The 144,179-nt window shown below is 39.5% G+C and overlaps 3 protein-coding genes across 4 annotated transcripts in view; 2 read left to right on the forward strand and 1 right to left on the reverse strand.

The window, feature by feature from the left end:
- The first annotated feature begins 5,884 nt into the window (after positions 1-5,884).
- LHX4 (LIM homeobox 4) lies at positions 5,885-31,369 on the forward strand. The gene is made up of 6 exons (XM_053469746.1): positions 5,885-5,960; positions 18,477-18,648; positions 23,512-23,714; positions 26,861-27,015; positions 27,395-27,563; positions 30,508-31,369. Exons 1-6 carry the CDS (start codon positions 5,885-5,887, stop codon positions 30,864-30,866), a joined length of 1,134 nt encoding a protein of 377 aa, XP_053325721.1. The 3' UTR covers positions 30,867-31,369.
- A 3,457-nt stretch (positions 31,370-34,826) lies between these two features.
- On the reverse strand, positions 34,827-67,513 carry ACBD6 (acyl-CoA binding domain containing 6). Of its 2 annotated transcripts, none has more exons than XM_053470386.1 (8): positions 67,145-67,513; positions 66,018-66,082; positions 64,254-64,350; positions 48,693-48,778; positions 46,910-47,015; positions 44,816-44,905; positions 36,667-36,697; positions 34,827-35,033 (listed from the first exon to the last, which is right to left on the reverse strand). In XM_053470386.1, the coding sequence occupies exons 1-8, from the start codon at positions 67,337-67,339 to the stop codon at positions 34,846-34,848; spliced, it is 858 nt and encodes a 285-aa protein (XP_053326361.1). In that variant the 5' UTR covers positions 67,340-67,513; the 3' UTR covers positions 34,827-34,845. The 2 variants fall into 2 exon arrangements, with proteins under 2 accessions (XP_053326361.1, XP_053326360.1); XM_053470385.1 differs by having other exon boundaries at positions 34,827-35,036.
- Positions 67,514-96,039: 28,526 nt separating this feature from the next.
- XPR1 (xenotropic and polytropic retrovirus receptor 1) overlaps positions 96,040-144,179 on the forward strand; it is a 52,440-nt gene continuing 4,300 nt past the window's right edge. Inside the window, exons 1-11 of the mRNA XM_053470384.1 lie at positions 96,040-96,412; positions 109,154-109,205; positions 135,367-135,468; positions 135,551-135,771; positions 137,167-137,316; positions 137,663-137,746; positions 138,494-138,575; positions 139,125-139,312; positions 140,285-140,464; positions 140,673-140,835; positions 141,781-141,975. Of these exons, the coding sequence (XP_053326359.1) occupies positions 96,344-96,412; positions 109,154-109,205; positions 135,367-135,468; positions 135,551-135,771; positions 137,167-137,316; positions 137,663-137,746; positions 138,494-138,575; positions 139,125-139,312; positions 140,285-140,464; positions 140,673-140,835; positions 141,781-141,975 (1,486 nt within the window). The 5' untranslated portion in view covers positions 96,040-96,343. The remainder of the gene's footprint in view (positions 96,413-109,153; positions 109,206-135,366; positions 135,469-135,550; positions 135,772-137,166; positions 137,317-137,662; positions 137,747-138,493; positions 138,576-139,124; positions 139,313-140,284; positions 140,465-140,672; positions 140,836-141,780; positions 141,976-144,179) is intronic.

The raw sequence follows: 144,179 nt of genomic DNA on the forward strand, positions 1-144,179 counted from the left end.
TGACTGTTCCTTGAAGAGCAATTTTCACATACTGGCAATGTATCTGTTTACTCTCCTTAAAAAAAAGGAGGAAAAATAATAACTCCTCGGACGAAGGAATGCATAAACTCTGTTGTTCCAACGTCTTGCAAACCTTAGGACCTCTTGGGTAAGTATGAGTATAACAGCATAGAAAGCTCCGTGTTTAGGCCCCTATCAGATTGCGGTAATGGAAAACTATTCCGGAAGACCTGGACCCCCTATGCCAATGAAAAGGAAGACAAAATGGGACATCTGTCTGATAGAAAGAACCAGCATTTTATTTCAGAGATCAGTGAAGCAAATAGCATTTGTTTAACGGATCCTTTCCTTTCAGCTAAATTGGCATTTTTTCAAGTTATTTTAAGTTATTTTACCATATATGGCCTGCTGACTTTGGCATACATGTACATACATGGGGGGGGGGGGGTGCTCACACTCCTATAACTATTAATTAGTCCAATAATGAACCTATCAGTGACCTGCTCCTTGCTACTTACACACTAGATTGCTGAAGAGGTTAACACACTGTATCACTAAATGTGGTGGAGGTGCCCAGAGAAGCTTGGGGACTTAAAGGAGCGTTCCAGTCCTATATTAATGTGAAATACATACTGGAGTCAATCTTCCAATTTACCGCATGTAAATAAGAGTTGCACATTGGTTTTCGTACAAATGCGTTTTTAAGCCGAATTTTACCGTTTCATACATTTGTTATCCAAATAATGTTCAAATAATTAACAAATTAATGCAACATTGGGGGAAAAAAGAAACGACAAATGAATGCCAAATACGAAAATCTTCATTCGTTTGTTCGGCGCTGTGGCTGCCATGTTAATTACACTAAGAGGAGGAATACAAAAATATTGGACAAATTTCGTCCAAACCGAAGACTTCGAAAAAAAAAAAGTTGCCACAAAACGAACACAAACTTTCCAACTGACTCTACTAAAATTAAAAGCGGTTTCAGGGCCCACAGACAATAAATTACCTGCTGGAGGCGAAATCATTGGATCGGCCACATGGGAAATCCATCGAGCGCCAGCCAGACAGACTAGGTCTAGTAAAGCGACAATTCTAGTCAATGGTAGAGCTCCCATTGAAATTAACAGGCGCAGTAGCAGCCAATCACGTGTATGATATCTAAACACTGGCGTTATGCTAGCATACATATGATTGGCTACTGTTTTAGCGCCTTCAATGGGCGTGCTACTGAGCATGTGCAAGACGTTTAGCTACTAATGTTTCCTGTTACTGTTAATGACAGAAGTATAATTTTCCAACTCCAGTAACTAAAAGAATGGCGGCTCTGGCCAGCATGCAGTAAAATACATCGGCGTCCATGCAAAATAAACTCCAACATGCATTCAAAATAAAAATGCGTTTCTTAAAATTTTAAGGATAACGACTCAATCATGTAAAAATAGCATGTAATGTAATATTAATGAGGATTCCCTTAGCTTTCTAAGTTTTCTGATATGTTTGAAAAATATTTAAAAAGCACCTAGAAAAAAACTGGCATGCTAGTTGAAGGAACATATGTATTAGGATAAGAAGTGAATGTTGCCTATACCAGTTTGACATTATGTCTATTTGGAATATTGTGTATCTTTTTATAACCTTCATGTAACAAAACCCTGATAATGAAAGTCACTAGTAGCTGGTCCGTAAAGTAAATGACTAAAGTAAATGAGTAAATGAGTGAGGTGTGTTAGAGTGCGTTTGATTTAGTTTTTAAGTTTGTAGGTGCAAGTGTGTGTGTTACAATGTGTAAGTGTGTGCATGTTAGAGTGAGCGTGTGTAAGTATGAATTTCTGCTAGTGCACATGTAAGTTACGTAGAGGAAGGCAAGGGGCCTGCAGGGTACTTGGCTTTACCCCCTTGGGCCATAAGCATACCTGGGAACTTCTGGGCTCCATCTACCCGGAGCCTTCCCTTGCAGCCAGGACTGCACACTGACGTAAGTGGGCCGTCAGCAGTGGGAAACACCCCCATTTAAAGGAAAATGGGTGGGGAGAGGGGTGTGCTCCTGCGACCTGGAGGATTCGGGTCTTGACCCGGAGAACCGGAAAAGGGGTGCTCACACGGCAATCTCCGGGTCAAACCCGGAGAGTTCCCAGGTATGGCCATAAGGTGCCAGCCCTCTCCTTTAAGTAACAGATACAAAGCAAAAAAATGAACCAAACATTCACTTTAAAGGGAAACGCGAACCAATTTTATTTACTTTTGCTATAAGATTAAAAATAAGATTAAAAATATTGTCCCATTTCTTTTTTCAACCGTTCTAGTTCTTGCATAATACAATGTTTTTAGGCAACTGCATATTAGCCATTTGTATGCGTGTCAGCTCTTTCAGTTTATCCCAATCTAAATAGCCTTACTCCTTATCATACTGCCTTGTGGTAAACGATGGCTGAGTCTTAATTACCCAGCCGGACACTCTGACTAACGCAAGTCTATGGAGGAAAGGACTTCATTGCATTGCCTTACAGAATCAGCTCAATGTGGTGTTTGAGCAGGAAAGTTATTGGAACAAATGGAGATAAAACTATGTGTTAATCTAAATTTCTGTAAACAGAACTGTAGTTAATGCTCGAGGAAAAAAATTTTCCCTCGATTTAAATTGCAGTTAATAAAATGAATAATCATTTTACATATATATATATAGAATTTTTTTTTTTTTTTTAACCTTTGGTGGCTCTCCATTGTAGGCCCTGTTTACGTTAGCTTCTCCATCTGAGATATCCAGGGCTGCCATCACATGTTCACCATAAGTGACATAAGAGAAAAGGAATAAAAAAATGACTGGTCTGCAGGCTATAATGCTGGACACTACATGCTGCAGATAGCAACCAAGTTACTCTACAGTTGATCCTGAGAGAGTAACGGTGGGTAAAGTCCTACCTATTCCTGCTATACATATAGAATACAAATCTCTTCAACACACACAGTCTACTGGCCAAACCAGGGGGGAGCAATGGGCCAATCCCCCCTCTTACACACTGACATAGTCAGAGGCATGCTCTGGGAGTAGGGGTAAAGAGCTAAGTCCTCCTAACCAACAGGAGGAGGCAGGGTCACGCGACCCCACGGGGCTAATGCGGCAGCTACAAGACAGGCTTTGGCTTCGCAGGATAAGAGAGCTGCATGTATTTTTGTATCTGCCTAGGTATCTTAGTGTTTGCCTGGATATTTTGGTGTGTGTCTCTGTTACTGTGTGTCTGGGTATGTTAGTGTTTGCCTGGGTACCTTAGTGTGTGTGTATATGGGTATTTTAGCATGTGAACATGTGTCTTTGGGTACGTTAGTATGTGTGTGTTTGGTTGTGTTGGTTTGATTCTCTGAGTGTGATGCATGCATGTCTGAGTGTGTATGTTAGTGTGTGTGAATGTGTGTTAGTGTGTATGTTAGTGTGTGTGAATGTGTGTTAGTGTTGAGTGTTGGTGTGTGTTAGCGCTGAGTGTGTGTTAGTGCCGAGTGTCTAGTTGTGTTGGTGTAAGTGTCTGGATGTGTATGTTAGTGCCAAGTGTTTCATTGTGTTGGTGTGAGTCTGTGTGTTAAGTGTCTAGTTGTGTTGGTGTGTCTGTGTGCATGTGTTAGTGTCTGGATATGTGTGTCTGGTTGTGTGTTAGTGCCAAGTGTTTCGTTGTTTTGGTGTGTGTGTTAGTGCTGAGTGTTGTCTTGGTGTGAGTCTCTGTGTTAGTGCTAGTTGTGTTGGTGTGTCTGTGTGCGTGTGTTAGTGTCTGTATGTGTGTGTCTGTGTTAGTGCTGAGTGTCTAGTTGTGTTGGTGTGTCTGTGTGCGTGTGTTAGTGTCTGTATGTGTGTGTCTGTGTTAGTGCTGAGTGTCTAGTTGTGTTGGTGTGTCTGTGTGCATGCGTTAGTGTCTGGATATGTGTGTCTGGTTGTGAGTTAGTGCCAAGTGTTTAGTTGTTTTGGTGTGTGTTAGTGCCGATTGTTGTCTTGGTGTGAGTCTCTGTGTTAGTGCTGAGTTTCTAGTTGTGTTGGTGTGTCTGTGTGCGTGTGTTAGTGTCTGTATGTGTGTCCGTGTTAGTGCCGAGTGTCTAGTTGTGTTGGTGTAAGTGGATGTGTGTGTCAGGGTGGGTGTTAGTGTGACTGCCCCTCCCAATGTCAGCCTCTGGATCTGGCCCTGACACAGTCTGCACTCTGACATGATGTTTGGATTGTGTGGGTCTATCAGATAATTAATAAAACTAAGTAAGCATTTACTGCCCTGCATTGGTATTTGAAATCTATAAACTCATCCATGGGAATTGGTTACTCGGTTTCATGTCAGACATTCTGCACTGGAGCACTTTACAGATGCTGGCCATGGGAAGTGAATGCGCCTCCTGTAGAAATGGCTGTACCCTCTGATTCCCTAAATAAATTGGTGATTCATGTCCATGAAGCAGTATACCTTTTGGTTACAATGGGTAGAATAATTACATTTTCTCTTAAATATCTTTCCATAGATTGTTGTTGAACCCCATCTAACAGACAAGGTCTAACCCTGACCGCAGGTGAGAGAGTAGGCTACCTGTGCTGATATGGGGGAATCCTGAACCTTCAGTTTATTATTAGATAATGATTAGGGTCTTTGGAAGCTGGAATGTGGGAAGCACCTGAATTAGAAGCAGTTTTACACATTTTCAGGACCAGAGCTTTAACTCCACTCCATACAACCAACTTTAAATGAAGCTGTAATTCCGTGCATTCTGCCCCATTCCTTGATGATTGTGTTTACCTGATGAAGGTCCAACACACCTAACATCTCTGAGAGCCGATCTATGTACCCAGCAATGTACACATTTTATACCAGCCACGGGGGTAACACTGCATCCGGAATATTCCATAGGCTGCTGGATTGTGACTGCAGCACCTGGGCACATCATTCACCATCAAACAAAATCTCATGTGAGACCAGACTGGTAATTGAGAAGCAGTCCTGTCATTTAACCCAAAATGCATCATTAACGGGGCTTGGAAAGAACACCCCACACTCCTGCCTTCTGTTACTACAGAGATCCCCTATACAATGTATACGGTTGGCACTAATTCCATTAAACGAATCATTTATATTTCACAACTATACGGGAACAAATCGGGTAAATAATAATATATGCTTGTTATTTAACGACTCTGGACACAATATTTCTTTATTAACTAAAGTAAAAAATAATAGACAACGAAATATTCGTTAAAGCTAAACAGGTAACTCTGAATGACGTATTATAAATATATATATTAATATATTTAATTATATTTATAAATATATATATATTCTATATACAGATGTTTGGCTATATATTTATATAGAATATATAGAATGGATAGTGCGGGTTACCCTGGGGGTGCTGAGACCACGGATCTCCATTGAGCTGTAGAGGGGACTCCAGGAGCAGAAGCTTCATGATGGTCAGAAACACCTGGTGCCACTCTAGGAACCCGTGGGGGTGTGATCCACAGCGTCCCCCTCCCAGGTGAAGGCAAACCACGCCCACTTCTGTATTTACCTATGGCTTGAAAGACCCCAGGTGGCGACGCCCCTTCCGATCTGATTGGTTTGAGGGAGTGGCTACCCTGCGGACAGTGACGTCAGAGCGGCTCCTGCAGTGTGAATGAATCAACCTGCCTGAGTGTAAGCATCAGTCCGGTCGGGAAGTGCTGCAGCATCACCGACTAACCCGGGACAGCAGGAGCCAGGCCAAAGCAGAGCCCCCCGCCTCACAGAGCCTGACAGCGCACTTATGGCTGAGCTGGAGGAGCTGGCTCTCCCTGGGCACTAATACTCAGCAGAAAAGCCTTTTTTATTTCACATTTTTTTGCAATATATATATAATTTTTCCCCAGCAGCGGCTCAGTAAAATGATGCAAAGCTCAGCACTCGCCACAGACGGTTCTGTCAAGGGGCTTCCAGAAATTCTTGGGCTGCCAATGCAACGTAAGGCATTTTATTCTTTCATTGATTTAATAATAAAGAAATGTGGCAGTATGGAGAGAGCCGGGATGGTGCAGGGAGGGAGATGCACAGGACTGGGACCTGATGGGATGCGGATACAATCCATAGGGCTTCTGGGGTATATTACAGGAGGGGGCGAGGGGCAGATACCTAATCACCCCTGCCCTGCTGGTAGAAAGCTCGGGGTAGGTGCCCGCTCCCCTAAGCCCCTTATACTGAAGGAGTTGGCCAAGATCTTAAAGTTTCACCTCTCACCTGATGCACAGATCGTCACTCCTAGGGTCCTCCTCAAACTTAGCTTAGCCTGTATCCTACCGGGGATTAACTAGTGAGCTTCCCAACGGGTTTCATCTGGGATCAAATTATTATTACTATTGTTATTATTATTATTATTATTAGGAGTAGTATTAGTATTACTATTATTTTACATATTTTTGTAAAATCACCTTATACACCTTCAGTAGTACAGGTACCTGCTCTGAAACTTGCATTTGAAGTTGATTATAGCTGCTTTTTTTGTTAAACACAGAATATTCTGCCACAAATTAATAAAGAAAATGGTCATTTAGAGAAGTAGAGATTTATGGCTGGGTTCTTGTAGTTTATCTCAATAGATCAGATTGTCAGAGAGTGGGTTATTACACCGAATATTGTTCTAAAACACTTGGACTTGAAGACTATCTGGACATTCCTGCATTACTGATCCAGTTATACATTATATACTCGCAATAAATATATTTTGCTGAAAATGTGTGGAGACTGACAGATAGATACACAATTTTGTGTGTACAGTTTTTGTGTTGTTTTTTGTTTTTCTTGATTTAGTAAAAAAAAATATTTTCTTGTTTTTTTTTATGTAACAAGTTTGAAAGATAATGGAATTGACATAATGTCGCAGATACTACTATATGTAACTAAATGGCTATATCCTCATAGATGGGAAAAAATGAGATAAAAGCAGATATAATAATACCCCAGATTTGTGGACTGAACACGATGACATGTATCACTGTTTAGATCTCATTATTTTCTATTGCAGTCTCTGGGAGGATTGTGGCTACTTGCATGTAATTCAGCCCAGTATCCTTTTATTTTCCATTCTCTAATGATTGTGAACTGGGATTGTTATTATTGTTGTTGTTGTTTTTATTATTATTACTTCATGCAAACGTTTTTTTCTTTCAACGATTTTGAAAATTCTTTAAAAATACATTGCTGGTCCTAAAAATGACTTATTTATTCGGATATAATGTATACAATGTGTGTATATATATATATATATATATATATATATATAAACACTCAAAATTCCTAGCAAAATATATCGCTGGTCTTAAAAATACATTATTTTTTTCTGATGAAATGTATATACAGATGATTGATATAAACATAGAGAGAACGAGTTAAATCAGAACATGTACATTTGAGTCTTACTATGCCTATGTAAACTGTAAATGTTAAATCAGGAATGATTTTTAATGCAGAAATTATGTTTAACCCTTTGAATGCTAGGCACGTGAGCATTTCTTGTCTTTTTAATGCACATCTGGAGCCCAAAGGATTAGTTTGTAAATTCGCCTCCAAGTGCCACGTTTTACCAGATATTATTACTGTTATTATTATTCGTTATTTTATAGCACTTCTGCTACTTTAATCAATTAACCCTTTGACCGTAATTGTAGATCTCTCCCATTTTAGCTTGTGTAGTAATAGCATGGTGACCACTAAAAACAGGGCAATATTTTCCCTTCCCTGATCAGCCAGCTCTCCTTGAGAACTCAGTCAGAGGGAGATGATGATGTGCTCCTCTGTGCAAATGACTTTCTGGGACTTGTAATAATCATATTCTATTCTATTTCATTGGAAATTAACCCAGAGGTGAAGTGCAGGCAGCTGGACGCATACATCATATAGCCCTGCCTGATCTTTATCCAGCACATGCTTCTATTTAGTCTATTCACTTATACATTTTCATTAAGTATATGTACTTAACTTGTTTCCTACTTTATTTGATATAAAATATATAATAAGATATAATAGCCACCGTTGTTTATTTACTTCCGTTTATCTCAAAATTTATAATTTTACATGTCTTCATTTTTTTCTTTACTTTATAACAACTATATCTTGGATAGATCCCCAATAGCAACCTGAGGGCCCCTGCACTTTACTGGAGATTATACTTGTTTGGAGCTTGTGCTGGGGACCAATAACATGTTTGTTGCACATTAATATTATTTTGCGTCATAGACATTGATGACACAACTGTGTGTACTTCTAAATATATATTATATATCCAAGCTATTTATTTTTAATACATATGGTACGAATGATGTTATTAAGGATTAAAAGGGTACCTCATATATTAGACAGTTTTTATTTGTGTAAGGGATATTCGCTTATGTATACACCTAGATAAATATAGATAACGTAGTTATAAGCATTCTCATATTTACATGATTTATTACATATGTGCTGTGTGCATACGAATTAAATCTACGTATACAACAGTGGCCGAAGGCATGAGGGATATGTGGTTACATTGTATATAATAAAGGCAATCATTTTCTATAATAGAATGTATGTGTAAACGACATAAAAAATACATTTCACATTGCATATATCCACACATACATGCTTTCAAATTATTGCAAAAAAGGTTTGGGGGAAAAAAAATTTTGCCAAAGAGTTCTAAGAAAGTTTTGACTTACGTCGGATGCTTTATTTCCTTAAGTACGTCTAATTTAGTTATTTACCTAATTATTATCTATTCATATATATAATTGTTGGTTGGCCCATTAATCGATCTGTTCGTTTACCCAATCAATAGCCCAACCATTACCTTCTCTATTCATTAATAATTCTATGTGTGTCTATTTATCTAATGGTTATTCAGCGGCCGCTGTAATATTTATCGGAGAATGTAGCAATTCCATCCTCCGGCCGCATCTCACTAATCAAACATGGTTTTCCTCTGTCTGTCCAATTACTCTGTCTGTCTGTCCATGGCTCTAATCAGACTTTATGACTGTCTTGTTCTCTGTATCAATAGATATTTCATTATATATACTTCTACATTAATTTACTTTCTCAACCGGCGGTTACAGTATAACAAGCGTGATATTTTTTACATATATATATATATATATATATAATTCATTTTAATTGTACTCAAATGTACTAATGCATAAAAAAAACTATATAGAGAGAGAGGGAGAGAGAGAATCAACATCTGTGATAACTGTGATACTTGTTAGTATGTATGTATATATATAAATATATATATATATATATATATATATATACATATATATATATATATATATATATATATATATATATATATCTCGTTTCAGTATGGATTCAAATTACAGTTGCATATCCTGTCTTTAAATCTGGATGATGATACAGATAGTATACCATTCCAGAGACACATTTGCTGCAGACATGTTTGGCTCCACACTTTGCACCTTCTCCCGCATGTGATCATAGCATTGGATTGTAAGCGCTGCCAGAGACCTATAGCTCCAGCGACATATATCACTGCCATGTACCATCCCCTGCTGGATCCCCCACTGTCATATACTGATGGGGGGGGTTCTGATGTATAGAAATCTATGGTAAGTGCACCCTGCCATTCCTTTACAAGTCTGCACCGACCCACCTGTCCTCTGGTGGTACCTGCACTCCAAGGGTGATTTTTAGAGGGTTGGAGTTCGATATGGACCAATACTTCCAATACTTCGAGTTCAGTAACTGCGACCCAAGCAGTGTGAATACTGAGCACACAATTTTTTGTCCTAAATACACAGCGAATTAATCATCATTTTTAGGCACTTTGAACTATTAATCATTTCTGTAACGGATACATTTAATTTACGGATAATATGTCTACGGATGTTACATTTATGTAGATGCCAGAGAGAAAAAATACAATAAAACACAAATTTTAAAACATGGGAAACGTTTATTACAACAAGGATTCTATTTTGAAATGTATTTTATACAAAAAAAATAATTTTATGAATTCATTTTATACAGTTTTTAAACAATGTATATATATATATATATATATATATATATATACATATATATATATATATATGTATATATATATATATATATATATATATATATATACTCATATATTGTATGTGAATATCGAAACATTTCTAGCATTACTTTCTATGATTTATTCCGGTAAATATTAAACACATGCACATACGTTTGTAATATCTGGTAAATGTACATAGTACCCCCCTATATTTAGTATTATTTAATATGGATACCTTTGTCCTTTTGGCTGAAATATATTAAATAGTATCTGCATTGTGTATTATGTGAAAGGAATACAGAGGACGTGTCTTTGCATTGTGCATTAGGGGCAGCTATATTTTGCATTATTTGTGACAGTACAAAATACATTTAGTTTTATGATTTATTTTACATTAAAACATTGCTTCTCTGTAAATAGTAATACCGACTTATGTACAGATATATAAGCCTTAAAAAGAAAGACAAGGATAAACAAGATTCACTGATAATTGTTCCATGTTATATTTATGTGTTATATTTTGTGCATATTAAGTGACACCTGTATACCAGACCCCAGTATTTGCTATAAAGTATATTTTGTGGTGTGATCCCTAATCATATGGGAAACCATTATATCTATAGGTGCTGTGAAGTATATTCAGTGGTGTGATCCGTAGTGATATAGGAAACCATTATACCCAGAGGTGCTATAAAGTATATTTTGTGATGTGATCCCTAGTAATACTAGTCTAGTTATACTAGAGAACATATATAGTATACAGGATATTTTTTATGGTATGTTCCATAATGCGGGAGCTGCACACAATACCCATGAATGTGATATACTGTGTGCTATATGTGTTATGTGACACCAGTGTTGGAATACGCTTTACTGTTAGGTTCCTGATAATGCTCCATGAGCCCTTTTTATTCGATACGTTTTGTAAAGGGTTTTGTACCCTGCCTTGTAATTAGGAACGGGAAGCAGTTTACAAACGGAAAGTGAGAAATCCAATCGGGGAATATATAGAATATATAGAATTAAACATCCTGCCAATCACACCTGACATACAGTCTCAGCCATATTCGGGGTACAGGAGAGTGCTGGGAATCTGCACATTGGGCAGCTAATAATTATACAAGAGATAGATATATGGTCATATGGCCTATAAATGTGCAATACTTGATAGATAGATAGATAGATAGATAGATAGATAGATAGATAGATAGATAGATAGATAGATAGATAGATAGATAGATAGAGATATAGATAGATAGATAGATAGATAGATAGATAGATAGATAGATAGATAGATAGATAGATAGAGATATAGATAGATAGATAGATAGATAGATAGATAGATAGATAGATAGATAGATAGATAGATAGATAGATAGATAGATAGATAGATAGATAGATAGATCATATATGTTGTACATATATCCCCTGGAATTGATGTCTCTTTTCTGGACATAAATGTATGTAAATTAGTCAGTAAATCTCACATTATTCCCAAGAATTAGCAGATTGTTGAGAATAGATGAGATAGATAGATACTGTAGAGGTAGATAGATACGGTAGATAGATAGATAGATAGAAAGGTAGACAGACAAGTAGTTGTTTAATGAAAGAATGGACCAGCATCATTTTATTTTTTTAGTAGTCAAATGTTGAATTTCAAGTTACCTAGAAAATACTGTCAGACCATGTCTTCTGAACACAAAATAATTATTTTCTGTATCTGCTGTAGAGCATATATGTTTTACCCTCAAAATAGTAATAATATCATGCCTTTTCTTAGGTTAGTAAAACAATGAAATGAATACAATGTATTGCTTATTATAAATACAATACAATGCTGCCTTTGGTTAGAGCTAAGTCTTCACTGGCATATTTCACCTAAACCTATGAAAGCGTTTAATGGACAGAGCTGTATAGATTTTGGAGAGATACACACTGGATCAGCAATGGCACAAAATATATAGATGTAACCCAACCCTGTGAAACATCTTGTACTTGAGGGAAGTTGGTGCTCACTTATGTGTAGTTATATTATAGAGTAAATGTACATAAGGGTTTTGCCCAAGTATCAGCAGGGGAGAGCTGGCACCATTCAGCTCAGAGGGCAAGTCCATACTAGAAGCCCAGTAATAGAGCGGAGTGTGTACCTTTGGCTTTTCCTTAGACCTAATCCTGGGCAGCGCCACCAGCCACCCCTCTGTACTACCTTCCTTACTGCTGACCACCAGGATATGAGGTCTTTTAAAGACTCCCGACATGGGCAGAAGTATGGAGGATATGCCTACTTGGCACTGTCCTCCATAGTGATTGTGGGTCGATTGGGGAGACCAGTGATCTCCCTTTTTCATCTGAACAGGAGCCACCCAGGAGGACCATAGGCTCCTTGTTTTACAGCAGAGGATCAAAAGCAACAATGCTTGATGCTTGCCATCCTGACCAAAATGGATAACATAACAGTAGCAGAAAAGCTACTTATATATCCCAACCTCAATGTCCCAATTTATTTAAAGTGAGGCACCCCAGAGGATGCCTCCCCGCATTCCTCGCTGCATAAGCAATGTTTAGCAATATGACTAAAAGTTACGCACAATAAATACCCGCTTCAAAAGGTCCCCCTCCAAAGACTGAATCACTAATGCAGTGCCTTAGTTGTTAACATACGCTAGTGCTATTAGGTTTTGTATGGTCCTTTTTCTAAATGTATTACGTATATATATATATATATATATATATATATATATATATATATATATATATATATATATATATATATATATATATATATAATACACTGAGGGGATCACATTCTTCTAATTAGCTGACAGCAGAAATCCAATGCAAATGCCCCTTGGGAATCATGAAAAATTCTATAGGATGTCCAGATGGTGTCTTTGGTGGAGTTCGACGTAATGTCAGGTTAAACGGGTTATCGATACCTGCAGCTTTTCAGTATTAAAGGCTGTATACAGAATATTGCGATTCTAGAGGTTCTGCCTCCCATATAAACTACGAAAGTGGGTTGGATCGTAGTTAGATGTTAGTCCTTTAGCTTGGGGTTGGCTTTGCAGCTTGCTCTAAGGTACCAGCTTCTCTCATAGTTCTCATAGACAACAAAGCTTGATGAACACCGAAGTCCTGCATATTTGAGGCCATTCATAGATTTTCAGTTTACAATCTAGAATTTTTTCACATCAGCTTGGTAGTGTTAAATCACTAAATCAATACATCCGAACAACTGTAATAACATCCTTTTTAATCTTTAACAGCAATAAAGTTGATGAAGTCCCTGAAGCCGGCAGCTCTTGCAGATGTGTTAGAATGCCCCCGAGTAGATGTGATGCATTTGCTAGACTGGCATGAAATCTACTTGTAAAGTAGTGTAGGGCTGGTAAGCGCCGTCCAGGACCCTTCATGAACTTATTTATATTTATTTATCTCTGCCCTAACCTGAGGGTGAAGGGTGACATTTTTTTGATATGGAGCTTGGTATCATGGCCTTTTATGCCAGCAGCAGCCTGACGTAAATGTGGCGGATTGGCTGGGTATGAGTGGCCCACCATTTTATAGTAATATACCATGCAGCCGGGTATATCCAACCGTCCGCCGCATCAGCAGGTCGATCTCCTGTGTGGCTTGCGGCCCACCTGGCCTTTACCGAGTGTGCCATATGGTCAGTCCAGGCCTGCTTGGTACAGTACAAATGTTTTTCCACATGTTCATTAGCATGTTTTTTTGTGCATGTGTGCTATTACTTTGTGATGGATTTTGTTGTTTTTGCACGGGAAATGCTGCAGTGGAGCTGGGTCCCCAAATACTTGGTGTTTTGGTGTGGACTATGCCTTTTGGACACCACACCCCTTGAAGACTTTAGTAGCCCCTCTCTTCGAAGGAGGACCAAGAAGATCTAGCCTTTCCTTTAGGCTTACGTCAGGGAGGGAAGAAAGGAATTGGAGGATTGGGGATTCTATTCTCATTGTGGCCATTACCACGCTAGCAGCTCATCCACATCTTCACAGGCCAGCATGACGTACCCCAGACTTCTAGGGGAGAAATATAAATGTTGGAGAGGGGGAACTGTAATGGCGTGTACCTTTAGATGTTAAAACTGGGACTTGAGGAAATATATACAAACATTACTGCATTTTTTCTTATATGTCAAATACCCTTTTTCTTGAATTGTTGCTTTTAAAATTCTGCTGGCTCTTCAAATCAGGGCTGCCTTGTACTGAAAAATACCACTTTTAAAGTTGTTTCTCCTGAGCTAAAGTGTTGTTTAGGGCACCATTGAGCTATAGTGTCTGTTAACCTCTGTAAAACTCTGTAAAACTTACGAATGGGTAATATGAAGACAATTGTTCTATCACCTATTAAGTGATATATATATATATATATATATATATATAATTATCATTATCATTGTGAAGCTTTGTTATTTTTAGTATTATTTTTAGATTTTTTTATACGCTCCTCTGCTGCGCTCAATACTTGCTCTATCGAAAAACGTAAGAAACCTGTCTTTCAGGTTAGTAGTGTGACTGGGGATATGATGATGCGCATGTGAGCAATATTTTTGGGGGAAAAAAATAATTATAAAAAAAATAATAATAATTAATTAACTAGTGGCGTTAGTATTATCTTCATGGAATAATTTTAAAAAAAATAAAATAAAAAAGCTGTGTATATTTCAGACTTCCTATGCTAAAACATGTTTGATAATTTTACGACTTCATCTCACGTACAAACAGAATTAATGTGCTACTTGATTCATTGAGTTAAATACCATGTACAGTATATACTTACAAGGGGAGTAGAGGCCTGGCTGGATTGGCTTGGTTCCCCAGTAAGGCCCTGCTGTCTGTCTCTCTAGGCTGTGTTTTGGGAAGGGGGCAAAGGATACTGGGGAATTATAGTATCTTTTTTGGATATGCGCAAAAAGCATATTTTAAAAGAGGGGAGATAATAGAATATTTGTGACAAGACACTCGCCAGAGTATTTAGCATCCATTCACGTCTAACAGATTCCTAATGAATTCTTCTTGGTACTGTGATTATGTTGTGTCCTTAATCCTAATCACTCTTTACCCTAGGGGCCTGTAATGCACTCTCTGACAATGTGACAGCCTAAAAAGCATTAACCACTTGTGTACTGCCTTCTGTTAAGGCAGGCTAATAATATTCAGGCCGCTGCAACTGGATCTTACGACTTGCCTGGGATAAGAGATATTGTCCTGATGGTGTGCCACACACAGTTGCTTTGAGGAAAAGCTGAGAAATGGAGGGCCAATGAATAGAACATGAAATACTGTATCAGCGTTTAGAAAGATAAAGCACATGAGATCTTATGAAAGGGTGTCCGAGTAAATTCCATCCCACATTCATTTACTTTCTTGTTTTTTTGGAGGGGGGGGCATCTTTTGTACTTGCTGCAATCAATTCCATAATGGAAGAATGTATCTAATTAGTTGCAAAAAGAGATTAGTATGCAAGACAATGCTCTGTACAGCCAAAACCCTGGAACCAGAAAGAGTTAACACACACCTTGAAAGATTAAAGAAACACGACATGCATTTATTTTTACCAATATGGCTTATGTGCTATATCCGGTAGTTTATTTTAGTTATATAGTTACTGTTTCATATGTTGACAACTGGGGAGTTGAGATTTACTATTAGAGGGATAACTATATAGCATCAGCTCCCTTGACAGCAAAGCAAGAACATCAGCAAGATGATAGGACCCACACAAAGAGATATATTGTTTTTATAGAATGCACACACACACACACATATATATATATATATATATATATATATATATATATATATATATATGTGATAAACAATATAAGTTTCACCAAGGAAAAGGATTTCATTAATACATTTACCAGCTCTACCATCAAGATAGAAAAAGGATGACCATCTGGGCAGGCATGGCAGGACGTACTCAAGATTCTTATTTTATGGCATATGGCTGGTTTGTTAATGGTATGTTTCTACATATGAGAACGGACCTAAAAGACTCTATTTGGGCTATTCCTGCGTTTTGTTGTTTGATAAAGAAAGTAGTATTTTTTTTCTGTTTTCTGTGCGGCTCCCATTTTTGCAATGTCAGTAGTGAAGCATGTGGACATGTTGGATCAGATTGACATGTTGATAGAGATTTTTTCTCTGTAATGGCATAGGTGAGGTATAACATAAGATGCCCCCGAACTGTAGAGTAGGGCTAATGAGTGGTTGTCTGTCCTCTGTGAGTTGTTCTCAAGATTGTTTAATCGTTGGGTCTACCCCAAGTGAAAAGATGAGTCCAGGCATGGACCTACTTGCTCTGTTGCTCCTAGACAGATACCCGCTGGAGGCCTATGAAGGCTGAAACATACATTTGGGGTTTGTGGTTTTCTTGTGCAGATGATATGTCAGTGGAGGGGTTTCCTCTGTAATGGTGCAAGTGTATCCTGAGTGGATATAAGTCATAGGTTGTTAAGCTGCCGTCTGTTCTCACTGGATTGATCTTAAACCTTTTTTTGTATTTGTACCGACCTCACACAAGCTCTGACCTGGTTCTCCCCTTTACTGTCTGCGTTAACTGAAAGGGACAGCTGCCTTAATTGAGGCCAATCCATTGTGTTGATCACTCCTACTACTCCAAACACCACTACTATTGTCCACATTATATTTTTTTACTTCATTTTATTAGAAACCCCGCTCTGAATTATAAACTGATGGAGGTGTTTTTACATTTAGAAAATGATATTGTTTATTTAAATGGTTTGTATAACATTTTACGGTCACTTTAAGGCTCTGCTTTTAGAGGGGAAAAAAAAGACACAGACAGAGCTTGATTTCCATAAAATGCTCGATGCCAATGTCTTCCACGCTGAGGATATGTATCTCTGCTTATGGCTGCATTTAATAAATGCAGGTCCTAATGCCTTACTTCTACTGTAATGTAAAACTGTTCTTGAATAAAGATTGGCCATCTATCGTCCTGCATGTGTCTCCCTGTCTTCGCTCGCTGATGGCTCCAGGCAGCACTGCAGCTTCGCTCTACAGTATGGCCAATTACATGGTGCTTTTTCTTCATAGCTAGCCAGTGAATAGACTCTTAACGAACCTGTTGTCTGAAGGTCCTGCATTACAGCGCAATGTGTGACAGCCTCTCCTGATGCTAAAAGGGTTAAAATAAGGGGTGATTTTCAGCGGCAGCTGTTCATTTTGGATAGAAAAAGGAACAATGGAGATGGAGAGAGTCAAAGGAGAGTCAGAGGTGCTCAAAGGCTAAATAAATCTCTCCAGCGAGAGCCATTAAGTTCCAGTATGTGGCTTTATTTTACTCAGGACTGAGTTGGCCTGAGCATGGCCCCTAAATTCGTTCTTAGCATGGACCAGTTACCATGGGGCTTGAAGGACCATCCTGCTGGCTTTTCTTGTGAGCGATGCTCTCCAGGGTCCCTCACTGCTCTAGTTGCCAGCAGGTGTCCCTGGATGGTGGTGTCTATATCAACTTATCAAGGCCTGTGGAATCTGCTTTAAATGGGCTCCGAAAGTCTATAGCACAATTGTTTGCTAGTTATGCAGCTCATGAGACATATATATGATGAGATATATATATATATATAATGAGATGATGCTCTTAAGTGACTTGAGTTTCTATTGGAATCCATGAGGACTGACCACACAGCAACTAGTAGAAGTCTGAAATTGGTTGAGAAATGGTGAATTCTATGAGCATTCTCTCATTTGGCAGTCACCAGTTGGCCCCAATTTACCATAGGTTAAATTTATGTGAAATTTGTGCATTAGCACAAATCCTATTTACCAAGAAAAGTATCACTTTGAAATGTAATAGCGTTGAAGATAAAGAGACCCGTGGATGACATCAGGAATTTGTTTTTCATATTGCTGCAGGTGCGGGGCAGCAATGATTAGGTTGACAGTTAATATTTTTCACGTCCCATTTCCCCTTATAGTATGACAAGGTGAAACCATGGGTATACCCTAATCCGGAACTTTCTATGTGCCATTTGTTTTTTTCTGAAGCCATTATGTAGGAGATGGAAGATTGCTGGGTTGCCGTAGTCAGGGGGTAGCCCTTTGAGTCCTTTTCCTGCTTTTTTCTTCTAAATTCCTCCTTAATTCAAAGCCTGGAAATCTCTGGGTCGTTCTGATTTGAAGAATTTGGAGGGCGGTTTACAAAGCTACAATATTTTGTAGCTCCTTGATGATCCTTTTCTTTAACTATATGAAGAAATAGAATTGTAATTATGAAAATGTATTTTATATATGTGGAACTATACCCAATAAAACAGTCTTTGTATCTTCAATCAGACCCCCAATATAGTCATATTCTCCAAGTTCTCAATATATTGTGATTGTATTGATATGATAATGATTGTATTATACTGATATAATGCCTTTACAATATTTTCTTATTCTGACACACAGAGATCCCCCGCTGCTCTGGATGTAACGAGCACATTCTTGATAAATTCATCCTGAAGGTTCTCGATCGTCACTGGCACAGTGCTTGCCTCAAGTGCTGTGAGTGTCAAGTACCACTGGCGGAACGCTGTTTTTCCCGGGCGGGTAACGTCTATTGCAAAGAAGACTTCTTCAAGTGAGTCCTAAACCTTTCCATAATTCTTAAACTCAGCACTCCAAGGATCTATTTACTTTTTCTTGAGCGGAATTTCAATGCATTGTGCCCCATGTATCCAGCTGTCTGGGTCTATCATTAAAACTGGAACACAATATCGAAATGACTCGGAGAATAGTGAATGTGTAGCTCGATATGCTTTGGTCCATACTAGTAGTCTAGTAGACTGTGATAGCCTGACTGCTAACTACCCATTAGCTCATATTCATGGGACGGATGGCATCATTTAGCCTGGGGGGTAACCCAACCAAGTGACCAGTTAACACAACAGAATAAAACGTATTTGGGATTCAGCAAAATGTTCTACATAATGTTCTACATAAAATAGGGGTTCCATAATAGGAGCACAGGAAGGACCCTGACATGGTGGAACTTATGAATAAAAATATTATCGGTTTTGTTGACGAATGATTATCCGGGTCCGATTATTACTGAAGAAAATGAGCAGACGAGATGGGCCGATTCTGCTGTCACATTATATATTAATTTAACATACTTTAATTAGGTTTAATAATTATGATTGAGAATAATTTAGAACAGGACACTATCCTTTCATCTTTGACTTTTTGAGGCATTTTTAAGACGTTAGAAAAAGATACACCTTCCTAACACTGGAGGTGTTACCTCTGGCATCAGTTTGAAAATGGTAACTGAGATGGCTATAAGGTAAGCAAGCCAACAGTCTCTGATTGATTATATTTTTCATGTTTTTAAAGTTCTTATTGGAAAAAGTAATACATCTTACACTCAAAATCACGTTTTCATTGGGACAATCAGTCACCCAGGCAGTTCAGGGTCTGAGAAAGATAACTTATGTCTGAAAGTTCAGTTATAATCTGAGATGTTCCCTACCTCAGTAGCATCTTTTGTACTGATTAAAGGTGTTCTCCGGCTTCACTCACTGTCCATATCTTCCATAACCTTGTGTAAATCCTTGAATTAAACGTTTTCACGGAGACCAAAATTATTTATGCCTTGAAATTTCCCAAATAACCTTATTTTGCTGTACTGTAGATCTGATTTCCCAAAACTTTGCCTGTGACATTTGATGTTATGTGATGTTACAACAAAGAGTATTACATAAAAGTCTAAAATATACGTTAAATTGGACTCATAAAATGGACATTTTTGAATAATCCAAATATTTTTTTTGTCAAGAAAAATAAAAGCTAAACAATAAATATATGAATTCCCACGTGCAACATCTTTAATGTAATATTTTACCAAAATGTCTTATTTTTTAAGTGTTTTTTTTATATGAGATAGGTGCAGGGAATGGCCACATTAGAAAAGATTTAATCCCATTTCTGCCACCAAATTTGGAACTTCTTCTCCTTCTTTAATGTCTTAGAGTTGCTAAGTGTTTATCTAAAATGTTCCTTAACTGACAATAAAACAGTTAAAATAATTTAGTGAGTTTTGGAGCTATTTCAGTGTTTAAGTGTGCAATGCTGTCTATCTAAGCATAATACTTTAATTTCCCTTTCAAACCTTGTTATTACCAAAGAAGTAAGGCATTACTCGACAATATGTAACTGTGCCATCTGGCACTGGAGAATTCTGGGACGAGGGCATAATAGGGCACTTAAATCAAGGCAGGGCATAGACATTAGTGATTCAGCTCTCCTTGAATAATGCATTGGTGCCAATATCAAACCTCCAGATAAGAAAACCATTTCTGCCTGACTGCCGGCATTAAAAAGACAAGGACTGCAGAGGCTTGTAGATTTACTGATGGAGAGCAATAAAGGCCAAGCTATAAGTCAAATACTAACACTAAAGAGTTAATCCCCTAATATTCATATTCCATTTTATGTTATATTTTATATATCTTTTGATAATGACATTTTCTTATGGGAATAATTCGCATTAGTCTTTATAGCCTAGATTTGTGAAATGAGGATCTCTTGGTTTTAATATGATTTTTGAATAGTTTTAACCTTGCGAAAATTCCATAAAATTCAGTCCGTTTTCGTTTTTCGTGCTCAAGGATAAATTTTGCATAGTGAGGACTCTCAAGGCAACCCTAAATATTTTCAGTGGTTAGAAAATGATACAATATCAGTGTAATTTAGTGCAAGCAAAGTGTCGGACACGAGCACCATAATTGGTTTAGGTGCTTTTTAGCCTCTTTCGGATGTGATTATGGAGGACAAGGTTATAGTCGGTGAAGGATGAGGACGGGGAAAGCTACTGGTTAATGATTGCATTAAATATTCTGCGTTATAAGGCACAGCTGAGTTTAGCCTAATCAGAAATCTGGAAGGAAGATGAACAAGGCTATGTCGGATGTTTTTTATGTAGCCGAGAGGGAAAGTTGAATCTTTATTATTATTTGGCCGAATTTTAAAAACGCAGCGTCCACATAATGCAAATAAAATGCCTAATAAACATTATGCGCTACGTTGTAAGATCTCTCTGTTCCTGCCGCTTTTCTGCATTGTGAAATATATAGTGTTTTTTTTGTGGTCTGCCAGACTATGATTTAAGTAGAGTAAAGCCACAGATCATATATAACCTGCAATAGCCCCAAAAGTAAGAAAAATGATATCAATATACATGGGAAGGAGGTAGGATAAAGTAACATTTTATCCACCTTTAAACCCGACGGGCCATGAGACTGTACAGAAATATACTGCTTTTAACATTGCAGTAGTACTGATATTAACACTGGTATTAGGGAAGCGCTCCGATGTCTGGGGATCCTGGGGGTAACTGGGGTGCTGCCTTCAGTGAGCGTCCTCCCTTAATATTATCATTGCTTTTCATTATTTCTTAATTATGTGAAGAAATCAATTCCCACTGGCGGATGTACGGGGGTGCGACCCCTGCGACCCCTTCTGCCTTCATCCCTGTACCGTTCAAAATTGTTTAGAAACTCTGTGCTGTTTCTGGCAAACAATTATATAGGTAAATGCGCCTATATGCTGCGCACACAATACAAGGTTAAGGTTTAAAATCAATGGCAGCCTTCATGGGGAATAACTTCTTACGGCCCTAAAGAGATTAACTCATAACTACTGGTTAGAAAGCCAAAATATTGGCGAACCCTGAAAATAACTGAACCCTTCCTTCTGTTACTCTTTGATCCGGTGACAATCCCCTTTTCCCAGAGCTCGGGATTCTCGGCACGTATCAGTGTCTCTTGTTTTATATTTCTTTTTGTTTCTTTTTCTATCCCTTTATGACTTTATTTCATACCATTACGGCTGCACTTTTTGATTTCTCTTTTCCATATAGAACGTATACACAGAAATAATATATACTGTTTTATTTCACAGGACAAGTAGGGCCATATTTTGGAAGCATGTTCATAATGCCTGACTGGTATAGTGTATTACAAAGTTTTTGCACTTGCTCGTGGAAGTAAGTGTTAATTCTAAAGGTCTGCTTTTAAGTAAAACATGTAATCTAAAATGTAAAAAATATATATTATTAGGGAGACACCAATGAGTATTCTGGTCTGAAGTGCCATTTGGTGAAATATAATCAAACTAAATCATGTTAATTATTTCAATCTGTAAACAAAATTCTATATCTGTGTCACATATAATGAATTGCGAAATGCTAAAAATAATTGCACATAACAGACTTTACAACCGCGTGCAATGTCAGCCAGTGAGAAGTTGCCCCAAAGTATATTGATTGACAGTAAGAAAGTACATTTGACTCCATAGAAAATCAATAGCAAGACCTCACCTTCAATATGCAAGGTAATTTTGGGCATTAGTTCTGAGATAGACATTCTGGAACTGGAATAAGTTCAGAGATGGGTAATGAGAGCAATAAAAGGAGTGTGATTTTAGTTATAAAGAAAGAATGGATAGTGGGTCTGTTTACAACAGAAAAGAGAATTCAACTGACGAATATAATAATCATACCTGGGAACATTCTTAATGAGCTGCCCCTGAGAGACTCTATTCTCTATGTAAGAACTCACCAAATGTATTAACCAAATGGTGGTCCTCATGGAAAGCTTGACTTGTCATTATTTAAAGATTACACTTAATTGAGTGAAATGTAGTCAAGCAGGGATATCAACCATAACACACTGGTCGCAAAAGCACCAACGGGGTGTCTTATATATGATCACAGCAGCGTAGAATAGGAAGGAGAATCTGCCCCTTCACCCTGAGATGGGGGCAAAAATCCTGAGACGCAGGGTCAAACTATGAGAGTTTCCAAGTATGATAATGATGTTGGAAAAACAAAACCATTTTTGAAGGAAAAAATACTCCCTGAGGACCTTCTCATTAATTCGGCTTTACTAAGGGAAACAAAGAAGAGTCAATTGGGAGTTCGACCTGGATGGACTGCCATCTCTCAATCTCTGTTAGACATCATTCACACACGTGGAAGTCTCTGGGGTGGCTCCAGGAGTGACAGATAATTGTTGGAATGGTGCTGATTCTATGCCAGATGTGTTTGCTTAACAATTTTACTTGCATTCAATGAGTATGAGTACTCAAATGTTCTGTTTCATTATATTTATGCCCATGGATGATCCTTGGGTTTGTGTGTATCTATATATACATATGAGAATGTTATTTTTTTTTCATCCCTACTATGCACTGAGCCGGTAGGGGCAGAGGTTCCTCGCAAACAAGCCTATAGAGGAGGGAGGCTTTGAAGACATATTTCTAAAAACACTGGAAATCATAGGTATTGCCCACCTTTTGGGCCCGGGAAGTGTATAACTGGAAATCATAGGTTGCTTAAACTCTTTGTGGCCGTTGACCTAGGGGCATTTATCACGCTCCTTACACCATGTGAAGCATCATGCCAAATCCAAGTCTGTGTAACATGCTTCTCTGTCTCTTTCAGACGTTTTGGCACGAAGTGTACCGCCTGCCAACAAGGAATACCACCGACTCAGGTAGTACGCAAAGCACAGGACTTTGTGTACCATCTACACTGCTTTTCCTGCATCATCTGCAGCCGACAGCTGGCCACGGGAGATGAGTTCTACCTCATGGAAGATGGCCGGCTAGTGTGTAAAGAGGACTATGAGACAGCCAAACAAAATGGTGAGAAATTAGTCATACTTTTGCGGCATTGGTCAGACTCTGCAGCTTGGCTTGTGAAAACTTTGCAGACCGATTTAAGAAATCTAAATGATTCAGATATGTATAGTGGTTGCCTTTAAAGTAATAGGAAACATTTTTCTAAATGTTGCTCTAAGTGCATAATACTCTGGTACTTTGGTGAGTGTGGGTTTTTGTGGCGTTGTGTACCCCTTTCTTACTGTAATTACAGAAGCTACAGAACAGCAATACACTGAAAATGTGTTAGCACTTTCTTACGTACACAAAGAGATTTAAAAATGATTGAAAATTTAGAAAAATATTTTGCCATATGGTGTCAATGATTTTTTTTCTTTCATTTGATGCTCAGTTGACTACAGTATTTATTGAGTGGGGCATTTTTGAATCTCTCTTTATCAATAACAGGAGTGTCTCCTAAAGTGCACAGTTGATTTTTAGAGGGTTGATTTTTTTTTCTCAAAAATCTCAGTGAGAAAACATAGTAATTTAGGTTAAAAAGACCTAAGTCCATCAAGTTCAGCGCTTCCACTTACCCTTCCTGCTTTTGATCCATAAGATGTTAAACCCCCAAATAAGCAGATTTAAAAAAAAAATTTGGGGGGGGTTGTTGACTCCCAAAGGCAATCAGATTTCTCCTTGAATCAAGAAACTTTAAAATATATATATTTTGTAATTCTATTATTTATAGCCTTGTATATTCTGCCTTTACTGTAAAGAATCCCTTCCTGAATCTTCACTTCCAGTCTCAGAGGGTGACCTCTTATTCTTTGCACATTTCTGCTAATGGACAGATCACTGGGGAGATCTTTATATTAGCCCTGCACATATTTATACAATGTAATTATATCTCCTCTAAGATGTCATTTTTCTAGTGTATATAAATCCAACTTTTCAGTTTCTCTTTATAACTGAGATCTTTCAATCCCTTTATTAATTTTGTTGCCCTTTTTTGTACTTTTTCTAGTTCCATAATGTCCTTTTTTAAGAACCGGTGCCCAGAATTGCACAGCTTTTTCAAAGTGAGGTTTTACCATTGCCTTGTAAAGAAGCAGGATTATATTCTCCTCCCGTGAATCAATAGCCTGTTTAATACACGCCAATATCTTTTTGGCCTTTGCGGCTGCTGACTGACATTGAGCACTGTTGTTAAGTGTGTTCATTAAAAGGCATGTTAGTCACAGAGGTGGTTCGTTATTATTGCATATGATGATTCATGCCAAGAAGCAAATACTGTTGGTTTAGGAGACAGAAATGTTAGGAAATATGTCTGCTTCTGGAAATTGTATTAGAATATTTCAAGATACGACTGTGTGTATTTGCAATCACAGTATAATTCTTATATATATAATATAATTCTTACCTGCAAGATTTCTGCTGTGCATGGATTTACTGGGTCTGCTTAAGCATTTGGTTTCTCTTACAAATATATTACATTATGAATATTTATGTCGTTCTCTGTTCTGAGTGATCGCATTATGCACAGAGAAATCAATGCAATGCAGCCTTCACTCACCAGGAGAAGTGATGGCTAAACGGTAGCATTTTAGCATCTTCTGTGCAACTACAAAATCCATGATGCCTGGTTAGTTGAAGGTGTACATAATTGTCCTTTTGATCTCTGGCATACAGAAGATTAATATGTTATAATATTTTATTAAACGGTTAAAACAACATTGATAGCAAAGGGATTCAAGCATTGGTTGATGACTAGGGTCACCAATATCTACCAATTAGTCCTTAAAATAATTGAAATGGGTCACATCTGTAAAAGAATTTAAGTTGTTTGTCAAAACTGTAAAATTGAGGCTTATATTTCTGTTCATAATATGATATTGTTAATTTGTGATTTATTATATTGGATGAGATTTAAATCTTTATTAGATATCTTGAAAAAATTTGCCTAGCAGTAAAAAAAATTCACTTTCAGTAAGACTTTGACATATCGTCAGCAAAGTTAATTTTAAAGGCCTTGCAAATTACTTGGGAATTGCTTGACTAGTGGCTGGTGTTTGAAGCTTTTAGTGAATTTTTTATATTGTTTCAGTTTGTGTTGTTTTTCTAGAAAAGGGAAAGTAAATTGTGAGAGTATTTTAGGGACAGATGGGAGGAAAGGAGTGATGTAAATATTCAGGGGTAGCGAGTGTGGTGAAGAAATAGTGTTTATTGTTATTTTATTGAGTTTATTAAACTTTATTTCCCATGAGGATGTTACATAGAGACTCTCCTTGAGTACCAGTAGGTCAGGGATGTGTGCAGTCCAGCCAAGTTCTTCCACATTGATCTCAACAAACCCTTTCTGTATGGACATCACTTTGAGCATAATGGCATTATCATGCTGAAACAGAAAAGGCTTTCCCAAAGTTAGAAGCACAGAATCACCTGAACTAAAATGTCTAACCATGGGAAATAACTCCAGACCAATATTCCTTTTCCACCAAGTTTATGTGACAAAGAAAGGTAAATTGACGGGACACGGACAGCTTTTCGTCTCCCGTGCTCCCACTTCCCCTGGCATTTGATACACTTTGTTTTGGTTTGGGTTTTTTTGAACTACGCTTCCAGAGAAAAAAGATATGGGATCATCATGCAAAATGTTTAATCCAAAAAGCTGCAGTGCATTCAAGTCTCCAGTCTACATTCTTCCGGGATTGCAGGGCTGCCAGTTCTTCTTGATCCCCCTCTGAAGAGAAAGTCAGTCAGTCTATTGTAGTGAGGGGGCTTCTGTGTGGCCAACAGTCCTCAGTCCTTCACAGCTACTCATGCAGTATATCTATGGACCAGGTAATATAGGAGAGAACCCGGTGGCTGCGCTCCTTCCTCCAGCTCTGCTCTCTCTAGGTGGATTAATACGTTCTAAAGGATAAATGCAACACCCACAGCGCTGGTGTTTCTTTGAAGAAAACTAAGTATAAAAGTAAATCTCCCTTTGGTAGGTGCACTGTGGAAGACAGAACGAGAGGACATGTAACTGTAGCCAATGCTCTAATTCACTGTCTATTCTCCCATTTTGTCAAAATCCACATACTTTAACATATACCCCACTTGTTTTTGCTTAGAATAATGTTGCGCACCATCATAATAATATTAAACGATGTAATTTTTATAATTTAATTACATTTGCCTTTTAGATGACTCAGAAGGAGGCGCTAAGAGGCCACGCACCACAATAACAGCCAAACAACTTGAGACGTTAAAAAATGCCTATAAAAACTCACCAAAACCAGCACGGCATGTGAGGGAACAGCTGTCCTCAGAGACCGGGCTGGACATGCGAGTAGTGCAGGTACTACTTCTTTACTCTTACCCATTAGCTTGCATGCCAACTCTGTTGAAGAAGGTGTTACTGGTAATATAGTGCTTTTTGGCTGCCAGCTTCAGTCTCAACAACACCTTTCCAAATCCCTGGCACTTGTCTACATGAACAGGTGACTATAGGAAGTGAGCATGCTTGGTAACAGGGAAATGCAAGTAAAAACAATATTAGATGTATATAAGTTGGTTGACCATAAGACTCCTCGCAAGTTGTATCTTATTTACGTGAAAATCATTTGAAGCGCATAACAAAGTTCAACCATATAAATCAAACTGAACACACATGTGCTATGTCTTTCGTGTGATATGTCTTTCTTCATCTTGGAAATCAATTTTTCTACTATTTTCAGGTTTGGTTCCAGAACCGTCGTGCAAAGGAAAAGCGCCTGAAGAAAGATGCAGGGCGCCAACGCTGGGGTCAGTTCTACAAGAGTGTGAGGAAATCTCGGGTGGGAAAGCCCGGCAAGGAGAGCTCTGCAGAGGACTGTGGTGTTAGTGACAGTGAGCTCAGCTACAGAGGTAAATAAATCATTTTAACACACTGTTCAAAAAAAATAAAGAAATGACGAATAAGTGATTAAACAGTATTTTCCCCACCGATGCCCTTGCTTCAGCTGAACAAGTGGTGTTTCACTTAAATTGCAGCCAATCTTTGTAGGCTTCCAGGTACGGTACTGATATAACGTGATCTAAATATTTCTGCTCCCTTCACGCCTCAGTTTCCATCCAAAATGCCTCTGGGGAAAAATGCCAGGGCTCAAGGCAAGGGGTATACAAGGCCCCAATGTAAAAAATTGTACTAGGGCCCTCTGACTTCACAAGCAACTTGTCCCACAGTGCCACCATTGCCCCAAAATGCTCATTAGTGCCATTTTAACCCCCCAAACAGCATGTCTGTGTCATCATTGACACCTTACAGCTTGTCAGTCCCCACCAAACAGCCTGCCTGTGCTATCTTAGCCCCCAAACACTTACACATCCATGCTAACACACACAGAAGCCTACACAAGTACACATTCATGTTAACACACACTTATACATACATCCTCATTCTAACATACATTCATTCATACAACCTCCCGCACCCCCTTACCTAACTCGCAGCTTTCTCTCTGACGCTTGGAAAGCAGGTCAGGCCAGCCCTTTTTGAACAATTTTAGACCAACACAAGGAGGCATAAGTTACGTTACGTGACCTCACAGTAAAAGCTAGAAATAAGCTGTGGGCCCTTGGTGTTCAGGGAGAGCAGCTTTGAAGGGGGGGCTCTAGGGGTTGCTCGGACTCCCTTGAGTGGCAGGTCCAATTACACATGCAACCCCGTTGTTACACCACTGGTTCTAGGTAGGTTCTAGGCTGGGGTTGTATTGTTATAAAATATGGCCCCTTGCACTTCTTTTTCTCCATAGTGACTTTATGAGTATATTGTTTTGCTCTGGAGTAAGGCTTTATTGGGGGGGGGCTTCAATGCAATTTTCTTGAACATGTTATCTTTGAGAGAAACATCATGTAGCCCTGATTTTATAGTGAATTATAGAAGTACATGTTTTGCAGTGATGAGTTATAGCATATTATAATGAACGGTATATTTAGTGGCTGGTTTTCAGGGATGCAGGACAGTTTATGCCTTTGCAGAGCTGACAGTCAATAGTACTTACAACATGATCTCTTTAACTCCAGTAAATACAGGAGCAGAATTCCCCACAGTCCATTTGTCAAATCCAGCCGTGAACTAAGCAATCGATCAAATAAATAGGTGCACTGGATAAGCATTAATCATAGTTCTAGCTCAACCATAAACTGTTTTATTATAAGCTTTTTTCCTGTGGAATATTTAGTTGCTTATACCGTTTTATCATATCACATAAAACCATTTCTATTGTGGGACAGTTATAATATAATTCTATATATATATATATATATATAAAAATGTTTTTGTATCGTAATCTCCATAATTAATTATGTCAGAATCTTTCAGGTAGGGCAGCACTTTACTGATTGGAAATTATAAGAATATATATATATATATATATATATATATATATATATACACACATACACACACACAATGTTAATGCAACATTTACAGCCCTGCCTTTTTTTTTTAAGTATTTTTAGTACGTAAAACATTCTTCATAAGGCAAACTAGGCATTTGGCTAGAGTTCCATTTTCACAGAACTGAGGGAGGCTGGTGACCGAGGCTTTCAAAGATCTGTTCTAACTAGTTTGTTGACACTTTTTAGAATATCTGAACCCCTCTAAAATAATTCTTTAATCACATCAAATTCTCCTTCCTTCTTAAAAAAATGCAGTACATAAAAGTACTGATGGGTTGTTGCCGTAGAAACTAAAAAGGCTTCTTAAAATTTTGTGTTATTTTAATGATCTGCTCAAGTGTATTTGCTTAACATACTAAAAAGCCCGATTAATGTTAATCGCGTTGCACCAGCGTCCTCCTATGCAATGTACACATTTGTCTGAATTCATTTTGGTCATGCTTCAACTTCCGATTTGCTGTCTAATCCTCTCCTACAAAGTTTATATATGATGGCATCCTTATTATTGGTGATAATGATTGCCTGACGTTTAAATGACTTAATGACATGAATGTTGCAGAATATTTCTCTTTAGGGGTATCTTTATATACTAGGCTCCCAGAAATCCATTGTTGAAAGCATCTAACGGAAAAGTCGTAACATTTAAAAAACATTATTTAAAAAGAAATAACCCCATCCTTCTTTTGCCCTGAAGTGATCACACAAGCAGGATTTTTATGGCTTCTAAACGGAAAAGAATTATGAAATCCTTCTCCTGCAAAAAACCTGAAATTGGAGATTAAATTGAATTATCAATTTTTTTCCCCTCAGAACATTTTTTTCTAATGATTTTATAAGGAGCAGTCTTAAAATAACTTTGGTGACATATTCCACTTAATACAATTAAATGTGTATTTACTTATAGCTCTGAAGAAAGGCACCTTAGGTAGCATTAATTTGAAAGTATTTTTTTTTTACAAGAGATATTTTATTTATGACAACCCCCCCCAAAAAAAAAACCCACGGGTAATAAAAAGCTAAAACCAATCCTAATTAGACAATTGCAGTGTAGTGAACTGTTACAGGTTTTTAGATTTATACTTGTGCCATTCATATTTTGCTCTAACACCCAAAAAAGGTCTCCATTATTTATTTTTTTTTTAAATGAGAAATTAACTGACCTGCTTACATTTTTGTGCTGTGTATTAATCTTTGGTCATAACTGGATTGTATATACTTTATTTAAAAAAAAATGTTACAAAGACGCCTATTTTAAAAGCAATCCGGTGGAGTAGTCATAATGTAATAATTGGTTGGTAGGGCTTGCCAAGTCACAACTGAGAGAAATTTCATAGGGCTTTAAAATGTCAAATATTGTGCACGTTTTACATCTAAAATGCTGAATTATTTTTTTCTTCATCACCCACAGATGATCAGATACTTTCTGAACTAGGATCCAGTGCCAGCATTTACAGCGCAGGAGGAGATCTTGTAGGTGTCCCTCTAGTCAATGGGGGATTCACGATGGATGGGACAGGACAGTCCTACCAGGACCTTCACGATGGTAGCCCCTATGAGATTCCACAATCACCTTCTTCTATTTCATCCCTCCCTTCCCATGGGCTTCCGTACAGTATGGACACTGCTGGGCTTCTGAACCACCCACCACTCAGGGCGCCGCCAGCCGCTCCCACCTCTGACATTTCAACAGGGAGCAGCATGGGTTATCCAGACTTTCCCACCAGCCCTGGGTCATGGCTGGATGAGATGGACCACCCCACATTTTAAATGAGACTGGTGTCCCACTTACTAGATGATCACCGAGTTTGCCAATCTCTGCAGAAACCATAATCAGCCTTTGGAAATCCACAAAAAACACATGCTCCCCACTATAGGACAATCCTGCAGAACCTGTTGGGAACCCAACTGTATTAATGTTGGAACTGCTGAGGAAATGGTTAAAACTCTGAAAGACAATGATCAACAACACAGTTTATTGATAAACTGGAAATGTTTGCACTTTTGTGGGCTGTGAACCCCCTATCTAATCCTGGGGATTTAATCATACTTCCCACACACCATAACTCCGAAGGAGTCATGTTACATCTGTTAATCAATATTTGTGTTGTATTGCAGCGTGAGGACATCAGGTGGATACTTTCTGTGAGATCTTTTTGATTCTGTGCTCTTCTGGAAAGGTGTAGGGCACCTTGTAGATGCAACTGACAATCTGTTCCATGACAATACAGAATTTGCCTGATGTGGTAGGGCAGTAGATGTATAAGTCAAACAGGGAGAGAGAAATGCTTGTGAAACTGCTGCCTGCCCCACTGTACTTCAGGTACTTACATAGAACACTGATGTGTCATTCCAACCATTGGGGAACTACTTTTGGTGCAGAAGGCATAGAAAACTTAAGCCGATCCATGGGATGACTAGTTCCAACACTGCATGAATCTTCTATCTGGTTTAACTTGTCCTAGATCCAATTGGTTGCACTACAAGGTGATACTTTTGAATGGAGGATCGTCATGATTCAAGGAAATAATGATTCTTTCTTAATGTACACATCTGTCTCTGTTGCATACTGCACAGCGTACTAACTTCATGCACATAATGTCCATGCAGCACAGTCTAGACCTATCCCTCCCAAGCTATGACAACAGACATATACTGTATGTGTCCATCTTTCCAAAGCAGTCTATATGCTGCTCATGGTGGCTCTGACACAAAGCACAGTTTCCATCATCCAACCCGTCACGACACAGCACAAAGCCTCCACTTTGCACCAATGTCATCCTGTACCATCACACATTTAGTCTGCACAGTGCTGATCCTTACTGCCTCCAGTTCCCTACACTTTAATACCTTAAGCACCAGATCTATGAAAGGTAAACCAATTTAGGGGTTTCATTTATTTACATTTTCATGCTTTTTTTGTATGGTTTAGCAGCTTTCTCTACAAAACATTTCTCTTAAAAAAAAAGAAAGAAAGAAAAGTGGAGTGGAATTCAATGCCATACACGCGCACTAAGATAATCTGTCTTCTCAACTGTCCTCACGCCAAGAGCCCTGAGTTTGCACAAAGAGTCGCCTTTCCTCGCCATGTATATACTGTACAGTCCTTGAAGTGAAAGTCTTGTGATATTCTGTATTTATTGCCATGTGTCTGAAAAAGCCAATGTGTGTCACTAACATCACACACTAAATCTGTGTAAATAAAACTTTGTCTTCTTCTCAGTTCCACTGTCCAAACTGAATCTTGCGATATATTGAAGATGTCTCCCTGAGCATATATAGATTTTACTTCTGCCTTACAGCCAAAGTCAGTTAATGAACAAATTATGGTGTGTTGCAGGCTCTAAGATGACAGCATTTTTAATTATACAGCTAATGGTTTCTTTATTTAAAGCAGATGAGAAGGGGAATAAATTGCCGTTAAAGGAAGAAAAATGTAACAACTAAAACACTTTCACGATACATTTTAAATGCTTATTTAATTAAGGAACATAATTCCATAAGAATAAAGGTAGGGGAATGTATTTTTTTTTTTTTTTTTTACTTTTTAGTCTTTTATGGATTTAATATGTTTTATTAACATGCGTAAAAGGCTTGTCTTCAGACGATATATTTTATGAATGTAAACAAATTTTAATATTATGGTCACCGAAGTGTGTCTAGCGTATCTGAGTGGGTTATGTATAAAGGTGACTTCTGGTACTGCTCTTTAAAAGTTGTCATGTCACCATGGTAACCAATGGAATGGTTCTGCTGATTGGAACATTATATGCAATGGTGAAAAGACCACTTAAATACACAGCTCCTGCGTTATGTGTAAAGAGATTAAAAACACCTCTGGCTACCATAATGAAAAGGAGACTGCCCTGTCTTTTTGATGCTTAATTCCCTCACATCATCCATGATCGGTATGCATTCTAATTAAGACAAGTACACAGCCGAATGGCAGAGCATCCACTGACTTACAACTAGGGTGCCGATGCCTTCCTACCACTTGGAACGTGCTCGAACTTGACCAGTTTATGTACCAGAACGTTTACCAAAAAGCACAATTCTCAAACAAAAAGCCTCATTGGGATTTGGTCTTCCAGTGCACACTTGTGGCAAACGACAATCAGAATGCCTAAATGAGAATAAAACAGTAAATACAGACTTTTCTTTGGCAGACATTTCTCATACTACCAATCCAGTGGTGTGGGGACCTCAGTACACATGGAGAGGGACGTCATCTATTTACATTATGGGACTATGGGAACAGTTTCCAATCTGAGAAGAAATGGATCCCAAACCCAGGCACAGAGGCACGGGCTTTAGCACAGAGGAGCCGGGCCAGCTGAAACATTTGGAGTCTTATACACCGCCGGCCGGCTTCAAAACTCAATACCCCTCCCCTCTCTCCCCAATCTATGGCTACATCTGCTGGTTGCAGGCTATCCGTAGGCTTTATTTATATCGTCTTTTTTTAATCATTTTAACATTTAATGCTTCTCAATTAAAGTGTTTTTAGAGTGGATCCAGCTTAAATTGTGCATTAAGCACTTTGGTTAGCGGTAGTTAAGGGTAAGAACAGGGATTAGAGCGGAGCATGTGCGCGTGTCAGAGTGTGGATCCGAGCGCAGAAAGCTGTATTGTAAAGCAGATTATATTGCAGTATCTCGAGGGCTCGGATAGTCGTAAAGTGAAATACAGGTTAACACTTTCATCCCCAGCGAAGAAATGAGACATGCATTTCTCAATAGGAAACACCACTATATGGCAAATCCTTCCTAGGCTGTCAAAATCTTTGTCTTGTTGAAGATGCCTATAGCTGGATTGTTTTTCAATCCTTAAGGTAAAATTGTTGTTCATTTTCAAACCCTTTCCAATTCCATAAAGTCTTTCTCATGACCTGATGCCAAAAATTACACCGTCCAGGCGTCCATACAAAGCTTATACAGGGTAACAATATATTCTGATTATACGTTTCATATAGGATAAGAACTTTGTTTCCAATGCCCGTTTATTTTTCTAAATAGGTGCCCTTAGTACTAAAAGCAAGTTTTCCTGTGGTACGTGTAGGTTTTATTACCCTTTTAGTTACATAGATGTTAGAATTGTGCCTCATCTTTGCATTAGAGGCATATACTGGCATACAAGTTGGAGAAAGAAAATAACTTTACGAGTTTTAATATCTTTAATGGACTAACATATAATACCAAGTAGGTAAAGAGACAGCTGCAATCTTAGTATCCTAAAAGAGAATAGCTCAATTACATACAATCACTAATTACTATACGATTTAGGGGGAAACACCATGCCATGAGGAAAACCAAGTGTTATTCTACAAGATCTCACTTTCAAATAAAGTGTTTCAAATAAAGAGTTTGCATTGGAAATCAATACACTTGCCTAAAAGTTTAGCAGCTTAGATGACAAAGCAGTGTTGCCATACCTGCTAGGGCTGTGTAGGTCCACATTATTACTTAGAGTGTTTGGTTCATTTAATGCAAGGAAACAAAGGCTTTTCAAGTTGTTTGAGGACCACAGTAAAAACATTTTGTGGAGGACACGGGTCTCCAGTTGGACAACAATGAATTAAGGGGCATTATAAGAGAGAACTCTAGTGCAGTGCTGTAATATTACAAAGAGCTGTTATTACAAAGAGTGAAACATTTGGTGACAATACAACACTTGTTCTTCCACACTGCATTAAAACGTGGGGCAAACAAAATCACCAGAAGAGGCTTTAACTGAATTTGCAGGATGAGCTTTATTTGGGGGCTTTTGAAAGGCTTGGGGGTTTGTCGTGTTCCCCGTAGGAAGTGTGTTGTTGTAGCATGTTAGAGATTTCCTTGCTGTCTGTTGCCTCATGTGGCTGAAAACCGTCGTTGTCTACAAGGCAAGGGTCAGCACCATGGTCAAGGAGAAGATCTACAATATCCGGGAACTCGCAGGCAGCTGCTGCAGGACGGAAAAAGATTTATTAGTGGACAGCCCACCCTACAGACACGAGTCACATTAATGTTGTTAGAATCTTAAATAAATCATTCTGCAGTAAAATGTGTTTATTTGTGATGTTAAGACAATGAGGACATTTAAATGAGACGGAAGCCTTAGTTTACTGAAGCATCATGTGGTGGTAGTTGGCAAGAATTTTAACTGTATAATAAAAACAATATAGCAAATAATCAGTTATAAATCATGTTTTCCCTCACATATTACAGAAAATGATATAAAATGACAAAATTATTTTTCCACCTTCTCAATGATTAATATGAAGGGAATGTAAAATGGATCGGGTTGGAAACAAATTCCTTATCAAAACGTGCAAACTGCTTTAACGTATGGGTACTGCATGGTTTTAAACGTAACCGTTATACTGATATTGCATTAGATTACGCAAATTTTATATGAGTGGATAAGAAAAACAAAATGTTCCATTCGAATAGGGTAAGCAGATTTAGCCCTTATATACATTTTTTGTTATTGTTTAATATTCCAATCACTCATTTAATATTAAACCTCATTTAAAAGCATAAAAAATAATAAGCAAGAAAAAGGGGTTCCTGATTTTCATTTTACTTTTCTCACCATTGAGGTTTTAAATGTACAACCGTTATTTTATTCTACAATAGGGACATATATAATCTAAACCACTCCAAATCCATATTCCTCCTTATCAGAACAGCTATAGATGAAGAAAGGAGACACACTGCATACTCTACTCTGCTCTACTCGCAGGTTTTTAAATATTATTTCAAATATTTTTGGTAAGTAATTATGTTTCACCTAAGCAAGCCAGCCACTTCAAAACAAAGATTACATTTGTTTGCCATAAAGTGATGACAGGAGAGATGTATTTTCTCCCACCTCCCCTGCACCAGATGGGTACCAGCCCAAGCTCGGCCTCTTCCAGGGAAGCAAGGATTGAAAGAGAGAGATCTGATTTCCACTGGGAAGCTTCAATAGCCCCTGATTTTTTCTCTCTATATTTCTCTTTCTCTGGGAAACTGAAGAATAGAGGGGGTCTCAGGGAGGAGAACGGTTGGACGACCTTGGCTGGCAGGGAGAAAGATGGATTTACAGCAGTTTTATGGGTTGCTTGACCCCTGATATTACCCGGAGCTGTCCTGGGGCATATAACTCATGTGAGAAGAACACCCAAGCAAAGTGCATCATAATAAAGATCTTTAGGACATGCAAATGCTGCTTGGGGTAGTCCAGAGAGATAGACTACAATTTCTGTGCATTAGGTCATGGTGTTAACGGTTTGCACAGACCCCCCAGTGAGTGCTCAGGATCCGCCAATATATTATCAAATCAAATTCTGCTCACCCCCCCAACAACTCATCACTGTATATCACTACTCTATAAGTATATATAGTTACAAAACCTAATATGTCTAACAGTTACAACACAATACAGGACTACATTTTACAATTACTAAAATATTTCTTTTCTATATGGAGACAATGGAGAAATATATATATATATATATATATATATATATATATATATATATATATATATATATATATATATATATATATATATATATATATACACATACACACACACACACATAACTTACCATAATGCAGAGGTGTTTGCCCTTCAAAATCCTAGAAGAGAAAATATTACTATAATGAATATTGTACAAATATAGCCCCTTATCATTCAAAGTGTACAAGTCTTGTTAACAGAAACGCATTATATACATTAACCCCTTGTCTTTAATGATTTTTGGGTCACGCTAAATCCATTATGATGCTATATATGCCTTTAAACGGGCGATGCGATTCATGTGTGTTGCCATCGACTGGTTCTTCTTGGGTCAGATGGTTGTTTTTATTTTTTATAACATTGATCTCATAATTATAACATGTTAATAAAAATAAATTTAAAGTGTGCCCTACCCACATGTATAAGTTACCCCTTTGGCTAATATGTTCCGAATACATTAAGTTACTGTGATCAGTCCACTCATTCATTTTAAGCTTTTTTGTGTGTGGTTTTCTTTCATTGTTTTGGAGAGAAGTATTTCATGTTGGTGGGAGAATTCATTGAAGAAAAAGAAAAAAAAAACAAACATACCATTTACTTCCAATACTAAATAAAGGGTCAAGTAATTAGGTAATTTGTGTAGGTGTAAAACACAACACAGAGGAGATTTGTAATTGAACACATGAAGAAAATGTCAAATCTTATTGGATGAAAAGTGTCCAAAAAAACAAAACACAAAAATTGTCAAATAATTAATTAGAGAACTATTAGCTAAAGAATGGGTGCAGCTCTGTTACCACATCAATTATTACCCCGTTTAGCTTCTTTTTTTTTTACATGGATGGTGGGGAATGAATCATCAGGATGGCCAGGCATTAGTAAGTCAATAAATGACAAAGCATGGCCACCTTCTGTAAACTGGCTGTACAGGAACACATAAGGCTGACCAGGCCAAGATATTAGAGAAAATATTGGCACTGAATAAATCTTGCACTAATACCGTGTGTCAGAACACACAGATTGCCAGTAAAATTGCATGTGTATGCGTCTTTAGCTGAATAAGGTCCTATATTTTTGTAAGACCAGATCATTGGCAATAGTTGGATACTCTGGGAGTTAATTATAAGAGGAATTCAGGTGGTAAATGGTTAAGGTACGGGAATCAACTGGAGCATTCCATTCTGTTTCCATGGTTATTGCTGCACATTTACCACTTTGCCCCATATATATCCTTAAACTATTCACACTGTATTCACATGAATGTCCATGCTATTAATACTTATATGTAGTATGGGTTTGACTCCCTACAACAAATGTTACAAAAAATATTAAAACACAACATATTATGATGATCTAATGTCCTCATATTTACACATTTTAAAGTATCTGTGTCCACAATCACTGAGGAATTCGAGACGTTCAAATACACGTGGAAGGTAGGGACTGTGGAAATGAACTGGTTAAAAGTCAGCTCAAGTGTTCTTAAGAGGTTTTGTCCCAGGAGGCTGAATGTGGAGGGTAATGAATACAAGAGATACACAAATCTACAGAGTGCTTCACAATCCCACCTGACAGAGGGAGAGAGGGACAGATGATGGGGGGGGGGGGGATACTGGCCCTTGAACAGCCTAGCATCTGATGCCGGCCACACGCGCCTGATTGGATTAACATCTTAACTCCCAACAGATGAATAGCGTGTGCCTGATGGGATCACTGGAGGTAACAAATGTCTTGGACGGTCTTCTGAATTAACCCTTTACCTCTGGTGATGGCCAGCTCACAGTTAAGCAAATGGACTTAAAAGTGAGGAAACAAAAATCTAAAAACAAAATAAAATAAAAAACCTGAAAAGCAAAGACCTTTTACTACAAAGCTATATAAAACATACTAAATCTAATAATAAACATTCCTTAATAGGTTATCTTATCCTCTTATTTCAGGAACCTCATCACCTATGACATCACCTATGACATCACCTATGACATCACCTATGACTAAATCACATCCTGTGTTCATGAGGTTGCCTCCAAATGAGTTGTTTGAACTAGATCAAGCACCAGAAGGCTCTACAGAAACTTGCAAAAAGAGCGTATGATGTAGTATAGTCATACAACGATAAGAAAACACGGAATGACCATTAATTAAGCAACAGAAGATGAACACTTCATATAGTGACATATAAAAAGAGGGCTACATATAGTGCATATCAGGCCACAAAAAGGTGAAGGAGTTCCAAGTTAAACAGAAAACAGCAGCCAGAACAGGTCTTCAAAAGCAAGATGTGTTAGAAGCGTGATTTAACAGTTAATAATTGCCAAAACTTTCAGACTTTTATAAGTCAGTATTTCCGATACACAATTCCAGTAGATATTACAAGACAATGTTATTTATTTATTTTTGAAACACAAAACATTACGGACATTAAACGTTCATCTGAAATGGTCATTAAGGCAGAAACCACAAGAGAAACAAATTTTAAGAGTCTTGGGGAAAAATAATATTACATTTTTCATATAACATCAATAACTGCTCTGCTAAGAGATGAATTGTATGGGACGACTCTACAGACAAGGAGAGATCATTAGTAGGGCTTATAACTTTGATGGATAAAAAGGATTTGGGGGAATTGGAAATGTATCTTCTGACTGCATAACCATTATTTTGTCCAGACGTATTAGTAAGGAAGTTTAAAAACACGGAGATGCTACAGATTTTAAGGAAAACCACATAGAAACAATACGCTACTGGCATTTCAGCAAAATCTTTAGGGGATAGAATAACTAGAAATTATGAAAACAGTCAAAGCAACAAAAGGTTGTGTTAATCCCCATTGTTGTCAAAGGTTATAGTGTATATACAAAGGGTTAAAGTAACATGAAAAGTGTAAAACTGAATTAAGGACACGGCTCTTCCTCTATACATTGAGATCCCACAAACCACTTAAATCTGCTGTCTAAATCCAGGACACTTAGTGGGGGTTTGGGAGGAAGAGGCCAGGTGGGTTGCGCGGACAGCAGACTGCAGCTTTTATAAATACATACAGAAATAATTAAAATCTAAGGGGTTTAGAAGGGTTAATCTGCTTTGTATAATCTGAAGCATAAAGCCAGCACAATCGCAGCTCAGGACCGGCTGTGCCATATCAGAGGAGGGAGCACCATGGGGTGGAGGACATGAAGGGTGCGCAAAGGATTAGCAAAGCTTGGAGAAAGGCAGGGAGGCCTATTACGGCTGGTATATTAGCAGTGAGATTATGTAGCATGTTCGGTGAGGTTATTGGGGAATGATGCCGATCTCTGAGCCAAACAAAAAATGAATTGGCTGGGGGTACAGGGGACGCGACGAGAAGATACAGTGTCATGAAAGGCTGATGTTTAGCTTACATAGCGAAGTACTAAGTAGATGATGCTCTACACCCCGGTAGGGTTTGCAGCAGGTGGAGGGGTCAAGTAGAGAATAACTTTCATCCTGTGGCTACAGAGTGTACAGCCTTTGCTGATAGAATCACTGAAATTGGATTGCGACCATTTACCATACAGAAGTAAAGCATTGCGTTTATCCTATTACAAAGACATTTCAAAAGCTGCTCCATTACACCCCCACAGCCAGAGAGAGAGAGAGTGTGCAGCCCCCCTGACACATTGAATACTACAGGAAGCCCCAAGGTGGCTGCTTTCTTTCTGCTAACCCTTTGGTGACATTCACTGGCTCTGTATTTAGAGTCCAAACAACGCCCTACTATCCAGAACAGCCAGACAGTGAAATCTCTACAAGAAGAGATGAAATACTCTTATCATCCAAAATCAAAGTATAAGCTCATTAGCAGAGCACAGAAAGCCAACTATATGTTGTGCAAAGAATTATAATCCAATACTTACATACACAAATTTAAGATTTACTTGCACTTTTTGTACGCAAGTGGTATCCCCTTTCCTAACTGGCTGTCTAGTTAGAAGCATTAAAAAGTAGACACAGTAGAAGTTCATAAATGTATTTGAGAAATATGTTGTTTAAACTCCACCCACAAATGTTACATCACTATATGTCTCTAAGTAGGATGGAGACCAAATATCATGTAAACATATGTTACAGTACAAGATGGAGAGATACAGTGCCTTGCAAAAGCATTCCCTCCTCTTGGCATTTTTGTTGCATTACGACCTGGATTTTAACAGATTTTTATTGGGGGAAGTGAAACGAAGAAAATAACTTTTTCTAAAAAAAAAAAAAAAAAATCTAAAGTGGTGCATGTATATGTATTCAACCACTTTGCTATGAAGCCCCTAAATAAGATCTGATGCAACCAATTACCTTTGGAAGTCACATAATTAACTAAAGGCAAGCAGGGTATTAATCAGAAAGGCAACAAAGAGACCAAAGACAGCAGAGATTGGAGTATCTGTCCATAGTCCCACTTTAAGCCCAGAGCTGGGCCATTGCTTAAAGAACAAATAAGCAAACATGTTTGCCGTTTGCCAAAAGGCATGTGGGAGACTCTCCAAACAGATGGAAGATGGTACTCTGGTCAGATAACCAAAAAGCTCTATTTTAGTCTTATCAAGGGAAACACTATGTCTGGCGCAAACCCAACATCTCTCACCCCGAGAACACCATCCCTACAGTGAAGAATGGCGGTGGCAGCATCGTGCTGTGGAGATGTTTTTCATTGGCAAGGACTGGGAAACTGGTCAGGATTGAAGGCATGATTGATGGCGCTAAATACAGGGACATTTTTGAGGGAAGCTTGTTTCAGTGTTCCATTGATTTGAGACCAGGATGAAGGTTCACCTTGCAGCAGGACAATGACCTTAAGCATACTGCTAAAGCAAGACTCGGAGGTTTAAGGGAAAACATTTAAAATGTCTTGGAATGGTCTAGTCAAAGTCCAGAATTCAATCTAATAGAGAATATAGGTAGCCCTTATATGCTACTCTGCCCCCCAGACTAACCAGTGCATCCCAAGACTTATCCCTCGTGCTTCAGACTCCCTGGTGTCTAGTGGAGGCAGCCGGTGGACGTCTGTGCGATGCACGTAGACAACCTCCGCTGCTATCTGAACGCCGTGCTCCATCATTGAAGCACCAGCGGAAGTGCTGGGCAGAAGTGGAGGTTGTCTGCGTGCATCGCGCAGACGTTCCCCAGCTACCAGAGAGGAGGATCCAAGGTATCTGGATGTTAGTCTTATAGTCAGACCTCTATTTAGGTCTGATAAGACCACCTTGAATATAAGACGAGGAGTATTTTTTGTCTGAAAAAAAAAGCCTCGTCTTATATTTGCACAAAAACAGTGTGTGTGTGTGTGTATATATGTGTATATACATATATATATATATATATATATATATATATATACACATAATATAATTGTCAATTTTTTTTCTAATATTCTGGTTAAGATAAGTTTTCACCTACTCATTCGTTAGCAAAGTGAATAGCACAGCATACAGGTGAAATTTCACATATTATGAAAATGTCACTTGCCAATGATGGATACCCCATCAAGGAACTATTGATTTTTTCCCTTCCTTTACATTAGATCTACCAGCCTCAGTCTCTTCTTTCTATGTAAAGAACGGCACATTTTACACGGCACATTTTACTGTGACTTTCCCACTTTAAGCACAGTGGACAGTCATTAGACCATTACACTTCCATGTCACAAGTAAATGAAAGTGCATTCTTGTAACCAAGTTTCCTATATGGTGGCCTGTGTTTTAACTCCATGTACATATGCTGATTAGCTTATACCTATGTATTAAGGGATATTTGTGTTGACTGGACATTCCAGTAAACTGCTCTCACAGATTAATAATATGGAGGATTGCAGAGATAGCATTATGCTGCCGCATCGATTGGCAATTGTCAGCCCTTGGAATCATAAGCTTCGGAAAGTCAAAGTAGCTCAATCTCCCATATCTGTAAGAAGTGTTTGCAAGGACCAGCATACAGGTCCTAGATTCCGGTTACTGAGACTGGTTTATGGAAACGGTTGCAAAAAGCACACATTTAGAATTACAGTGCCATTAGTGTGCTGTATCTAGTGGATATTTGCCTCCCGTGGGACCAAGTGTAATAAAATAAAAAAAAGAGAAGCTGTGGGTTTTAAGACATTTGCAAGGAGTGTCACGGCGCATGTTTTGCCATCATCTGCTAATCCTCTCTGAGGGTTTCATAATCTTCCTGGTAAAATGTCAGAATTGAGCTTGAAGAAAGGAGAGCATAAGAAGCTGCAATGGTTATTGGAGTGAGGGTCTGTGCTAAAAGGATCAGAAGGTGCTGGGAGGAGGAGAGAGGGGGGAGAGCAGGGATAAAGCCGGAGGTCTAATCAAATCAGCTGGGAAAGCTGCAGTCTCTCAGCAGTAACCTTGCCAATCAGGGAGGAAGCAGAAACATGCCTAAGCACACTAATCCCAGGGTGTCCTTCAACCCACCCAAATCACATAGCAGGCCCATGTTCCTTTAACTCACGCAATTTCACGCCTTCTGTAGAGATTAAAGGCACACAAGTTACACATTCTGGCCACGGCTGCACTCACCTCTCCCCTTCTGAGAGATAGAATAGCTTGCTTTGCCCCTATACACAAGTTTCGCTACACTGACAGCACCTGTTTGCATTACAGATAAACACCTGATATAAGCTGTAGCGCTGTCCCAGGAACTATACTGTAGTGATCAGCGGGCCGCGGCTTGCCTCCTACCTGCAGGCCTGGCCCAGCCGGACTGCACAGTGGGAAGGTATAGAGATGGGAGGTGGAGTAGTGTCCCTCGGGAGAGATATTTATGGTTATTGATCTGTGGTGAGAGCAGTAAAGGGTGGGGGGATTCTGCCCTCAATTAACTTATGAATCTGAATCCAATATAGCCGGAGTTCTGACCTCGTGGCTTACTCTGCCTGCACTCATTACCGTTACCAAGAATCCCTCACCCCTCCCGCCATGAACATTAGCCAGTCTTAAGAACAGACTTGGATCCTGACTGATAGACAGCATGTGGCATCAGTCACGCACTCTGCCAATACCAATTTACCTGACCGTTATGACATCACTTGCTTGTCTAAAATTATATACCAACTGGTAGTGTGTGTGTATGTGTGTCACCCTACTAATACTTAGTTTAAACATTTAGCTTTCCATTACTAGACATACTTTGTAATTACAAAATTAAAAGCAAAGAGTAGAAAAACTATTGAAACAAGAAAAAAAAAAAAAAAGACAATGTTGGGGGCACAAACGCATTTAAACATGTTGATGCCAGCCACCTTCATATGGTACAGTAATACAGATCCCTTATTTTATACAAGCCACGAGAGACACAAAACTGCAGTGTCTAAATAAATTTAAAATAATTATGTTAATTTACCACTATGGCAGTTTCTTATTGTTTGGCCTGACGTGTCTCATAATGCAGCACATTTCGTTATTTTTAAACAGCAGACACATGAAACACCCTTGGTTTAAATAAAACTCTAGAAGCCATTCTCTAGTAAAGGCTGGAGGTCTCTCACAGCAAAGGACGTCTCGTCCGGAGGTTGTTGTCAGTAATGAGATGGATTTGGCAATGGATTGAACGTTCAATAATAATGTTGTTTGTGAGAATCTCTCCCAGCGGAGATATGCGATCTGCTATTTATTATCTGGTTTGTCTTCCTCTGAGAGCATCCACCAGCTGTACACCCCAGCCAATGTCCACCTTAAGTTTTGGTCCCCTCCATCCTGAGGCATGCCATTTTCTGAACACAATTTTCTTACTTTCTATTAGTGCTCCTCCTGTAACATTCATTTTATACAAGACATGAATAAATTACAGGTCTGTTGCTTAATTCCTTCAAAAAATATCCAACACATAATGATCAGTAAAGGACACAAATTCTACATGACAAAGTGGACATAATTTGGCCATAAGATTCCAAACAGGATAACAGGCTTCATGCAAAGTGCTATCCCTTTTTACCTAAAAGTGAAGTAAACTCTGGTAACAGCAACAGGCATTTGCAGAACACAGGAAAACTACTGGGACTCCATTTTTCCCAGTAATTAAATTAGTGAAAAGAACAGACAGGACCATTTCTTTAAAATCCTCACATATAAGATGACTAAATCCAGTACTGCAATACTTTAAAACGGCATCATACTTTACAGACAAAGCACTGGACAAGGTATTTGTCCTATCTGTCATTTTCCCTCAGCTGACCATGTTGAATGGTGTTAGGGCTTAGACGGATCTGCTGTCCTCCTTACCTGCATGTTGATGTGAGCATTATGGAACAGGAGTAGTGACACTAGCTCAGCATGGCCTCTGTCACAAGCCCAGTGAAGAAGGCTTCGACCCTAAAAAAACACAAGTAGATGACAATGGGTTCCAGGCTGTCTATAAAGGAGTTTTACACCATCTTCAGAGAAATTAAATAGTGCAGAGTACAATATAATGTGTTTCCCATTCAAATGAGCATTAAGATATACATATAGAAATACACATATACACTGTATGGCTTCCACATACTGAGCGCTGCATGCACCAGTTCACATAAAATCAACCTGATCCTGACCAATCAACTATTGCTAAACAATTGTAAAAATGGATTTGGATATGACAGCCAATTAACTGCTCAGAAAGACACTGAATGTATTTTAACATTAAAGAACTTTGCAGCAAGTGCAAGCAGGTTCTAGGAGCTTATCTTTTAATACGTGGACACTTGTTGATCAATGCTGTGGCATTAGTGACAGAGGAATGAGGTTATGGTCAGACACAAGGCATCATAGCCAAGATCTCATTGCTGAAAAATCTGTTAGCCTTATACCAGCTGTGAGAGCAATGTCCCCTCTCTGCATACATTAATTCCCTGTGTCTCAGGCTAAGAATTGTTAATTACGTCTCCACTTGAACATGCTGACAAAAGTACAGCGGGAGGCACTTGGAATGTTCAAGCCAAGAGCTCCGGAGCATACAGCCTTGGTGCAGGCTGCACTAATTAGTGTGAAATATAGGCATTCACAAAAGTGCAAAACTGCCAAATTCTAGGCAAAGACATACAAATAAAGACAAGGTTTATCACTTTTTTTTTTCTTCTAAATTTGTTGTCAAGATCGTCTCTCTCATGTATTTATGCCTGCTACCTTCTTACATATCTTTGAGAGCAGCACAGCGGATATAAAAAGTATACACACCCCTGTTAAAATGCCAGGTTCTTGTGATGTTAAAGAATGAGACAAAGATAAATCATGTCAGAACTTTTTCCACCTTTAATGTGGCCTATAATATGAACGATTACATTGCAAAACAAGATGAAATCTTTGAGGGGGGGGCCTCACAATAACCTGGTTGCATAAGTGTGCACACCCTTAAACTAATACTTTATTGAAGCACCTTTTGATTTTATTACAGCAATCAGACTTTTTGAGCAGGAGTCTAGTAGCATGGCACATCTTGACGTGGCAATATATGCCTGCTCTTCTTTGCAAAAGCGCTCCAAATCTGTCAGATTGTGAGGACATCTCCTGTGCACAGCCCTCTTCACATCACTCCACAGATGTTCATTTGGATTCAGGTCTGGGCTCTGGCTGGGCCATTCCAAAACATGAATCTTCTTCTGGTAAAGCCATGCTTTTGTGGATTTGGATGAGTGCTTTGGGTCATTGTCATGCTGAAAGGTGAACTTCCTCTTCACCTTCAGCTTCCTAACGAATGCCTGAAGGTTTTGTGCCAAAATTGCCTGGTATTTGGAACTGTTCATAATTCCCTCCACCCTAAGGCCCCGGTTCCAGCTGAAGAAAAACAGCCCCAAAGCATGATGCTGCCACCAGCAGGCTTCACTGTGGGTATGGTGTTCTTTGGGTGATGTGCAGTGTGTTTTTTTGCCAAACATACCTTTTGGAATTATGGCCAAAAAGTTCAACCTTTGTTTCGTCAGATCATAACATTTTCCCACGTTCTTTTGGGGGACTTGATGTTTTTTTTTTGCAAACTTCAGCCGAGCTTGGATGTTTTTGTTTGTAAGAAAAGGCTTCCGTCTTGCCAACCTACCCCAATTTTAACAGGGGTGTGTAAACTGTAGCTGGTACCTGCATTGACCAACTTGTGCTGTGTGCAGCTATGTATGGAGTATAAAGTAGTGTCCTAAACCACACAGACAACTTCAATGTGTCAAGGGACATCAGCAAAACTTACATTGAACCAGTGCTGTCCCTGATCAGACCCGAGGGTCTCCAAAAGTCTTCACAAACCAGGCAGACAGGCATTAGATTGTAGGGACACGTTAAGAAAGAGTAAGAGCAAACCATTTAAATAGGGTCCAAGACAATGAATGCATTTGATAAGGTAGTAGTACCCACCTCGTCATCCTTCATAGACACATCAACAGCCCCAGAAGCCAAAGAGGTTGATACACGAGTGACATCATTTTCTCTGCAGTAATCAAATATGTCCTTATCTTCCTCCCTAAAGAAAGAGAGATTGTTCACACAAATACACATGGCATACCCGATTAAGTGGCCACCTTTCTGTAAACTGCAAGAACATTAATGATGAGTAAGAAGCAAATGGATGAAAGAGAAACAAACAACTTAGACATTTAAAGTCAATTTACTCACAATGAAACTCTGCCTTATCTAAATCTATACCATCGTGGAAAAAAAAAAGAAAAAAAAAAAAAAAAAGAGAAAAAATACCCCCCAATATAAGAATACAAACAAAACATTTCCTGAGTTGAGATCGACTGGAGCTTGGACCTTGCAATGGCAAGAGGACTGAAAATGCAAAAGAGAAGTGAAGGCCCTAAAACAACTTCATCCTCCTGGGAGCTAGTCACTTCACCTGTAATTATTTTCAGTCTTTAATCAGCCGATGAGCAATGGCACTAAGGGGCCAGGAGCAGCAAAAGCTCATTAAGAGCAGCGTCCGCAGCCCTCCGTCGTGCACTGAGCTTTTAATTGCTAAGTGTTATTAGGCAGCGGTGCGAGAGGGATCATTTTCATAAGAATGGGGTAGAACGGGCAGAGGGGGGCTGCAATCCCTGAGGTGTGCAGCTTACACATACCCTGCGCTCATGCAATTATTCACACCAGCTGAGCTGCTCTATGGCTGTGTGAGCTCAGCGCTGAACACATTGTGGTGGGGAGCAATGGTACCTTAGGGGATAGCGAGGCACACACTTGGCCTGCATTTGCCAAGTTGTAAAGGAAGCATACAGACGCTGTGCCAACACGCTCCGCAAGCCTGCTTTTTAAACAAAATTGGGACTAATCATTTTGTCAGTCTACAGGTGCATGTTCATCAACGTTTGTCCGATTTCACTAACGTGCTACAAGTGACGCAGTCTTTCAAACTTCCTTCTCTTGGAGCGTCCAGCAGTGTTTTGCCAGTCATACTATGTGCACATGTATAGTGGTAGGAATCACATGTGTCATGTGTGCGAATGTGCATGGTATAAATGAATGTATAATAAGTAAGGAATCAATACATCAGAATTTGGATGTCACACTTTAAAGATCTTGGTGCCACAGGCTTAAACAACGCACTAAACTGTGCAATAAACCATGAACTGGTGTTTAGAGGCTAAGGTCGAGCAGGTATCTGGCTCATCTGCTGCTTATACAGAAATTAACCTGAAGAATTCCAATGCCTTATTGTAACAGATGCTTCACCAGTGTTTGCAAACACCTAACTAACCAACATGTCATGTCTGTGCTTCATATGGAATCAGAGTCTGTGCACATCTCTTTAAAAGCAATAGTCTAACTGCCTGACCACACAAACTGACCTGTGACACTTCATGCCAAAACAGTCCATTTATCTGGCAGAGCAACTAATCAATTGCAGAGCCCATCAATCATCCTTGGTGGAACTAGTCGGGCCTGAGCGGAGAGGAGAGGACAGATGGCTGCCCGAGTGAGCAGGATTAATTCAATTCTGATAGATTACTGCAAAGCCTAACAGGCAAGAGAAGAGGGGGAACAAGTGGCACAATGGTATGCGAAGACCTGTGATACGAAGAGAATCAAGGAGCCAGAATACAAAACAAAATGGAGACAATGTTCATTACAGTGAATAAGGTGCAAGACAGGTTTAGGAATTGATGAAGATTATATCAAATAATGGATAAATATCTCTAACTACCTGAGGGTCTCCTGAGCATGGTAAAGACAGCTGACCACCGGACCTCCAAACGTGGTTTTGCGATTCTCAATATTGTCCTCAGATTCCTAAAAAAAAAAAAAAAAAGGATTAAAGTACAGTAAGATAAAGAAGTCACCCCAGTGGTACTGAAAGAATACTTCCTTGTCCTGACAGGTCTACAAACCTACAGGCCATGAGCACTGCCTCGTATGAGATCTCATAGATCAGATATACATACAAAGACACAAATCCAGCAAACAAGCAACCAAACATAGAAACATTCAATCATAACAACCCACAGTGCTGCCACTCAAAAGACTAGGAAGCTCTCCTGTAACCCCTAACCAATATGTGCGGGTGTTATACAAAATGTTAGAGAGGTCACTTTTTGTACATAATACTCTTTCAGTACCCTAAGAAAGGGGGAACAATTATTACATGTGAAACTGAGGGAAACATGTATAAAATGGTCAAGAAAAGATGCATTAAAATTCTGATTTGTTCGTAGAATATAAAGGCCTGAAAACGCTTCTCTATACATCACAGGTCTCCTCCTCTCCTGGACTTTTCCTTCTCGTTCTATCACTGAATGTATCTGCGTGCGACACATGCTGAGCTTTACATATGAAAAAGGTTATGTGACTCCCCACCTTACTACAGGAATGGCCAGCTATTAGAAGGCATCACATAATTCTTTGGACTATATCTTGGCTGGATCCGGTGCAGCAATATTTGTGTGTTATACTTGACTACCTAAGGTGATGGTTTCCAGGTGTACAGATAAAGGAAATTTAGGAAATATAGGCTTCACGCCACATTTCTTCCTGTTTATTATGTACATTACATGTAAGGTTTAAAATATACTTGTGGTAGGGGGTAAAGCATGAGTGAACATCCAGTGGGTCTGAAATGTGCCTAGACCCCGAAAATGCCCCCCCCCCAGTAGGTTAGGTTTGATATGGGTCTACCTCTGGGAAAGGAGAAGGAAGAGGGATGGGAACGAGAGAATATAGAGAATAAAGACTGAAGGGAGCAGAAAGCGTGAAATTGGGTGGGGGCAGGTGGGAAGAGCGCTAACGAAACGCCCTAAAGAAGAGGGTCCTGAAGGGGGTATAAATACTCCGAGACCCCTCCCACAAATATAGGCTGAAAACGGTCTTTACATTTATTCTACCAGGGTACTCTCCCTTTAAGTTGTAACTACGTTCCCAACAGTGATGCTGATATTCTAAACTTCTTTACTTTTCAGCTCCCACTGGTAGACAAATCAAATTGATCTTCTATCAGTAATCAATGACTTCACTGCGTTCAGTCACTTCAAATTTAATATGTTCAAGAAAGAGGTAATCTCCTCCACGACGATATTGATCCTTTTTGAAGCCAAATGTACAAAACACCATAAATATCTGTATTCCTTATACTATCCCTCATACAAGATTTTAGTTGAATTAATGGTAAAAGGTCTATATATCACAGCCCAGCAATATGAGTAATATCAAAAAAGGTCCCATGGCATACTTTTAAAGAGGGGGTTTTATTTATTTTCTTGCTTAAAGCTGCAGTAAACAGAATGGCTGCTTCCTTGCTACATTCTACTTTAGGGGTGTAATATTATATATATATATATATATATATATATATATATATATATATATATATATATATATATACATACAGCGTCCACCTACACACAGTGCATTACCATAAGGTGACTGCAAAACATACAGTCCATAACAGAGTTAAAGATGTGCCCACTACTGAATTAAACATCCAGGCATTTTTATTGGGGTACATGACAAATCAGAGACTGCAGAAGAGGAAACATCTTTCCTGGATTTCCCGGTGTGGTGGGTATCAATGCTGCCTAAAGCTAATAATCTTATCGAGCTGCCAATTCCGTAACCTGAAAGTTTAGTAATACTAAAATGACATTTGTTTAGGTTAACGCAAAGTATTACTTATTAACAGGAGAGAGTCGCATATAACAGGCGGTGTGAGAACGTTGAACGCAGGAGCACTCCGTGTTGGATCCAGGGTTATGAGACGGGCGCGCTCTGCATCTGATGCATTCCCCACACCTTGGCAGCGGGAAGAGCGAATTAAGAATCTCAGCATTGCCGGATTTCTCTGAACGAGCTGGCCGCCTTCGCTCCCTGCTTGGGAATCTCAGCAGACATTAATGGAGTGTGACAGGACTTGGTACACGCAGAACCAGCTCTACGAGGCTTGTTAGAGGCTGCAGTAAATGCGGACGTGCCCGTCTTCTCATGGAAATAAAAACTGGTGGTAGCAGACATATTGGGAAAAAGTTTATGGATAAATTCAACAAATTATTAACTCTTTCAGACGAGCCAAAATAACAATAAAGAAACATATGCGGCAACTGGCACAGAAACACATTTTAGAATACATACAGCTCCTCAAACATCCACAGTCACCATAACTGGTCAGGACAATAGTACTACTGGTTTTAATTATAAGCTGCTGATATAACACTAGATGGGTTCAATGGTTATCTTCTATGGCTCTTTATGCTTAACGTACAATAATCCATATGCTTCATCCACAGATATCTATATACTGCCAGAAATCTAACGCAGATTTATAAAAAGGAGAATAAATTACTAGACGGGTGAAGAAAGGCTGCTAGGCAATCATCATAAGATTCAGTTTTGGGAATGGCATGTGATCGCACCAATACATGTGATCAGAATTCCATTAATCTAAAACTAAAGGGACTTTATTCTACTAATAATTTTTTTTTTTTTTTACATTTTCCTAAGCCTCACATAATTAAAATATATACATATATATATATATATATATATATATATATATATATATATATACACACACACAAACACAAATCAGGTAGAGGTACATTCCACTGCAACATGAAGCAATTACAATAATGCCATGCTGGACAAATGGAAGGATACATTGCTGGTTATCAATCACTTAATTTGTAACCGCTATATTATTCCTCTCTCCCACTTCTTGAAATAGATGTCTAGAATGTGATATACCATTTCAAATGCAAACTATAAGGAATTGTTGGATTTTTATAACAATACTTATTTTATCCATACAAACCTAAAAAATAACAACAGGGACAGTTTTATGAAGGGTACCATTCGATGTAAATGCATCTAAACAGATTGAGATGCTTCCCCCTCGAGAGCTTACCGTGTGCTTCTACAGAAGCGTTAACCACCATTCGAATGTATCATCACATATATGTACATATACTGAAGCGTGCGCATACACTGGATTGCCCAACAGGTGTGTGTCACGCAGTCTGCTATGTCTGTACACATGCCTATTGCACTCATAAGCCTCCATCTCCCCACCAAGTACTACCCAGATGGAAAGGGATACCCCAGTCATCATATGCACTTTACAGAATATGATAGCTGTCCCTTTAACGTTTTCTCACATCACGGACGAAGAAGGCAATTGCAGGGTGGACATTCTACGTCAGGTAAGTGCTTTTATGTCATTTGAAGAGCGCATATTAAAGCAGTAGTACTTTACAATTCCTTAGTGTGGGTGTCAGGGACACTAAACTGCCCCCTTTAATTTTACAAGGATTTGAATTACTAAATCTACATGATGTAACAATCTGTTGTAAAGTGCCTCATTATTCTACTTTTTATTCACATCAGGAATATATAACTAGTATTTTAAGGAAAACAATGTAATTTTGGGGGGAGGCATCAAAGCATCTTCATGGTCAACAGCAAACTATTCAATGCCTTTACTTCATAATATGCTTCCTTTCTTCTTGCAGAAGTTGATTGTTGAATGTTACACACACAACACATTACCAATGACAGCCAGGGCCATATTTCAAGTGTCTATCTGCAGCAGGAAGACAGGGTAATAAATAATGATGCAGAACTGTAAATTCTCAGAAAGCAGGATATAAAAAGCAGCAACGTCAGGTGAACAGGCACTAGCAAAGAACATGGCGGCAAGGAGTATGTCTGCACACGCTGCCTGCAGTGCCATGTACATTGCTGGTAAAACTTACCGCCACTGACTTACCAGAGCCTATTCATCAAGCCAATGTCATATTTGATCTGAATGCCAGCGTAACCTCACTAGAGTTTATTCATTAAAGAAAGATCTGGCAGACACGTTTATAAAGGGCCAAGGTTGCAGGAGGAACTTAGTTGGCATTTTATAATACAATGTTAATCACTGAGATTTCTTGCAAGTCACATCATTGGTTGAACTATGCATTTTACAGGGCCTGCTGCGGAACTTGCTGAGGCGGGGCCTTCACAATGTAACGAGTTTGTCAGTGGACATTACAACTTTTCTGAAAACCCACACATTAGTCAATAAAACCCCATTCTATTTCAAAATTCCAGGAAGCCTACTAAGGAAAAATTGAACAAATCATTATGCTCTCGTCTCATGTCAGTGAAGCATTCATCAGAAATTAATTCACATGCTACTTCATATAAAAGGATAATTCTACGCAGGATCATCATTTCCAGTCATTCCTGTAGACTCCCAGAACAGGATCAACCAATTCTTTAGTTCTGTGTTTGTCACATAACAATCACCCTGTTCTTACTGTACAACCTCTCACCCCCAACACGACAGATCACCTTATTCCCAGCGTCCTAAAGGTGTATCCTTGAACAGGAGCTGTTAACAACCCTCATCATCATTTATCCTTTTCTACTCGTCTTTCTTTGTACTTTCCAAATAAAGAAAGATAGTGTGTGGACTAAAGAGCCCAACACAACCCTGGGAGGGGAAAGAAAACAATAAAGCTGTGCGGTCTCCATAGACATCCCTTGTGACAGATGTTGCTAAATGGCGCTGTTATTTTATGCAAATGTGCGTCTGCTCATGTTGCTCATTTACATACCTGAATATTAGAAGCCAAGAGCTCGGCAATAAACACTCAAAATTATAGCCACAGGTTGGATGTGAAGAGCATAGGGAAAGTAGGGAGAGGCGAGGAGGACTGTAACTCCTTAAGTGCCTATAATGATTCTTATAAACCTTATTCAATGCCAGTAAATACTGCATTCTAATCTGTTAATGGACAGCACAGGAAAAGGGATTTTATCAACCCACAAGTACAAGCAGAGAGATATCTACAGTTTGTGTAAATGAGAGCGTGGAAACGTCTACCACTAGTAATCAGATCTGGGACAGTGACCGTCTAACCAGAGATAGACCCTACCCAGGTAATATTCCAGTAGTTAATATTAGCATATGGTTAAGTCTAATCGTGTAATATTTAGCGTATGTGCACCTGTGCATGCACGTCACTACAGTCAGATTTAATACCAATGTTTCCAATATACGATTAAAGGGAAGTTTAACGTACCAGACACCCACACCCAAGAAGAATGGATATTAATGTAGTTTGTGAGTATGTTCTTTAAAAAGAGATTTCTATGATTCTAGCAACCAAACTGGCTGCTTGGTCTGGTTAGCCCAACAACGACCAGTAAGTATATCACGTGCCAGGAAATGTGTTCGGGTGAGCATACCTTCTGGTGCAAAAAATAGCAGGGGGGTCATGTAATCCCTCCTAAATTCTTTTAAAGCAGGCATCCGCCGCCAAATTGTATATGGAGGACTTTGACGCTCCGGGGAGGGGACCAAACGGGGCAGTTTTAGTTGTGGCTGAATACCTTGAAATTGAGGCATCATACAACACCGTTTAAGTTACTAAAGTGACCTTTCATACCTTTCTAATTTTATAATGCCATGACGTGCCAGGCACGTCATCAGTCAGTAACTGGCCATTTTTCTGTGACGTGCTCAGCACATCATTGGTCATTAAGGGTTTAATCAATCAGACCTTGACACATCGCTTCCTGGTGCCTGGGGGGCGCTGAGGTGGGTGCAGGTAAAAAGAGAGAAGGGGGAGAAGTGTATGTGTGTACTGTAACGTTAGAGTCACTGTATGTGTATATAATGCTGGAGTCATTGTGTGTACTGTATTGTTTGTGTATGTACAGTGCTACAGTCTATGCGAGTGTACGTATAGTGTTAGTGTGCGGACGTATAGCGTCAAAGTCTGTGTGTTTAATGTGTATGAATTAACGTGATTTACTATTTAATGTATTAATTAGCTTATTAAATGGATTAATGTTTTCACTATTTTACCAATTCTTTTTTAAACGGATTTTGAGTCATACATTGGATTGACCAATACATTTTCTATTATTTGTTGCATATATTATTATTATATGTGTTATATTTCCTTACTATCATTAGAACGAGACATTCCTCTTAATTATGATCATATAGTTTTATATTAACGGAATTTATGATTGTGGAGCATACCTTAAAAAGGGAGAGGAGAGATATACCTTTAAAGTATACTTTAAAGTATATGACAAAAATAAAGATACGATTGTGTAAGAAAGCTGACACCAACATTTTTTGGGGCTGGCTAGATCCACACCAAATTAGTCAACCCCCGTTAATCAGGAAAACAAAATTACATAAAGTAATCATCTTACTCCATTATTTATGGAATGAAACGGCTGAAAATTAAGTCATTGAAGAAAGTATACCTGTAGAATGTTATAGGGACACCTTGATGGCTTAGAACTTTGGTTTTATTAATAATATTACACCACCACTTCTATCATTGGCTAACTGCTCCCATGCCTTTGTCAGTACTTTCCTCCTCCCTCTCTGCTTTGATTTGTATTCCTACCATGCTGACACCAAACCCATAATTCAATTAGTTGGAGAGCAACGGATCCCCCAGGAGAAGCGTTCTCCTGGCCGAAATCCCTGCATTTCTCTGGCAGATGACAGAGATTGGGGGGGGGGGGTTACAAACAGCAGAGGAAAACGATGCTGTGACATGGAAGGGTTGGTGTGTGTGTGTTTGTGTGTGTGTCTGGTGGAGGGGGGGAATCTCGCACAGGCAGCCCACTTTCCACAGAAGGTTTTACTCGTCCCACAGGGAAGAAGGGAAATGATGTGCACAAACCTGAGATGGGCAGTTAACAAAACATACAGAGACAACTTACTCCCTCTGCAACCATAACAGATTAATTTACAAACTGCTCCCTTGGGCAACAAGACTGAAGTATCAATGCTAGGAGAGGAGGGGCAGATTCAGAAGCAGATGGCTCGGTGTCTTGCAGGATCACTTTCTGGATTAAAGAGCAGTGTGATCAGAGAGCCATTGCATATCAAGAGCACAAGCTGTGCTATATTTTGTGGTGTCTGTAGAAGCAAAAGGCTATATAGGCTTTCTTATATCATAAGCATATATGTGTGAAAATCTGCTGCCAGTGCCCATTTCACTAGACATTATTTTCTCGTAAGACAATTCAAGATGACCAGAATTACAAGGCAATATAATAGTTTAGGTTGGGGGGGTACACGTCTACCATGTTCAACCCAATATTAATCCAGAAGGCAAAACCCCCACATTGAAGCGATTTCCATTTGTGCCTCAAAAAGGGGACAAAATGCTTTTTAACTCTAAAATCTGATTTCTCGCTGGGTCAACGTGTAATAACTAACGATGCTCTTACAACCAGTTACAACTGACTGGCAATGAATACTGTTACTAAGTTTATTGTCCACAATTATTCTCAAGTCCTTCGCATTTCGTGATTTCCCCAACACAGCCTCATTTAAAGGTCTAATTGGTTATGGTTCTCCCCATATTTATTTAAATAGAAACCATTACACAAAACAGTAAAACTTTGACAGCTGCCAGAACAGCTTGAGGATCCTATACTCATGTAAAAAGTCATTGATGAACCACGGTATATGTCATAAAAACACCACCCTAGTTAAGTATTTCTCCTATAAAACATAAACCAAGGCCAAATTGAGTCATATGTATTTTTGTGAACCAGTCTCATGGACCAGGGAAAGCGAGAATGTAACTCAAATGCGAGAATATCACTGTGACTGAATGAGACTCAGGTTTTCCAGCACATCCATGTTAGGGGCAGCAAAGCCTTTATCAGCAATAATTTTAGTGTCAGAGGTCAAATAGTTTGTTCTTGGCAGGGCTGATTGTACTGCCCTGTGCATCTGTCCAACGTCACTTCTGCAGGCACCTTCCATATTCTTTATATAATCTGGAGATTTGCACTCCACGATGACATAACAGAAAATACAGAATTGCCATATAGCCACCCATTTTTTCTGCTATTGGTGGACACTAATGTCACAATAGTGTCAGAAAAGAAATCGACCACAAGAAGCAAAGACCCCGCCAAAGAAGCGACCCTGTCCAAAACCTGTGGTGCTCAAGACACAGAACAGAACATGGATGATATTATAAAGAGATCTAACTGCTAGCTAATATATATATATATATATATATATATATATATATATATATATATATATATATATATATATATATATATATATATGGTTTGGCTTAGAAGCTCCCAACCGTAAAATGTAGATATGGGATACCAAACATGTATGAGAAACTATCATTTACAGGAATCCTAGGTGTGGTTTGGAAGAAGCATCTTCCCGTTCCCTACATATTACCGTTACTGATGATATCCTACAAGCCATCATTCACAATTCATATACTCCTTCATATAATGGCTGTCAAATAGGGGCTCAAAATTAAGCAAAATTGATTTTTTTTGCCAGATATATGAAAATAATTCATGGATTAAAAAAATATGCATTCAACAACTTTCTAAAAACAGCTGAAACAGAATGATATAAATTAAAAGTAATAATATTTTTATCTAGCTTTGTTATTATATTGCTTTAGTGAAAATGTTGCTTATAAAAGAAATGGACAAATTGGTCACTAAATTATGTTCCAACAAAGTTGCTTATTAACTAAACAGGTTGTTTTTAACAGAAGAGCTGCAGTTTCATCTAACTGTACTTTGTACAGTATGAAGGTCCAAACCCGGTGAGTTCCTGCTTCCAAAATAGCCGTGATGGCTCCATATAAAGCAGGGAGGCTTCCTAACATATAGTTCAATCAGTGAGGTAACTCATGTATATCCAGCTCAGTCACGGTTGCAGAATAAATAGATTTTAGACAGTCACAATTCAGCAAACGTCTGCCTGATCATAAAGGGAGCTGTAGTTACAAAAATATACCTCATCATAGCCCTATGGCATGTTTACCCTAGAACTACAGAGCGGACACCATAATGCAATTATAAGGACAATTTAGTGGCCAACCAAAGATGAACGCACAGTTAAGTGCTTCTTTAACTGGAAGAAGGAAAAATGTACTGGGGCAGGGGGCCAAATGCATAGAGTGGATTCTAACGGGTCCCTCTACGTATCTGCACAAGAAGGCATCGTGTAACCGACAAAAAGGCAATTGTTGGGTAGCAGTCAGTTATCATATGAATTAAGGCGATTATAATGGCTGCAGTGTGCTTTAAAATTCAAGAATTAAAACAAAGATGGACATATTCAGTTGGACAGTTGTGTAAACAAAAATTAAATATTTATCTATAACGTTCGGTCACTTAACCGTCGATTAACTGAGTTAATTGTGTGTTTTAATGAAGAAATAACAGAAACGATACATTTGTAATATTATACTGCCCCCCAGAGGAAAATAACGACATTGCACCTTAAATAATAAGATGGACAGTAAGGTTGGAATTTGCATGGACGGCTGTAGAGCTACTTGATTGAGTTTTATTCACTAAAGAGAGAGGTGGGAGGAGAGTTTGCGGGAGAGTTGTGCTTTTAACTCCTTCACTTCACTTTTCATTATGAAAGGCCAACATTGGCAGGTTTGTCCAGGAATAACAGCTGAGCTGAGATAATTCAATAGGTGAGGTGAAACCTCAACTCTCCTGCAGACTCGCCTACCAACCCACCATTTACTGAATATACCCCATTGAGTTTTTCCCCAAGTCAGAACATAAATATCATATACAAGGCATACTAAGCATACTCAGCAAGCAAGCAGAAGACAAACATAACCCAGCACATACACACATGGCATATTGTAACTAAATTGTACAACCGAGACATCAAAAGAATGCATGTATTTTTAAGTACTGTCCAGCAAGGCCCCAGCAAACCTTAACGTGAAACAAAGAACATATAAATGGAATCATATAAAGACCATGGCAAATATGAAGACAATGTGTCACATTCCCAAATCCTACACTTTACAGTTAAGTATAAGTAATATACAATAAGTAATATACATGGACTACGTGCCCCTGGTATGTGTATAAAATTAGGAGCAGTGATCTGAACTTCCTGTTCACGAGTTTGCATGACTTCTACTTCCCAGTAACTCTTCCCCTTTGTTGGCAGCCAACTAACCTTGGCAGACTGAGAAAGAAGGCGAGTTGAAAGCGGAGGACAATAAGAGTCCGTTGGTGAAGCCAACTTGGCATCGGAAAAATGTGCATTATGTTCTTTGCAGGAATCGAGAATTTAGCAGAAATAATACATCGTTTCACCTACTCCTTTCGAATATCAAGCTGAGTGGACTAGAATGCATAGCACTCGATGCTAGTTATAGTCTTCTTAGTGTGAACCGATATCACTCAGATTGTAAGAATTGCGTGTTTTGTTTCACTCCCTGTTGGTTACCGAAGTTGTTTTTATCACTGGATTCCCCATGTATGACTGATTACTAAACAGTGACCCATAATGCTTATTCATTTTAGTTTCATTAACAGTTTAGTTTTATCAGACATAATTCTTATTTTCTGTTTATATTCGGCAGAAAATCTGAGGATTCTATCTGGATGAGACAGCATAGTCGTAGAGCCATGGCTTCTTGGCTCTTGATATTTTTCCAGTCATATGCGCAGGAGCATATAACCGCATATCCCTACACATACTGTGACTGCTGCAACAATAGTTGCCAGTAGATTGTCCCAATTTAAGATATTTTCTGGAAAGCTATATGAACAAAGGGGAGTTCTATCATCTAGAGGTTGACAAATTTGATTTGTATGTAGGAGCCAGCCAAAAAATGTAAGCTTTCCCTTTCCCCAATCATATTATTTTCATCTATTTAAAGATTCAGTCACATCTGCCCTCCCCCTTTTTGTTCTATGGTGATGGTCCAGCATTACACACCCCCTTAACTACAATTTATATTAACCCCTTAATGTTTATTGAGCAAGAAGTACAAGTAGTGTTTTGCTATTTTTAAAACCATTTCCCCCCCAAATCTGGTCATTCTGCCCCATGTGCTATTTCGGGTATCTTTGAAGCCGGCCAATGCAATTTGCCCCATCAAACCATATATTTTTGAAAACTAGGTACCTCAAGGTATTTCAAATGCTGGTATTTTTTTTAACCCTTTACATGCACTAAATCTATTACCAACCTGGTTGTTTTGGAGATAAAATGCCACATTTAGGAAGTGTGCATTTTTTTACTTGGAACTTTTACATCTTGTCCTACTGCCCCCATGTCCTAATAGGGCCATCTTTGAAGTTGGGTAATTCAATTTACCCCATCAAACCATATATTTTTGAAAACTAGACACCCCAACTGCTAGTATTTTAACCCTTTCCATGCATGAGATTCTACCACCAGCCTTTGCAAAAGTTTGCGGTAGTAATTTTGTTTGTATTTTTTTCACACAAATTGTACTTCGGGTATAAATTTATAGCTCCAGGTATACATCATCAAACAACACTCTAATGTGTGCTCAGCAACATCTCCCGAGTACAGTGATACCCCCCATGCATGGGTTTTACATTTTGCTGGAACTGGATGGTTCCTCGGATGTATAATTATTATTAAGCTTGTCATAGCAGGCATTTTACTTCTAGTAAAGCACTTTAGATCTTACAGACCTCTAAAATGCCAGTTTTAAATAAAGTAATGTTTGAAAACCAAACACTTAAGGAATTTCTAAATAAAAGCTTAACCATACCAACCGAACTGCTAAGCCTTTTTTCTATTTATTTTACCAATTTTTTAAGTAGGTATCTGATAAGGGTGTATGACCCTGAGATATCTGAATTTACAGAAAGAAAATAGGTGGGTTATGATGACATGAAAAAAAGATTTCACCTCACTATATTATAATAGATCAACAATGTTGTTCAAGCTGGTAAAACTATACACTGTGGGCTATTCTTAAGCATTGTTGACACAGAGAGATACGATCTTAACAAATAGTGCAATTTTCCAAATTCAGTTCTTGATGCACAGCATAGACCCGATTTCAGTGAATATCCCAATTTGAACACAGCATTGTAACAGCTAAATCTTGGGCTGTTGGAATATGTTGAGAAGCCATGGATTGTGACTAACCTCCAATGTTCACTCGTCAGTGCAACACACTGTCATATCATTGATGTTGTTGAAGAGAACATACAATTATTGGGGGAGAAAACAGAAATTTTTTACTTACCGTAAATTATTTTTTCCTTAATATAGTGGCAGTACAGAGGGGTGAAGCTGAAATAGAAAGGGGTAAACCTCCCCCCTCCAACGCCTCCTCACCCCATAAGAGGATACCGGACCACACGCTGTCAGTTAATACCAAGAACACAAAAAACGCTTGCAAAATATCTTTAATCATAGACAACATGAAGGAGGCAAATACGTACTGCCACTATATTAATGAAAAAAGAATTTACGTTAAGTAAAACATTTGTTTTTCCTGTCATATAGTGGCAGTACAGAGGGCATGTAGCAAGATCTCCCTTGGGTTGGGAATAGTTAAGAGGCCACTGACTGGAGCGCCTTGCGCCCAAAATCTGCTCCGGAGGAGAAGATGTCTAGTCAGTAATGCTGGACAAACGTATTGATGGAAGACCAGGTAGCTATCTGACATATTTCTTCAGGAGATGCGGCCGCCTTTTCAGCCCAGAACACCGACATAGCTCTTGTGGAGTGGGCCGTAATATGGGATGAGAGAACTTGCCCGCTGTTCAAGTAAGCCAGTTGAATAGTTTCCGTAAGCCATCTGGATATGGTATGCTTGGAAGCCGCGTGACTCGTTTACGTACCAAAAAAAAATAAAAAATAATGAATCTGTTTTGCGAGAAGGAGTGGTGCAATCTATATAGATTCGTAGAGCTCTTCAGACATCAAATCTGTGCCACAGAGTTTCCTCTGGAGATGGCGGTGATGGAAAAAAAGATGGCAAGATTAACGGCTGGTTGGACTTAGAGAGGACCTTGGGAAGAAATGAGGGCTTGAGATATAAGACAACTTTATCTTGATGAAAATGGTGAATTCAGAAGCTGAGGAGAGAGCTGGTAGTTTGTCTACTCTTCTTGATGAGGTAATAGCCACTAAAATGCCGTTTTATTTGATAAAAACTTGACTTCTTCCAGAGGTTTGAAGGGAACAGAATAAAGAATTTGGAGAACCAAGGTAAAATCCCAGGAAGGAAAATGAGACCGTCTGGGGGATCGCTGAATAGTCACTGCTTTAAAGAAAAGCCTGATGAGAACATACAAGGCCAAATCTGACAGGAGAAAATGAGGGCCGACACTTGCCCTTTTAGGGTTAAGACATTGAGACCTGCAGAGAATCCGTCTTTAATGATCTTAGGATCCAAGTGTCGCTTGTAGTTTGTTTTCATTTTGCAGATGACCTCCAACACCGTCAGAATTTTCTAGGCTTTTCGGATGTTTCTGAAACTTTCGGTCCTGGCCTTGTCTGCGAAAAATCAGCGCCTTATAAGATGATTGAAAGGCCTGGTGTTTTTACATGGGTACCTCCTATTCCATCTGGCCTTCTTATCCTGTGGAAGAGCTCTTTTTGTATCGGACATGCGTTTGATAAGTTCTTTCAATGGAGATCCAAACAGTTTGTTCCTTTAAAGGGTAAATCACATAAGGCTGATTTAGAAGCCGTCCATGTTCGCAACCATAAAGCTCTCCTGGCCACCGATGACAAACCCATATTTTGGGCTGAGAGCTTCATTATCTCTTCAGGAGATTCCGCCAGAAAGCTATTAGAGACCCTCAGATTCTTAAATAATTTAGATACTTCTGCATCCACATCTTCTGACAGGCAGTCCTCTAATGCCTGTAACCAGATGCCTTGAGCGCTAGCCACTGGAATCCTAAAAAATTGGAACATACACCTACAGGATGTCTCTGCCCTCTTATCCATAGAGTCTTTGAGACCAGCAATAGGGATCGCGGTTCTTTAAGAAAGCTGAGCGGTCTGTACGTCAACCTTTTTTCTTCACCTTGAAGCTTAAACAACTGCTTAAAGCTTTTTGAAATAAAGGCTCTCTTGCCTGGATTGATCCATTCCCTATGCATGAGATCTTGGAGCTTATGCATCATAGGAAACCCTTGAGGATGTTTTTCAAGGTCTACCTCTGGTAACAGCCTGGAGACCTCTTTGTAAAGTTTCCGAAGTTTTTGCGGAATGAGGGTTTAATCCTCAGAATCCTCACTGGAAGAGTCTGAATTAGTAGATCAGGAAACCGCTCCAGAAGAAAATCAGATGAAGGAGAGGAACGTGATCTCCTATGTCTATGAGATTTATCTTTGGCTCGGAGGACTTAAAAGACACTGTTTTGAACGTTTCAAAGGTCTGTGCAAGGTTGTCTTAAAACCAACCCAAAAAGGACTGCATGTCTTCTGTTTTCTTTAGCCAATAGCTAAGATCAGCAAGGATTGCATACTTCTTTTTACAGCCGTCCAGCAAGGGGGTAGCGCACTCGGCGCACTACATATGTTTGGACTTAAAAGCAGCCTTTTTGGGAGCAGGAATTAGTGTTTTATCTATTTCAGGTTTTTCTGGAGAAACCAGACCAGACATATTAATACTCCTTAATCTGTGTGGGGAAGCTGGTGCCACAAATATCCAGTACTGACAAGCCTCACTGCTGTTAGGCTGGACTGCACAGCTAATATAGCGCCCTGAAGATCTGATCCGCGCATGCCCAATCAGCTCTTCGATGGAACGCAACACATTCTCTTATGGGGTAAGGAGGAGGAGGACTTGGAGGGGGGGTTTAACCCTTTCTATTTCAGCTCCTTGTCCCTAGGAAGAACAACACACCTCTGTACTGCCACTATATGACAGGAAAATAAAGTTTTAAGTTGGTTTGCCCAGAAGCATTGCATTCATTAAGCAGAAAAAGATCAATAAATGTAAAGGGCCCTTAACTAGGGTTTGGGCACTGAATCACAAATGAAAGGCAAAGAAAAAAATTAGAAAGGCGAGATAGCTGTTGGGCTTAAAGTGCTTAATGGTGACGGAGGGGTATACAACTAGAAGAGTAGAGACTCAGAGCAGTTCATATCGGTCAGCAAATTGTAAGTTGGGGACACAGACAGAGCAAGGTTTGTTTTTTTTTGTTTGTTTGTTTGTTTTTTAAGCATACTAATGGAGCAAGGTAAAACTTCCCTGCCTTTCCTAATTACAATAATCTGTAACATCATGCAAAAAATGGGTTTAGGATAAACCTGCGAGTAGCATTATTAGTGCCTTACAGCCATTTAATAATGCTGCATCTGTAAGACAATGCTGGGATCAAAAAGAATTTTCAAGATTTGTTAGGGGTCCTTAAAGACACTACTGTGGAATGGCAATCTACGTATTCTACATACAGGATATCATCATTACCTTGAAAATTTAGCTTCATACCTTTGGACTCCAGTCAGGATCCAGCTTTTTGACAGCGCCGATATATTCTTGCATAGCCTGCTGAGGGTTGTAATCTCCCAATGCTTTCCAGGCTTCCCTAGGAGAGAAAGAGTGTGTGGTTTGAATCGTAACTTTGCTTGCAAAGCTTAAACTAAGAGAGAGAGAGGGATCTTATTTAATTGAGCCACATGGCAACAGTGGTATGTCTTCACAAAGCAGTATTAGCATTGTGTAATAAAGATTATGTAAAAGTATGAGAGCTCACGATGGGTAATTAACAATTTTTCCATGGTCTCTAGTTATAAAGAGTTATAAATTTGTGCAATTTCTTAAAAACCATCTCACGGGATTTAATGTGCACTATATACCTGGCCAAATTAGCACTTCTTACAAAAGCTCACTGGGATTGCCCAGCACAAAATACAATGAAACCTGCAAGCTCTGGGTTCAGTAAATAAACCTCTATGTTAATGTGGTGTTTACACTCTGAAGAGTTACACAGCAAGCTCTGCCTCACAAAAAAACAGTTTTATGAAGATTAAGGAGCTTTGAGAACTCGACCAATTATCCAGGAGACCCCTCCTCTGGATTTCCTGCCTTTAGCCAGCTTGTTTCCCCCTTTTTCTCTTCATTTCCCCTTTCTGCATCTTTTTTTTTTTTGTTCTGTTCTATTCTTTCTTTTGTCCCTATCCCTTACTTGCTGACATTTTTCTCTTCCGTTTTCTTTCCTTTTTGTCTAATCTTACATGCCTGCCTTTTACATTTTCCATCATCTAACTTCTATTCTATTCCATACACACTGTACTTACCGCATCCACCACTTCCCTCCTGTATGTTCCTTGTGGCCTGAAGCTCCCTCACAACCGAGTCCCATGACATGCGGCAATCGTCCTCCCTCACTGCCACGGAGTGCCGAGAAGTGAAGTCATTTCTGGGTGTGCAGTGTTACCGAGGATGATTGCCGCTTCATGGGACAGGTAAGAGGTATGGACCCGTCTGAATGCCGGGGCCCTGGAGTAATTGCTGCAGGGCCCCTCAGAATGCACCCTGCCATTAATTCTGCCCTGGTTATAACAGAGTAGCCAAAAGAATATGTAGAAACAATGTTTGTGCATCATACATCTAAAAAGACTTGTGAAAACATCACAAATGGCAAACCAAGCGTGCTTTTGATACAATAAAGGCAGCGATACTGTGTAATTTATTTGGGGATCGTGTAATCCGACCATAGATCAGATGTAACTATGCGTCATCGTATACGACTATCCTGACTTTCCTGTTCGTAGCAGTTGGCCCCTGGCAACACCTGGCTAGGTTTACGAATTCACCTGAACACTCTGGAACTTATTCATTAAAGTGAGTTTTGGTCGGGCTATTTGCTCCTTCACTTCACATTATGAAGGTGCAATCCCAGTGACCTTCTGGCTCTGTATAATGTATAGGTTTCTTCAAAGCCCACTTACCCACTGAATTATACATTATACAGGGGCAACTGGCCAAGTGTTGGCACTTTATAATGAATAGTAAACTCTCCTGAAAACTGTTTTAGTGAATAAAACTGCAATGCACCTTTTTCATTCTCAGCTCTACTGTAACGCATCGTAAGAAGGATGTGTTAAAGAGACAATGCTATTTTAAATTACAGGGCCACTGTTTACCCCGGGTTTTTAAGAACTGCATTTAAAATATCAAAACTGGTGTTACAAAAGAAAAATATCATTGTACATGAATGAAAAAAAATACATTTAAAACATGAGGTCTCACCATTTTTGCTTTCCTTCAAAGTCAAAAAATCCAGGTTTCGGAGTGGTGCATTTTCCTACTTTTACCTGCAAAATAAAGAAGAGAAAAATAAAGAAAAATGATACCAGAGCTGGAGCTAGTCAAACATAAAAATATCAAACTGCCAACAACCCTACAAAATACAGAGACACATAAACCATGTGGCAGAGCTTCACCTGGGTAAAAGTACATGGTTTTAAACCAAGGGTCAAATATCTGGCACATCAAAGAGCCTTCGGGCATTAAATATTAAATAAAATATTGTACTTCCATATGGTGTTAACATTTTATTGATCTGTAGACTCATTTATTCTGTTATCATGCAGTTCCAATGACTAGTCTGTCATATTTTATACAGAAATGTACTCTGAAATGGGCAGCAGCTAATTATTACTGTGTGCAAAAGTGAAACTCAATGGCGCTTGAGGACAAAAAAAAAAAATCTACTAAAGTAATAATAAGCAGGAAAGCGTCTCAACTAAGAAGGGCTGAGCTGGCCCTGTATAATGCATAATTCACTGCAAGGTGACTAAAGAAATCACACCAATTTAAATACGCATTATACAGGGCCACAAAACAAAGCAAGAATTCAGTGCATACATACAAATAACACCTAAGGCATAAATATTGTGGATTCCGTCACACTACATGGCCACCTATTTCTTAGACCCCGACAACCCCAAGTTCGGAGAGTCATATTTCATTTTTTGCAGCTATATTACAAATATATTGGCTTCGGATTCAGGGGTTTGTGTGTAAACATTATTCCGGTGCAAAGTTTGAAAAGTGTTATCACCATAGAAACCAAAGAATTGATCTAAAGAGCATTCCATTGGATTCCATGGTCACCAGAACCAGAATTACAGAAAAACAGAATTACTTTGTATCCATAACCCCAACGTAGTGACAGAGTACTAAACATACGCATCAATTAATAGTAATCAGTCTAAACGAACCCACAAAACCATACACCGGCACATTCCGCCATACACACCGATTCTGTGCCACAACTCCCATTATCCTTAGCCAAATGCCACAGTATAAAACCGGAAGCAAGAAAATGATGTACAGAGTGTTTAACACTCCCCTGCATGGCCATGATGGATTACCTGCTTGTACCTGGCATACAGGTAGAGGAGCTGCTCTCTGGTAGCCACATGCACCAGTTTCTCTACGTGCTCTGCCGCCTGCTCAAAGCGCCAGCGAAGCTCCTCTTCATCCGCGTCCTCCAAATAGAGGTCCTCACATCCCCCCGAGCAGGCCTCTCCAGAACTGAACTCCTCCAGAACCTCAAGGGAAGCCATAGCTGGGACTAACAAAGCACTCTGTGGGGCTACCTAAAGCTCTATGGCATGTGTTTATTATATGCTATCATGCGTTTATTACCGCCCGTGTTTTCTGTGACAACAGCCTCCAATTACATATCCATCTCCCCCTTTCGTGCCTGTCACTAAAACTGTCTCTATGAACGGCAGTCTCTTCGAATCTCCTCGGTATATTAATGCTATCCGGCAATGTCTCCGGGGCTGTCCGCACAGTCACCGTGTTAAATAATTGGGCTATGGGTTTTGTCCCCCGCTTGTGTTACAGAAACGACGCTCCCTTTACAACCCATCACAAGCAAGGTCCGCCAACAAACCTGCCGCGCGGGATGCAGGACGCAAGAGAAGAGTTCCGCCTCAGCAAAGGAAATCCCATAACATAGACTTATCCCATTCACTACATGCACAGCCGTCCGCAACGAGGGTGCCGGACAGGGAGATGGGCAAAAAAAACCAGACTTTTGTTTTAAAACAATATATTTTTCATATATTGTATGTATGCATATATATATATATATGTGTGTATATATATATATATATATATAGATATATATATATAATGTGAATGTGTCTATATATATATATATATATATATATATATGTATGTATGTGTGTGTATATATGTATATATATATATATATATATATATATAAATATATATATATATATATATAAATATGTGTGTGTGTGTGTGTGTGTAAAAACTGCACAAGCAGTAGTGGGTGAGAAATGTTTACAGGATGTTAAATGAAATGTCTACTTAAATTTGGTTAAATGCAAAAAAATATTATGCAGACTGATAATTACAGGAGTCAAGGAACTGAGGACAAACTATAATGATTATTAACTCTTATTGTGCTGGAATAATATAAAATAGACCTATAAAATGAACAGAAGAGGAAACATAACTTAATTGTGTTGAAAAGTCATAGATAGGAGGAAGTGTCTCCCAGCAGAAGTGAGATCAAGGAATGATTAAGCTGTGCGCCCCTACGTCAAGAAAAAACGGCAGATTAGATGGGCCAAATGGGCTCTTATCTGCTGTCAAATTTTATAAGGATATCATGAAAGCATGCATGATCTGTCATTTAAGTGTATATGAAAAACATGCGTTATAGCTATTATATTTCTGAATAAAAGTTATAATAATTTGCCATAGATGTGCCTTGGAAAATGCAGAAGTGCTGTTTGTTGGAGTGTTCAGAATTGTTTGTTAGTCCCTGAAGACAGAGTTAGTGGGAGAGTTGCAGTTTCAACTGACCAACTTCAGTATTCATTATGAGCATCTCCCGCAAGAAGGACTGACTGTACGTGCCCGGTATACCACACAATCTCAGACTGCACCAACAAATCTGTATTATATATAATACACAGCTCTATATACCAGTATGATATATATATATATATATATATATATATATATATATATATATATTACGCAGCTCAATATATACCGGTAATAGCACCTATATATTTAGTACTAATATAATATAATAGTACCTATATATAGTACTAATAACCGGTGAGACAAATCAATTAATAATGCCTTGTTATGTAATGCCATGTAGGTTAAAAACTGTTAAAAAAAATAAATTAAATATTGTAAAATCTGAGGAATTATCATCTATTGGCCATCTGCAGCATGTTTAGGTCAGCCTGTCATATCACCGTCCACCTACTTATTCTGTCACATGTCATTCCTAGTGCAATAGCATTTTTTTTGCACTCCTAGAACTGTTTAATGTTTTTACAGTTGTGTCATGATTGCTTTTGTTTTGTAAACTGTTAAATGTAAATGTGTGACCTGGTTACATTTTTAATATGCGCAAGAGACTGTAGATACTTGGTTGGGCTGCTGATGGTTGTGTTCTTATGCATTATATGTAGATACTGGTTTTGAATAAACTCATCAGAGGTTCTCTGGGTAACGCTCCATGTCCAACTTTTATTACCTACACCTTCCTCAGATGTTGTTCCTTCTGTAATCTTCAATCTATTGTCTTCCCGGAACAGATTAAAGTTTTAATGTTTATACAATGATGTTTTGTGTTCATGTACCAGTGTTTAGATGTTGAGTTGTAGTGATTTATCATTGACCATACGCATGTTATGCCTGTACAGTATATGTACGTAGTATTACGTTGCACAGAATCTGCTAATGATCTCTAATTGAGTTGCAATGTAATCAGGGGTAGGCACCAACTTTGCTTATGGTGAACATTTACTGGGGTCTGTGGTGGACAATTTAATGATGGTCTATGGAGCTTAAACTTTGCCACGGACACTGGTGTCCTTGTACAGACACTTAGCCTATCACTGAATGTAACAGGAGGATGCAGAATATTTCTGGTATGAATATATTATTGCTTTTTTTTGTTAAGATTAAGTGAGTTACTGTGAGAATGGTGGGGTGCATTGTCCATGTTTTTCGAAACACATAATTTTCATGCAGAACTGACCAGCACAGGTAACGTGTTGCAATGCAATATGTGAAATGTTTAAACTCATGGAAGGTAACCAATTATTCAGCTGGTTCATACATCCCATATACAGCAGGTGAGAACGTAACATTTGCTATTCAGCACTATGTGAAAATGATATGGGTCCTGAAAATGTGATCATCATGGCCACCCAACTCCATTCTTTTACCGCTTGGTGGTCTGTGCACAGTGGTTTTCATTGTGCCGATAGTATTACAGTACTTTGTCCTCAGTGGTAATGTCAGTGGGTCATTTGTACAATGAGTAAAACAACACATAACAGCATACCTGCCACAGCATACTACCTATCCCAAGGATGAATTAAAGGAGATCAAGCAATGAAAGGGTACTTGCACCAACACTGGGCACAGTGGCCTCCCGAAGTATTCAGTTGGGGTCAGTGGCATAACTACAGGGGCCGCAACTGTGACGGGCTGTCCCTCTAGGGGGCCCAGGCCACCTCTGGTTCTTGTCTCCCCCTGCCAGTTCAAAATTGTTTAGAAAAGGCCCTACTGACCTGGACCTGGCTTTTTCTGACAATTTTGAATCGTCATGGGGGGACAGCAACACAGCAGGGTCATCTTACATCATGGACCGAAAGCTGCAGGAGAGGTAAGGGGGTGCGAGCAGGAGGGAGGGGGAATGTATTTTTGTATGTGGGTGAGCATGATTGTCTATGTATAAGTGTATGTGAGCATGGATGTCTGTGTATGAGCACGAATGTTTATGTATAAGTGGGCATGAGCATGAATGTCTGTATATAAGTGTTTGTAAGCATAATTGACTAAATAAAGCATGTGAGCATGGATGTCTGTGTATATGTGTGTGTGCGCATGATTGTCATACCTGGGAACTTCTGGGCTAAAGCAACCCGGAGCCTTCCCTTGCGGGATGCGGCCAGCACTGCACACTGGCGTCAGCGGACGGTCCCACTGACGTCGGTGGGCAGTCCCGCTGATGTCAGGGGAGTCACCCTAACTGTTTATAGGTTAGGGTGGCACGGATAAGCTGCCTGGGGCAAAGGTGGCACTCACAAGCTGTTTTAGGGGCAAAAGCTGCCCTCACAAGCTGGGGGCAAAGGTGAAACATGTTGCTTAGTGAAGTTGGAGCGCTCCAGGGCAATTTTCGTGGTTTCCATTAAAATCTTCATCATGTTATATATGTATATTTTGTTTCCTTGGAAATGCTGGGTGTAGCATTCACTTAATACCACTAGAAGGCACAATTGGACTCTTTATACCTTCCTGCCTCTTCATTGTTTCTCACTGCTGTCACATTATCCCCCAACCCTTTACAGCTTTAGAATTTCATGGGATTGTGTCTTTTGTCTGAATTGCCACTTGTCTGGGAGGGGGAAGAGAATGTTAACATTATGGGAAAAATCACGAATGGGCTATGAAATGTACCACTCAGAGCCATTTAGAGTGAAGAAAAAGGCAGCCAGGGGTGCAGAAATTGTAATTGTAATTAATAACTACAGGTGTTCTCTATGGAACTCAATTATGGGCTCTATAAAGTGCAGTCTTCCTTGTGTAGTCAGTCTGAAAGAAAGAAATCAGGCTGTGAGCAATGTGTTTTTGCTTGATTGGAAGAGGCTAATTGTTTTCCATTTTTTATCCACTAAAACAGGTCATACGCTCTGGAGATGTCCTTATTCTAAGGTCGTACGACACCCGATCCATGGCAAAAGGCAAAGTGATGCCACCTAAGTGTCCTGAGTGTTCTGCTCTCCATGAACAGTTCCTATTTTGGATTTAAATAATTGTGTCTCTGAATATGTTTTTTTTTTTTGTGGATTAAATTAATGCAAGATATATGAAAGGGGGGTCTCTGCAGGTCAGGTTCTGCAGAAGACTACATTATGGTCTTGCTTCAAATTTGTATTAGAATGTCTGTTAGAAATACATCTCCTCATAAAATGAAAACTGCAAGTTGTAACAGCAATGCTGAAGGGCAACATTGTACTGTACTTTGATGCACTCAATGTAGCTGCCATTATTAAGCATCTATGAACATGTAGCAGTCTATAAGACTCAAGATACAAAAGGCAATCAGATTCACACTGTGGTCACATATTAACCCCAGCACGGTGTCAACTCTGCAATACAATGCAAAAATTTATTTGGAAATAATATACTGCAACCCCAAATATCATGGTCAATCTCCAAAAACCATATTTAACTGTTACTGTTTAGACACATACCTACATGGCATCTCTAAGTGTCTTGAGTAATGTGACACCCATAATCCATGCCTTAATAACGGTAAACTCTAAATATTGTACTTTTTTTATCCTCCAAATGGTTTCCAGCATGAGGTGATGTGCAACAGACATATACAGTAATGTGAAAAAATACTTCTTCCCTTCCAGATTTCTTCTATTTTTGCTCATTTGTCACATTTAAAGGTTAAGGTTGTGCCACAGCATTTCAATCGGATTCAAGTCAAGACTTTGACTCGGCCGCCCCAAAACCTTCATTTTGTACTCCTTTGAGCCATTTACAGGTGGACTTGCGTGTGTGCTTTGGATCATTGTTCTGCTGCATAACCCAACTACGTTTAGGCTTTAGTTCAAAAACTGATGTCTGGACATTCGCCTTCAGGATTTCAGGTAGAGAGCAGAATTCATGAGTCCATTAATTATGGGAAGTCGTCCTGGTCCTGAAGCAGCAAAGTAGCCTCAGACCATCACGCTACCATGTTTGACTGTTGCTATGATGTTCTCATTGTATTGTGTTAGCTTTATGCCAGATGTAACGGGACCCATGTCTTCACTTTTGACTCATCAGTCTACAGAATGTTATCCCAAAAGTCTTTGGGTTCATCAAGATGTTTTTTAGCAAATATGAGATGAGCCTGTGTGTTGTTGCTGGTCAGCAGTGGTTTTTGCCTTGCAACTTGCCCATCTCTTTGTTATTGTGGAATCGTGAATACCGACCTTAACAGAGGTTAGATGTTATATGTTAGTCTGGGCTGTTTTGTGACCTCCCGCATGAGTGGCGCATGTGCTATTGGAGGAATTTTGGTAGACCGGTAGCTCCTGGGAAGGTTCACCAAATCTTCTCCATTTGTAGATAATGGCTCACACCATGGTTCACTGGAGTCCTAGAGCTTTAGAAATGGCTTTGTAACACTTTCCAGACAATCTGTTCTTGAGCTTCTTTAGATTGTGGCATCATGTGCTGCTTTTTGAGACCTTTTAGCCTACTCCTCTTTGTAAGACATTCGACTTAATTGACGTTTAGATTCAACTCGTCTGGTAGTAATCATGCCTGGATGTGTCTAGTGAAACTGAACCCAATTATCAATTCCATTTAATTGGTTGATTAGTTGGATGGTCTGAAACATTTAAATGTAACAAATATGCAAAAATAGAAGAACTTGAGAAGGGGCAAATATTTTTCTCCAGCATTGTATCGATGAGGGTATCTTGGAACTATGAGTATCACGCAACCAATAAAAAATAACTGGTGTGGGGGGTAAGGGGACAAGGCAGTGTCTCCCACCTGCATAGTTGCCATAATATTAAAATTGTTTATGGATAACGCGATGACTGAGTGACAGAAGGTTGCCGTAATGGTTGTCTTCTATGTTTCTAAGGCAGGCGAGACTAAGTCAGAGTCAATCTTAATACAGAGTATAAGGAGGCCGTGATATCCATATTATGAGGAATGAATGCAGGATAGAATTGTGCCTTTATATCAAATTCTATAATTTATAAAATAATCTGTTGTTCAAGGATACGGGGAATAATAGGTATTGTAGGCCCACAATGGTTGGAGTTGTACAGGTTACTAACTCCCGACCTGTCATGTTCTGCCATTAGGATTTAAAATATTAATGCACCTTTCTCTAGTATTAATTTCTATTGTAATAATTCCTTTCTACTTTCTTGGCATTTTTTTCTTTCATACTTCTTATTTTTTCACACTCGTTCCATCACGCCACAAGGCAATCTCTGCAGGAGTGACAGACATGTCCTTAGCTTTTGGAAATTATGTGAAAATGTGAATATATTAAGAATGTATTCAAATTTAAATGAGATCAGATCTGCTTGATGCATGAAGGAGTCTACAGATACACATTTTAATAATTATTCTCTGATAATCGTTGAATATGTTTGTGGTTAAATAAGATAGATAGATAGATAGATAGATAGATAGATAGATAGATAGATAGATAGATAGATAGATAGATAGATAGATAGATAGATAGAATCCAGCTGCTATCCTTCATGGCACAAGTGATCAAGGAGGTCTATGTTTGGACTCACCTTTACATTTGGGGTGAATCACAAGAGATTCTTGTAGGGTGAGATTAAATACCAATTATGACAGCTGTTTAATAGTCTGCCCTACTGCGTGTCAGTTCTTGATGTAAAACCTTCTTGTTACTTTAATACACATGTTAGAGGTACTGAATGAGACATTATACTGTCTTTGACTTGGTTAAGAATAGCATTATAAATATGTTATTTAAAATACCATTAGCCTTGCATCTGGCAGAAGTCCGAGCTGCTGTGAATATATGTCAAGAATAAAACAGCGACATTATATATGGTATAAATTACATCAGGATTCATTCGGTTGGGATCGCCTGCTGTAAAACAGTTCTATAAATTCCACAGAGAATATCGGTTTAGTTAAAAGTGACTATATAAAATCAGTGATGCTCAATAATGGAAAATCACCATGGATTACAGCAAGTGTGAATCGAATATATATATATATATATATATATATATATATATAATATAACAGCTTTGTATAGAAAAAAACCCCTATGTCTGCTTTCTAGGGCGAGGTTTCTTTGAAATCTGGATGAGAAGCTTAGAATTTTACTGGTTTAGATGCTAAAATTCTGGGCAGTAGACAGCAAATTTACCAAAGAACAAAAAAACGGAAACTCAATGGGGATTGTGTCTAAGGGTGTCACAAGCACATGCTAGACATTATTCCTAAAGCATTGCTTGCCTCATAATTGATATATAAACAGGATTGTTAACTTCTACAGATACCACCGTGGTGGATGCGATGCTGCTGCTTATTTTGTTGGGGTTTTCACAAATAAAAACATTAAATATTCATGCAGAGAATGCGCCACAGGTTGCAATTTTACATCTTCATTTACCAACTAAATTTTAAACTTTGTTATGCTGGATTTGATAGTATTTTATCTTAGGCTACTCCTTATTTCCAAAAACATATCAAATATCTCTGTGAATATCAGTATTCTCACACTTGGACATTGTTGTTCCATTATGACTAACGTTTAGAGCCAGATGAGAAAATGGCAAGCAACCAAATGGTAAAAACGGCATACAAAATAACACATTTTTGTCATCAAAAATGTCAAATAAATATAACAGGGCTGTACAACAACAGCTTGACATAAGACTCAGTCCATATTGTAGTACCTTACATCAATGATTGAAGCCTAGTTCACCAGTCCCTTCATTTAAAGATCGTGTTCAACACCCTGCTCTGGACACCATTCAACACCATTTACTCTCTCCTGGCAGCAAATTCAGTCATTATTTACCAGAACATAAAGGATTATTGATATTTCTTCACATTTACAGTAGTTGAGGGGTTAACTGGTACAGCCACATGCTCATTGTAATCCCCTATACTGATTGAAGTGCACTCTGACACTAATGCATAATTTAATAGTGCTGTGTTAGAAGTTTGAATCAAAGCTTTCAGCTGCATTACCCAGCTCACCGTTCCATTATGCTTCGACCCAGTAGCACCTATTAAATATACCCCAGAAGAGATTTAGACCCGAAGCCTGCTGATTATACAGAAGACTGTAGCTGTAGTCTGTCTCTGAGCACACACCAGGGGTGATTATGGTTCGCCATATGTAGATCACTGGTTAACGTGCACCCGCAAGTATCACCGCAAACACGGAGGTTGTCTTTTGTGGCTCTCAACTTCTAACATGAAGAAGAAGAAGAGAACATTATGACATAACATTACGAAGTCACTGTTTCTAGTCTGCCTTGAGCCCTTGTGCTTATGGTCTGCTTTTTAGGGATCCAAAACATGACACTTAAAGGAAAACTGTAGCTGTCACAGCTTTGCTATAACTTAATTAATTTATTTAACCGACAAACAAGAAGTACAAGCTAGTGTATAAAATAAGTTCAACCGTTTTGTTGAAATTTTGTAAGAACATTAACCAATAGATACCATGATAGCAGCCATCATGAACATTTACTGTCACTGTCCCAGCTTTTATCATGCCTACATCCAGGCAAATGCCTAGTGGTCCGGAGGCTAGCGATGCCCCATACTCAACTGATCTGCCACTCAGTGGCTGCACGTGGCCAGTGGCTGGATATGCCCGGCTGCATGCTACGTGAACATAAAAATATAGCTTGTTGCTGTTCAAATCCAGCCACATTTACATCATCAGGATCATTACCTGACCTCGCAGTGAGACCAGGACTGCAGCTGAAAGGAGCAGCTAAAGGAAGCCTCTGGGAACACATAGGTCAGGGGTGTCCAACATGTGGCCCGCGGGCCAAATGTGGCCCGCCGGACCTCGAGGTGCGGCCCGTGTGAGATCTGCAGCCAGGGCAATCAAGATCGCAGGATCGCAATGGCCCTGCTGCTCACCTGTGCGTTGCTTGCACACACTGTGCGAGCAGCGTCTTTTGAACCGCTCAGGGGAAGCAGGAACCCAGCAGAGTCACGTAAATTTACGTCACGTCACATGACGCCAGAGGCGATACACAAGGGGGCCTAAACACAAAAGGGGGTGTCAATGACAAAGCAGTATGGAAAATACTTTTTTCTAAATTGTTATAGCTTAGCCCATCCGGAGGTGGGGGGATTTCAGTGTGGCAGAGCCTGTCCTGCTGTGTGTGTCTGGGTGTCGGTGTGGCAGAGCCTGTCCAAGTGTGTGTGTTTGGGTGTCGGTGTGGCAGAGCCTGTCCTGGTGTGTGTGTTTGGGTGTCGGTGTAGCAGAGCCTGTCCTGGTGTGTGTGTGTGTGTGTGTGATTGAGTGTCGGTGTGGCAGAGCCTGTCCTGGTGTGTGTGTTTGGGTGTCGGTGTAGCAGAGCCTGTCCTGGTGTGTGTTTGGGTGTTGGTGTGGCAGAATGTGTCCTGGTGTGTGTTTTGGCATCCATGTGGCAGAGCCTGTCCTGGTGCGTGTGTGTGTGTTGGTGTGGCAGAGCCTGTCCTGGTGTGTATGTCTGGTTGTTAGTATGGCAGAGCCCATCCTGGTGTATGTGTTTGGGTGTTGGCGTGGCAGAGCCTGTCCTGGTGTGTGTGTGTGTGTTTGGGTGACAGTGTGGCAGAGCCTGTCCTGGTGAACTATTTTATTTTTAGTTATCCAGAGATAATGAGTGCCGCCCTCGCACATATACATTTCTGATGTGGCCCACTGCAGAAAAAAACTTGGACACCCCTGACATAGGTTCTCAGAACATCACAAAATCAGCCTCCTAGGACATCCCTTAACAACTTGGTGGATCCTCTTTGTAGCTTCATTATGATTTCATTTTGGATTTAACAAGATAACAATGATAACAATAAAGGTTACTATATTTGTTTAATTGAATTATTACACTTTCAGATGTCTGTGTCTACGCAGCTTTATATACAGTAGCCACCTCCAGTTACGATGTTGCATTTAGAAGTTCAGGCATCTGTTACTCCTAAATGGCATTGCTTTTAGAGTGTGCTTCTTATGGTCAAAGCACTATAGTATAAGTGTGTCAGATTGTCCTAGGAGACCATAATGACACTGGCTAAGCCTATTAAAACAAATGCTATTCTGATTATTATAATAATAATAATCAGGGAAAGAAAGATCCTTGTCTACAAGAGATTGGTTTTAAGAGCATGCTTAACCCTTTCACTATGGAAGACCTTGAATATATTATATACTTCTTGTTCTGGAAAGAGTGCAGGCACTCGGTGAAATAATTGGAGACTGCTTTCTATTTAAGACTCATATCAGCAGTTCTAAGACCACAAAACCCCTAAGTGTTCAAAAGCAGAAATGTATACACAGATTGTGGACACAAGTAAACATGGAGACAAAGGAATCTTAAATGTCCCAATATGGGGCGTTCATCAAACCAAATATCCACTCTGTATATTTTGGTATAAACAGTTATGTTTACACACCTATCCATCCCTGAAAGGGTTAGGACATGCAGGATAGTGATTTTTTGAAGTGGAATTAGAAAATTACTTGTTAGTCTCCTACTTCAGCATCAGCCTGCACCACTATCACCTTAATCCCAGAGGAGACACCTCTAAGACATAATAAGTGATTCAAATTACAGCTCTTGGTCCCACGGAGACTGTCTCCATCATATACTGCCAGAACTTTGTGTAGAAATTGTAAAAAAAAAATTCCAGCGCCAAGAGAAAACTGTTCTTTGATATTAACGCCTACCGGGTTTACCAGAGAGTGTTACTTGAATAAGCTCATCATAAAATCAGTGGTTTATACTGATTTAGGCAGATCCAGTAGGATGGCAGCTTGTTGAACAATTGGGCTCCCCGGAGGTTCCTTCTGTTCTATTCTTTCCTCCCTCATTGGCAATTTCTTATACACACATACACACACATATATATACATACACACAGTAGTTGCCGCATCCTCCACTTTCCTCTTGTATGTTCCTCACTGAGTGGTCATCCGATCATGTCCCGCGACGTGCAGCAATCATTCTCCTTCTCTGACACTACGCACCGAGAAGTAATGTCATTTGCATGATGATTGTCACACATCACAGGACCTGATCGGATCGGCCCTGACCACGACTCTCCCTTTAGTGAATAAACCCCCCAAAAAGCCATATTACTTGAAGAATATATCTACAAAGTCTACATATTCATAGCTAATAATCTGACCGTCTAAGTAGGGCTTTATTCTCCTGGCTCACTAGGCATCTGCACCATGAGATGTTTAAAGACAGCCACCTCCCTATTTTGCTCTGCAAACATTTGTGCCTAAGTGGCCCTGCAAATAGTCTTTGGGGTAGTCAAAATATGCAGTAAAAATAATATTTGAAAAAATAGATATCAACGGTGGGTCCTTTGTCTATAAAATGCTTTGCTGTGTGTGAATAATCCATGTTCTCCCTGTCTGTATGTACTAAGCAACATCCAAGGACATCTGCGCTGTTAGCCTTGTGAGTGACAGCCAAAGAGCAGCAGTAGCTTAATGCATTCCTGGTAACATGATTATATTCAATAGAACCATTGCATGTCATAAGCTGTGCACATTACTATGCATATATTACAATTACAAATTCTTCTGGCTCTAGCACAAAAACACAATTTTACAGGGGTTAGGTAAGGAGAAGTGAGCACATTATCAATTTATGCGCAGAAACAATCCCAGAGAACAAATATCTTATGGGGTATGGTTATGCTCATTATAATCAAGCGTGCGTCCATAAAAATCAATCCTAGTTTTTATTTAGTCATTTATATATTTATTTTGTGTGGGCAGCATGATTATGCTGTTATCAGTATTTACAAGGAAGGTCTAGAAGGTTAAGTGAAACAAAGATAAAGCGATCATTTTGCAACGTTTGCATATGTTCATTAAATATGAAAAACTTTGGACATACTCAAGTTGAACTTGAGTGGAATTCAGAGATGACTCCCCTGTAATGGCACAAGAGAGCTAAATCTTGAGATGCTCCCGAGCAGGGATGCACCATAGGACGTGGTATAAAGCGGCTGTCCATCCTTCTTTGGTGAGTTCAACTCAAACTCCACCCCAAGTGATAAGGTGAGTCCAGACATGGATGCTTAAAGTGAAATGGTTAAAGCACTGGTTTGTTCATTTCCCTCCACTCCATTTAGGTGCAAGCCGAGGTTCCAGGAGACCAGACTCGGAGATACAGGATCACAACCTCTGATCTTGGGATTGTCCAAGCTATACTTGAATGCAATACTTAAATGCTAAGAATATGATGTATGGGGTGCTGTTCAACAATTAACTGATGTGGGGTTCTGGTTTGCAATAGACCAAGTGACTTAAAAGTTCCACTGGATCCCCAGGATCTGGTTACAGGTAAATGTTAAGGTGAAGATCAGAGGGACTAGGAGGGCCAGCACAAAGTAGTTAGTTATTATTGATTTTAATTGCATGCTTACATTCCAAAAATTAATAAAACAGGTTAATCATGACTACATTTACTATAACCATTGTACGGTATCACAAATTTTAATCCAGACCAGGTTTACACATCTTGATATAACATCAAAACATATATTTTTTGCTGTTTTGTGGACATGAAGGTGAGAAGACACATTCAGTTTGATGACTCTATCATAAACATGTATAATAATAATGCCTGGGAACTTTCCGGGTCTTGCCCGTAGACACCGGGTGAAGCGCCACTTCCCCAGGTCTCCGGCTCACTACACGAAAACTCTGGGTGGCGGGAGTAGCATTGTGGCACACCACACTACCCTCCAACAATGGCGTGTGTCCCGCAACCTCAGCAGGACCGCCAACGGATGTTAGCTTTACCTCCTACCCGCCTCCCACAAAAGGGGGCTTTGGGAAGCTGAAGCCAGAAAGTTTCCATGTTTGTGCATAATAGAAACATAGATACTAGCAGCAATGCTTGCATCATGAGAATTGCCTATGGAAAAGAGGATGTAGGTGTAGCGCACAAGGAAATATCCCTTCACGTGTTCTCACAGTGCACATGTTCACAGACTTTGGGAGCCCTGGAGCTTGAACTCAAGGACTTGAGAGAAAGAACTTGTCTTACTACTTGTGCTAAGGGACTACTATCTTACGGACGGTCTAGAGGAGGAGAACTATTCCCAATTCCCCACTTGCCTTTTTAACTTCATTTACCACATCTCACCCCAAGCCCATACCTTACTCTCACCCCATTCCCCCAGGTCTGTTTCTAATGAGTGAAACCATATTTGAAAGGCTTTGTCTGGAAATGTAACTGTACTCTGCTGTTACTTTAAATTCAACTCTATCTACCTCATCGCGAGTGCTTTTTCTGGATCAATTTGTTATGGAATGGTGAAGAAATACTCAGTAGTTCAAGGACATGATTTTTTTAATGTCTATTAAGCAAATATATTTTATACAATGAACACAAACTCGCTAAACCCCTCCAGGACTGACAACCATCCGAACAATTTACAGAAAAGAAAGAGTGACCAGTCAAAAACAGATAATGCTGAAATTGCTTGCCCTGCTGTGAGTTTCAGCTCAGGCGAGTCTCACGTTTTAGCTCACATTACGATTAAAGCGAGCACAAATTCTTCATCAACACACCAGACTTACCCTACACAAAAGCAATCCACAACCGAAATCCAAAGCAAATTGAATCTATGACATGAGGATGTCACAACCTTAGACATATACCTCTCTAGGCATCCATAGTGCCATTATTATTTTTATTATTAAGGGACATCTTATTTTGCAACATGTGGTTGGTACCTCCTCCATATTTTTGTGAAAGAAAAGGTCCAGGTCTGGACTCACTTTTTTGTTTTAGAGAGAGCCACACGGGAGAAATTAAATACAACAAAGTGTAAGACTAATTCAGAGGAGAACTGGCAATACTTCAAATGCCTGCTGTGGTGACTCCAGGAGGATCTCAAAGTTCAACACACATGTTACAGAGGAAAATCTTCATCAGCATTTCAGGCTATGTGTTGTTTGTTCTTGGCTGCCTTGGTCTTGCCCTTTCTTGTAGATCGTTTATCTATTTGGGAATCTCTATGGCCCTCTAAAAGAGAACAAGTGGATAAGGCTTTGGAGAGGTGGGAAAACACTGCTTCTCAACCTTTTGGCTAAGTATAGTATCACTATGTCTGCTGGCCTTAAAAGGGAGTGCATATATTTTTTCCTTTATTGCTAGTATCCGATTAATGATCCCTATATCCCTGCATAAGCTCATGGAGAAAAACACGTGTTTCCACGGGACTTCCCCTTTATGGCTAAATGACACATTGTAGCCTAAGGTGTTGTTAGTATCCCCAAGTGCAATGTGAGCACTTATTATTGTGTGTATTTTTTGGTCCTTTTTGCGCTTTTTATGTTTTCCTTTCTAGCCTGATCCTTTAACTGGCAGGAAACTGATACATTTAACACTGCAGACATGGGCTTATGTTGTACGATGCTATTTTACATTTCCTTTTTCTCCCACATATTGCCCTTTTTTCTGTTTTTTTGCCCGTGTAACACTTTTTAATGAAATATGTTTATTCAGATTTTGGGCGCTGATTTTTCACACTCACTGAAAACCCCAGAGTGGAGCTGAGTCCCTGAAGATTTGACTTTTGGAGGGGGATGTGAGCTGATTTGACTTTTGGTGAGGGATGTGGGCTGGCTGCAGAGGAAGAAGGGAAGGATGGAAGGGAAGAAGGAAGGAAGGAAAATGTGGCCACTTTAGATTAATACCGGGCAAGCAATGGTCCTCTGTGCCTTATGAAGGAACACAGTATGCTCTCCTTTCTTCTCTGACTGATAGCAAAGCATAATACCTTGGGTTTAAAAATAAATACATTTAAAAAACATGGATTGTTGATCCCCTTGTACAGAGGAAAACTGCCTTGCATTTTGTTTCTGGGCTAATCGTATGGGTGAGATTTTTACTGATTTTGAAACTTCCCTGAGCTGGTACTCACTGTAGACAAGCCCAATTAATGGGCCAAAAACATATAATGATAAGTAATTTATCATTTTTTGAATTTATATTTCCTTATACACTCATGTTGTATACCAAACCTTTACCATCTCCTTATTCCACCCTGAAACAGATAATTTAACAACCAAGGGTAAGTAATAAATGAAGGAAGGTGTATCATACAGATCATGACAACCCACAAGATGGATATCTTATACATACAGTATACAGTATGTTGTTTACTTTAATCAGTTTTATGCTCTATATAGGACTATTTGCAATAGTGACAATTCGGTTTAAGGTATTAAGTATTAGGTTAATATTTTGAAAAGGACTGTCTTACATCACTTGTAGATACAGAAACACGGATTTCCACCACATGCCTACTTTCCTCTGTAGGTCTACAAACGGACAAAAACACATCCAGAGTAAGCATTTATTGATTGAGTGAATGAGCGAAATTCTTTCAAGTAAGTAAATTTGTCATCCAGTAAATACAATTTCCTAGAAGAGAATTAGATTTGACAGGTCTGAAAGGTTATATGTGATTTTGTGATCTGCACAGGATAAGACCCCGTAAAGAATATAAAAAGATATAAATAATGAATGCAATTTAATTTGCTCCAGAGAAGACATCTATGTGCAAATAAAGACATACAAGAAATACATAATTATGGGTGAAATAGACAAACAGAACAAAATTAAACTAGTTTTAAGGTTTTAAGCAGCTAGCAATAGCCAACCTGCACATTAATAATGCGGTTTTGGTTTCATTTCTTTATATATTCTCTCTTCATTTGTATTGCTGTCGTGAAATTCCTACCTGTAATAATACATTGTTTGTAATATCTAACAGCAGATGTTGGCCAAGAAAACTATTTTTTTCAGACAATTTACTAAAGCGAACTAAATTAGTAGTTTCATTGTTTGAAAAGTTGATGTCAAATAATGATATTTAGACCCTCACATATCACTTTATTTTAATACATGATAATGGACAACTTTCATCCAAAGGCACACGCTGAAATGACGAAATGATCTTTTAGGGGTTCCTTAAGAAAAATAAATATTATGGTCTCTTAAATAAGCTATGGATTAAAAGGGACAGTCATGCCTTTTTTAAATCGGCAGCAATATGGTATTTGCTGCTGGGTAGTGACATTGAGCAATATACACAATGACATGGTATGGATGGCCTATGGGAGTATTTCTGCATGCTGGGGGGCTGTGGAGCTTCAGACACTGTCCACAGAACATAGCGGCAGAAGCAACTCCTCTACATCTGTTCTGACTTTATTAAAATCCCTGGAAAAAGAACTCCAAGACTCCAAGTGCCATTTAAGAAGCTTGGCACCCAATGTGTTGTGTTAAGGACGTTCTGTGGTTTGCGGCCTGATCCTGTCCAAGACAGTCACAGGCTGACCCTCAGCTTGCTGAAAGGCTACTCCATCTTTGACAGTGTTGAGGAGGAGGATTAATCCCCAGTCCTCACTCACCTGGTCTCCTTACCCTGCTTACTTTTGTTATACCCCTTTTACACCCCACCCCCACAATTCCTTTCGCAATGCCACTAGGGTTAGCGCCCCTGGAAAAGTTTAATGTTTTTTACTATATGCCACGATTAATGTTGCTTCTTTGTATTTTGCATGCTTGACTGTTTCTGTACTGTTTGTATAATTGACCGAACACAAATGCTATCCCAGTATATACCTGGTTAGGCTGCTGATGTTTTGTATTCTGAGCTGCAGCAGTATGCTTTGTACTTAATGTTTGTTCAGTTCTTGAGTAAACTCAGTCAAGTATATGCTATATATTGGTATATCGCTCATGCATTTCCAAATGTGAATGCATATATTCCAGCAGGTGAACGCCGCCTGGACATGTTAATTGTAGGAGGTGAGAGTAGGTTCTCACCCTATTGAGAGTGTGCCTTGACATGGCGGGTGAGCTTAATTATGCTTTGGCCAATTCATATAACCAAAACCTCTCATTTATATTATGTTTATATATTTGTTGCCAACTTTATTAGGGTGAGAAGCGCAGACAGTTTTTGTTTTTTGTATACCCTGTATTTGCAGCATGCTCACACTGTTTGGTAGGCCTCATTTTACACATTTGTATTATTTGAGCCTGGAACTAGCTTAGCGCACCGACATTTTTCTTTTCCATGTTAATTAGTGTGACTAGATAGCTCCTTTAACCAGAGTGCATGTAAAAAAGACATTTCTTCAGGGGCAAAAACAATTTTAATGCGGCTATGTGGTATATATGTGGTTTTAGAAATGACCTCAGTTAAGGGGGCAATGTGGACACCCTCCGACTCATGCCAAAAACACTGCATACCCCGTCTTTAGTCGGTCACCCCCCAAAAATGTAACTGCACCAGCCAGAAACTGTCACTTATACATTTTCTCTTCTGGAAGCATAACTTGCTATGGTTATATCAGCTGCATTTGCATGTATAATTTACTATAGCCATATGGTATAACAAGAACACATACACTAGGAAAGAGATGGGCTATAAATCTAATCCAAAAGAATACTGTTGCTATGGAAACATTGCACATTTGAAAACATATTTAAGCCTTTGCTAGTTAAAGGACCCATTAATACATTCTTGATCTATACAGTATGCTGCTAAAGGCTCCGGGGGACCAAAAGTTAATGATTTCTCTCTATTTAGCAACACTGCACTAATATTATATGAGGAAAAAATGCACCCAGTCTTTAACACATTGTTTAAATGATATAAAATATTACACGTAAGGAAAAAAAACTGATTTCTTTTAGGTTTTGATATATCTTTCCAACCAATGTTATATTTCAGCTTTAATTATAAGGTTAATAGGACCAAATGCTAATTCAAGTATCTCATCTCCTAGAATAAATTGGATGGAAATTACTCAGCATTTGTCATTCCCCTCCACTATCAGGATCTTGTATAGGAAAGGGTGATCTGGCTGGCGGGAAATTAACTCTTGTGTGACCATAGAGACTACTTACTAATGCAGGACATCTTTAAGCCTTTAAATGCACCGAAGAAGCTTGAGGACTTAGCCACAAGCACAATACTCTTTTGAAGAAAAATAAATATTTATGTTCACGGCATAAGTAAAAGTGGACCCGGGGCTTGATATAACTGGAATAAGATTAGTGTAGCCATGCAAACATGTGTTCTATGTGATCCCTAAAAAATAATGGAATTCTGAGTCTCAGAAGAAAAATCTATTCAAGACTATTCTTTCTTTGTTCCTTATGTTTTTCCTAAACGCATTCCCTCAAGATTGTAAACTTGCAAGCAGCCCCTCTCCATCTGATGTATCGGTTTGTCTTAGTCTGTCTTCTCATACCCCTTGAATCTTTGTATTGTAAGAAGCGCTGTCTAAATTGTTGGTGCTATATAATAATAATAACTGCTCACTAATACCTCATCTGAAATCTGCCCCTGCATGAGAGCCAAGACAGTGTGCTACATGTTTCTTTCTATGCCTAAAGAATTAGCAAATGCTGTGAAAAGTGTATGTATGTGTAAGTGTATGGTGTCAGAGTGAGTGTGTGTTACTGTACGTGTAATTAGCATTTGTGTGTAAATGTTACCGTATAATGTTTGAGTATTTGCATCAGCATTTGCCGTTAAGAGGGTTAGTGGTGTTAGAATATCAGGGGTTAGTGGCATGAGGGAGTGTGTATATATGTGTAAGTGTATGGTGTTAGAGTGAGTTTTCATGTTAGTATGTACATGTGCCCTGAAGAAATACTGCACCCAGGCACCACTAACCCTAAGCCTATCCCTGAAAAAAGTAGCGTTCAACTTTTGCAGACATATTTTATTTGATATGCCTCCTGGAAATAATCCTGAGATCACAGAGATCTTTCAGTAAGTGTCTTGATAACAAAGTATTCCAGGGGTTACATTTTTTTTACTGTTTTATTTTTATCAGTACTATAAAAAGGATGATTTATTTCTTGTTTCTATTTTTCTTCATTGCGGTTATGTTGATATCTAAGTAGAATGACACAAATCACCCCTGGGTGTTGATTCATATAATAGCTGACAATGTCCCTACAAAAATTCCCAACCTCATACAGCCAAATAGCTGAAGTCATTTTATCTTTAGAAGGGGGAAGTTGCAAGAACAAACAAGTCTTTTTCTCTAAAGTTTATACACAGTGGGGTACACAGTAATGTAGTGTAGCTCTAAAGAGAACTGGGTTTTGTTTCCAAGAAAAGTTAATACACAGATTTAGGCGTTGAGGCTGTCGTGTGATATTTTGGTTACGCTCCAAACTTAAACACTACATTAATCCGAATCTGTATAGCAGTAATATTAACACCCTGATAATTTTTTCCCATATACCATTATGTAGATGGTCCTCTGGGTGATTAAGACCGAGGCATTCTATTGTGTACTATAAGGCGGTATGATAATACCTTAGCATGTTTGTCTACTAAATTGGGGCAAGATAATGAAGACTCACTATACAGCTGTTTTGTGGGAACTTTTCTTAAAATAAGCTAGTATTAGAATAATAGATAATCACATTTTAGCTTCTTAGATAATAGGACACAATCCATGTGATCATACAGAACAATGCACACAAAATGTTCCTCGCTAAATCACAAAAACAAATCCAAGTAGCTAATAAATCACCATGGTTTGTTTCAAAGCAATCCAAATAGATGAAACATCTCTTCGGACTAAAGGGTTTACTTATTTAAGTTAAAATGTCTCAAACATTGATTAAACTGTAAACCATGCTGCAGAAAAAGGGTAGGATTTATTAAGTTGTAAAGCTGGTATATCACTTTTTAAATGAGTTATAAAAGTCAAGGGGCCATATTTATCAAGGTTAAACAGGTGGTTTCCGTGAGAAAAAAGGTCAAATTTGGAGAAAAAAAATAAAATACCGGTAACTAAAATGAAAAAAAAATAAGTTTTTTATGGGTATCCGTAGGATTGTGCCAGGATTTAAAGGTCTGTAAGAGCGACTCTATTGGTCGCTGGCAGGGGGCTCATCTGGCATCAACCAATGAAGGGCAGCTGCTCTTCATTGGTTAATGCCAGACAAGGCTAGACATCTTAACATGTACATTACCTTAGAAAGAGAATCTTTAAGTTTACGATAATACGAAGGGTCACATTAAACAAGTAGATTAATTTATGGAGGAATTTCAACAATTGGGGCTATCTTGATAGAAATCAGTCAGACGCTTCTGCTGTACTGTGATTTATTTTTGAAATTATGGATAGAATGTGGCCTCCCACAATTGCCAAATCCTTCATTAAAGTCTAAAATAAGACTCCTATATCTATCATTTTAAAATCTGCTTGAGAATTAGCGTACCGTAGTCTACTCTTAGACAGGGCTTATCTATCTAGGAGCATAGTGGAGTGAGCTGGCTAAAATCAAAGTTATCAGAAGGTAAGAAGTGAAAGCCTGGTAAAATACCTCCTCATCAATTGCACTCCCAGGGATTAGCACAAGACTTTTTCTGGATCCAGTGGTGGAGTCTGGCTCTGCTAGTGCCTTTTCAATGGCTGATTTATGTTTCAGCCTAAACATAGCTCAATCTGTTAAACCTTGCCTGTCCTCATCAGATTAAGGTTCAGACCTGTTTGGATTTTACATGCTTTATTCCTGAGAAGCTCCATGACTAAACCACTAAACCCTCTGAGCTCCTGGAGAAAAGGGTTATTAGATGAGAAAAAGGGGTAGCAGAAGCATTATTAAATAATCATCTTATTCTCCCCATGAAAATCCACAAGGGATTCTGGGTAGGTCTATGCAGACAAGGTTACCAATAATCAACTTTCACTTTATACATGGATTCCAGGAGAAGAAACGTTCCCTGTACTATACCCTGTAGATAAAACTCAGATAAGAGGTGCAGTAGCCAGATCACCACTCATGGACGGCTGTTTCATCCTTTATGGGACTCGTCAGCATGAGGTTGTGATATTGTGTTAATACTTAAGGCTTGGAGAAGCACAGGAAATATACATAACATAACATTTTTTTATTTTGCATGAAATCTCTCACCCATTATAACAGTTTCCCTAATTAAAAGACTGGAATAGTCGTTTAGTGAAATAAAGCCATTAATATAGCAGGTTTTCTGGAATTAATTAAGTTCAGTACTTTGTGACTGTCACATTAGATGAAAATAAATCTATTACCGGACTTTCAAACATTATGCCTCAGTCCTCCATGCAGATTATGGTCTTTGTCCTTCTAAAGCCTTGCAAATATATCATGGTGTACACGCAACATGCTAGTGGTGCTTTTGTGAATTAACTCTAAATTATGAATGTGCCTCTAGAGATATTGACATATTACTGAGTTATTGAGCTCTTCGGATTCTAGATTAAAATCCTTTGCATGAGTAAAGCAACTAGTCTTTAAGGCAATTGTTATTAAAGCATTCATTTTTTTAGCTAAGCAGTGTATTGCTCCTTCAATGTGAATACGGTATATATTTAATATATGGAAGGTTTTCAGCGCTATTAAGCAATTGGCACTTCTCTAAAGCGTTGTATGGGTTTTTAAATGATTGTTATGGAGTGTCTTCTGTTTATCGTTATATAAAGCAAGTTCTAAAGGGAGTGGCAGCCGATGATAAGCATTTCCAAAGAACAAGAACCAAAAACATTGATCTTAAAGCTTACAATTGATCTCAAAATAAAAATTACCGTAGTTTACGGAGTATAATCAACACACCAACTGGCAATTAGGAAATTAGGTCGTATGTGCAATGTTTACGCCGAAATAAGGCAATCTGATAATTCAAGAAACATTCCTGTGACCAATGGTTGAAGTTTGATGCACAGGACCCAATACAGGCAATAAGAGCAAGTTTTACTAGGCAAATGCCCCACTCATATTGCATCACAAACACATTTTGCAAACATTTTTGTAACTCAGAAAACTGCTTTTAAAAGTCCATAATGTGTGTGTATGCATCCTAAAATCCTTGTTTCTCTAAGCACTCTGGCATTTGGAATTGCAGGCAATACGCACAGCATTTGGTAAACCCCAAAATATCTGGGGTTGCTATCTGCTTGGGCTCCCCTAAACAATTGCCGAAACATGTTAGTTGGCCCCTTTTCGCAGAGTTCCTGGATGACTCCAGGTAGCTCACAGTAATTTCAGTGCACATTTTTGGTGCCATGCATATGGAGAATTATGTTTCTATGAAAGATTGTGTTTTTTGGAGTATTTTCTTTTTTCATATATTTTAGCTTGTTTTAGCTAATTATCAACAAATCGATTGATTTATTATTATGTTTTTCTCTTTAATAGATATACGATATATTCGATTTTAGCATAGCCCCCGTAATGTAATGATTTCAGTTATTATTTTGGTGTACAGCAGGAGAGTGATGGAGCTTCCTCATTCATACCTAAGTGATCCATGTTTAGGTGGATGAATTACAGCATTAACCAGTGCGGCTGACACCTTGTTACTAGTTAACTACATACAGATTAGGCTTATAATGACTGGCCCTTGAAAGTGATGAATAACTTGGGTAGTAGTGTGTGTTTTGTTTATTGCGTGAGCCCTTATGCTAACAGACTTTATCACTTCTGCAAATAAAGCTTTCTGGTTTCATAATGCCACAAGAGCTATCACTCTTTAACCATGTTCCAAAAGGCACTCTGTAGTGAGCAGACATTTATACAGCATTGTGTGCCTTGGATCTATGTAAAATAGCAAAAGAATGCAAAATACTGTTTTACAAAGAAACCAGCACTAAAAACCCTCAGCTTAACGTTTGGCTTGTCCTGACTCATCAAGAAAGTGTGAGCCAGCTCATAGTGTTTTGGTGCTTTCAATGTGGTGACCACGTCAGCCCTGTTTTCCAGGACACATATAGTTTTTACATATTGCTGAACAGCCCAGAACAAAATGCTGCCCTGTGAGATGTATAGACGTTAGCAATATTTAAAAATTATATGTGTCCTGAAAAATATGGCCGATGTGATCAGCCCTACCATCCAACCATCCATGCAGCCACTCGTGTGGACTTTCTTACAGTATTTCCTCATGTTGTTGGGTAATCTAGCTCAGGTTATACAGTGCCTGACTCATCTGCTTATTAACAGTACCCCTTTAAGATAGGGGGGGACCAGGCAATATGGTTCCATAATAGGATGAAGGACCACCCTTCATGCACCCTATCTATCATATGTAAAATATGTTCCTCAAAAATGAAAAAAAAAAGCTAATAAAATGAACCCAGACAGTTACACTCAGGGTACAAATACAGTCAGATATTCAGGGGGATATATGCACACCTGGGAACTCTCTGGGTTTGCTCACCCAGTCTGGGACTGACTCCTTCCTATTCTACACTGTTGTGATCATGTCTTAGACTCCCAACTGGTCCTTTTGCTACCAATATGGTATGGTTGATATCCCTGCTTGAATGCAGGTGACATGACTAAGTATATCTTTAAATAATGACAATTAAAGTGAAGACCGCTATTAGATCCATTTGGTTAACACATTTGTAGAGTAACTACAGAGTCGTTATGATGTTCTATTTAGGAGTTAATATTTCAAGAGTCTCAGGGCCCGTTTAGAAAGTTTCCTGGTATGGCTATATTAGACATTAATGCTAAAATACACAAAACTGTATCTTAAATTCTGAGCATCCAAGGGGACAATAGCCCTCTGTCCCACTTGCCAGCTCGCCCCTGCTTTTGGTGATAACACAGGCAGTCCTGTGCTCTGTTTAAGCAAATCACTGAAGCAAAAAGGCAAACTCAATGAGGAACAATGTTATTAAATGTGCCTGTACACAGAACATCTCTGTCACGCTGATGGATTTGGATCCCGGTACTAAGTGCGTGGACAGTGGCAGAAGCAGACGAATGCCAGGAGGAAACCGGGCCAGCAACAGGATTGCTAACATCAGGAGCCAAAACGTAACTCAGGAGCATAGTCGAGGAACAAGCCGGGTCAAAACCAGCAACTGGAAACGTCAAGGCCGAATCAGGAAACAGGAACAAGCTCTTAGGAAATGCCGAGTCAAAACACAAAAATCAGCAAACTGGAGCAGTGTAACAACGCTAGAAGCAACACCAACCAAGGGCGGAGCAGAAATAAAGAAGAGATCCTTAAATATAGGTCTTCCGGGGCAATCCAGGTCATCAGGAGGCGAGGAGAAGAGAATATGGCTGCCATGACGTCACATGCGCTCATACCTTTATATTCTATGAGTTGTGAGTATGACCAGGATATGGCCTGCTCGCATGCGGCAGTGTGCAGTGCTTCAAGCCGTTGTGGGACTCTCTGTGAGAGCGCAGGTATGTTCTTACAGTACCCCACACCTGATGACCAGCTGAAGGACGAAAGAGGGAGCCACCAGGATGTGTGGGGAACTTTGAATGGACCACTTCTTTGATAAAGATATCTGAGAACTCTCATGCCAAGGACAACTTGTGGAGAGGAATGAGATGTACCATCTTGGAAAATCGGTACACCACAGTGATATAGTAGTATGCTGTTTAGAGGGTGATAGATCCATAATGAAGTCCATGACTAGCAGGGACTAGAATAGGTTGTATAACTCCTTGTGGTAAGGTACACATATGACAAGCATAGATGAAATCAGAGACTTCTTTTGTCCAGTTAGAACACCAAAACTGTCGAAGGATTGATTGATGTCTGAGTGAATAAAGACATGTGCAGATATAAATTGACATTTGAGTTGAATGAAGGACAGAATTGCTTCCGAGGACCAACTGCGTGTATTAGCTCCCTTCTTGGCCCTGTCGGTTAGAGGGGCAGCTATTTTAGAGAAGTCTATAATAAATCTACCATAATTATTAGCGAATCCCAGAATCTTTGTAAAGGTTTATGTTCTTGTGGTTGTGGCCATTGCAAGATGGATTTGAGTTTTTCTGGATCCATTTCAAATACAGTGGCACTGATAATATATCCAAGGAAGGTGACCTTGGATGTTTCGAATTCACACTTCTCCAGATTGCAATATAATCTGTTCTGAGACGTTGAAGAACTAGTTTCACATGCTCGCGGTGGGTAAATAGGTCGGGGGAGTGGATAAGAATGTCATCCAAATACACAATGACAAATTGAGACATAAAGTCTCTGAAGCAGTTGTTAATAAACTCTAGTGTGTGTTGAATGCCCCTCATAGATCTAGTTTGGAGAACTTTGTAACCTGTCAAATATTTCTGGTGTCAAGGAATAGGTCTTCTGCCATTAGAGAGGGACTATCTCCATTGGCATATCAGTCTGATCCTGTCACAAGGGCAGCCCAGAACTGACATGTGAGACAAATTTCCTCAGCATGTGGGAACCAACAACCCCAGACATACATTTCAGCCTACATGGACTTCATCAGTAGGGTCCAGTTAGTTTGTCTCTAGGCACAAGAAAGCAAGAAGATCCATGTCTGGACTCTCCCTTCCACTTGGGGGGTCCCAAGAGATTCCCACGATGGGAAAAAATACCATACAAAAAAGTTTTTAGATTAACTCACAGGGAACAGACTAAATAGCCTGCCCTATGGTGCATCCCCGCTCGGGAGCATCTCGACTTTTAGCCCGGATTTTTTAAACCCATTTTCCCCAAATTCTTTTGCGGCTTTCTATACCAATGCAAACAGAGAATTTACCATTGTTTACATGTGTGTTTTAATGCATGGTCCACATCACATACTCTGCTACCCATAAGGGGGTACCTGTCCCCTACTATAGAAGATTGCATATTAAGGTACTCTATGATTACTTCTTGAGGACTTTAACATGCATTCTTCCAAAATAAAAAATAAAAAAGCACTTGCTTGATATACACTTTGAAGCAATGTGGCAAAATTGCCTTCTTTTTTAGGATGCTAGATTTCTTGCCACTGATTGGCTGCTAGAAGCTGTCAGTGGTAAAAAAGTGCTTTCCTGTATCATTCAAACTCCACTTGTCTCCTGTAATTCTACGACTAACACGGTACCAACTCTCATCTTCTAATCAATAGCAGCATTTTCCTGACACTGACCGACATCTTCAAGCAGCCAATCAGTGGCAGGAAAGTATTCCTACTAAAATCACGGGGAAGACTTTACTTACGTGAGCAGGGATCAAAACAGTCCCCAACACGTAACATTCATCAGAGTCAGTGCTGGAGCTGGCTGAAGGTGAGTACATCATGTGCAGGGAAATGCATTCGGCAGAGAATTCAACTGGGGGTGAAGAAAGGGGCAAATGCACTTGGGGTGGGACACACAGTTTAAAAGGACCATACAGCTATCATATGCATTGAAGTGCATTTGGTGGCTGGAGTGTCACTGTAATTAGTATTAATGATTAATATGATATTAGTATAACTGATAAACAGTATTCCAGGTATTGTCCAGAGTCACTGGCTCATTATAGAGCCTTCTCTGAATTTTCCCTTCCATTTTCATTCAACTGAAATACTTGTCTTTATAGACTTCTGGAAAAGTATTTAGACATATTGGGAAATGATCCAATTAGTACATATATTTCCAGTGACTGTCCCTAATTACAGCTCCCTGCTGTCTTGACATTTGACGAGGGTTTCACATTTACATTTGTGCTTCATTTTCTGAATAGCTCCTTGGAGCTTTACATTGTATGTTAGAATGTGGTTAACAGCATGCATGGGATATCTTTATGTTTGCTTTAATTTTTTTTTCTTCATTGGCACTATGCTAAACAATAAAACGGGTGTCTAGTAACATTACGCAAAACTTTCCTCTGAAATCTTTTTTAACTGTTGGCAACTGTGCGCATACTCATCTTTTGCTCATGTGTTGGCAATTTGATCCATAAGGAACATATGATGCCAAGCTGAAAGGTCAATCCGCAAATTAAAATAAAAACACACTAAATTATGACAATTATGACATATGCTTGTTACTTTTTAATGTAAGGGTTATTTACATTTTGTTTTGTTCTCGTGACCTAAAGATGAATCAGAGTGTGATCCAAAGACTTGAGCAAAGGTAGAGTGAACTCTTCGATACCTGGAAACCTGGGGTTCTGAGACTAAGTCTTTAGATTTAAGAAGATGTTGTTCATGTGGCCTGTGAACAATAAGACAACGGCAGTGCACAGGTAAGCTTCAAGCATTGTTTTATTGTACTGCTCAAACCATCACGTGACAACTGTTGCCAAGCAGAATTGTAGTTAAGGGTATTAGAAGATGACAATCGGACAGCAACTATATGGGTAGATTGTGACGGTGTTTGGAATGTGGGTGGTGATGGTATTTTGATGTGAGGTCAGCCGTTATTGATGATCGTATCACTGAATAGCGTGTTGGTTATTTTATACTCAATTCGACACCTTTCTTGTACATAGACACAGCAAAAGGCCAATGACATGTGTGATGTGAATGCACACACCAGGTAATGTTTCCTCTATGCTGCTCGCACTCACGCTTTCTAACCAGCGCACAACGGAAATATAGCTGTTCTGTGCAGCAAAGGGTACCAATATTTAACCCCTCGCATCCCTTCCTCAGAGTCCAGGAAGCACCACACCCGATCCAACTCCATATGCGATGTGGCAGACTTCACAGGTTGATGCTGCGGGATCTCAGGCCTGCGTGATATCCATATTCATGTATTATTAGTGATTTGTTTGTCATTTTTGCATTAAACATAGAAACTTCAAATTTGGCGGCCATCTAGTCTGTCCATTCATTAGCCTTCTCTTGGCTAAGCTTCATATCCCATGCATGCTTAAATTTCCTGTTATTAACCTCTACCACTTCTGCCAGAGGATAGAGGACTTAACCATTTTATTTTACGTTTTGTAGGGAATATGTCAGGATCATTAGAATTAGAGTCTTTGCCTGCCTACGCTATAAGGGGCTCTGGGAAAAGGAACGCAATGTTTAGGATTAATGTTTGTATTCATTCTGCCTTAACTTTGCCATCACCATATTTTCTCACGTTTCCATAGCTACTTGAGACCTTGTACAAGGACACCTATATGTTTAAGAACCAATCATGCGGTAGGTGCAAGCAGTCCTCAAGTCCCTGAGACATAAGATAATGTTATTAGCTATGCAATTGGGCTAAAAAAATTATATTTCAGGTATCAATAAAAAAAAAGACTGATCAGTCTCATTTAACGCTATGTCAGGATTTATAAAATGCATCAGTGGTTGGTAACCATGGTACAGCGCTACGGAATATGATGATGATGATAATAATAATAATAATAACAAACACGCTCTCTGTGAGCTCCTCAACGAGTCTACGAAACGCAACAAAACAATCCATAATCCATACCCGGCTCCAGGACCAAAGTTGAAAACATTGTGTGGGGGTGGGAACGGTAAGATCACGCCCATTTCACTTGCCGCAGCAAAACACTCGGAGAGCTAGGAATAGGCGTGGTTCTCACCTAAATCACGCCCTATGCAAAGTAATATTTCACGAACGCTTTCTTTATTAGTCTCCGCCCATATCTCGGGAAGCGCCACTTCTTCCCTGTCTTTAGGTAAATGCTCGCTTCTGGAGGTGGTTTCCATGACAATGACGTTGTGTGTGGGAGGGTACTGCGCCGGCGCAGTGGGAGATTGGGCAAGATGGCGGCGGGGCCAGTTTGGAGAGAGAGCTGGGTGATGCTGTAAGACACTCAGAGAGACATACAGCAGTGACACTGCTAGAAGAAGCTGCGGTAGCCAGTGATAGGCGTACGACACAACGGAACAGGCAAGGGGTCACAGCGAAGCTAACCCACACACACCGCCAGACCCGGGGAGGCGACCGGACAGTGCGGGACACATGAGCCGGAGCAGTCCCCGGGAACCACCGGTAGCGGCGGCGGAGACAGTCGGGGGCCCCTGAGGGCCAGTACTCAGGATGAAGTTCGCAGAGCACCTCTCTGCCCATATTACCCCCGAGTGGAGAAAGCAGTACATCCAATATGAGGTAAGATACTGAGCGGTATATATACATCTCTATTAGCCGCCCTACTCATGCACATACGTACTGCAGAATATAGCGTGCCATGGGAAGGAGATGGTTAATGAGCCCATGTATCTGCTGCATATACCGCTCCCTCCCTTGTGTTATCCGCAGTTTTATCTTGTCGCCCACCTGCTACATGTCACCCATCCCCTGTCCTTCCAGAGCGTGTCGCATGTGGGACCTCCAGACTAAACAACCCTAATGTCCCCTGTCTATACCCCCAGAGCAGCGTTGGTGAGCAGGTGTCCCATCAGATACGTTGTCAGTTTATGGCTCCGCCATGGTGATGTCCATGGGACACCTGTCTGCATCTAGTGCTCTATTCGGGTAACCCATGACACTTTAACACCTGCTGACCTGTCTTAAGAAAACAGGCCCACAACTTGATTGAAACTCTGTTCTTGACCCATAAGCTGGCACTTTAAGGTCACAATGATGCCTGATCCCTGGGTCCTGCTGTTTCTTGGGTCCCTCATGAGCTTCATCATGTTTCTCATGTTTTGCTCTCCATCGGAGTAGACCTAGAATTCCCACCCAAGAGACTCATCCCAAGTTTCTGTACAGCAATGACAACAAAAACAAGACAGACTTACCGTGTTTCAGGGTCTACATTGCAGAATATAGCTAGCAGCAGATCTGTGGTGTAATTACACAAGCCGAGGACATGCAAAGATTAGCGTCTATCCGATTACCAAAGCACCTAATCGGCCAATATAGACAAAGGTGGGGAGGAAAGAGATGTAACAGCTTGACCCTCACAGGGTGTCTCCGGCTAAAGAGACTTGCTTTGTGTTTGTTTAGCTGAATCAGCTGTTTCTGGAAAGCCGTGTAATAATTAAGGAAGTATATGGTGTGCGTAGCTTTATGTCTTTTAAAGAACAAAAGTGTGTTGACAGCGTGCTAGTCTGTTAAGTCCCTTTATTGCTTGTGCTAGAAGCAAAGATATATCTATGTATATGATGGTGAAAGATACCGCGAATGAATAACTATCATTTATTATCTTCATACTCTTATGTTAATTTTTCATTCGTGAAAGTGTGTTTGTGTATATATATATTACACGCAAACAGTGTTATACTTGTATATATCTATATATGTATATTACACATATATACACCATCATACGTACCTCTTCTACGCCCTGTTAGTTAACCCTTTGTTCCATAGTGTAGTTTGATCACCCCCTTTTGTCCTTGAAAGTGAATTTTGTGTATATAATATACATTTCCTGTATAATAATGGTCTATACATATATCTTCCATGAGCGCATTCGCCCTATTTTCATTTATTCAATAAATAGAACACGTGTGTTCACAGTTCAGGTATTTTTAATGTAATTATGTCTCCATCTAATGAAATGGAAGGTGTTTATTGTTATAGCAGCAGTATTACAGGGATTCTTGGAGCGTGAATACATGACTGCGGTCACACCCAAGGCATATGCCCGTCTGTCAAGTACATGTATTAGCATTTTATTTTTTATGTTTGCTTGAACTATTTCGGCTTTGGTACCCTTTACTCCTAAGATTGAATTACGTGCCTGAAAATGGTGCTGATCTATAAATAAATGATGAGAATATCCTCAAACTTTTTGGGCTGGTCCTGGATATAGATGTTATTGGTCTGCATGGTTTACCAAAGGCTTCTTTATAAACAGATTATTTATGAGGCAGTACCGCTGACCTTTCCAATTTGTTTGGATGTTAAAAACACGAGTGCCTGAAATGTAGAACACGGGTCAGATAATCAGAAACGGAATGTCTGCAGAAATGTTCCCCAATTCCTGGAGGATTCTCAAACTTCTCCCCAGGGATCGGGGTGCTATCAATTATTATTAATCTCTAGGTTTTGTTCCCATTGTAAGTGTGGGGAAGACATCTGAAAACAATCCACATGTTATATAAGACTGCTTTTCAACAATTATTACAATGCTGGTCACATGATTCATTGTGGACACTGTAGGATTCCATTTGAATCAACGGGTGGATATTATAGAAACTGCAAATCATTGCTTATAAGACAAAAAGTCAGACTTACAAGAAGTGTTTATTAGAATAAAAAATATGCTTTTAACATAATTTCTCTATCTGCAATAATGTTTTGAGGCTTTTTCTTTTTTCAAATGTTCTAGATTATATATATATATATATATATATATATATATATAAATTACACATGTTATATACACACTGTATATATCTATTATATGTATTCAAACTGTAAATTACCTTATGCTTTGAAAATAATCTTCGTTTCATCATCATGCTTGAGCACGTGCCGTATGTGTTTCATTCTGCAGGTCCCTGCGGCACACAAAAGAACATGTGCATGAATTACTGCTTACTAAAATTGAGATAAGTGTTGCAGGTGTACTTGGCATTGAACAGGTTAACACAATTTGATATGAACTATTCAGTTGTTTTTGAAATGATAGGGTTAATGTGATGTGTGGAGGTATTAAGTTGTGCCTAATTATTAGTTATCCGGCTTGTCATAAGTATGTTAAATGACTCGCTCTCCCCCATGCAGTGCTTTGTATTGTACTTTGGTGCTTTAAATGGCAGCAGGTCCGATTCTTAGTACCTACATCCCAATCCTTAATTACAGAATAGAATTGCGTTCTTTAAAAGTACACATTTGGCATAACTGAATTTTCTGAACACTCGACAAATTTTGCCCACTAAGTCATAGGAGAACCTCAGTGGACATCTCGCGCGTTGGCAGTTCAGGAATAAGTTGTACGGTGCCCAGAATAGCTGTTTGTACAAATAGATTTTCTGTTTTTTTCCCTTTAAGTCCCTGGTGAGTATTCTGTACGCAGAATGAAATAACCCAGCCTATTTATTCTGCAATCCCTCATATACAGGAGCAATATTCCCTCCGTATTGCTAAGCTCAGACTGGGTGTTCATCATAGCTGTCATGTTTTGTGAATGAGATCTATGTCAGAATGTGCAGCAAAGAGCTTAGTTGGCATTCGTCTTTGTGTTTTAGTGCTGTACCTTTCTGGCGTAGGAGCCATTAATGTAATCAAACAGCCCGTGAGGTCAAAGATAATCATCAGGTGTCCCGTAGTCTCCTGACTATGTAATGTACTCGCTGGCAGACGGCAGCGCTCGGTGTGACTCGGTGCTCCTGTATTTCCAGAGCAACGCCTGTCACCGCACGCTGGCTGCTCCTTATCCTAGCAGATCTCCCGAGGAGTCACATTGTGCATCGGTCTTAACCCTTGGCTTACCTGTGTGCTTCTATCATGCCAGTCACACGGATAGTGGCATGGTTAGTATGTTTCATCTTGTGCAATACCAGCTGGATTCGGCTCAGATAGGTGTGACTGATGTGGAGCAGATACTGTGTGAATTGAATTCGCTTTCTCCTAATCGTAGATGGCATAATGCCAAAATGATTTTACTGTGACCATGATTTTAGTATAAGCCTGGGGACCTCCTGTTAAAAAAGGATGCGTTTTCAACTATTGAGTTTATTCATTTGCCACTTGAATCCACTCTGAACACCTATGCCAGACTATTACCCCATCACACTTTATCTGTGCCAGTCCCTCCATTGGCACTCCAGAGTGAAATTTAAACACCTGACGCTGACCTACAGAGCCCTTAACACTCGTCCTCCTAGTATCTCTACTCCGATCTCCAAATGTTCTCTCAAATACCCTTAATACTCTCAACGTGCATCATCCATTCTTCCCCACCTTCAAGATCTCCATGCCACTGACCTCTCCACACCCATCTCGCTACAACCAAATGCCCTTAACCAAAGTCCCCCCCGCTGTTCTCCTTCTGCGCCGTTATGCCTTAATGTGTGTTAATCTGAGTGTCAAGTTTTATATTGTGCGTTTTAATAATTCTCTGTCACCCTATTGCAACATTTCTACAGCATCAGTTATAGCCCATCATAAAAATATGATCTAGTCTTCCAATCTTCAATGGAGCTTCTTAGAAGGCTGTCATGTTACCTTAACATGGCCAATTACATCACCAGTATTATCTGCATCTTTTGAACAAAACTATCATTGCTTTTGATACGCGCACCTGTGATTATAAGTGTCTGTCCCCATTTAATAGTTTGCATATATATCCATATTTAATACATTTGTAAAAGTTTGTTGATTTGGAAACATTTTGTAAATGTTTTTCACCATACTTTACACTGCACGGCTCAAATGCACAAGCAGACATAGTTTGCTGTTACTGTCTATGGAGAGCTTGAGTCAATGCCCGAAGGAGATGGTACATGATAGGAAATGCTGCCCCCTGATATACATAAAAAACACTTTTTTTTTACCCTTTACAGGTGCTCTTCCACATAGACATTTTTCCCATAGCTTTCCTAGATTGTTACATCACTATCACTACTATGATATGCATCTTTAATAAGCAATCCTTTTATAAAATAACATACAGTGTTGCTATATTTGATATTGAAAATGGGCACAGAAGGGATGTTGCATTTGGGTCTTTTCTTTTAGGGACCACCATCACATCTATCACACAAAACACCTCAAACTTACACATCACTCCCATCACATCTATCACACAAGTCAATCAATAACACTCACTGCCATCATTGGCCAATGTGGTCATTACTGAGTATTAGGATCTGTAAAGCTTTGCTGTTTCACATGCATTAGCCTGAAATGACATGTGGGTGTGGTTGTGGGGGGAGTCAGACTGCTGTGATGTAATACAGGGGGAGGGCTTTGGAGAAATCACAGGACTCTGTTTCTAGGCAACTGTAGTATTTCAATAAACTTTTACAACAGTTTAGGAGACAGGGAGCCTTAAGGAGAAAAACAAAATTTACATATGCGTTTGTTTCTCTCTACATGATGCAGAACTTGTCTTGAAGTGGGCAGTCCCGTTGCTTTTTTTCCTTTAAGTTTAGTGTTGTATGCAGTGATGTGGTATAACTGTGAAACAAGTATTTGTTCTTTTCATCTTACATTCCAGTAAATGTCCTTTATCTGTAGACATGGACGTTGCCATTATATGTATAATTTGGGTGATGGTCCCTGTACAAGTTCCACACTGGGATGATGGCATGTGGCAATAATGATGAAATTGTGCTATTCTAGTGGAGTCACTTCCTGTATTGACTTTAGTTAGGTGGTCCTTCTGGCCTATTTAGACTGAGACATTCTGTTGCTTTTCGCAAGGTGGTATTATAAGCCTTTGATATACTGTATTTGTCAAGAATGATAAAGCCTGGACACATAGGGCAGGGTGACATGAGGTTGTGGGGACAAGATAGGGTTAACACATTTAATGTTCAGGTATAGGCAGATAGGTCATAGAAAGGTCAGATTAGTTGAATAAAAAAAAAATTGAGCTTATGTAAGTTTAAATTTGTTTGCGCTAGCGCTTTGCTGCGTTTTTTGATTGTCTCGTGCTGCTATTGACAAAATGGTTAATTATCTGCTACCCTGGGTTTACTGGCCCTGGTGTCCTGGTGCCTTGCGTTGCGCTAAAGGCCGGGAATTGCACCTATAAATAGGAGGGGTTTATTTCACTTACCTGGCGAAAAGCTGAGTGATTACTGCACTGACCGTAGAGTCTGGTGAGCAGTAGCGAGGTTGGTAAGCCGAAGAAGCAACATGGAAGAGTTGATGAAGATGCAACCTCCCACCCACCCTATGTTTATTAATTCTTATTTGTCGTGGCTTTTATCGGGTTAAAGTTACCCTATTAAATTGGGGTGAACTGTAAATCTTTACATGCTGGTTGGCTGTCAGGGCGGTTGGCGAGGCTAAAGTGATGTAATATGGGCTTGTGTTTATTTATATTATATTGGAGTTTGAAAGTTACAGTTAATAGTGTTTTGTTATAATGGTAAAACTAAATAAATGTCCATGGCCTGATTCATCCAAAACCAGTGTGTTATGTCTTTATTAATCGGATTCATGTGTATATGTATGTATATGTTTATGGTTTTTGTCCTTTACAGCCTCATGGAGAACAGCATCAAATACACATGGTTGGTCTAGCTGTCTCAAAACATCTGAAAACTGTAGTGTTGGAAAAGAGCACGACACCATAGTTTGTGGTACTAGCAATACAATAACTTGTGGCATTTCCCCTTAAGTATAATGGTTTTATCACTACGGGTGGCACTTAAAGGACTATATGTATTTAGGTGATGGTACAGTTCTTTGCTGTCTTTATCTTCTTTGTTTTTGAACATTGAAAAAAATTCATTTTGTCTCATTGCCTCCGCGTTTCTGCCATGTCTTGGGAAGATGCTGCTCTGGATATTCTCCTCCTCGTCTGGCTAATATTATTAACCTCGGGAGAATCGGCCCTCAATATTATTCCATATTGATTTATATAAAACATTAAATTTTGCGTCATGTACAATGTAATTGCTGCTGACTTTTTTTTTTTTTTTTAGTAATACCTAAATGCTGTTGACAAAATGGTTAATTATCTGCTACCCTGGGTTTACTGGCCCTGGTGTCCAAATCTTTATATATAATGTGTGTGTATATATGTATGTGTGTATGTATATAATATATAAAATTTAGTTTTTTTGGTTTATACTCTGTTACACTAGATAGATTTTCCCCAGATGATATTTTCAAGTACATGGTAAGGTTTATTGGTCTGCGTTATAGGAACCTTAGATGTGCAATACAGATGCCACAGTCTGGCCAGGATGCAAAGGGTTACCTGAGTTATGGTTAAACTTAATCTGATCACATTCCAGTTATAACATAGTTTACTAGTACAAAGGTTCTTCAATTTTACTGAAAAAGCCTTTAACAGTTTGAATTGTCTTTAAAACCACACTCCTCTTTTTTTCTTTTTTTTTTAACACAGATTTCCAAATCTGTTTTAATTATATTAGGCGTTTCAGTTTTGGGTGTATCCATGCTTAAGCACAGGTGTTCCAGCTCCTCATTTAGTTGCCCCATATTTAAGGCCTGTACTGGCTATTTGGGAATACTAGTTTGTCTCCATGCCTTGAAGACTAACGGCGGATAAGCCGGTGTGCTCATTAGATGTGGAAAGGAATGTTGGTATACAAGCTATGCTGTTCACGAGAATGTTGGCGTGTGAAACATGTCTGTATTTACTCCTTCACCCTGTTTCCATGCTTGTATTACAGTGCTAGGTCTTAACCAGCTTTGTAACCCCGGGTTAACACAATTAATGCATCTGACAAAACATACCCTAAATACTCTAGCCCCCACTAACTGAAAAAAAGCCAAAAATACAATAAATGGGGGGGGGGGGACACCAAAGTTGTTAGTAATAATCAGATCATCCTATGTGATAAAATATGTATGTATGTTTAATGTATTGGGTAGTGGTTTCCTTCTTAAACCTGAGGTGTGCAACTAAAACTAAGAGAAAAACCTGTCTTGTACTATTCTTAGTGTGATGCCACCAATAGACTGCATCAATTGTAAAGTGTGCAGTTAAATAAAAGGATGATGTTCTATGCCGTCGTGAGGAAGCTGATACTAGATGATCATGAGGGCTTAGAAAAGGGTTGGTTAATAAAGCCTGAATATTTATGAAGTGTGTGCGCCAGTGTAAAAATGGATCATGCTAAAGAGCGTGCTTGTGGCACGGCCATAAAGAGATTATTAAGAGACCTGCTACTTGTAGGAGCAGTTTGTGGCTTTTTATCCATATGCAGTTGTTAATTACTGTCACTGTATCAAGCATTTACTGCATGGCTGGATTTAATTATTATCCGGGAGTCCAGTCTGCATACAATGCCTTAACATGGTGGGCACCAGCCGGGCATTCCTTGGGTTTCTGCCTTCAGGGATTTCACCATTCTTCATTTTTTTTGTTTTGACAAAAAATAAAACAGAAGTTGGCCTTAAACAATACTTGGGATATTACATTATCTGAGAAGCAGGATCTCTAACAATACAATGGATCCTCCAAAACACCTACAATGTGATGCTTGCAATTGATTGAAAAACCTCAGATTGTACCCAGTGAAGGTTGTTGATCTCTTGAGCGGTATTGACTGGTGACCTTCTGGCTTCTAGATAGTCTTTGTTTACTGATCATGCTTGTGTCTGTAACACATAGGCTTTGTGAAGAAGAGCCAGATGATTACCAGATTTGATGGATTTAATGCAGGTTCCTTATTGCCACCGATTCTTTCCAAAGTCATTAAGGATTGTCTTAGTCACCGCTGGCCAAAAAGCTACATCTCCACATGTTGAACTCCAGCTGTTAGGATTTTATCTTTCCACAAGTTGTCTGAGAATCTTAGGAATTGTAGTTCAGACCAGCTGAAGGTTCTATTTTTTGGGGACTCCTTTCGGTGATAGGATGAGCCGATTGTCATTCACGGCTTAAAGGGTTAACTGTATTCTAGTGAGACTGATATCTGGTTTCTTACTGCATTTTCTTTGATCCTCAGGAAACTTCTTTTAGAGAAATGTGTTCCTTTTAATGCCCAAATGATAAAGGGACCGTGTTAATTAAAAAAACAAACCCTGTTCTGGCGCAAAAGCCCCTGATTAGGCTGGCTGGGAAATGCACTAATCTATTACTTTTTGGGGAAATATCTTGTTTTTCAGAAGGACCAGACCGTTCCTACATGCCAGTCCGTCACTCATGCCTGTATAGCTTGGCAGACGTCTACTGAAATGCTTTGTACCTTGAAATAACTGCAGTTTATGGGTTTTCTAATGAAGACAGAACCGTAACTGGGGCACGTTATATATTGTATTATATATTCGTTATTTATTTGAATTGTAGATTAGATATACTGAGGTGAAGACAGCTTCCTCGGTTCCACTTATACCGTAAAAAAGAACTAGCGTACTTAAATGAAATATTACCTAAAAACACCAACGTCCAAATAGAACACATTTTAGTACAATTTTAACGTTTCCCTCTTGACAGATAACAGGCGTCTCTTATTTTGCTGTGTCCGGTTTATGTACAGGATATGTCTGACAGAGGGATAACTTCATTAAGCCTTGCTTCCTATTCCTTTATGAAAGGTGCTTCCCCCCCCCCCTCTTTCGCTTGATATGCTAATACATTTCTTTAATATGCAGTAATAGCTAATTGATTTTTGGCTGTCCCCGCAAATGCAAGATGCGTGGGATCTCTTCTGAAAGCCTCCTGTTTTATGACATGCTGTGATGATAAAGCGTAGGAGTACAAAAAAAGTGACAGTTGGGACAAGCGGGTAATGATAATGGGGACCAAACTCCACTATTCTCGGATATATCCCAAATGGCCCCTGTGCAAAAACCAGATCATTTCTATTCACATGCTAGCCTCTTGTTACAATTCCGTGCCCCTTAACCAGGGGCTTTATAATCTACATCAACCCTGTAGCCACGCCAAGCCCTGTATAGTGCCATGGTGTTCTTCAGCACAGGACGTAACGGGTGGTGCATCAATCACATACCCATGCAGGCTTATAGAAACAAGATATGGATTCTCCTGATCGAATGAGCTTACAATCTAGAACATCAGCTATTCCTGATGTCCTAATTACTTCACAACAAATGTCCCCATAGCCACCTTGGAAATATGCTACAGTATGAAGGGTTAATGTTAACAATACTTAATGGGAATCTTTTGAAGATTCCAGCAGGTAGATAAATATTGGCTCATAAATAATTTCATAGAAAATCAAAATATCGATATTTTTAATATATATGTGTGTTTGTGTGTTATACTCGGTTTTATGTAGGTTGTCGATTTTACATTTCTCTGCAATCAAATAGGGTTGGTCTTTGCAGAGTTTATTCCTTTGTTTCTTCTCTGTGTCTCTGCATCAAGGCATTGAGCGCTGTGTGATGGCGGGAGGGAAATGACAGGTTAATTTGCTTGGCTGTTCAGAGAATGTGTGTTCTTTAAACTGCATGGAACAGAGGAAAGCGGAGAGGGGGTGGAATATCTATTGATCCTAATTCAGCGCATTGGCGGCTCACTAAGACAACACACAGATCTATAAAATCACGCATGAATCAAATAGATGTGTTTAAAGCCCTGATCACTTTAGTAGAGAAAAATGTACAATTAACAATTGAACCTTTTAGCCCACCAAGGGTGTCCATCATTCCTATAGTAGTGTTTGCTTCAGCGAGTGTTACAATTCCGGCCACAATGCCTAAATATCCGTTGCCTCTGTTTAGGCGATTCACGTTCTCATATTCTTCTAATTTTCTCGTACTTGCTAGTGTTTTTTTTTTTTTTCCCTTGAAATTTGCTAAAATTGGCCAAGGCATTTAAACGTCACTCAGATGTGACACCCGCCTCCACATGTGCGGCATATATCATTCCGCTCTCTACACAGAACTCTAGCTGAAGCTTTCTCAGATACGCTGTTGGCAATAAGTTCCCAATAGGTATAGGTATAAAAACTCATTGTATTCATGGAAATGCACCTTAAATAGCGATTGCTTCCCTTTATTTAGCATTTAATTAGCTGTACTTAGCATTTCAGTGAAAGAGCCTTCTTGACTTGAGGGCTCCTAGCGAGTTCCATCTATGTGCCCAGAAGGTCCAGTACAGTTGCCGTTGCACCCAGAGACAAAGTTAATGAGCTGATGGTATAATGTTAGGGAATTGGTAGATTCTGCTCATCCGCTGTATTACTTACTGAAACAGCTTTTGTTATGAAAGAAATAAAATGGTGTGTATTGTACTTATTTCTTTGCTACTTATCATTAATCACTAAAGACCCGAATATCGTTGACATGCTTGCCTGGTCTTGCGGTCCGATAATAGTCACTGAATGCAGCAGCTTTTGTGTTAGGTGCGTGTACAGATCAGTAAAGGATATTTCTAATATTCTGGGGTAGGTTTCTTTTCTTTCGGGGCCACGTCATGATTCTAGTGAATTTTGAAATGTGGATCTTTCCGCTTTTGCAAATAAAGGTGCGGTTCCACTTATACAAAACATTTAATTGCACTCTCAGGATACGCTAAGCAAATACACCTTGCCAGACCTGCTGTTTGTTTGTAACGTTGTTCTAATGTTGGTTTCAACTGCAGAAAATACATCTTTCACATAACAGAGAGACAAAGGTAACAAAGCAGCATATGGCGGATACACTCTGTAGATCAGAGCACGAAATTGACACGAATTGTATTGTTCCACATCACAACAGGTCTAGCAGTGTTACATATGTCTTTGTGTGTACTATACAAGCATAAGCGTTATAAAATGTTAATATTTGATACCAAGGAAGAAATCAAGACAAGCAAATAAAAGAGGAAATCGATATTATGTATCAAACAGTAATTTCTGCCGTATTTTGAGACCAGTTTTTAAATGCCCCTGTAGTAAGATGTTGGGGGGGGCTTCTATTTGTTTCTTGTAAGCGATATCCTCAGGCAGACCAAGTTTACAGATCTCTTATTTGTCCCTCTAATCCAACAAAAACAATACAAATGTTTATTAGCTTTTTCAGTGCGTTCTATTGCGTCAGATGACCATTATAAATCCCTGGCAAAAGCTATAAATGAGCCAAAATTTTACTTTGTTAAATAGTTATTTCTGGTGAAAGCTGGCATCTAGAAATGCTAAGAATATTTTGTTGCTAATGCTGCATTCAGTTATATAAGTATATAAGTCGGTGGAACAGCACCTTTAAAAGCATAGAATATTATGCAAGCCAGTCATGTTCTGGTTTAAAAAAAGTCAGTGTGATAGATCTGTTTGAAGATTCCAAAGAAGTAAAATATAAGGCTAGATAAATCCTGATAGCTCGATAACCATGGCCCTTAAATGTTGGTGTCGTCATATATTCACATGGATGTACAGGTGCGTCCAGGATCCTTTAAAGGGACGGTCTAATGTCCTTTAATACCCATTCTTCCAGAAAAGAGGAAAACCTAGAAGCTCCATCCACCCTACAATGTAGTCCAAGATGTCTTATCACTGAAGGGGTCCGAGCAGACCCCCACATGCAGTGTGTTGTTGAGCTGGTGTTGAAGCTCGCTGGTAGGAATTATATGATGTGCACAGAGTTCTATTTGACTGACTACATCTCCTGCATGCAAAATAGCTGGAGCGCGGAGGAAGGGACCCCCATGCATTTGCTAAAAGGATGGCACCAAATTTTAATATGCGATGGCCAGACTGCCCCTTTAAAATCGAATCTGAATCCTAAGATGTATTCAATAGACTTTCCCATATATGTTGTTACTTTAAATCGACGTTCTGTGTTTTGTTTTATACTTATTGCGGTCCCCGCTATCCGTGCCGAACACGTCTAAAAAAACACGGTAAGGGAAGATTGCTGTGGAAAATTGTTTCCCCCCCAGGCTTCTGTAAAATAGAACATGTTCTCTGAAATATCTTTTCGTTCGGCTAGTATGTCCAGGCTTAAGTATATTTTCCGAACCATAGATTTTTATATTTTAAGTATTTAAATGAGTTTATCTAGCCTTTTCATTAAAGTGACCAAGAAACGTGGAACCAACCATTTTTTTATTATTACTTTTGAGTGAAAATAGGCGCAGATTATCTAGTCGTTATCAAAAAATTGTGTTTCCTGACATTGGATTCTGGGGAAATCTGAGTTACTGTATCCCAAATGTCTACCAAGATTGTTTAAGCTTTGGAAACCTTGGATGCCCATTTTCTTGGGATGTGGGAAAAATGCACATTGAAATCCGTTTTTTGGGGGGCTAGTTGTTTTGAGTGTATTTGCATGTTCTCACATGACTTCTATTTTGTTCTTTCTCAGGCTTTCAAAGAGATGCTATATGCGGCCCAAGATCAAGCCCCATCAGTAGAAGGTAAGACACAGCTACCTTGTCATTTCTGTCTGTCAGGGTTCAGTGGCCATTATTTATGACAGCTGCCCGTTTTCACAACTGGCTATGTTTATTCTTTTGGTTCTTACGTAAGGGCTTGTGTCACGTGTGTCCTTTTAAATCACTTGACGTTATAAGAACATGGCATCCCATCTTTGCTCACACTGCACTCGTTCTCCTGAGCACCAGTTTGGCTTTGATATGTCATGGTGGTTGTCAGCACTAGGCCGGCAGACGGCAGAGCACAGCTGCTCTCTGGTAGCTGCAGGTTTCACAGGCATGTGAGAAATCTCTTGCCGGGAGTGCAAGCTGTCCCCGCTCTGACAAAACACTGAAATTACATACTTGAGGAAGGAGAAATGCAGACTGTATGTACACTGCTATCTGACCAAATGTATGTTGACGCCTGACCATCACACCTATATGAGTTTGTTGAATGTCTCATTCCTGAACCATTGTCATAACTAGAACAACTTCTACTCTTCTGGGAAGACTTTTCTCAAGGTTTTGAGTCTGTGGGAATTTGTACCCATCCAGCCAAAAGATCATTTGTGAGGTCAGGCACTGATGTTGGGCGAGAAGGCCTGGCTCGAAACCGGCAAACCAATTCATCCCTAAGGTGTTAGGTGGGGTAAGGTCAGGGCTGTGTGCAGTTCACTCTAGTTCTTCCACTCTAAACCTTTTAAACCATGTATTTATGGACCTTGCTTTGTGTGCTGGTGAACAGTCTTGGTGGAAAGGACCTTCCTTATACTGGGTGCAACAAAGTTGGAAGCATATAATTGTATGATTCAGCATTAAAATCACCCTTCACTCGAACTAAAGGGCCCAAACCCTGAAAAACAGCCCCATTACCAGGGCCATTATCCCTCCTCCACCAAACATCATAGTAGGCACTATGCATTCCATTCTCCTGGCATCCATCAAATCCAGATTCATCCATCAGACTTTCAGATAGTTAAGCGTGATTCATCACTCCAGAGTCCAGTGGCTGAATGCTCTACACTACCCCATCCGACGCTTAGCATCGTCCATATTGATCTTTTGCTTGTGTGCAGCTGCTTGGCCTTGGAAACCCATTTTATGATGCTTCAGACGCACGGTACTTGTGCTGATGTAGCTTCCAGAGGCAGGTCTAGTGATCTACAGATGGCAATCTTTATATGTTTGGTGCCTCAACACTGGGTGACCCTGCTCTGTGAGTGTGAGTGGTCTACTGCTTCATGGCTGAGCTCTTGTTACTCCAAGACGCTTCAATGTCAGAATAATAGCAGTGGATGGGGCAGAAATTTCACGAACTGACTTGCGGCAAAGGTGGTATCCTATGACAGTAGGACCTCTTCTACTGCAAATCTTTGTCTATGTAGATGAATGTGTGCTTGATATTATAAACCTGCTAGCAATGGGTAGGGCTTTAACACCTAAACTCAATAATTACAAGGGGTGTCCACATACTTTTTTTTGGTCATATAGTGTAGCATTGGGTTTGGATGGTGCAGTATTGACAATGCTTGGCAAACATTTTGACATTCACTTCTACTGCTCCTTATATTTTTAATTCACCCCCCTTACCCCACATTAATCATTCCTTTTTGGCCATTACCCATATATGATGCTACTTAATTCCTTTCCTCACCCTTCCATCATATGAACTCTGTATGCTAGTCTTGCATTTAAATTGTTTTTCCTTTAGAAATCTTCCTGGATAAGCGTGCCCTTGCATTTTTATTGTTAGTTGGAAATGGCTCGATCTTGTGAGCCGTCATTCAGCTCTTCAGTTCATTTGTGCCCAATTTAACACCCCCTCCCAGCGCACACACACACCTCTTCCAGAGACCATGTTTAACAGGGTCCTGGGGGCAAAACTAATATAATGAATAAATTACTGGAGCAAAATCAACATCTGATGTATTAGAGGAAAGAGTTATTCTCGCTTGCCACCAGATTTTTTTTCTCGGTTTTTGCATCCGTTACTAGTTTTATACACTGGGGAATCTTTGATGTGCGCCCCCTTTGGTCATACATGAGAGACCGTAGCCGACTTTAAGAATATTGAAAGTACAAACCTGTTGGTTTTATCTTTATCCACACAGCCATTAAACTGTGGTTAAAACGTGGTTAAAAGTGGTTAAAACAAAAAAAAGATTTATAACCCCAGGTAATCCTTTCTTCGTTCTTCTTATCCTTTCTGGTCTGTGTGTTCTAGAAGTAGTCAAAAGACTGTTGCTGTCAATTGTAAAGGGCCTTCAATGCTCTCCCCTCCTCCTCAATTCTTCCGCTCATTTAGCAGATGTGCTGCCATCTCCCCAGACTCCTTAGGATTCAGGGCGTCCAGGATGAAAGCGTGCCTGTAAATTATTCATTGTGATTATCTGCCTCACTGCCCGGGGTCCGCTGGCGATTCCTATCATACGCCCTTTTTGTTTTCCTTCCCCCACTTCCCTATGGATTTTGGAGGTGCAAGGTGTGATGGCCATCAATGAAAACCATCTAGCCCTTCCAGGCATAAAATATTTCAGGGATACTGGATTAGCATAGATCCTAAATGATATAATCAAAAAAAAAACTGCAGGAACCCCTTTTTCCCCCATATATAGAGATAATTCCCAAGGGATACATACACTCTCAAACATATGTGAGCCTTTGAAATGTCTGTTTCTGGCAGCATCGTGATACGGACCACTGACCTTAACCTCCATCTATAGGTATTTCAATGAAATATTTAAAGTGGTTTATGTATTCTCGCAAACTTTTATTGCCTTGATATACTGCCAGGTTGATTTGGTTTTTCAATGATAAAGCACTGGCATCCCACGTTCTGTTGTGATTTTAACCGTAGACTGGATGGGCTAAATTGTTCTTATCTGATGCCAAATATTGTGTTTCGATGTTAACTCCAGATAGTAGCTAATGAGGTTTATAGTCCAACAATTTTAATGAGATGACCATTGAAAAACTGATCATCTAGGAATGTTGTGTTAAGCTAAATTCTATTCTACTAATATTTTATCCTAGTGTTTAATAGTACAAGACTATGCAAAATGGGCGATGGGTAGGCGTAATATGGGTGGGAAGTGGGTGTGGCCACATAACATCTCCCACCCCCAGGAGAAACCCAAGGAGGCAGAACCTCACCTGGAGACTCCAGAACAGACCCAGAGAGTTCCCAGGTATGAGCATGGGTTGACTGATAATAGCATCAATGTTGAAGACAGGTCCACTTCTATGGATGCCTTTAACAATATTCTGAAAATCGGCTTTATTAGGTGTACCTCGGAGGAGGCAATGGTCTGAATTGGGTTTGGCAGCCTCTGTAGTACCTTTACATTTGACTGAAGGTATTGTAGTATAAAAGCTGGTGGGCTTTAATTTTCCCATGATTCCCATTCATGATCTGAATGCTGGAGCTGTGTGAGGTCCTTAATAATAAAGCATTTACTAAAGGTTTTACCCAAGGCTTAAGCAGGCAGCAAGGAACCATGAAACGGCATGAATCTTACCTTTTGCGCCTGTTTGTTATCTAAAAGGACAGAGATGTTGGTCCTCTGTTTCCTGAAACAGACTAGTGCCTGGGACACCCAGACTAACTGTTCTCTGTAATTAAACTTTTACGTTGCCTCCCTAATGACAAACAACATTGTAATACTGGTTGAGTACAGCTTGAAGATGGTTGTTTACCTGTGTGCTAGGAAATGTTATGTAAATATGGCATGTCCATTGCAAATACAATCTATAAAAGGAAATTAAGCCTAAAAACAACTAAAAATAAAGCCAGTAAAAAATCTTTGTAAGTGTCCGGTGTTGGGATGGAAGGTCGATGTTCTTTATAACAGTCAAATAAAGGAAAGCTGAGACTGTGTAAAGGCGTGCTAGGTTTTACTTGCAAACGAAATGAATGTCTATTTTGTAAATTATATTGAATAATCAAAGAATTAAAATTTCTATCGGAATAATCAAAGCTTATAGTACTAAGCTCAAAGCCAGTGTGTGAGCCTAATCCTGCTTTATCACAGGTGCATCTGTCATTGACACAGGTCTCATCAAATGACTACACAGTGACGCATTTGAGTCTAAGAAGCGCTGTACTAACTCTTTGTGTGCCAGGACTAAGAGCTACTTTGTAGGCACACAGAGGTTAAGTGTTTTACAGAACAAGTGGTTTCGATCAGTAACCACAGATTTGATAAGTGGTCGCCATCTGCAGTGTTTCTGGAACTGGGATGCCATACGTGACCATTAAGAAGGTACTCTTACTGGAAATATATAGCGGGAGACTACATGTCTTGTTAATAAGCATGTCATGGCTCTATTATGAGGATTCCCAGGGATTTACACTTTAGGGCCTCAGTGATTAGATCAAGATTTGCTCAGCAAATTAAGGTTTCAGTGAGTTACATTTAGTCCGTATCCCCTTTCACCCCCCCCCCACGCACTGTTTTCAGGCCAAGCCAGAGATGTTTTTTCACCCAGTCCTCCTCCTGTCCCTGACAGACAGGAATAAACTTTTCCGGGGTCAGACATACTGTAGATGCCAAAAGAAGTAATGTTGTTTCCCATCTCAGACAACCCCCATCGATGTAACGTAACGAGACACACTGGCCTAATCCTATTACCCAGCATTTCCTGCTTCCGACCGGCGATAAATCCAGGCTGTGAAAGAAAGTCCAGGGAGACGGGACACCGACCTGGGAGTCCGACCGGCCCTCTGAGGACACATCGTCTCTGCACTCTCGCTATGTACATTCACCTCTTGGCGAGGATGTGCTTTTCCTTTTTCACTTTTGACAATTTAACGTTGTGTCCTTGCATACGCTGTGTGTTTCTCTACTTGGTTGCTGTGACAGCGTGTGCCTCTGCAGGGCTCTCACAGCTGGACAGGACACAGAAGGTTCAAAATAAAGTCACTTTTATTTCACTGCTGCCAAATAAACACAGATTGTCCATTATCAGCGAATAAAAGAAAATCACTTCTCCTTTCTTACATAGGAGGCTGGAAACTTCCCTTCCATATGTGTTCTATTGGGAATCCATAGGGTATTTATAAGGCCATTGGCTTGGTTTGTGCGTTTCGTATAATTCTATCTAATGATAATATGGATGTTTTCATTTTAGTTCCTATAGTAGGAATCCATGTGTTGGGTTGGAGAAATCGCACAAAGGCTTTTGTGGAATGGAGACATTTAGCACTTTATCCACAGATACATCTCTCTCGTCAGTGCACGTGTTGCCAGCGCCCTGTCGTTGTGTTGCAGTGTCCAGAAGCACGATGTGAACCCAACATCTAGCCGGTTTCTGCCCAGCATCTGGATTAAAGTGGGCTCAGCTCGGTTTTATTTATTTTTTCGAGGAATTTTCATGTATTGGTTTATCCTTACCTTCTGTTTAATTAAAACCTGCCAAGCTCTAGCTGACAATGTGTCCTTTATAGAACAGCCCCTGGAGGGTGCTGCAAATGTCATTCTAAGAAAGCCAAAGTCCTCAGAAATTATACCAAATCAATACCCCGCTGGTGTAAGGGGGGAGGGGGAGAAAAGGTTCCAGGCTTTTAGAAACAGACTCCACGGTTTGCTGAAACCATCATGTAGCAGTCACTTGGGTCTCAAGGGTTATTAGAGCTGAGCTGTTTCCCCTCTGATTTGGCTTTGGAAATTTCCATCTTCACGATGTTGACCCTTCTATTGTATAGCAATGGAAAGCAGCACACAGACAATGGATTGTATCTGCTAATGAGCCATCTACTGTTGTCCTGTAATCTCCATAGCATATGAGTAAGCATTAAAGGTGTGCACTGTTACTAAACGCTTTGTATATGTTACCAAGGGATCTTGTGATGGTGTCTGAAACTTGGGGCTGCAGACCACTCGTAAGAGGTTTTCACCGTGACCCCTCTGATATTTATTATTGTCTAACGGTGTTTCCGTTATACCTGCGATATGACATGAGAAACGTATGGCCTCCCATAAGAAGAATACATCAAAACAATAAAAGCAGACTTCCACACCCAGATATTTGCAGGCTCAATCACGCTGCCGATGGGCCTTCCTTATGATTAAAGGCGTAGGCCAGTGCTACAAACTAGACAGGGGCATGCAATGCAAATAAATACATTATTGGATAACTTGAGTCCTGCCTTGAGATGGCTGCTCAGAATAATCTTTATTAAAAGAATGCTCTACAAGTCCTTATTAGAATAGTCAATGAACGCATAAATATTAGTTAACACGGGAGAGATCAAAACCATAACAGTTATGGACCATGAGCATATTGAAGGAGATCCCAGGTGATGGGGGGTTATAAGGATCAAGGGAGCTTTAGCATTAATTCCAGCCCATTAATCCCTGTTCTGATTAATTGCTAGTTGGTATTAAGAATTCCCGATGCTGACATCCCTGTTTGCAGCTTGGAGGCAGCCTCGTTTGCTAGCTTGGCTCGTATCGGGCTGCTTTGTACGTGAACTCGTTAACTCTCTAAGTACATACAGAGCACGATTTTTATGGTGATTGCTAATTAATGGTGAAAAAAGATTGGAGGAGGGTTTTGTAACCATAGTTTAGTGTCCAACCCATTGTTAAGTGCACACCTATGTAGCCTTGTTTTATTATCCCAATGAAGGTGCATTGACGCTACATGAGAAAAAAATTGTACTTTTGGGGCAAATCTTCTGATTTGGTTTGTCAACAGAAATAATTTTTGTCTGTGGCTCTGGTTAAAGGTGTACACAGTTGTGGATAAGGAGCTCAGACTTAAGGATCGGTTGCCCTTGTGCCCAGCTGGCTTTAGCTGGGGATTTGTGTCTATGATCACCCAACGCTCAGGTCCATGTGGCCATGCATGGCTTTGATCTTGTAGTGACTTAAAGGCACTAGGATGTCACGGAGTGGCCTCATAACCACAACACCTAAAATTCTTCCATTGGTATATGAGAAGTAGTCATTATTCCTAATATGATGTCGCCCAGTCTAGAATTCTACCCTTTATAATTTCAGAGAGTAACTTGAAAAACAGTCTTTGCATCCCTAGCACCTTCTTGCAGTCCGTTGAATTAACTAAAAGAGTAAATACGTAAAAGGACAATTTATGATGACATCATCTTGTTTGTTCTGACCATAACGCAGAATCTTTTTTTAAGTTTGTTTTGAAAATCAATTTTCAATGGATTCCGTTCTTTAACAAATATTGGATCGTTGGCTCTGGAAATAATTTTGTATTAAAAACGAGTCTAATATGGAACAAAAGTGAACACGGTTGTGGCCGACTTGTACAGATGTAGGACTAACCCCAAGTATGCAGGAACGTTATGGAACATGTGGATAGACGCAGCCAGTTACATGATGTGTAGATCTGTCTATTAAGATTCATGACTAATGCTCAGGATATGGATTGTTACAGTAACCGGACTGCACATAATCCCCTGTTTACAGTATATGCAAATTAGTTCTTATAATTAAACAAGTACAGTCCTCCATCTCCCGACTGTGAAACTAGGACATGTATTATCTCAGGATTTCAAGGAGCGTTTATCAAATTAATATAAACGACACGTTATGCAGGCCTGTTACCATCACCCACCATCAAAGATGGTTACGGGGTGCATCAGTTCAAGGTCATTAACACCTGCTTTTTTGGCAGACCTACCCCTGCTGATAAAGTAGCCCTTAGCACTCAATGGAACCCCTGAACCTGGTCAAACATAATGTAGCAGCTAAAGAAACCTCTATTTGGGGCACAATGGTGATTCATCAGCTGTTCCAAAATCCAGCTTCAGGCATAGATACAGAAAATACACAGACCCACCTTGTCTGTCCTTCATGAATAACTTTTTTTCTTACCTATTCTCTAGGATATCTTTATGCACATCCCAAGCTTTCTTGAATTCCTTTACTGTGTATGCCTGTACCACTTCCACTGGAAGTCACTTCCAGGTATCTACTACCTTTTCTGTAAAGTAACAGTTTCTCACTCTTCCGCATAGTATTCCACCCTCTGGCTTTACATGCCTCCTAGCTCTTGAAATCATCTTTTTTCGTTAAAAATACCTCCCTAATGGACTTTAACTCCTTGACATACTTGACCATATGAGATCATGCATTTAAATCAGAGGAAAATCATACTCCTGTATATTTTTATATCCTCTTCAACTGACATCCTGTGTTAAAGGTGGATCTAAATTGGTTCTATCTGAATGTAGGTCAATGCTGCGGTTTGTTATCTTTAATGATTAATTTGTGGTTTTGGTTTTTAAATTTCCCCAATTTTTTTTTTGTTGTATGTTCACCTTTAGACCGCTTCTTTCTAAGCTGGACAGGAGTCCAATCAAAGCAAAACTTGTCAAGAATTGTGCACCTAGGCAGGAGAGAATGGTAATAAATCGCTCCTATAGTCTCGTTACTGTGATTAATAGGAGAAATTACTTTCCGATTACCCTTCCTAGCAGGAGGTGTGTTGTTGCTAACCAAACACAGCGGCTCCTAATGTGCGGTGACCTCCCGTTATTTAAACATTGACAGGCGAGGGGGGATGCGGGCGCACACACAATGTCCGCGCACACTGCACGGGGCTGCTGTTCTCTGCGCTCGTCTGGCGCTCTGTGTGCTGTGACTGTAGCGTGCCCAGTAAATCACACTCCGCTCGCTTCCAGCAGCAGGCACAATTTGCTGATCCCAAGCCACCGACACAAACCAGAGGCACAGCTCACGACAGCCCCTTGTCTTTCCTGCTTTAGATATATGGGTTTGAGCGCAGAGCCAAGGACTATGTATAATAAATACAGTCATAGCCCATGCTGGCAGCAGTGTTAAAGGGAACCTTTGCCTACCGATACAACTTCATTTATATTACTCTGCATTACTTCCTTGCTGATGTATACTTTGCTATTCCTAAAGGTTGCAGGTGGGTTGATGGGTTGCAGAATCTATGAACTATGCCTTGGTTGTAATTATACGTGTAACTAGTTACATCACTCTGCCCTGATTTGGGGTTTCATTCTGTAGCCAGAAAGTGGGAACCACTTACTTCGTTTTAAATAGTGCTGTCTTTAAAAATAATGGGGCGAGTGCCTTCAAAAGGTCCCCTGGACTCAGGACTGCTGCCTCTTTCCCTACAGTAAGGACAGTCCTGTTAGTGATGAAGACCGCTTACTCTACCCTAGGTGTTCACAGCTGCAGTATAATGCTATAGGAGTATTATTGGCCATGTTAGACTTTTCTCCCAGGTTTATTGGTCCTAAAAATAATATTGCCCAGGATTTTAGCTTTAAAGTCGGTAGAGTCAGGCATTTACCTTTTTGTAATGCCCAACTGTATTAAAAAATCTAATATATAAGCCAGGATTGACTCCAGAACCCCTCCCATTTAGCTTCTGTCACAAAGTTCAGTTTTCACATGTTGTGGCTTGTTTGGCAGATGTTACTGTCACTTTGCAGTATTTACACTGTTTGCAACACTTTGTCAGCACATAAGTATTGTGCCTCTCTCCAAATCCTCCGCTTCCCCCCTATACTGATTATCCAAGTCCCCAAGAGCTGCCTTGTCTGTTATCTCATTTCACAGCCAGCTCCTTCTAAAGCCTTCTCCTCACTCTGATCTTCAAAAATGTCTGTTCCTTTTTGGAGTTTTATCTCCTTGTGCCAGCTCTGGGGGACATATTTACTCAGATCAAGTTGTCCTGGGTGGGATGGAGGAAGGATAGCCCCCTTTAATCCATTACGCAGTCGGTTTTCCCAATAGTTCATTTGCGGTCACACAGATGGGAAAGTGACCCTCTTTGAGGCAATCCCTAGTTACCCACGGATTATACAATGTATCCTTTGCGTATGAGTTTAAACTGTAGACTAATGGATTAGAATCGGAAATTACATGGAAATTATGCATTTCTCTTTTATACTTTCCCATGGCAGTAGCCTTGGTGACTACCTTGTCTATTGTGTTTATTTTCACTAATCCTTGGAATTATGACAGTCTATTTAAAAACCCATAAACATTGCAAGTTTGTTGTCTGCAACTTTTAACTACAGAAGAATGAAAAGCTCAAGGTCAGATATGCAGGATTCTAGGAAAAGTATGTTAAACACAGCAGACAGGTTGTTTGCCACTTAATGATCTATGGTTAGAAAATAACAAGCTTGAAGCCACAAGTTCAAGAATGAGAGCAAAGGATGAGCAGAGCTCCTTATTTTGCATCGGCATCCAGATTTATATTGGATTTACTTTTTATTTCCTGGTCACGCAACCACGATTCTGTTTTTAAAGTTATGATTCTTAATGCGTTCTACATTTCTGGCTTCGTGTACTCAGACTCAAAGCGCCATCAGAGAGTGAAAATCCACATAAGTGCGTTAGTGGCACTGTGTAATTGGTGGTCTTTTCATCAGCCCCTCTAGACCATGGACAGTTCCACAACTGATCTGTTAACATGTAACACCATAGAGAATAGCAAGGACCCAGCCACTACTCTAAGGCTAGAAACGGGTGTCAAGGGCATAGAGTGCCTCTAGTTTATCTGCTTCTTTATTAGCATACAGTTAAACCAATGCGGAATGCCAAAATCGCTGGTCTGTAACTGTAAGCTACTGGGTCTCCTGAGGAATTATGTCCATGGGTGCCCTTAGGTCTAGTGGTGTATACCTCCACTCCTCCATGGCAATAAACAGGCCACAATTACTTGATTTGCCAGCTTGAGCGCAGACTTCTCCGTTACATTAAACTACTAGTGTTCGGGCGAGAATACACAGAATTCCTGGCCTGCTCGCAGCATATAAATTACTTGACTCTAAAATGGTGTTCTCTGTTGTATCTAAATTTTGTCTCATTCTAAGTTGGAAATGCTCCAGGGCTAATTTATTGTGATATGCTTGAAGAGCGAATCTCACACCAATGTGCAGTCCTGTATGACGGGGTGATGTAGTTAGTGCCAAACCGCTCGCTGCGTTGTAGACTCGGCTTATCTCAGTATATGTAATATTGCCTTGCAGGAGCGGATTAGTCATGCACTGTTTGTGGCTGTTGATAAGGTAAAGGATCCGAACAATAGGTCGTATCATGACTTCATAACTTAGTGTTGTCTCACTGGTTTTTAAACTGATAGGAGGATATGATAACTCCAGCAGGAGACCAATGAGATTCCTTAGGGCTAACTTTTATAGTGTTTTGTAGAATGCATGCAGTGACAGATACTTTTCTTCCAGTGAAGAGTTACATGATTAGGGGCATAGGTTAATGCACTGATTGACCTGTATGGCAAGTTGTATACATGCCAGTGTCCTCATCTACTACAGATACCGCTAGAAGACTAATTTGCTGACTAATTTGCTGACCTGTAACTTTTCTTCAGCGTTCAGACTTTGTACTTGAGGAAGTAAAAAGCCACATGTACATGTGCAGCGCTGGCCTGCTTTTTTATGACTCCAGGTCCGTTAACAGTTAAGTCTGTGTTTCTTCGATCATACAACATGAGCCAGGTGTAAATGATAGTTTTCTGCATGTATCCAGTGTTTAGCGCTCTCATCACACACAGGTCTGCCCCGGCATTTCTATCCTTCATGTCTGGTGCACGCTAGAGATAACGTATCTATGTATCCTGGTCTGGGTAAGTCCCGGCACACTCAGAAAGGGCCGCTACAAGGACTATCTGTGTGATGGTTCCTACTGTTCGGAGATGCTCTGTCACAGTTGGAGTCGTGTAACTGTGCCAGCTGTGAGATCGCAGTCCTAATGCAAAAAACCCAAACAAGCGGCCAACGCCTGTATCTGTTCTATCGCTGCAGCACCCACCTGCTCTGCATCCCTGAAACCAGCTTTTTGGGATTAAAGATAAGGTGTTGTCTTGCTGCAAGCGCCATCTCATAAGGGGGTCAAGGCTACCTCTCAATGGATATTTGTTTCTCTGAAGACCACAGCTCTTTACTGCCATAGCAATAAAATAACTCAATCAATTGCAACATGATTGTGGCTTAAAGCTTTTTTAACCTGAGAAGGGCAGAGGCTGAACATTGGAGGGGGGGGGTTGTATAAGTGGTGATCTTAAAGGTACACTCTTGCCTTATCCTATTTAAAATGATCTATTTCATGGGTGGGGTACAAACTCTGAAGAAAAAAAAAATCTAGACTGCCAATTATAGATGGTGACATCCTGCTATATGCACATGGAAAGTATTCTTCTAAATTGTCTATTTTTCCAAAAAGTTCCATTGCGGGGTATCCTTTTATTATTAAATATTAAGAAACAGAGCCTTTCTGCTGAGCAGTTTCAGCCAGGTTAACAGAACATGTACCGCTACCTCTTTGTACGACCAAAAGGATACCCTAATGAAGTCGAACTGCAACACCTACAAAGATGACGGGTAAAAGAGAATGAGCTGAGACATTAGCCGTGCTTCAGTACCTCAGGTCTTATTTATGTACTAGAGCGCTGTGATCAAACGGCACCACCGTGTCTGAGTTGTGAGAGTGATCGCTCCCTGAGAACGGCTTCACCCGGCACGGGCAAGAACATCATGTCACGCAGAACCCGGCTCTCTTCTGCGAGAGCAGACTCTGGCCAGCACCTCGACCTGCTATTTCTGGGTCCCAGACCTGCATCTCTTTAGCATTGATTTGTATTTTTGACTGAGGCGCAGCTGTTCCTGGCTGAATATATTCTCAGGAAAAATCAATTTGAGTGGGATGGAAATTGAGCAACAAATTGTAAGGATTATTTTCCTCCGCAGTCTTGTGTGTCTAAATCGGTGCCTTCCTGCTTGCTCTGCTCTCCGGCACAAGGGATCCTTGAGTCTTTTTAGTTTTAACCCTATCTTACGGTTAATGAGACCCGTTAGTTTGGTCTTTTGGGCCCTCCGGTGGTCTCACCCTCCTTAACAGCTTATTGCCTGTAACTGAGGGATCATCGGAAGATGATTTAGATGCATAATGTCTATGATTAGAGCCTTCAGGCTAAATCTCCTACCCTTGGCCAACTGCAGTCATACTGTGCAGGGTTTGTGGAAAAAACATGCAAGTGTGTTAATGTATTTATGTTAATGCTGTTTAATATGGTTTGTATCTAAATCAAGCAAGGTGTATGATTCAGTTGTACCTAGAGGGCTATAATATCACCCACACGTTGTATACCCAAATTAGTTACTATCTAATGCTTTCCTGTAATCTACAACAAATAGGGAAAACAAAAACACTAAATTGTTTATTTTATTGTTTACATTTTTGTAATTATTTTTTATTTTTTGTACATTATAGATCTCGTTTTCCTTCTGGGAAGGTGGTTTAAAGTGGGACACAGGAGTTTATTTTATGCTGATTATGTTTTGATCATTTAGCTGTATTTTTTTCCAAGCTGATGACTAATAACCGGCCGGAAACGTGGCTCCTTCATGGAATCTTCTGTGTGTAAGCATTTTCCAGCTCATGCTCATAAATGAGATTTTTTTTTGTTTATTTGTCACGTTTTATACAGTGGATAAACCACTAATATTTCTAATATGTAAAAGATTGTGTATTCTGCCAGTCCACTTTTCCCATATTTAATTGATTTGAAACGTGCTTTATTCTGTTCCGCCTGTTTCTAAATCGGAGAAAGCCTGTATTGACAAAGGCTACAAGGACACTTATAACATGGCTAGGGGCAGAATTAAACTCCCAAATTGCTCTTCCTGAATCTAAGTTCACTTGTGTAAAAGAGGACATGGTCTCATCTACCAAAGATAGTAGTTCTGGGAAACGCCACAGATTATTAGCTGGAATTTATCTTTAACATGGTGATAGCATAAAGAGACGTAAGCATTGTTACACAAGGGAGTGAGCTAAAGCAATTACACGCATTTCCGGGTAAAAGAGTTTCAGGATTAGTTACGGTTCTTTGTTACCCGTTCACCAATGAGCATGACCTGCGTCTTACTCAATCCCCGTAACTGATTAAGAATTTCTGCGATTTTTGTATTCCCGAAACTTAATATAAAAACGCAATGAAGTTGGATGTCCATCCAATGCCCTCGGCCATCGTAGAACCTCAACACGGCTAGGTCTGAAAAGCCCAGACTCGCTAGACTGGATTCAGACAGCTACAATCAGACCATGTGTCGAAACAAAGTGGTCAGTGGAAAACAAACCTATTTTGTAATGCAGGAGCACGCGCTGGCAAACTGCAGCAAACACTTCTGCATCGATCTTCGCAATTAAGCCTTCTCCAGGGTGTGGGAGAGGAGGGGTATTCTCTAATATCATTCTTTGTCCAAACGGCACCATCTCTATGAAATGAGCCCCTGAGCATTAATCTAAAGGCTACAATTAATTCAGTTCTGTATATACTGTTATTTCAGGAGACCAAGATCAGCCGGCAGTCAACGCCTGCAATCCTTGACAGAGTGTTTAATCGCCTGCCGTTCTGCAAAATCTCTCTACACTATAAATGATAGTAAAAAATGTAAATTGTAACAAATAAGCTTATATCATTATAGTATTATGAAGACTAAACAAAGGTTCTGCAGACTGACTAAGCTGTGCCAAAGTAATGACATTGAGACAGTGTAGCAAACATATGGAGCGTCTGCCTGCTGCAGTGCAAAGGCAGGCAACAAGCAGCCTCTACATGAGCAATGTAGTTCTTTCACAAGCCTAACCTTACCAGCCACGTTAATCATAGTTGGGCCAAGTCGCTGCCCAGACATGGGCAAATCCTATAAGCCAGGTAACCACACTTGGCATTTTATTGCCATTTCCCTGCCACCTAACTGTTGGTGTGCTGTTAATGTGTGCAAACCGCGTTTTGAGAGATGTATATAAATTTTATATATAAATAAATATATATATTCCAAGCATTCATATTAATTATTACCTTTGCATTTTGAAAGATGTTTGGTTTCGTTCTTTGAATTTCATTTGTATTAATGCAAATTGAATAAGAACTGACATTGGGGAACTGGGACTATCAGGCAGCTATTGAAATCCAGGCTGCAGCCTGCTGTAGGATCTATTGTTAACATACGCTGCAGTGATTCTGATCCTTGATTGACACGTTGCCATATGCTGTTGATTTAGAAATAATTATAGTCAGATTTTTTAAACTATTAACCAGTTGGTTACATAAGATGCTATGATTTTGTGAATCCAAGATTTAAATATATTGTCTATTTAAGATTCTAAAGAGATAAGGAGTATTATCAGGTCAAGTAATTTACAATTACAATAATGTTTATTTATTACATATATGTACAAATATACAGTAGTGTGCAAATGTTTTTGGCACGTGTGGAAAAAATGCCGTAAGAATGCTTTCAAAAATAGACATGGTGATTGTATTTTGTTAAAACGCTAAAATATAAACTGAGTGAAAAGAAGAAAATTCAAATGGACCACCAATTTGCCTTCAAAACCGTTCTTCTAGGTACACTTCCACACAGTTTTTCCGAGGAACTCGGGTAGGTTGTTCCAAACGTCTTGGAGTGCTACCACTGTGGATTTAGGCAGCCTGAGTAGCTTCTCTCCGTGTATTCCCAGACAGACTGTGGTGTTGGGCCCAGGGTTTTGTGGGGACAGGTGATAAAAACGAATACACAAACCATATACCAATCCAATTAACCATTGTCTGTCATGTCCTCAAATGCCTTGCACGGTTTTTCCTGTTTCCTATTTTTATGGTGACATTTCTTTAAAATGAATAAAATGGTACATTAACATGTGAGTCTGAAAACTTTGCAATTGCTTGGATTTGCATATGCTTAGACAGTGATAGTATCTCATTTGGTCTGTGCCAACGCTGTCCCTCACTATCCTGCGGTGGCCCCAAAATTCCATCCTCCTTAGAAACTTCATCTATTATGAGTTTTATAAATTCATTTCTTCCACAGGATTTACGATGGAATACAAAGAGACGGGTGTCAGACACACCAGCATGTTTTGGTCAACTGCCTTCTTGTACTTGGCTAATCCCCTTCTGCATCCCCAAGTCCGCTCTACATGTCTGGATTCGCTGTGATACTTTTCCCTATAATCAATGTTTTATGTGTCTTCATAAAAAACAATATTGCTTGTGTCTGTTTACTTTACTGAAGTGAGATAACAAGCGATGTACCCCCGTGTGATTAGCCCACAGATTGTGGGATCTGTGTTTTTAGACAAAACAAAATTAATTGCAGAAGATCTAAAGACAAGTGTTCAGCAGATCGTATTGCTTTTTGTTGAGGAAATAAGGCAATATTATGTATATCCTGCATAACAAATGCAGATGTATAATATCCACCGAAGGAGAAGTGCTTTGAAAAAAAACACGCTTGGTTGTACAGGTTTCTTTTAAGTTTTAGTTTTGCTGCAGAAGATTAGCTATTCAGGTGTAAAACAAATTTAAGGGTTTAGACAGAAAATTATGTAGCAGAAATATATATATATTTTTTATATATATATATATATATATATATATATATATAAATTTCTTTTAAGGCGCTGTCTTTAGTACTATGCGTGTGTGTGTGTGTATATATATCTCTTGTTACTCTTTCCACGTGAATGCAGCCGTATGCATAATAGAAAAGTTATATTGATTAAAGAGCCATACCATAGTCCGATAATGCACATTAAGTGCATATAGATGTATAGATATAAAGGGAAAAAAGGAACGCGTTCCCTGATACACCTGGACGGAGATTAAAATAGATATTACCCAAAGCACTGCTGCTTTTTGAATGTATGATTATCGGTGATTATTGCCTCCATTTTGTCGCCGTCGGATCTCCACTTGTAGGAATACGGCGTAATGGTTTCTATGAAGATGTGATGGGTTTGGCAGGTGCTGCTGTAGGATTAGCGAGTGTGCATTATCGTTTCCACTTACTCCAACGCACAGCCCCACCACCCACCTCGATCGCTATGCACTCCGCCAACCCCTCCTCTTCTCTATGGAACACAAAAAAATACAATTTTCTCTAAAGCAGCTATTTGCTGCCATTTTAAACACGCTTGAAATGTGTCAGTGGGGTCACAGAATCCATCTCTCATTTTGCCCCCTCCTTCCAATCCCTCCCGGCTGCATATAATGTGCATAAGAACTCTGATTGCTGCTTCCTCAAGGGAGGGAGGAGGTCGCCTGCTCCTTAGCATTTTCTATACTTGCTCATTAACCTCTTTTCAGCTGGGCCCAGAAAATATTTTTTTTTATTAACCCTTAAATGGCCAAATACTTATTGAGATTCATTCTTTAATGAATCCCCAAGACCTAAACCTGTAGAACACAGAGACTCCTCTGAAAACACTTAACCGCGGCCCCTCTAAAAGATTCTGATTAACCCCATCATCTCATCTGTGATACCGTTTCTTTGTCCTAAACCTTGGTCTGTGCTAAGCAAACAAGTGTTTGCCCCCGCCCCAGACAGGTTATAATCTGAATAACTCTAAACAATCAGAATTGTCCTTAGCATTTACTCTCGTGTAACACCACCCATCGCTTTTTTTCTCCTAATGCCACCATATGCTGTGCCATTAATTGCCTGCAGTGTCTGTTCATTTTATTGTTGACCTGGTAGAATCACCCCTTCTAATCGCTTTGCCCTGGAAGCTGCAGCAATCCTGTTTGCTATGTGCTTTTTTTTTTTTTTTTTTTTTTTTTTTTAAGACCCCTGCTAAGGACTTTTCCATCAACACCTCCCCGGCCGGCTGGCTGCAGATGACGGGGACAGCCCGGCACTGATGGGTTTCAGCAGGTAGCTGCGAACTCTCGGAGGTGTTGGTAATGCGTGCTGTGATTGGGGGGGCAGCAGCTGGTGCAGGATGGGGGAGGTCAGCCCTTTTGTGTGGAAATCAAGAGGTTTCTGGGGTGACATGGTAACCACGAGAGAAAAATGCACTCTGATTGGATATCGCCACTGCGCACGATACAATGCAGCAAATGGGGGAAGTGACAACTGATATTACTGGCTGGTAATTGTTTGCAATATGTCAAACATATTGTAAATAAAGGTACATTTTAAAAAGCAAGGTAAATTATCATTTATTTTTAATGCTTTTACATTAACTATTTTTTTCCTTTCTTCCTCTCCTCTTTACGTATATACCTCCTCTCTGCATATTTCGGACTTATGGTCATTCCTCACATGGATCATAATAGCCGTTCCACACTTTAAATGAATAGAGGTTGTGAGACTTTGCTGCAGTTGGTCGGCCACCTTGATCTCATTTCGCTTGCTCATAGTCCGCCCTTGCCCTACACGGGCTTCCCCCACGGTAGTCATTAAGCGGTTCCACGGCTGGCCCTAATAACTTCTCTTCTTTCAATAAAAAAGCAATTTTTTTCATTTCTTTTTCAAATATTCCTCACATCATATCTGCGCAGCTAATAATTACCTTCGTGGCCGGAGGCATCAAACTGCTAAGCCAAGTTGCACAGTCGCTGCTCGCTCTGGATGGTGACTGGTGGCGGCAGGCTTGTCGGCAGTCTACAGATTTTCATTAGCTACTCATAATGAGTGTTAAACTGTACAATGCTCATTTTTCCATGTTCTGTTGGAATCACTTCTGCACAAGGACGACTAATTACTTTTTTTATGTAAAATTCTCAAAGGCCCAGGCTGTCTTCTTAGGAATTTATTCACTAAACAGTGAGTTATGCTGAGAATAAATGTTTCCGCTCCCAACCCCTCAGTAAGGGACGAAGATGATCCACTAATTTACAGACAATCCATTCTATCGGCTTGTTTTGCTGCAGATACAGGCGGATATGCGTCCGCGTTTCGTAAAACTATAAAATGGTGATATACATCTGTAGGCTACAGCAATACATACACATTATATACATGGCTGCCTATGGGCTGTGCGGTTGTTCATGCAAACCACTTCTTAGAATGTTAACTAAACTCAGTAGAACGTATTTTGTTTTTTATGTATGTACGTCTTTGATTTCTCTTGCTTGTTGTATTGGTAAAATATTGTAGATTACATGAAGAGGACCATTTGTAGACGACAGATTGTTGTACTTCCAAAGTGACAGCTAATTTCACAGAACTGGCTGGAAAGTATTTGGGATCATAGTGACAAATGGCACGTATTTCCAATTTGCCAATCAATTTATCCCACATATGTTTAGTAAGACCATATCCATAAGTTCTCATAATGCGCCTCTACATTTATGTAGCGTAGAACTTTAACATCCTTATTTTTTCCCACAATATATTTAGTGGCCTACAGCTCCACTAAATATGCAAAAGAAAATCTCCGCTTATTGAGTCACACCTACAACGGTTCTCATCCGTCAGGCTATACATTTTGGCAAGCCCTGTTTGTAAAAAGTTTCACTGGGTTCAAACGATAACCCATTCTAAAAACCCCTTTTATGGCCTTAAGCCAACTTTGATGGCTCTATAGTCCTTATCTGAAACCTCTGATACGCTGGTTATCCTGAATATCTGCAGCTAGTGGTTCGATCGATAAGAGAGGGATCTTGTTCCATTGGGTATATTGAACCATTCCGCATCTATTCCTACGACCTAAGTCACGGGCCTTGAGTGAATTTCCCAGGAAGTCCCATCTGACGCTGTCAAAGGCCTTCTCTGCGTCCAGCGACAGGGTCAGAAGAGGAGCTCGTATCCAGCTCGTCCACCGCGCGTCTAATGTTGTTGATAATCTAACCGGCACGAACCCTATCTGGTCACTATCTGGGATAACTGGTTTCAACCTCTCTGCTTATATACTTTACTATGTTTTGGAAAAAGCCTTGTATAGAGATGTTAAATATTCTGTCTAGGCGGATAGCTTACACTTCTCTAAAGATTTTATAGAACTCGTTGCTAAAGCAGTCCGGCCCAGAACATATTTCAATGAATACAGGTTTATTATAGCAGGCCTGCCTGGTGACTCACAGGTTAATGCCAGTTTTCAGAAATCTTGGCATAAATATTTCGGGTAGCCTTTTGTCCGCTTCCAGGTCTGTACTGCCAACAACGAGCTGCAAGAATGGACTGTCCTGGGATAAGAACCAAACTGTCCATTTTGTTTGTTACCTCTGCGGTTTGCCGGCAGTACTGCTAATTAGAGCAGCAAAATCAGCTCCACATTGTCGTGAACGTCGTCAGGTCTATTACTCTTACAGGTCCAGGAGCAAAGGGGATTCTAACAGGGTTCAGAAACGCATGTAAGAGCAGCCTGGGCTGTGTTAAGAACGAAGTCGGTTTTCATCTTTTTTCCTTGTTGTCGTTTACATCATGGGAATGCTTGGATCTGGGGCATTTGTTTCCCTTCATCTACATGCTCGGTTCTGGTAGTTTGAAACATTGTCCGACTTTTCTTTTGTTACTCATGGGCAACTTTGAACAACAGCGTTTTGTGTGCGTTGGGTTTGAATGTGTGATATTGATGTGTCTGGTATACTGTCACCTTTAACGTGAAAAGCTGGCATACGAACACAGTGAAGAGCGAAATGTTTATATGTTGGCCAATGCTTGAATGCAGATAGTAGATTTATAGTTTTGGGGTATTCAAGGGAAGTGGACCGACCTTCTGATTTTCCCCATCTTCAATCGGTCTACACAAAGAGGGCTTAATGTCGTGTGTTACCACGTTATAGAACTTATTATCACACATATCAAAGAAAAATGAGTTTGTTGCCAGTTATTTTTTTTGGGTCTTAGTTCCATTTCAGTTTTTAACTGTATCAATATCCCTTATCCATTTGTTTAATGGACTGATCATGGTATGTGGTTGTGAAGATGTCATGAGTAGCCATTGTTTGGACCATCAAGTGTTTATTCTGTGCCGAGACTCCCAGACAGATGTTCCTGATTCCTTCCATTACCTGGGTATCAGTTAATGGAGTTCAGCTTGAGCTTCCCACAGACCTAATTCAATCAGTAGGGAGTATTATTCATGTTATGAAGGAAGCTATGTTGCCGCATGGTTCCTGCATAACCAGCCTGGAGCCTTCTAATGATCTGTTTGTCGTAGAACTCTCTATATATTATCTATTAATCTCTATTAGCCTCTATATAATAGATCTTTGTTTGGGTTTGTACTTGTATTGTGTTACTAATTAGGGTAGTAAAGATGGCAAGGCATGGGCTAAGTTATGAGCTGCAAATGGGTGTGCACTTGACTAAGAGACTTATTCACTAAACCTGGATTTGCAGGAGAGTTAAAGTCTATGATGGTCCGGTTCAAGAGAGCTACATGAGTAGTAGAGCTGGTCCTATACAATGCATAGTTAACTTGAAAACTCTACACATCAACTTATGTTCCTACATGAACTATGCATTATGCAGGGCCATCTCCACCTTTCCATGAGAAGCTCAACTGGGTTGGCACGTCGTAATGCATAGTAAATCTGGAGTTTTATAATGTTCACCTGTTATGCGAGTTCCAGTTTAGCAGATAAACCCCTAAGAGACCTGATGATAGAACTAAACATTTTCATTTCCTATAGGGATAATTTCCAGAGGGCCTAATTGGACACAGCAGTGAGCCCCTTAGCCAGTTTGAACCGAAGTATGATACTAAATGTAAAACGTCAAACAGCTATTGCAGAACTAGCTCCACTGGCCTATATCTGTTGAGAATAGTATGTATACGTGTGATCAAAATTCTGAAAAAAACTGTATTTTATCAAACTATGAAAATATTATGGTGTTATATGCTATCAGAGGACCACACCTACAATAATAAGATCCAAAGTTCTTACCGATCATACTAAAATGTATAATTTAAAATGAGATATGGCACAACAGTATTTTCTTAGTCTAATTTATTGTGAAAACAAAAATCAATAAGATATCAACAGTATAACACAAAATGTCAAAATATAGCATGGTATTGAATACGGTGTAATATTCGATAATCGATCAGTAATAGTTACTTGCTTATGGATTTAGCATAAACATTGATGCAACAAGTAACACAAAGCACATTGCATTAACATCACATATTCCTCCAAACGATCCCACATTAACTACAACTACATCGGCTCCAAATAACAGAACTCTCTGGTTATGTTCAAATATAACGGTGGATGCTGTGATTTAAAGAGATATTCCCTGTAAATAAAATATTAATTCACAGTAATATGCACAGCCAATGAACACGCAATTTATGCATAAAATAGATTGCCGGCTACAACAATTTGTATCTGAGAATCAACGAATACCAAAACTATTTTTCATAGATAATGCCCTTTCCTCCAACAAGTCAATATCTTACAATTACAGGATTTAAATGTTTTCATAAACCGTTATATACAATAAAAATATTTCCCCCAAAAAGGGTTAAAACTATTCTAAATGTTGAAGACAAAATTGACCTCTATTTCAAAATCTAAAAATAACATTATATTTACCACTTCTTGTTGGTGTCTAATTGGTCTCTGCAGATAACGAATGATAATAGTTTTAGTGGAAATCATTGTCTTGATGTTAACTGACATAAAGTTTCAATTAGTCAGTGGAATGTTGTAGATATGAAGAATTTGAGCTAAATGAAAATAATAAAAGTGATTAAAAAAAAATCAGAAAAATGATCAATTCACGGTGATTCTTTGTCATCGCATAAACTTTTAAAGACTAACTTTATCACTACTATTCACTCCCTTGAGTGAAAACTCTCCAAAAAAGGATAATGTGTGTTACTTATTATTATAATTAGGATCTTCTGTGATTTTCTCGATCACCACAAATATTTGCAGAATTCGCCACCAAGACGCTCTCTTCTAATTTTAGTTATTGACCAGTACTGAAACGGTTAACCCAAGGGCTGTAAACGTTTATTACCCATCAATGAAAGATGTCCTCAACCATCAAAAGGTTTTTGATGGAATCGGTCCCAGATTACCAGCCTTACCAACATCTTTCACAGGTTAGACTATTAAGTGAACTAGCTAACCTTAAAAATAATTAGGAATCGGAGAAATTCTAATTGGGGGTTAAACCTAACAAAATATATGTAAGGCACGGGTGTAGCCTAATATTGTGGTAGATAAAATAAGAATATTGTATGTATGTAATATAGGTATACTATACAATATTACTCTTACTCGAGATTATAGGAAAAGCAAATATTATAACATGCCTTAAGGTATATTACCTATGAAGTATCACTTAGTGTCAGATAATTAGTGGATAACCCCCTCTCCCTGAGACGAAGATTCACATTCCACTTTCCACGACCTTCCCTGCGATAAACAATTTGTATTCATCAGATTCCTCCGGTCTGAAGTAGCCGGGCCATGAATTTAATTAGAACATACCTGATAAGACATCTGCTTTCGCCAGGAACTTCTTTGTTCTCCATTTAAGAAAAAAGGATGGCTCTGCCTTGTTTTTTATTTATTTTTTTTTTTTTTTGTGTGTGACAGAAAATGCTTAAAAATACAGTATATCGGGAACACTTTGTGCGCATGCATGCTGGAGGTCTTGTTAGACCCCCTGGAATTTTTTGCATATGTCGTGGAGCTGGCTGATGGAAAGTATACTATGCAGGCATTGATAGTTATTCTATGCATTCAGCTGAAGACATCTGCAAGCCAAGGAGCTGGCGGCAGAGGAAGCCGGACGTGTATAGAGACTATTGTGCTGAATTTGTGAGTATTTTATGCAAAAAAAACCAACCCATCTGATGTAAGGTGGTACTCTTACTGAAGACATGTTTTGTTGCTTCTTAATAAAACTGTAATCCGTGATTTGGATGCAAAGCAGTTTCTGAGACCTTGCATTCTGTTTACAAACCGGCGCTCTGCATGATTCAGTCTGTCCGTGGGTGCTATTCCAGAGCGACGGTAAATAGAACCCCCGCCAATTCCCATGTGAAATCTAATAGGGGTCATGGAAAGTGAAGCCCGTTAAAGCCACCTTAGGAGGAAGCTCCGGCCAATTAAAGGCTAGCCATGCTGTGAACACACTTGTTATTCTAGCGTATTGGCACAAGCGGCCATGGTGCAATAGTGCTTGTGTGCGGAACTGACATTTCCGACACGCAGGTGCGAGGGCAACTCGGATAACCGTCTCCGCTTCCACATGGGGGATTTCCATTGCGCATGCCGTGCTCTGGAAACAAGTGTTAGACATTTCCAAATTGGGTATAATAACGTTAAAGTATACATACTAAACAAAAGTGCTTCTGTATTTACACATTCCTGTAGTGTATACATACAAAGCCAACCTGGGACCAAAGATAAACCGCATTGCACAGCATTTAAAACTCTTCCGTTGGAAGTTGGTATATAGTTATTTATAATGGAGAACACTTTTAGACAACAGCACCTTAAAATTGGCTAATTTTAAATCTCTCCCTCATGACGACAGGCAGGGAGCCGTATGTGATGATGGCCCTGATATCAGCTCATACCAACCAGGCTTTGTCTGGACTGATCATTCAAAGCAATGAAGAAGCATAAAGGAGGAGCAGGGATAGGCCACCCAAATATAATTAAATGTAAAAAGAAGGTGACTATAGAGGCGAGAGAGCCTGTATAATATGATTATTATATCGCCATCGTACTGTAATGTATCCCTCTGAACTGTGCTGCGCTATACCCTCAAAACACGTAGAAACAATACCCGGGCAACTCGACGTAAACAAAGACTTATTAAACAACAACATTGTGCTTTGTCACATCAAAGGATGAACAGAGTCGGACAATTGGCTGGAACCCATTGGCTTGGACAGCGCTACGTTTTTATTTTGTTACACTGGAAATAAAATGCATTATTTAATAAAAAAACAGAGGTTATGGGAGGACTTGGATGTGCAAGCAGAAAGAGATAAGTGCACCGCAGATGACTAGTATGCTCATGGATTATGATTCTGCAAGTGGCCTTCATGAAGGTCACACACACGCTGTTGGATGAGCAAACAGGACTGGAATTTAACTGTTAATAAGGAAGGAATGGGGCTGAATTCCAGGGCCATCAAAACTTGCAGTCAGTGCTTTGCACATAGTGTATTAGAAACATAAAATGTGACGGCAGATAAGAACCATGCGGACCATCTAGTCTGCCCGTTTTCCGTGATGTAGAGACTCAGACCTAAATCAACCCATGGTCTTGTCTTAAAGTCAGGATAGCCTTGCGCTTATCCTTTAGAACCACTTACCTTTCTTTTGTTTTGTTTTTCTTATGTATTTGCCTTTTTAAATCATTTTTTCTGACTTTTTGAGATCTGGCTTAAAGGAAACAAAGGAGATAGTAATACGAAATAATTGGTAATTAGTGTTTGCTCGGAGACGCTCTGTTGTGATCCTGAACATCATTTTGCCAATGTCCATTAAAGATTTTAATTTGACCGGCTTCCTGGACGTTGAGTGTAAAATTAAATTATGGGCTTCGTCGATTGTTCAGGGAGTGAAGGGTTCACATCGGCAGCCTTTTCATCAACACATAAGGGAGTAACCAAGGTTTTCTCCATTTCCTCAGAGGATTTATAATCGGAAATGTGATATTTTTTTCTTTTGCCTGCCACACACACTGACTTGCTGCTGCTGGTAATAGTGTTTGTATATTCTCAAGGCCAGTCTTTTGTACCAGTGGAGTGGGGGGCAGTATCCTAGTGTTTTCTCATAATGAGATGCTGATTCTTTGTTCTTCTTTGGGGTAATGCATACAGAAAATGTTCAAGAGCAGATAATTTTGTTCTTACCTCAATGGGAATATATGTTTTGGAAATAATTTTTCTCATAATAAAAAAAACATTTCTTTTGCAAATAACGGAACATCTTGTGTAGTTTCACAGCATATTTACGCCCGTCAAACATCACTGCCCATTAGGCACTGGTGGCAGTTGTGAAAAAGCCCCTTCCGATACAAGGAAGCTGTTATACCCTTCAGCAAAGGCCATCAGGACATCTACTGCCCCGAGATATAATGTGCAGAAACACATTGCAGGTGCTAGTCTCGCTGTCTAATGTGCTACATTACAGCTACACATCTGACTTACATTGTATATGCGCACTTAAGCTATTACTATTTCTTAGTATTTGTTACTGTTACACATGCTATACCAGTTAGCGACGGTGAATCCGGCATTACGGTAGCTTAGGATTGATGTGTTGTCTGCCGTAAATGGGAGATTCCACCTTAACACCCATAGGCTGCATGGTGTTCCGATTGTGAGCACTGTGACACCATTATGTAAACTGCTCTAATTGTGTACAAATATAAATTAAATGTGTGCTCCCCCCCTTTTTTTCCCACTTGCAGTAACTGATGAGGATACAGTAAAGCGATACTTTGCCAAGTTTGAAGAAAAATTCTTCCAGACCTGTGAGAAGGAACTTGCCAAAATAAATACCTTTTATTCAGGTAAGGGGAGAAGTGAAAACAAAACATAATTCAGAACATGGTTGTGCAACTTAGCAATTAACTTTCTTGCCTGTGGTTGCAGAAAAGTTGGCAGAAGCTCAGCGACGCTCGGCTACCTTACAAAATGAGCTTCAGTCCTCCCTGGATGCACAGAAAGAGAGCAGAGCGCCAGGCCTCCGGCAGCGGCGAAAGGCCGTATTCACCCTGTCGCATGAGGAGCGAGTCCAACATAGGAACATCCGTGACCTGAAACTGGCCTTCAGCGAGTTCTATCTGAGCCTTATTCTGCTGCAAAACTACCAGGTACGATCTGACGTTAATTGGGCTCATGACCATCGAGCAATCCCAGTAAAAAAATGAAATGTGAAGGACAAAGAATAAATAAATGCTGAAAGAATTACTTTGGGTGAAGGTTTTGCCATTCGCCAATACTAGGAATGATGTTTCTACTGCTGCATTCAGGTACAAAAGTTAAATTCAGCAGAGTAGACGGAACACAGAAGAGGCTTGCCAATGGACCATGTATCTGTTCCATGGATTATATCCAATCCACGTACTCCTTTACAGCTGTGTGATAGCGATGAGCTCTTTAATCTGGAATTGTAACTGTACGTTGTGGACGTGGATTGCTTGAAGCTTAATGTTCTGTAGATTATCTTCCATTGTTTCTGGTAGAGTAAATATTTCCCGTTCCGTCCTGTTTGGAAATGAGTGTCTTTCATCGAAATAGAGTAACAAATCTAAGTAACAGGGACCCTTTGAACAGGTATTACATTCACGGTAAGCCTCATGTACATGAAAGACCTCGTTTAGGAACACTGATTGAAGGGCCAATCAAGCTTTAAAGGAGATCGGTCTCTTTTCCCAAATCCTTAAGTTTATGGTTCTATGCACTGACCCTATGGAACAGATTCAAATGGGCAATATACATTAGCAATAAAAACACTGCGTGTACCACAGAAAAGGGTATTCTGCTTCTTTTTCCCATGGTCTACATGATTATGCCTGGCAATTAAGAGATCTCTTTGCTAATTGTTATTGATTGGTTCAGACAGTGTATGTAAGGGTAGGCAAGGAGAACGAACTTCAGGACAGGGAATTGATTAGATAATGCCGTCTGTGCCACTCCGAGACAGATCTCAGCTTCCATGAGGTCAACATTTAAACTAAATTTCTTTCTTTACGAGCAATCACAAAAGAATCAACACAAGTTGTAGATAGTTTTCATTAATTAGTTTATTTGTACTAAAAGCTGTGACGGCAACAAATCCTATTTATGCTCAATAATTTCTACATGGCACATCAAATGCATAATGACTAAAATACATGTTTAATGGTCACATATTTGTATCAGCCCTATAGAAAAAAAACTTTACTCATAATGCCCACTTTCATTCATATGATAGCAAAGCCCCCCTTGAAATGATTTTTTGCCCTCTGCAAATTCATGGAGGCTTTCATCAGATCCCACCCACTGTATACTTTCCGTCTTTCCCTGTCCCCCAGCTACTTTGAAATAAAATTATAATCAAAGGAAATTGTCCGTAGATACATCAATCTTTACAAAAAGAGTTACATTAATAAAGAAAGAGTTAATTTCTGTTATAAACAAATAACCCTGTTCAAAAGTAATAATGCGTCCGGATTTAAACATTGTATGAAGTGTTGGTGACGTTGCCTTTTGGTGCTCTCCACCAGAATCTGAATTTCACTGGCTTCCGCAAAATTCTAAAGAAACATGATAAGATCCTGGAGACGAGTCGCGGAGCGGACTGGCGCGTGGCTCACGTGGAAGTGGCGCCATTTTACACATGCAAGAAAATCAATCAATTGATCTCGGAAACTGAGGTATGCCCTGAAAGTCTAAATATCCTTGAAGTATTCACAATTCTCTTTATCTGTGATAATAAGTTGCATTTTATGCATGTTAGTTTCTTTACTTTATTGTAGGTGAATTTAGAATAATGGCATGTGTCTTTCTGTAATGCTATTTAAGGATACAAACGTTTTAGATTTAGAAAGATACCTCAATCTGGTTTTTACGCCATAATCAGAATTGTTTGTTGGATATCTATATAACTAATCAGAATCGGCAAAGAAAAACTTGCTTTTTTTTCAGTGGCTTTTAGAATATGAATTAAATATATCTGGTTTTCTTGAAACCTTTCTCTTAATCCCTTAACCTCTTTTTCAGGCGGTGGTGACCAATGAGTTGGAAGCCGGGGACAGACAGAAAGCTATGAAACGTTTGCGTGTGCCACCCCTTGGAGCTGCCCAGGTAAGCAGCTTCCTCCAGGGATGTATTTAGCCGTTAACTTGCCACATGTTTGATGATACTGGGGCTCAATATTGTGCAAACCAAGCATTTTAATTTCTTTATAAGGGAGTCTTGTAGCGCTTATCAGCATCTTTCTATATATTGCATCAATCATATGTACAGTCCTGTGAATTCTATGGTTTTACATATCATATAATAATCATCTGTTCCTTAGCAGGTCTAAAAATTAGGTAAACAAAACTTCAGATGAACAACACATAACATATTACACTGTGTCATGATTTATCCAACAAAAATAAAGCCAAAATGGAGAAGCCAGGTGTTGAAAACTAAGTACCAGTGAATTCAAGCCATTAGAAGTTACTAAGCTTCAAAATATACATTTGTTGTAATTCTGTTGATGTAATTGAACATAATTGTATCAAAGAAACAATTCTATTTGTTGCTCTAGGGCCTCTATTTTTCATTTCATTTCTGTGAAGTTTCCCTGTTTATCAAATTTATCTGCGGTGCTGTACCTGTCCAAATATCTTTTCCAATATATAGACAGTGTATACAGTGGCCATGCTTAGTGTTATGAGACTTTCAGTTTTTTCTTTCCTCGGATTTATCATTATAAATAGGTACTTTCAGCTTCTGCTAATAGTATACAGGTTGTCCAATATTTTAATAAATACTCTCTTTTGTCTCTGATACCTCACTTGTATGTTGAATCTCTCTTATGGATTCTTCTATTTATCTGGGCAGCCTGCACCAGCATGGACAACTTTCCGAGTGGGACTGTACTTCGGGGTCTTTATTGTACTGAATTTGGCTGTTGTTATCACTGGTGAGTCTTTCGTTTTTCTGTTGAGCTCATTTAAATAACCCGGCACTTAAAGGGAAACGCTTTCCATTAGTGCAGTTCATGTAGTCTTCTGCTCACTTGAGTTATATTCTAAAACAGAATTTTCTAAAAGTAAAATCTATTATTTTGTGGTGTTATATATGACATGTTTCTAGGTTGTTCATCAAAGAGAAATCAAAGTGTAATCTTTGATCATACAATCAGTATGCGTTAATACTATAGAAGCTTGATCATGGAAACATAGAAAGTGGTGACATGTAGGTGCTGTAGAGCCAGATGCATATCTTAGTTGTCTTAAGAAAAATGACTACTCACTGCAAAAATAAATTACAGGTCAGCAGTGGATCTTGAGCCGTATGTTTTTAAGTATATAGCCATACCTAGTGCTTCATAATTTTCCGTACAATAAATGGAATGTTCTACAGACATTATGACTAAGGTGAAGTAGACACTAGAGTAGAAGGTTCGTACCCTGAGCCATTTACACTCTTTGCCGTTTTCTAATGCAAATAGGCTTTCTGTGTCTTTTAGGTGCCATTAAGCTTCAAGGTTTAAATGTGTGGCCCATGGTGAGGATTTACAGGGGGGGCTTTCTGTTGGTGGAGTTTCTCTTTCTCTTGGGAATCAATACATATGGTTGGAGACAAGCCGGTGTCAATCATGTCCTAATCTTTGAACTCAACCCCCGGAATAACCTCTCCCATCAGCACCTCTTTGAGGTAGGACTTAACGTTCTTTCCTGTTTATTTCCTTAATGTTTATGTAGTTTATAGATTGTGCAAGCATGTTAGCTACTTATTCTTGTGCCTTGAGAGTAATAAAACACATTTCATTTTGTGATCTTAATCGGGTTGCTGCTTGTCCAAAGATTAAAATATTGATCCCCCTTGACCACCTGCTACACTCATCCAATAAACAGGAATATTTATGTACACCTGTCATTAACAAATTAGTAAAAAGCTTAATATTTTTGCTTGTGGCAAGGTCTGTACAGACATTAACACTTTAATGCCCACATACAGACCATGCGTCTTTGGCACCTACTCAACCAGCTGAATACATGAGTGTTGTCTGGGGTAAAGCATTTCTCCTGACTGCTCCTCCATCCATCTGCGAGGCAGACTCCATGACAATTTAAAGGGGACACATAGCTGTTGTACGCATTAAAGTGTATGTGATGGCTGGAAAGGTCCTTTAACAAAGTCAGGTCTCCAGCTCATGCTTCTCTTCGTTATGTTTTGCCATATGTAGAACACTGAACTTAACATTATCTCAACAGCAGTGGGGGTCCTGCTGATTTGTGATATGGTGCCACTGGTGTTACTGACTGTGAGGAAAGATTTCTCATGAACAAAGCTGCTGGAAAACGTGATCAGCTTATTATATTTATCACACTGGGCTTCCTGACAACTCTATACATCTAAGGGTACTGATCACTGTGTATGTTACTGAAGACTTTCAATGCAGGTTTCATGCAGTGCTTATTATACAAATATTAAGTGCCTGTCACTGTCAAGTTACAGTATACCTATGGATGTTCTGTTCATTGCTGTACATACACATTAAGTTGTCTCTTCGTTTGATATATACATTACTGAACCAATTGCAGGATTCCAAAGGGTGATATATATAATATATATATATATATGTAGATCTAGATACATTGCATATTAATTGTCTGTCTTGGTCAGATTGCAGGCTTCCTTGGGATGCTGTGGTGTCTCAGTCTGTTGTCCTGTATCTTTGGATCCTACATCAATGTGTACATGCAGGTGAATCCTCTCATGCTGTATGGCTTCATGCTGCTCTTCCTTGTCAATCCCACTAAGACCTTCTACTACAAATCTCGGTTCTGGCTTCTCAAACTGCTGGTAAGTGTTTTTCCCCAATACAGCTCGTCTTCTCTGTGACCCGCTCCCTTCCATCAGTTCACCCCTAATTCCTATTGTTTCATATAGACCTTTCCGCTGGTTTCTTCAAAATCGACGTTCTCCTTTCAATATCCCTCTGTTATTTGTAACCACACGTTATTGTAACGCCTCCTCTCCCTAATGTCATGTGACTTTTGTTCCCGCCTAGTTCCGGGTATTCACAGCGCCCTTCCACAAAGTTGAATTTGCAGATTTCTGGCTGGCTGATCAACTCAATAGTCTGGCTGTCATCCTCATGGACCTGGAGTTCATGATCTGCTTCTACAGCTTTGAGCTGGACTGGGATTCACCAACCGGACTAATCCACGAAGGTAACTGGGTCAGGCGTTGAAGGAAATATCTGCCCTGGACTCGATGTCCTTAAACTTGAAAGAGAACAATCAGAATATTTGCATTAGTGCTCCCAGGGAGAGTGTTTAAAGTGTTCCCAATCCCGCCTGCCGCAGTTTGCTGCTTTTGTTTAGAATTTACTGTATATAGTCCGTAGATAGTGGCCCAAAACATCCTATCTGCAAAGTCTAAACAGAACTTCTTGTTTTTTATTCGCTCTTTGGTCCAGAGGTGGCTGTTCATCCCGTCATGGTGCTGTGAGATAGTGCTGGTTATGTATTAAAGAATATTTTATACATAGTACCTGCAAATATTTATAAGAAACAAAAAGGGGCGTTAAACAGAATCTAAACAAGTCCATAACAGATTGTGTGTGGGGGGGATCCGTTCAGACATAATTATGTGAAACTTGCATATCCAAAAATAAGTAGAAAACGGCACCATTATGTATCTCCAATTATTTTCAATAGAACGGTGCTAGTTGTGTACAGAGGGGCATCGGGGGTAGTTTACGCTGGAAGTGATGGCTCCAGGACTGCCAGGATATTTGTTGATTTGGTGTGAAGCAGAATTCTGTGATTTAGTGCCTGTCACGCAGTATTCCGAACCCAGATTAGAGCGGATGAATTTATTTATATGATTTATTATCCTTACAAGTTAATTTCTTAACAGGGCAAAATATTTAATAGACAGTCATTAATCTGTGTCTGTGACTTGCGCCTTATGAGGTTTACCGAGATGTCTTTATTAAGGATGTACATGCTTGGCTTCCAAATGTGTTCCATTTAGCTGTACTCTGGCAAATAGTCTGGGGCTCTAGCCGCAGCATAACAGGAGAGACCCCGTTTTCACCGAAGAGGGTGATGTAAACAAAAATGGAGAAAGTGGTTATAGCCGTTAACAGAACTTTTCTCTTTCTCACAAAGGTACTGGCATATGTAACACATATTCCTATGGCGTGCGCGCTGTGGTTCAGTGTATTCCTGCCTGGCTGCGCTTTATCCAGTGCCTGCGGCGATACCGAGACACCAAGAGAGCATTCCCTCATCTAGTCAATGCCGGCAAATACTCCACTACCTTCTTCATGGTCACATTTGGTGCTCTTTACAGTACCCACAAAGGTAAGAGTTTTACACGCAGGTCGAGTATTAATGGGGCAGCACCATCCAAAAATATGTTAGCACCGTTTACCGATTTTAAGTGCTTTATAATTAAATAGCTTTTATGTGTTGTCTATTTCCTAAAATACTCTACTTTATCCCCCCCCAACAGCTCACCACTTCCACCCCGCTATTCACTAAAGAGAGAGTTGTCTGCAGAGTTGTTCTCTCTTTTCATCGAGCATTATAAGGGGCCGACACTGGAAAGTTTCTCTAGTGTGAAGAGCTGGACTGGACCTGTATAATGCATAATTCAAAGAGCGAGGAGACTTTGATGATATCTCCCTGTTTTAACTGTACATTATACAAGGTCAGCCAAGCTCTTCTTGCAGCAGAAGCTCAATGTGATCAGACCTTCATAATGTATAGTAAAAACCCTATGAGAGTCAGGGAACTAGATGGAAAACAGCAACCTGGCCCCCTAGATAGTGAAAACCAGGCAATAACAAACACTTAGGGCCCGTCCAACGAATGGCCGACTGTAACACGAGGCATGCAGTTAGGGGATTGCGCTGGGTAACAGCCCATGAGATGGTCAGGGTGAATAATCATCTAACTTTTTATTAATCTTTCGTAACTTTAAAAATAAACCAAAGCGCATGCACACTAAATACATACTGGTTTTTCAATGTGCGCTAAACTTAATCAAAGCTTACAGTATTTTGCTGTTAGTATCCCTTTAAGATTAAAGTACCATAAGGGTGTGAGACAGCATGGTGCAAAATGATTTAGTCTAGATAAATACAGACCGTGTCCGAAATGCTCCTCGTGTCCACATTGTGTCCATGATGGATGATTCTATTCTGTCCTGAGCTGTTGATTATCAGGATTGCCTGCTGCACAATATCCTCTTGTTTTCATCAGAGCTGTTATTTATTACACTAAACTAGACCAAAAGTGTCCCTGCTGTTTATGGCAATATATTTTCATTCTGCTCTATCATCTGATCAATTTAATCATCATGTGTGTATCGCCGCGTGACCATGCACCGCTCGGAAAGAAAAATCTTGAGATATGAAAAAAACATCATCCTGGCCATATATTTGCTGCAGATACTATATTTCTTCATAACCTTGTTTCTCCGAGCAATCCCTATATATTTGATCCAATTGCCAAGATACAGCTTACCAATTCTTCTATTAAACTGGCAGCAGAAGAGGATGAGTGATCTAATTATCATGGATTGTTGTTTTTACTGTTTGTACTGATTAAAATCCAATGGGTTATAGAATTTAAAAAGAAGAATGTTCAATGTGACTAGCTTTCAAAAATATGGTATTCTATTGTATTTTTGCATCTCCTGTGTATACCACACCGAAAGCCCCGCAGGTCATACCAGCCCCCTGATCCTTGAAATGAAAAGCGAATGGGCTCGTTTTATTTTATATCCACTATTGACATGTGATGCCTATCAGTCCCTTCATTAGGGTATAAGTTCTCGTACATGTTTAGAACACAGAAGCGGCGGAAGCTCACAGTTATCACCGGTTTTAATACCTCCATTGTTGATTTCACCGATATTTTATTGTTTATTCTTTGCTTTTTATGAATTTTTTTTGCACAACTTGTACGTTCTCTGAACATAACCTTTTGAAGACTGTTGCTACTGAGCTATTGCTGGATCCTTTAGTACCCCTTTGGTACCTTAAATGTTTAAAATCAGTTATAGTGTTATATATTCCATCCAAGTCTCTCTTTATGTCTCTAGGTTTATGGGGATTAATGTTCTGATAAATAGCGCCATCTAGTGCTTTTTTAGTAGAAAGGAAAACGGTTTACGGAGTTTCACACACCTCCCTTTTTAGAAAGGGGAACTTCTACATACAGAAATAAATCCCATTTAACCCCTTAAGGACAATGGGTTGTCTTTAAACCCATTAAAAACAATGCATTGTGAGCCTGTGCATGTATGGGCTTTGTCATGAAGGGGTTAAGTTACACTGGTATAGATATTAGTGCTGGCAAGAGCTTGGACGGGTCTGCTATTCATGCGCAATGTTTACATCATGAGATTCCAGTGACGCAACAAAGATCCAGGCAGGGCACCGTGTTCATGAAAATACTGTGGTCTATGCATTTTATTCCCGTCTATATAGTATTCATAAAAATCAAAGCACATTTGGGTTTGTCTTTTTTTTACTTTGGAGAGTTTAAATAGAATGAAA

This window comes from Spea bombifrons, chromosome 6 (assembly GCF_027358695.1).
Source record: "Spea bombifrons isolate aSpeBom1 chromosome 6, aSpeBom1.2.pri, whole genome shotgun sequence".
In the NCBI taxonomy this organism is placed as follows: domain Eukaryota; kingdom Metazoa; phylum Chordata; class Amphibia; order Anura; family Pelobatidae; genus Spea; species Spea bombifrons.

What these genes read in the sequence shown, in the direction of transcription:
- LHX4 (XM_053469746.1), top strand. Translation starts at nt 5,885, where the DNA reads ATGATGCAAAGCTCAGCACTCGCCACAGACGGTTCTGTCAAGGGGCTT. An exon ending in TCTTGGGCTGCCAATGCAAC is followed by an intron (nt 5,961 to 18,476) that starts GTAAGGCATTTT and finishes TCTGACACACAG; the next exon opens with AGATCCCCCGCTGCTCTGGA. An exon ending in CAGTGAGCTCAGCTACAGAG is followed by an intron (nt 27,564 to 30,507) that starts GTAAATAAATCA and finishes CATCACCCACAG; the next exon opens with ATGATCAGATACTTTCTGAA.
- ACBD6 (XM_053470385.1), bottom strand. Translation starts at nt 67,339, where the DNA reads ATGGCTTCCCTTGAGGTTCTGGAGGAGTTCAGTTCTGGAGAGGCCTGC. An exon ending in TGTATGCCAGGTACAAGCAG is followed by an intron (nt 66,083 to 67,144) that starts GTAATCCATCAT and finishes TTTATTTTGCAG; the next exon opens with GTAAAAGTAGGAAAATGCAC. An exon ending in CATGCTCAGGAGACCCTCAG is followed by an intron (nt 47,016 to 48,692) that starts GTAGTTAGAGAT and finishes CTCTTTCTTTAG; the next exon opens with GGAGGAAGATAAGGACATAT.